The sequence below is a fragment of the Salmo salar genome, chromosome 10 (genome assembly GCF_965601325.2).
Source record: "Salmo salar chromosome 10, fSalSal1, whole genome shotgun sequence".
Taxonomy (NCBI): domain Eukaryota; kingdom Metazoa; phylum Chordata; class Actinopteri; order Salmoniformes; family Salmonidae; genus Salmo; species Salmo salar.
The window spans coordinates 112,084,787-112,228,965 of NC_138300.1; the positions used below are offsets into that span (position 1 = coordinate 112,084,787).

The window sequence follows — 144,179 nt, forward strand, 5'->3', positions numbered from 1 at the left end:
GATATTGTGACATTAACAAATAATTGACCTATATGAAAGGGAATTTGGAATATGATAATAACTGGGTTTGGTGATGTGCTGTTGGCTTTACACTAAATAATAAAATGTCAACACTGAAAAATATCATAAAATGTTCTTGTCATTTTTTCTTATGTTGTTAGTATTCCAAACTTGGGTAGCTAGGCATCACGCCCATTGCATCGTATACCACCTATCCAGGGTATATAAACCTGTCCCGCCATTGCATCGTATACCATCTATCCAGGGTATATAAACCTGTCCCAACATTGCATCTGTTTGCCTGCTATCTGAACACTTAAACATCTGCGATGTTCTTTGGTATTTCCGATAGAAGAGCATTTCCCTGTCGATGTCCAGTGCTGAAGGGTACTTTAATATGAAACCACAAAAACAATTGAATAGAAGGAAGCGCTGGTCACTGACTTTGTCCTTCCCAGAAGGCAACTTCCCTTCAACGACTCAACTCATCTGAATCCAGCAGACGCGTTAAACCGTTACAACTTGTAGACTAAAATGGATACTTTGTTTTTCGTTATCTTTATACTTTTTCGATGCTATTCGACAAGTAAGTAGTCTGTCTTTTAAAGTGTGAAGAGGTCGGTTAATTACCTTGCTGATTATTAGAGTAGTGTAATAACCACATTTCTTGTGCGTGAAGATAGTCAACAACGGAAACTTTAGTTCATCATTGTCTATACAGGGAAGGGTCAGTCAGTCAACGAATTTTTTTGATTGAGGTTATTCCAAATATTATGACAAGAGTAGGTTATCTCACTGTAACAATAAAGAGTTTATTCTTTGTCAAATAACATTTTTATTTTACCTCATATTGACCATGATCGTATTTAACGGACGGCTTAAACCTAATACATTCACTCAGGTTTGAGATGAGGGATTATTCGTTAATAACAATAACGTAAATTTTACCTATTTTATTCAGCTACAACCAAAGAAAAGTACTAGTTGTAATCGAATAAAACTGTTGCCTTTTGAGAACTGATTTAACATAATCATGGTAAATGTTTATAACCTATTTCTGTAAGCCTGTAGCTTTTTGTAGCCCGTAGGTATTTGAGAAATGTTGGGCCTTGTGCATTTAAAACATTACATTACTAAATTGCTTTCAATATATGAATAATTTGGCACTAGTTCTTCAGCCTTTCGATGATTGTTAGTCCCCCACTATTGACCATCTCTTTGTATCTCCCATTTAGACGGTTTCCTTATTGCTCACACACCAAAGAAACTGTGCCTGTCAACCCACAAAACGACTGTGTTCCTCGGCAAATGCAATGTCACCAGTCCCTATCAACAATGGGAATGGACGAAAGATATGAAGTTGCATCACATACAATCAGCCAAGTGTCTCTGGGCCAACCCGAGCAGTGCAATACCACGGCACGCGCGCCTGGCCACGATCAGAGACTGTGACAGCGCACCTGCTTGGAAATGCTACGACAAACGAGGAACTTTCGGTTTAGCGGAGAAGCCCATGTACCTGAAGAAACAAGGTATACGGGTTGTGATCCGAGGGGACCAGGGGTATTCCAACTGGACTAAGTATGAGGAAATCTACTCTGGAGGGAGACAGGTGATTACCCATTTATGCCCGCGTAAAGGTGAGTACTGAGGAATTGGGCTGCATGTCTTCTGTTCGTTTGCATTCAGATAATAATATATTTCTGTGCATTCAACTACCATACATCAATTATAAGTAGGCATGCCTATATAGTAGCCTTGAACTTTATGGATATTTTGTCTTTCCTCCTCTGAAGTTTGATAAGAGAACGTCTTGTAAAATGATAAGGCCCAACTACAGAATTAGTAGTCACAGTATCTCTACATGGACCCAACAAACTCGTTATGACATCATTTACCTAGTTTACAGTAATGCAACGGATTGTCATTTTAAAAAATCGGAATTATCACCTAGATAAGATTTGTATCTAAATGACTTGCACCGTGTCGACTTTGGACTTGTCTGACACTGGTATGGTGTGAATGCTTGAGGAAAGCAGAGGATGACACTCTTGATACTGACTTTCCTGCACATTGTTGTCAAGTGTTTTATCAGCCCACTCACTCAGTCAGGAAGAACGTCAGCAGTGTTCTTCCTGTGAACTTAATGGCCATACAGGGGACATAGAAGATGTCACACTTGAAAAATAAAAACTACACCTGCTACAATGTAAGCCTAACTGATATTGTTTAATGTTAATTTACACTAAAAGTGTATTCAGGCCACCTGTTATCATATATAATAAAATGGTAACACTTAATTTTTTTGATAGTCCATCTGTAGGTGATCTACAGACAATCAGTAACATTTCAGCTATCTACTAACCCTAACCCTTATCCTAACCCTTATCCTGACCCGAAACTTAACCCTTACCCTAACCCTTATCCTAACCCGAAACTTAACCCTTACCCTAACCCTTATCATAACCCGAAACTTAACCTTTACCCTAACCCTTATCCTAACCCGAAACTTAACCCTTACCCTAACCCTTATCCTAACCCGAAACTTAACCCTTACCCTAACCCTTATCCTGACCCGAAACTTAACCCTTACCCTAACCCTTATCCTGACCCGAAACTTAACCCTTACCCTAACTCTTATCATAACCCGAAACTTAACCTTTACCCTAACCCTTATCCTAACCCGAAACTTAACCCTTACCCTAACCCTTATCCTGACCCGAAACTTAACCCTTTACCCTAACCCTTATCCTAACCCGAAACTTAACCCTAACCCTTATCCTGACCCGAAACTTAACCCTTACCCTAACACTTATCCTAACCCGAAACTTAACCCTTACCCTAACCCTTATCATAACCCGAAACTTAACCTTTACCCTAACCCTTATCCTAACCCGAAACTTAACCCTTACCCTAACGCTAGCCGTAACTTAAACTTTAACCCTTACCCTAACGCTAGCCCTAACTCTAACCTTAACCCTTACCCTAACGCTAGCCCTAACTCTAACCTTAACCCTTACCCTAACGCTAGCCCTAACTCTAACCTTAACCCTTACCCTAACACTAGCCCTAACTCTAACCTTAACCCTTACCCTAACACTAGCCCTAACTCTAACGTTAACCCTTACCCTAACGCTAGCCCTAGCCCTAACTCTAACCTTAACCCTTACCCTTACCCTAACCATAACCTTAGCAAGCAGTTGCTTATAAACATAGTCAGTTGCTTATCAACAGATAGTTTGTCTGTACAGCATCTACAGATGGACTATCCAAATAAAGTGGGACCAATAAAACCAATACCCAGCTATTTATTTAACCTAATTTAACTTTTTTGTTAAAAAGATGAATAACATGACAATAAACTATCTATTACCATGTTCTTAACATATTGATAAGGCGTTGCGAGCATGCAGTGTGTTTCTTTTAGGAGGAAACACCCACATCAAAGCACAGCGCTATCTGGGACTTAGGGTCAAATTCTTTCATTTCCCATTTAAGAACACCTGGGCTGGGGTTAGAGTTATTACTTATGGAACACGTACATTATCTTCAATTTATTTCAATGTTATCCAATCATATTACAACCATGTGTATAAGTCTAGTCACAATAACCCCTTTTTCTTCTAGGTTCCACCACCATCTCAACCCCAACCCCCACAATGTGCTCATCCACACACCAACCTTTGGCATACACCCACGCCATCAGAACAGCCCCTATAACAATAATAAACACACACTCCTCGTCAAACACTATGAGGACCCATAGTAGGACCACCCGGCAGATCTCTACATTAAGAGTCCCGGTCACATCGACCAATAGGGTGGCGACATATAAGTCTGTGGTGGCGACTCACACTAATGACATCGTCAAGCCTCGGACAAGAAGGACGGCCACGATGGATCTCATTCCAAGTTCCATCTCAACGGCCGTCACAACATCAGGGGCAGTTCTCAACCACAGCCATGATGTTCTCTCATCCAGTCCTGCTTTGTCCACAACTGACTCTGCCATGGACCAAACGGTGAGTGCTGCCACCGAAAATGCCCTCCTCGACTCGAGGAACGAAGCCAAGACTCCATCAGTAAACCAACCAACTTCCAGTTCCACCACACCTAATGCAGATGAGATGGTGTCAACTGCAGCTACCACTATGACTGTGGTTTCCTCTACAATTTCCTCAGTGCCTAACACAAGTTCTAAAACAGACTCAGCAGCTACTTCTGCAGTAGTGGTCGTTACCTCTGATGCTAAAGTCACAACTTCTGCTGCTTTATCTATATCGTCCTCTATTTCAACCACTAAATATGATGCTACCATCACACCTACCAGTACCACAGCATTTCCCACAACTAGGAAAGTACCCCCCAGAAAGTTTGTGGTTCCATCTACAACCAAAACCACAACTGTGCTGACTACAACAACCGCTGCCCCTACAACTCCTACTGTTGTCAGAACAACAAAGACTACAGCCAAATTCACAAGGAAAGTAGCCCCACCCAATGCTGCCACAGCCCCACCCACAACATTTTCAACTCAGCTCACAACATCCTCAATTTCACCCACAACCTTTTCAACAGTAAAGACTATAGCAAAACCCACAATGAAAATAGCCCCGCCCACAACCTCTACAGCCCCACCTACTGCCTCTTCAACTCCACCCAATACCACTCCAATCACATCTACAGCTTCCCCGCCCACAACCTATACCACACCGCCCATAACTAAAACAAACCCACCTACAACTACCACAACCACATCCACAACTACTACAGCTCCACCCAGAAGTACCACAACCACATCCACAACTACCACAACCACACCCACACCAACTACAGCTCCAACAACAACTACTACAGTACCGACTACAACCACAGAGTTCACCTCCATCCCACAGGTGCGTGATGACGACAGTCACTTGAAATTAACTTTTCAATCGATTTTGAATTTGTGAAATTCCATAAAGAATGCTCAAAATCATATTTGCATGCATATTTGTACAAGGGACGTTAAAGGCAGTGAAGCTTGGAACAGACCTTCTGAAAGAAGTGCTATAGTAATGGCAAATAGTAATATAGAATATATTAGTCATATTCAAATAGTCTTTCAAAAGAGAAAATTCTGCAATCACAATAGTAGGCTATGAATTACACCCATGCCATGCCCCTTTAACCTACTGTATACTATGGGTGTTTGTTTAAGTGGACCTAAAGTTGTTCAGACAGAGAAGGCAGAGAGGCAGGCAGGCAGGCAGGAAGGAAAGCAGGGTGGGGTATCACAGGGAGAGGAGGCTGCTCAAGGTGCTGCTGTCCAGACTCAAGTGAAAGTTAAGGCTGTGAGCAAGTAGACAGACTATTTGATAGGAACTTAGGCTACTGTAGGTGTTAGAAAAAGTGTATATAGTGGGCGGAAGTAGATGCTGATATGGAATCAATTTCCTGAGCAGTCTGTCTACCTGACGCCGGTGATGGTGCAGCCTGAGCATTGAGGAAGGGTGTAGGAAAATAATGTGGACTAGAGATTGAAAGTGACGAGATGGTAGCGTGGGAAGAGACTGTGCGTGGTCTACATTGCACAGATTTTGGGCAACCACAAAATCACAACGAGATGCCATGCTTGGTTAGGCACGTGCCACCCCTGTAGCCGCCTCCAACATGCCATTGTGAAATTCAGAAAATAAATATACATTGTATTTTATGGACCGATTATGACAACCAATGTTGGTATATATTTAATTTTTTGGAATATTATTTATTGCCCTAACGGATTTAAATCAACGACCGCAATGTTCAGATGTGCAACTATTATTTTGATCGTTTGTTTATGGTGGTGTTGTGTCGAGGTGAGTCATGGATAAAGTCAATTTAACCTTGATTATTTTCCTCTTGTTGCCTACTGTTGCTTAGCCTATCTTTTGGTTACATGTTGCCACTTTTTTGTTCGTTTCAGGCCGAGACCACTAACGCTGTCAAATGTTCAGTCAACCTGACAGAGACCAGCGCCAGGACGGATTCTATTGCACTCAAATTATTAACAACAGGAGAAGATTGTAATTTCACCGTGTTTTATGAGAATAGTCGTTCCGATATAACGGATTGTGATCAATATGGGGAGTATAGTAATGTGTATATCTGCGATATAAGGGATTTAGAACCTGGGACGTTACACCACTTTGAAGTGATATCGAAGACTGATGGAGAGAGGAGAAACGTATCAGTGAGAACAGGTAAGCTAAGTGTTATAAACCAAAATTCGTTTCTGTTATATTTTAACCTATTTAATGTTATTCTATTCTAAATGTATTTTAGACTGTTAAATTGACTTTAATTCATCTTAAACGTCCTACAATATCAGAACCCCCCCTCCCCAGTATCATGCACTATATATGTTTTCTGTTGATTTTAGTCTATTTCTATTGTTGATCATGATATTCGAATGATTATATTTCGTTAAAGATTACGTTTTACACCTGATTAATTCAAAGATATCGAATTTGGCAGTCAGAACCACTTCAAACAGTTAGTAGTGGCATGACTCCACTGAGAGCATAAACTCGCCATCATTAAATAGATCTAACACATATGATATCATATTAGGACATCTTAGGTTGTAATGTATTGTAAACATCTCATTTATTCCAACAGCTCCTTTTGGTTGTCTTTCTGTTGGTGTTTTATTGCACAAAAGTTGATACTTAAATTGTATGTAGCAACATTTAGAATGTAGCTTTCATATAATTTTACTGTAATATTTGATGTATTGGGAAATGGCTTGAAATTGTATATGTTCATTCATGATATCATATCCTTTTGTATTATTTGATTTATGCTTACAGTGGTCGAGCCTTTGTTCTGCCCAGTATTGAACCATGTTGCACTGAATAGATTCTGTGCATCGCTTTGATAATGAAGAACATAGAGAACTCTTGTGCCGACACCGCTGAAGTCCAGTACACTTTATCCTTTGTAAAATCCTTTGAACATTGTCAAGGCCACAACCTTAGAATGTCCTGCCAAGAACTTGGAGCCAGAGAACCCCTCTGGTCATTGGTCTCACAGCTCTAGATTAGAACCAGGGAAGTTCTGGAACACACTGCTGCTCCAATCACCTAAGGTTGTAACAGTAGAGGTCAGTAACAATGCAGAGCATCTAATCTTAAGTGTTTGTTTCCAGACAGCTCTCCTTCTCCCCAGAGCCACTTCCCGCCAAGCATTGTTTCTTTGTACTAACGGATACAGGAGGCCTCCATGTTTTGTTTTCATGGGACAAATAGATTAGACTACAGTGCACTCCAGAACTTTCCATTCAAAGTGTGGCCGAGATTTTTTTTCTTGGGTCTTTGTGTGTGTGGACCTTGAAATTTCAATTTTTGACAGTAGCCTACGAAGGATGAAATCCTCAAGATTAACAGTTCAGTGGTTGCCAAATCACTTGGACTTTATCCAGTATTTTTTAAATATTTACAGATACAAAGTAGTTACTGTGTAATACAGTAGTGGTCTTGTAAAGGGCCCCAGTGTGGCTCTAGGATTGGACGGAAAATGTCCTTGGGGTTTTGCTGATTAGCCAATGTGATTCCTGGGGTTGCTCTGAAGGGCCCTCAGAGGGGAAGCATTATGAAGAAAGGGTCAAAGTTATTTGCTGAGCTGTGGGGGGCACCACTTACCCTGTTCTGCTCCTCTCTCCATTTGGTCTTTGTTTTTGTCGTTTCCTGTCAAAGCTCGCTCTCTCGCTCAAGATGCACGCAGGTCTCCCAGCGAATCGTCACATTCTTTAAAGAACCAAAACAATCTTATCGCTCTGCTCCATCGCAGGCAGCCACCACGGGCTTTCAGTGAAGCACAAAGACAGGATACAGATATTCTTCATTAACTTTTCTCCTAGTTGTATAATATCAAGATGTTTAATTGAGGTTTATATAATATTGGCAAGATGCTGGCCCCTTGGCCACTTGTTTAAAGGATGTCTTTGTTGTCTATCATATTATTTAGAGCAAAAATACTAACACATTCTCTCTGTCTTTTTCTCTGTCTTTCTCTCCTTCCTCTATTCTCTCTCCCCCTTTCTCTCTCTCTTTCTTTCACTTTCTCTCTCTCTCTCTCTCTCTCTCTCTCTCTCTCTCTCTCCTTCCCCCAGATCCGGTTAGTCCATCCAGGTTGGACGCCCTACCAGACCAGGTCCAGGCAGCTCAGTATAAGAGTCCTAGTCAGGGTCATGGTGGCTCCCCAGGCCTGCATGTATCCTGGCCTCGCTCTCGCGGGCTGGTCGACTGGTATGAGCTCACACTACAGGACACTAAAACAGGAGCAACCCGCAATACTCGCATCATGGGCACTGCCGTCCCTCAGTCAGGCTTTACCGCCCTCACCCCTGGCACCCTCTATGGCCTCAGCCTGGTGGCAATAGCTGGGAATAAAACTGCCCCACCTGTGCTGGCCACTGCAACCACAGGTGAGGGACCATCTTGCTGTTGTTATGTGGTTTCACTGGTCCTCTATTTGCATGTCATTTTCAGGTCTTCTACACCCAATGTGCCGTCCACCTGATATTTATAATAAACAAATTGTGTACGATATTCTACTGTCATTCTACCATACCCCTATTCCTATACTCACTTCAGTGCCTCCATGTTTGTTGGACTTGGATAACATAGAAATCCCTGATCTACTTTGTTACTTTGTTAGACATCAACAAGCTGCTCACTGGCATTGACCACTTTGTATTTTTCCCCCAGCTCCTTCAGCCATCAGCAGCCTCCAGCTCTTGGCCTCCTCCAACAGCCTGAGTGTTTCTTGGCAGCCCGGTCCAGGCAGGAGAGAGCGTTTCAGAGTGCTGCTGAGGGAGCAGCAGGGCAGCCTGGTCAGGAACGTCACCCTGAAGAGTAGTGTCACCTCCCACATCCTTAATGACCTTTTGCCTGGGACACTGTACACTGTCACTGTGGTGACTGAGGCTGGAGGCCTTCAGAACGCTGTCTACAAACAAGCAGTCACAGGTAAGGTAACAGCCACAGAGGAAATGTGTCATGCTAGTTATGTTTGGGAGGTAAGGTAACAGCCACAGAGGAAATGTGTCATGCTAGTTATGTTTGGGAGGTAAGGTAGCAGTCACAGAGGAAATGTGTCATGCTAGTTATGTTTGGGAGGTAAGGTAGCAGTCACAGAGGAAATGTGTCATGCTAGTTATGTTTGGGAGGTAAGGTAGCAGTCACAGAGGAAATGTGTCATGCTAGTTATGTTTGGGAGGTAAGGTAGCAGTCACAGAGGAAATGTGTCATGCTAGTTATGTTTGGGAGGTAAGGTAGAAGTCACAGAGGAAATGTGTCATGCTAGTTATGTTTGGGAGGTAAGGTAAAAGTCACAGAGGAAATGTGTCATGCTAGTTATGTTTGGGAGGTAAGGTAGCAGTCACAGAGGAAATGTCATGCTAGTTCTGTTTGGGGGGTAAGGTAACAAGTTGTGACAGTCCTCACAGATATTATGGTAGGGACTCTGAAATTCACCTGTTGGAATAGTAAGACTGATAATTCTTTTGGTTGAAGTGTTCACCCATCCAACCACTAACCAAGTCTACTCCTGCTTAGCTTTTGTTATGCAGCAAGGAGGAGTAGAGTTCCTAGGGCTTCAATGTCACTGAGTTTAATACAGGTTCAGGGTGGAATGTTTCTCACACATTAATCTGGCTTAGTTTGCAGGGCTTTGTTTAACTTTCCAACACTGCACCCTTCTCTTTATACAGTCACTACCACCACCATGGCCATGCTCTCTGTCTGTCGTTGTTTCCAAGATATTTTAGGCTTCTCTATCCCACCCTTCCCTTCCTCTGTCTGCAGCTGGCTTGCCAATCAAGGCCTTCCTTCCACTCCCAACCCACCATACAAATACGGCTAGCCAGTAATACACTGCACAGCCACTGAACACAATGCTAGAATATTTATTTTTTTATGGTCCTTCGAGTTGGACAGGAACAATTGTCCTCGAAAGGTGTCAGTGTCTAAAAAGACCTGCTGTCACCTCCCTCTAATACATCCCTCTCAATCAACTTCAAAAACCGGAATAAAAAAGTCCCTCTTTTCAGGTTTCTGAAACTCCCCCTCAAATGGAAATGGCTAAGAGGGATGTGTCGCCCGCAGTCAGCAGTGCTCCCACTAGACCAGACTCTGTCACGTGTTGTTTTTCTTCCCCTAGTCCCCGCGGCGGTGTCAGACCTCCTCTTGGAGAACAACGGCAGTCTGGACTCATTGAGGGCCTCCTGGGTCACAGCTATGGGCAGCGTGGATGCATACCTGGTCTCCCTTGCAACCCTGGGTTCAGCCGATCAGGACAGGACGCTGCCACCCAATGCCACAGAGGTGGTCTTCAGCGGCCTGACCCCTGGACGATCCTATCAGTTGTCTATAAGGTCAAAGGTCGGAGAGCAGATGACTGAGGCTGTGACCATGGGCAGAACTGGTAAGTTATTCTGGAGGGTCAATGTCATACCTCAGATTAAGTTTATGTCTATCTAGTTCCATATCAAAACTGTTTTAAGTGAAAATTTAGGGCTGGTCAAAAGCCAGGAAATACTAATGTGCACCACAATCCGTAACTTCACATATGCATCTTCAATGAAGATCTGGCTGATTGAACACCTCCATTAACCTCTCTCTCCCTCCTCCCTTTACACTGCCTCCTCTCTCCCTCCTCCCTTTACACTGCCTCCTCTCTCCCTCCTCCCTTTACACTGCCTCCTCTCTCCCTCCTCCCTTTACACTTCCCCCTCTCTCCCTCCTCCCTTTACACTGCCTCCTCTCTTCTTCCTCCCTTTACACTGCCTCCTCTCTCCCTTCTCCCTTTACACTGCCTCCTCTCTCCCTCCTCCCTTTACACTGCCTCCTCTCTCCCGCCTCCCTTTATACTGCTTCCTCTCTCCCTCCTCCCTTTACACTGCCTCCTCTCTCCCTCCTCCCTTTACACTGCCTCCTCTCTCCCTCCTCCCTTTACACTGCCTCCTCTCTCCCTCCTCCCTTTACACTGCCTCCTCTCTCCCTCCTCCCTTTACACTGCCTCCTCTCTCCCTCCTCCCTTTACACTGCCTCCTCTCTCCCTCCTCCCTTTACACTGCCTCCTCTCTCCCTCCTCCCTTTACACTGCCTCCTCTCTCCCTCCTCCCTTTACACTGCCTCCTCTCTCCCTCCTCCCTTTACACTGCCTCCTCTCTCCCTCCTCCCTTTACACTGCCTCCTCTCTCCCTCCTCCCTTTACACTGCCTCCTCTCTCCCTCCTCCCTTTACACTGCCTCCTCTCTCCCTTCTCCCTTTACACTGCCTCCTCTCTCCCTCCTCCCTTTACACTGCCTCCTCTCTCCCTCCTCCCTTTACACTGCCTCCTCTCTCCCTCCTCCCTTTACACTGCCTCCTCTCTCCCTCCTCCCTTTACACTGCCTCCTCTCTCCCTTCTCCCTTTACACTGCCTCCTCTCTCCCTCCTCCCTTTACACTGCCTCCTCTCTCCCTCCTCCCTTTACACTGCCTCCTCTCTCCCTCCTCCCTTTACACTGCCTCCTCTCTCCCTCCTCCCTTTACACTGCCTCCTCTCTCCCTTCCCCAGTGCCAGACAAGGTGTCTCAATTGACCATGGTGGGCCTCAGTGACGGCAGCACTCTGAAGATGACATGGTCACCACCTAGAGGGGAATGGGAGAACTACCGCATCCTGCTAATGAATGCCACAGTGGCTCTGGTCAATGAGACACTAAGCAGGCCAGTGAGACAGTACTCCTTCTCTGGGGCTTCCCTGGGGCTGGTGCCTGGCAGGCTTTACACAGCTCAGATCATGGTGGAGGCTGGCCCGTTTGGCAACATTTCTCACTGCCAAGGAATGCTTGGTAAGTTACATTACAAATATTTTGATGCTAAGCTTGGTGTATATGTGGAATGTTTTTATGGGTCAAATTATATCGAAACCATGTAGGATGGCTCTTAAAATACTTGACTAATTCTCTCCCTCTCTCTCAGCACCTCGGCCTGTCCAGCAGCTGGTCGTCTGTCACAGTGATGAGACGTCTCTGAGCGTGCAGTGGTCTCTCCCCGTAGGGGAGTGGGACGGGTACACTGTGGTCCTGAGACAGGGGAACACCGTCGTGTCCCAGAGGACACTGTGCCATGATGCCAGGGAGTGCACCTTCAACGTCCTCACACCCGGACGCCAGTACGCCATCGCTGTCACGACTAACAGTGGGGGCCTAAACAGCTCGACTTCAGTGATTGGACGAACCAGTGAGTCACGGTTCCAAAGGGATATGAATAATGTTTTTTCCCCCAGTATGTTTATGTTCTAGACTAGACACTAGAACTCTCAAACTCAACTCTGGACCTCGAAGTCAATTCCACAGCGTTTTTTCTTTCTTTCTTATTTTAATTTTATTTATTTTACTAGGCAAGCCAGTTAAGAACAAAATCTTGTTTACAATGACTGCCTAACCCGGCCAAACCCTAGCCCGGACGACGCTGGGCCAATTGTGCGCCGCCCTATGGGACTCCCAATCACGGCCAGTTGTGGTACAGCCTGGAATCGAACCAGGGTCTGTATGGGCGGCAGGTAGCCTAGTGGTTAGAGCATTGAGCCAGTAAACGGAAGGTTAGGTTGCTGGATCGAATCCCCGTGCTGACAAGGTAAAATCTGTCGTTCTGCCCCTGAGCAAAGCAGTTAACCCACTGTTCCCCTGGCACCGAAGACGTGGATGACCATTAAGGCAGCCCCCTGCACCTCTCTGATTCAGAGGGATTGGGTTAAATGCGGAAGACACATTTCAGTTGAATACATTCAGTTGGACCACTGACTAGGTATCCCCCTTTCCCCTAGTGATGCCTCTAGCACTGAGATGCAGTGCCTTAGACCGCTGTGCCACTCGGGAGCCCAAATTCTTACCCTCTAATCAGGGACTGATTTAGACCTGGGACCAGGTGAATGCAATTCATTATCAGGTATAACAGACCTAGTAGGGTAAGAGTTGAATATTTTTGCACTACAACATTGCTCCATACAGGTTTTGTAGTCATATACTGTAACAGAGTTGTTGTAGTCATATAATCATGAGCTTTCCCCCATTAACAGAACTGATGCTGTGTCTCTGACTCAATGACTCTTTATTATCTCAATTTCTCTGTAATGTCTCACATCTCTGATGGCCTCTCTCTCTCTCTCTCTCTCTCTACTCCCAGCCCCAGCGCAAGTGACCAGTCTGCGTGTGACCAACAGTGGCAGCACGGACAGCCTCCAGACACAGTGGGAGCGGGCAGCCGGAGAGCTGGACTCATACCATGTGCTGCTCATCCATGACAGCAGCGTGATCAAGAACGAGAGTGCCCCAGCCCACACCATGGCCTACAGCTTCCTGGCCCTGAAGCCTGGAGCCCTCTACAGGGTGGTAGTAACCACCATCAGAGCAGGACAAGCCTCCAGGCAGAGCGTGGCAGAGGGACGCACAGGTAGACAACTTTATGATTACTGACATATGTAGCCTACTTTAAATATATAATGTTAAAATAGATACATTTTAAAATAATGTTTAGCTATCACACATGAATTCAGTTAAAGGGCATTGACAGTTTTAACTGTTTTTGTGTGACAAACACCAGTATGCAAAATAATGTATTTTATTATATTTAGGATTGACAGGATATTATTCAGAACTCTTAGCTTTTATCTGATGCGACAGGAATTTCTAGGAACCACCGCCTCATGAATATTCAGGAAAGAAAAAGGTGTAGATTCACGCGCAGAGCGCGGCAGGTGTTTATTAAGCAGAAGGCAGGAATCGTGGTCACAGGCAGGCAATGGTCAAACACAGGTAGGCAAACAGGCAGGTAAATCAAAACTAAGACTGGACTGGTTCTCACAAACGAGCTAGGATAAGGCTTAGTAGAGTCAAAACGACCAATACCTCACAAAGGCACAAACAGAATGAACTCAACTAAATAAGGAGCTGATGAGACCTTGTGAGTAACTAACACAGGTGAAATCAATGAACAAAAATGAAAGATAGGGCTACGTTCAAGAACACAACGAAAGAACACAAGGTTGACTAAGAAAATAAATACAGAACCTTACAGCGACTACTCAACAAACATGTCAAGGTCTTCCTTTCAAAGACTTCCCATCATGAACGGAAAAGGATGGGGGTCTTTTTTTGGCTTGTTGAATTCCAGCTACATTAATCTGAGAACGTTTTCATTTAAATGAATAAAGAATATACATTTCTTAAAGATACTTCCTCACTGGGCATAATGGTGGGTTTTGCTGATGCATCTAATCCTTTATATATACACTACCGTTCAAAAGTTTGGGCTCACTTAGAAATGTCCTTCTTTTTGAAAGAAAAGCACGTCTTTTGTCCATTAAAATAACATCAAATTGATCAGAAATACATTGTTAATGTTGTAAATGACTATTGTAGCTGGAAACGTCAGATTTGTTATGGAATATCTACATAGGCGTACAGAGGCCTATTATCAGCAACCATCACTCCTGTGTTCCAATGGCACGTTATGTTAGCTAATCTAAGTTGATCATTTTTAAAGGCTCATTAGAAAACACTTTTGCAATTATGGCAGCACAACTGAAAACTGTTATCCTGATTAAATAAGCAATATAACTGTAAAGGAGGGCATAACTGGCTGCAGGGAAGTCAGGCGCAGGAGAGCAGAAATGCGTAGCAAACGGAGCCCTTTATTGAGGCGAACAAAACACGGCACTCAGAAAACTAACCACACACGAATTACAATAACCCGGCGCAAACCAGCCTGGAGTACACATACATTTACACATAACAATTCCACACACAGACATGGGGGGAAACAGAGGGTTATATGCAAGACGAGTAATGAGGGAATGCAAACCAGGTGTGTGGGAAAACAAGACAAAACAAATGGAAAATGAAAGGTGGATCGGCGATGGCTAGAAGACCAGTGACGTCGACCGCCGAACGCCGCCCGAACAAGGAGAGGGACCGACCTCGGCGGAAGTCATGACACTACCCCCCCTTGACGCGCGGCTCCAGCAGCGCGCCGACACTGGCCTCGGGGACGACCCGGAGGGCGAGGCGCAGGGCGATCCGGCCGGAGACGGTGGAACTCCCGCAGCATTGAAGGGTCCAACACGTCCTCCACCAGGACCCAGCACCTCTCCTCCGGTCCGTACCCCTCCCACTCCATGAGGTACTGAAGGCCCCTCGCCCGACGCCTCAAATCCAGTATGGAGCGAATGGAGTACGCCGGGGCCCCCTTGATGTCCAGAGGGGGCGGAGGAACCGCCCGCACCTCAGACTCCTGGAGCGGGCCAGCCACCACCGGCCTGAGGAGAGACACATGGAACGAGGGGTTAATACGGTAATCGGGGGGAAGCTGTAACCTGTAACTAACCTCGTTCAGTCTCCTCAGGACTTTAAATGGCCCCACAAATCGCGGACCCAGCTTCCGGCAGGGCAGGCGGAGGGGCAGGTTTTGAGTCGAGAGCCAGACCCGGTGCGAACACCGGGGCCTCACTGCGGTGACGGTCTGCGCTGGTTTTCTGGTGCAGCACGGCCCGCTGGAGGTGAACACGGGCGGCGTCCCATGTCTCCTCCGTGCGCCTGAATCAGTCGTCCACCGCAGGAGCCTCGGTCTGACTCTGATGCCAAGGCGCCAGAACCGGGTGGTACCTCAGTACGCACTGGAAGGGGGAAGGGTTAGTGGAGTAGTGGCGGAGCGAGCTCTGAGCCATCTCGGCCCAGGGCACGAATGCCGCCCACTCCCCTGGCTGGTCCTGGCAATAAGACCGCAGAAACCTACCCACATCCTGGTTCACTCTCTCCACCTGCCCATTACTCTCGGGGTGAAACCGAGGCTGATCGAGACCCCCAGACGTTCCATGAACGCCCTCCAGACCCTCGAAGTGAACTGGGGACCTCGATCAGATACTATATCCTCAGGCACCCTGTAGTGCCGGAAGACGTGCGTAAACAAAGCCTCCGCAGTCTGTAGGGCCGTAGGGAGACCGGGCAGAGGGAGGAGACGGCAGGACTTGACATGAAATGGTCCACAACGACCAGGATCGTGGTGTTACCCTGTGAGGGAGGAGATCTGTAAGAAAATCAATCGACAGGTGCGACCAAGGCCGTTGTGGAACGGGTAAGGGGTGTAGCTTACCTCTGGGCAGGTGCCTAGGAGCCTTACACTGGGTGCACACCGAGCAGGAGGAAACATAAACCCTCACGTCCTTAGCCAAGGTGGACCACCAGTACTTCCCACTCAAACAGCGCACTGTCCGACCGATCCCTGGATGACCAGAGGAGGGGGACGTGTGAGCCCAATAGATCAGCCGGTCACAGACAGCAGACGGAACGTACAGACGCCCAGCGGGACACTGGAGGGGAGCGGGCTCTGCACGTAACGCCTGCTCAATGTCCGCGTCCAGCTCCCACACTACCGTCACCACCAGGCAGGAGGCCAGGAGTATGGAGGTAGGATCCATGGGCTGCTCCTCTGTGTCATACAGCCGGGACAGTGCGTCTGCCTTCACATTCTGGGAACCTGGTCTGTAAGAAAGGGTGAAAACAAAACGGGTGAAAAACATGGCCCACCTTGCCTGACGAGGATTCAGTCTCCTCGCTGCCCGGATGTACTCCAGATTGCGGTGGTCAGTCCAGATTATTAAAGGGTGTTTAGCCCCCTCAAGCCAATGTCTCCACGTCTTCAACGCTTTGACGACAGCCAACAGCTGTCGTGACAATAACTGGCTTTCTTTAGACTGGTTGAGTTTCTGGAGCATCAGCATTTGTGGGTTTGATTACAGGCTCAAAATGGCCAGAAACAAAGAACTTTATTCTGAAACTCGTCAGTCTATTCTTGTTCTGAGAAATGAATGCTATTCCATACGAGAAATTGCCAAGTATTTGAAGATCTCGTACAACGCTGTGTACTACTCCCGTCACAGAACAGCTCAAACTGGCTCTAACCAGAATAGAAAGAGGAGTGGGAGGCCCCGGTGCACAACTGAGCAAGAGCACAAGTACATTAGAGTGTCTAGTTTGAGAAACAGATGCCTCACAAGTCCGCTATTTTCTATTCCTGCTTTTGAACCTTTTTCTCAGCATCAGATAATCTTTTCTCAGCTTCAGCCAACCTTTTCTTCCCTTTCTCTTCTCCTTCTCCAGGTTCTTTATCCTCTCCTATTCTTTCTTTTTCTCTTCCTCCGGTTGAAGTTTCTACTCCTTTTCTTTTTATTTCTCCTCCTTCTCCAGGTTCTTTATTCTCTCCTTTTCTGCTTCAAACCTACATTTCTCTTCAAGTTGTTGTTCCTTAATCTCATTCTCAAGGATCTTCAATATCTCCTTTTTCTCTTCTTCCAATTTACATTTCTCCTCCTTTTCTGTTTATTTTCTCTCCTTCTCCAGGTTCTTAATCATCTCTTTCTCTTAGTTTTTTTCTTCCACCAACCTAAGTTTTTCCACCTTTTCTTTTCCTTCCCCAACTTCTCCAGGATCTTCATCCTCTCTTTTCCTTTCTTTATCTCTTTGTCAAATGTCTCCACCAATCTTAAATCCAATTCAAGTATGAGGTTGTGATGATGTTTACAAAATGGCGTAGCAGTTCAGACGTCTTTGTCTTTGTCTTGTCGTATCCCGTGTACATATATTTTTTCCCCTTTGTATATATTTCATATACACTGCTCAAAAAAATAAAGGGAACACTTAAACAACACAATGTAACTCCAAGTCAATCACACTTCTGTGAAATCAAACTGTCCACTTAGGAAGCAACACTGATTGACAATACATTTCACATGCTGTTGTGCAAATGGAATAGACAACAGGTGGAAATTATAGGCAATTAGCAAGACACCCCCAATAAAGGAGTGGTTCTGCAGGTGGGGACCACAGACCACTTCTCAGTTCCTATGCTTCCTGGCTGATGTTTTGGTTACTTTTGAATGCTGGCGGTGCTTTCACTCTAGTGGTAGCATGAGACGGAGTCTACAACCCACACAAGTGGCTCAGGTAGTGCAGCTCATCCAGGATGGCACATCAATGCGAGCTGTGGCAAGAAGGTTTGCTGTGTCTGTCAGCGTAGTGTCCAGAGCATGGAGGCACTACCAGGAGACAGGCCAGTACATCAGGAGATGTGGAGGAGGCCGTAGGAGGGCAACAACCCAGCAGCAGGACCGCTACCTCCGCCTTTGTGCAAGGAGGAGCAGGAGAAACACTGCCAGAGCCCTGCAAAATGACCTCCAGCAGGCTACAAATGTGCATGTGTCTGCTCAAACGGTCAGAAACAGACTCCATGAGGGTGGTATGAGGGCCCGACGTCCACAGGTGGGGGTTGTGCTTACAGCCCAACACCGTGCAGGACGTTTGGCATTTGCCAGAAAACACCAAGATTGGCAAATTCGCCACTGGCGCCCTGTGCTCTTCACAGATGAAAGCAGGTTCACACTGAGAACGTGACAGACGTGACAGAGTCTGGAGACGCCGTGGAGAACGTTCTGCTGCCTGCAACATCCTCCAGCATGACCGGTTTGGTGATGGGTCAGTCATGGTGTGGGGTGGCATTTCTTTGGGGGGCCGCACAGCCCTCCATGTGCTTGCCAGAGGTAGCCTGACTGCCATTAGGTACCGAGATGAGATCCTCAGACCCCTTGTGAGACCATATGCTGGTGCAGTTGGCCCTGGGTTCCTCCTAATGCAAGACAATGCTAGACCTCATGTGGCTGGAGTGTGTCAGCAGTTCTGCAAGAGGAAGGCATTGATGCTATGGACTGGCCCGCCCGTTCCCCAGACCTGAATCCAATTGAGCACATCTGGGACATCATGTCTCGCTCCATCCACCAATGCCAGGTTGCACCACAGACTGTCCAGGAGTTGGCGGATGCTTTAGTCCAGGTCTGGGAGGAGATCCCTCAGGAGACCATCCGCCACCTCATCAGGAGCATGCCCAGGCGTTGTAGGGAGGTCATACAGGCACGTGGAGTCCACACACACTACTGAGCCTCATTTTGACTTGTTTTAAGGACATTACATCAAAGTTGGATCAGCCTGTAGTGTGGTTTTCCACTTTAATTTTGAGTGTGACTCCAAATCCAGACCTCCATGGGTTGATAAATTGGATTTCCATTGATTATTTTTGTGTGATTTTGTTGTCAGCACATTCAACTATGTAAAGAAAAAAGTATTTAATAAGATTATTCATTACATTCAGATCTAGGATGTGTTGTTTAAGTGTTCCCTTTATTTTTTTGAGCAGTATATATTTTTTATATTTTTAACCTCAGTTTTAAAATACTTTCCTGCAACCCGCCTCACCCAATGTGGTATGGATCTGCTATTTTCTATACTTTAGAACCCGGAACCCCCAACAGAAGCTAGCTAGCTAACTAGCTAGTTGTCAGTTAGCCACTGCTAGCGGTCATCAGCTAACCTTAACCCGGTCAACTCCTGTCAGTCTGCACAGCGCAATTCAACCCAGCGGATAACGGACTACTTGTTCTCCACATCTCCGGTTTCCTACAGCAAGCTCTTAACCTTTTCACCTGGATCATCGCAGCTAGCTAGCTGCTATCCGAGTGGCTACCCCCTGGCTAAGATCTCTGTCCCGAAGCAAGCACAAGTGAGCCTGGAACTAGCCTTGTGCTAGGCCCATCTCCCGGCTAGCTGAAGAGGTCCATCCGCCACTCCTTGGGCTACAATACATATTTTGCCAATTGGCCTGGATCCCTTTTACTGCAGACACAGAACCCCGCCGATTCCATCACGACTGGTCTACCGATGTAATATGCCCGAGGGGTTTCAACAGGCTCCTCCGTCGCGACATCCCCTGAAGTCCCATCCGCTAGCGCGCTAGAGCATATCGGACTTTTAGCTGAAGAGGACCATCAGCCAATTTCTTGGGCTACAATACCTATTTTAACAATAGGCCTGGACCCTTTTACTGCCTACACGGAGCCCTGCCGATCCAACACGACTGGTCTGCTGATGTAACCATCCAAGGGGGCTACAACAGACTTCTTCCATCGTGACGTCACCCTAAGGCCCTTCTGCTAGCCCGCTAGCTGTCCGAATCGCCATGTCTCCAGCTCACCCAGCTACCCACTGGTCCCTATGATTACTCGGCTACGAATGCCTCTCCCTAATGTCAATATGTCTTGTCCATTGCTGTTTTGGTTAGTGTTTATTGTCTTATTTCACTGTAGAGCCTCCAGCCCTGTTCAATATGCCTTAGTTAGGCCTTTTGTTTCACCTTCCACACATGCAGTGACCTCACCTGGTCTAAATGATGTCTCTAGAGACAAAACCTCTCTCATCGTCACTCAATGCCTAGGTTCACCTCCACTGTATTCACATCCTACCATACCATTGTCTGTACATTATGCCTTGAATCTATTCTTCCGCGCCCAGAAACCTGCTCCTTTTACTCTCTGTTCCGAACGCACTAGGCGACCAGTTCTTATAGCCTTTAGCCGTACCCTTATCATACAGCCACACTCAAGGTCCTAAACGATATCATAACCGCCATCGATAAAAGACAATACTGTGCAGCTGTATTCATCGACCTGGCCAAGGCTTTCGACTCTGTCAATCACCACATTCTTATTGGCAGACTCAACAGCCTTGGTTTCTCAAATGACTGCCTGGCCTGGTTTACCAACTACTTCTCAGACAGCGTTCAGTGTGTCAAATCGGAGGGCCTGTTGTCCGGACCTCTGGCAGTCTCTATGGGGGTGCCACAGGGTTCAATTCTCGGGCTGACTCTTTTCTCTGTATACGTCAATGATGTCGCTTTTGCTGCTGGTGATTCTCTGATCCATCTCTACGCAGACAACACCATTCTGTATACTTCTGGCCCTTCTTTGGACACTGTGATAACTAACCTCCAGACGAGCTTCAATGCCATACAACTCTCCTTCCGTGGCCTCCAACTGCTCTTAAATGCAAGTAAAACTTAATGCATGCTCTTCAACCGATGGCTGCCCACACCTGCCCGCCCATCCAGCATCTCTACTCTTTACAGTTCTGACATAGAATATGTGGACAATTGCAAATATCTAGGTGTCTGGTTAGACTGTAAACTCTCCTTCCAGACTCACATTAAGCATCTCAAATCCAAAATTAAATCTAGAATCGGCTTCCTATTTCGCAACCAAGCATCCTTCACTCATGCTGCCAAACATACCCTCGTAAAACTGAATATCCTACCAATCCTTGACTTCGGCGATGTCATTTACAAAATATCCTCCAACACTCTAATCAGCAAATTGGTTGCAGTCTATCACAGTGCCATCCATTTTGTCACAAAAACCCCATATACTACCCACCACTGTGACCTCTATGCTCTCGTTGGCTGGCTCTCGCTTCATATCCGTCGCCAGACCCACTGGCTCCAGGTCATCTATAATTCTTTGCTAGGTAAAGCCCCGCCTTATCTCAGCTCACTGGTCACCATAGCAGCACCCACTTGTAGCACGCGCTCCAGGAGGTATATTTCACTGGTCACCCCCAAAGCCAATTCCTCCTTTGGCCGCCTTTCCTTCCAGTTCTCTGCTGCCAATGACTGGAACAAATTGCAAAAATCACTGAAGCTGGAGAGTCATATCTCCCTCACTAACTTTAAGCATCAGCTGTCAGAGCAGCTTACCGATCAATGCACCTGTACATAGCCCATCTGTAAATAACCCATCCAACTGCCTCATCCCATATTGATATTTTTTTGTTGTTGCTCCTTTGCACCCCAGTATCTCTACTTGCACATTCATCTTCTGCACATATATCACTCCAGTGTTTAATTGCTAAATTGTAATTACTTCTCCACTACCGCCTATTTATTGCCTTACCTCCCTAATCTTACCTCATTTGCAATGTAGATTTTTTCTATTGTGTTATTGACTGTACGTTTGTTTATTCCATGTGTAACTCTGTGTTGTTGTTTGTGTCGCACTGCTTTGTTTTATCTTGGCCAGGTCGCAGTTGTAAATGAGAACTTGTTCTTAACTGGCCAACCTGGTTAAATAAAGGTGAAATAAAAAAGTATCTCCATCCTATCCTTCTCCCTCTCCTCATCTATTGACTTCATCATATTTACCTTCTCCTGCTCTGTTTTCTGGATTGTATGTGCTGGAGACTCTGCAACATCTTCCATTTCCTCTCCATCTCATTTTCCACCTCCTCAAGTAACTCCACCCTATCCTTTTCCCTCTCATCTTCTATTGTTTTCATCATCTCATCAATGTCCTTTTCCTGTCTCAAGGCTGGGTCTGAGGATCTGTCTGTGTAGAGCCTCCCATGAATAGCAGGTGGCAACAGCAGGGGGCATTTGGAGGAAGAGAGATCAGGAAACCAATGCGTTATAGGCATGGGAGGATCAACCAGTGGAGGAAGGACAGGAGAGCGTCCGTGAAGTCTCTGGCCAGATTGGAGGACACCTGAGCTGCCTGTCTGAGACACCCTCTGATTGGGTGCAGAGCTGACATGTAGACACAAGGGTGTTGGGCTTAGTGCTGGTGCTGTCCTGACATGGGCCTAGGCTGGCCGGTGGGGGGCACTGGAATGGGGAATTCCCAATTAGGTTTCAAGCAGCCTGAAGAGTACATTTTTTCCACACCATTCTTGTTTTGTGGGATACGACAGCATTATGGTAAACCATTTCCAGTTTTGTTAAATACCGTTACATGGCATAGGACTAATCAGCTGTTTGATTCATCTAACACACTTTCGATTGTCCCAAAGTTTAATTCAGCAGGGTTGGATAAACTTTTTCCAATGTCAAATAAACGTGACTTATCATTCAGTTTTGTTTGAAATGTCATCTCACTGCCTCAATGAACTCTCCCAGTCTCCTCAGCTCTGTCCAGAGTGCCTTGGTCTCCAAGTCCACCTTGTCCTCCAGCCTTCTAATGACCACACAGAGATGCTGGTTGTCATTCTCCTGCTTCCATTGGCTGTTCTGCTGCAGCTCCTCATTCTTCTGCTGTTTCTTCTGGCCATCATGGTGTCCTGGTCACTCTTGAGGACTTTGATGGCCTTCCCCATCAGAGTTACCTTATCTCTTAGGAGAACCTCATTCTGAGACTTGTTGGACTGCCTCTGAACAAGATTATCAATCAATCAATCACATTTATTTATAAAGCCCTTTTTACATCAGCAGATGTCACAAAGTGCTATACAGAAACCCAGCCTAAAACCCCAAACAGCAACAATGCAGATGTAGAAGCACGGTGGCTAGGAAAAATGTTTAATGTATGGAAGGAGAAGACCATGTTCAAAAGGAAAATAAAGAAACCATGCTCTAGTACCAAATATTGTAGCATAAAATTGCACAACAATGATGATGCTCAGAGCTTATAAAACGGATACATAATAATTAATTAAACCTAAAATAAGTTGCATAAAAAATGAAGCTCTTAGTACAGTAAGGAGTTTTAGTCTCTTTGGACCAGGCAAACAGAAACAGTCCATGATGACTGTCTTGTATGTGGACAACCTGGTGAGGCAAAACAATCAATGCAATATACAGTACCAGTCAAAAGTTTGGACACATCGACTCAGTCCAGGGTTTTTCTTTATTTTAAAATTGTAGAATAATAGTGAAGACATCAAAACTATGAAATAACACATATGGAATCATGTAGTAACCCAAAAACTGTTAAACAAATCAAAATATATTTTATATTTGAGATTCTTCAAAGTAGCCACCCTTTGCCTTGATGACAGCATTGCACACTCTTGGCATTCTCTCAACCAGCTTCATGAGGTAGTCACCTGGAATGCATTTCAATTAACAGATGTGCCTTGTTAAAAGTTAATTTGTGGAATTTGTCATTATGGGGTATTGTGTGTAGAGTTATGAGGTGTGTAGAGTTAAAATAAGGCTGTAACTAACAAAATGTGGTAAATGTCAAAGGGTCTGAATACTTTCCGAATGCACTGTAGATAGAACTTACTTATTCAAGAGATGAAATGGCAAATAATTCAAACGGTTTGATCATCCATTTGTTGGATCATTCATTTGCTTCATGTCTTTTATGAGTAGCCTAATCTGCACTCCAACACAACGGTTAGAATCTAGACCCTATCATGAGAATTACAATTATGACAATTTTGTTTTGAACACATGATAGTCAATGAAAATGTATCTCCTTAGAGTTAGAATCCCTTGAAAATTTTAATTCTATGAGCATACCTATTATGGCATCACAACAATTATTAGTCCACACAGCTGTAGGGTAGGCCTAACCAATGATATAGGTCTTGTCACAGTTGTTGTAAGAGACGGACCAAGGCTCAGCGTTTGTTGAGTTCCACATATTTATTTAAAGTGACATTTCTTTAACCAAAACAATAAACAAGCAACACAACATGACTACGTGGTGACACAAGCACCAACACAAACAATATCCCACAACCCAGGTGGGAACAATGGAGAACTTAAATATGATCCCCAATTAGAGACAACGATAATCAGCTGCCTCTAATTGGGAACCATACCAAGCACACCAACATAGAAATAGGAAAACTAGACCACCCCCCTAGTCACGCTCTGATCTAAACACCATAGAGAACCAAGGGCTCTCTATGGTCAGGGCGTGGCAGGTCTACACCCAATGTTCCCTCTAAACTGAGCATGTGCGTGGCCGTGCTCCTCCACCAAAACTGCCAGGCAGAAGAAATGCCAGGCCGTGCAGAGATGCAAGAGATTGAACTTCACTGAGTTTGCCCCATTACTTTGCACTATATAGATCAAAGTTTTTTCTGTGATCAAATCAACATTATATCAGCCCTTTTTCAATGCAACAAATGAAAGCAAATCTAACTTCGCAAGATTTAGTCTGTGATTTTATTGTAGTCAGAGCCAGAGTGCAAGGGAGTACAATTTTATTGGCGGGGGTAGGCCACAAGTGGTCTTTCAATCACCCGTGAGTGAATGCGCTTTTCAGATCAGTTCACATTTGTTGATATTCTTTGCTAGTTAGTGAGTTATTAGCCCAATTATTGAATTGAATTTTATTTTATTTATTTTGGGCAGCAGACATATACAACAAAATGTACAATGTGGACCCAGAGGATATCACTTGAAAGTATTAATTAAAACGCTTGTTTCCAAAGTGGTCCTCGATGGTAAAAACAATAACACATATAATGATTAAAAGACAAGACAAAATTACTAACAACGATAAATACATTCATTTATATTGACATCCTAAAAAGTGGCACTATTCTCTGCACTTCACCTTAACCTTAAAAATCAACCATTTTCATTTCACATTAAAATAATCTATTAATTGCACATCATACCGATCCTTCAAATAATACATCTGACCAGCGGTAGGGGGGCACAAGGAGCAGTGGAGTGGTTTCTCTTACTTAGACAACCTGGTCCAAATGAAAAACTTTACCTGCTTTTAAAGCTATTTTTACGTTTTATTTGCTTGATCTCCAAGGGGAGGCTATTCCATAGACACATGCCTGTATGGAAAAACGTGCTCCTCGCAGTACTGTTTACTCTTGGGATTTTAGAAGACATAACACTAGCTCTGGTATTGTGACTGTGTTGGTTATAGACCATATTAATGTGGTTTTTCATGTAACCTGGGGCACGATCATTTAAGATGTCATACATATGATTAAATTTAAGTTGGTCTACTCTGGACTCCAAAGGCAACAAGCCCACCTCCCGGAACTCCTGTACCCCTATGTGGGTCCTAGGGGGGACATTCAGCATATACCTGATAACATTATTTTGCATGACCTGCATTATCTTTTTCAGCTTTTTTGATAACCCACTATACCAAGCAGAGCAAGCATAATCAAAATGACACTGAATCAAGGTGTCATAAAGTTCGTCGTCTGAGGAGGAGAAATCATCGGACCAATATGCAGCGTTTAAGGTGCTCATCTTCTTTTTATTTAGAAGGGAAAAAGAATACTCATACAAAACAAACGCCGAAAAACAGTCCTGTAAGGTGCTCAGACTATACAAGGAAATAACCACCCACAAAAATAAGTGAAAACAAACACTTAAATATGGCCTCCAATCAGAGAAAACAACAAACAGCTGCCTCTGATTGGAGGTCATTGACAAAAGTAACATAGACATAAAAAAACTAGAAAACCCACATAGAAATAGAAAACATAGAACATCAACCAAAAACCCCGAAACACACTAAACAAACACCCCCTGCCACGCCCTGACCAAACTACAATAACAAACAACCCCTTTTACTGGTCAGGACGTGACACAAGGTTGAGACAAGCAGTTTCTTAACTTTAATGTTAAAATATCTAATGTTACGATGTAAAAAATCTATTTGTTTGCCAAAAGAATTTTAGCAGCAATCAGGTCTCCAGAAAGGGATTGATCTAGGGACACACCAATATAAGATACACTTGTTTTAGATTCATTCCTCCTTGCCTGCACAGTTTACCATTATCTTGTCAGCCCTAAGCAATCTATGTTTTGTTTCAAACAAAATCGATTCAGTTTTTCCTAAATGTAGTGACAATTTGTTGTCAGACAACCAATCTCTAACAAAATTAAATTCCTTACTCAGGGTCTCCTCTATGTAAACTGTATCCTTCCCTGATAACAGTATGGCTGAATCATCAGCATAAAGCAGGAGTTTACACTTTACTGTATCTGGCATATCATTAACGTATATAAGAAATAAGAGAGGCCCTAAAATGTATCCCTGCGGTACTCCACAGGATATTTCTTTGGCCTCTGACAGAACATCACCAACATTACATACTTGTGTTCTGTTGGTCAGATAAGACCTAAACCAATTCACTGCTACATAATTTAGACCCATGCATTAAAGTTTCGTCAGGAGAATATCATGGTCCACAGTGTCAAAAGCTTTGTGCAAGTCTAACATGACCATACCTGTATAGTTCCCCTTCTCACTTTCCTGCTTAATGTGGTCATAAAGGTGGATAAGGCAAGTATCAGTGGAATGAGCTGTTCTATAACTAGATTGTAGTTCATAAAGAAGTTTGTGCTCAAGAAGGTATCCCTCAAGTTGATTAAAAACGAATCTCTCAACAACTTTGGATAAGGTGCTGAGGATTGACACAGGCCTGTAGTTTCCTACATTTGTTTTACTGCTCTTCTTGTGGAGTGGAACCACCTGGGCTGTTTTGAGATCCTTGGGAAATGTACCGCTACTAATAGAAAGGTAAGTATAGGTCAGCAGTGGAGAGTTACTGCTTCCTACAAGAGCACAAAACGTGTAGGCTACATTTCAAGCTGTCTTAATTCAAGGGGCAGTGTTGTATTTTGAGACAGGCTTGAATATGCGAATAGGCAGAAAGGTAGTCCTACATTATCTAATTCTCTGTATGGTGATAATTATTCATTATATTTTGTAAAATGGTTTATTGCATCACACAATACAATGCAATTTACAGTCGCCTATATTGGCCCATGGTGTTAAAGACCAAGTAAAAAAAATAATGAATTAATGTCAAGCCCTTCATAATGTAAAAACTTTTTTTTTAAAGTCTCATGCAATGTAGGCCTGCATTGAACACCACACTGTAGGCTATATCATAGAAATCAAAAGCTATTTCCATGTTAAAATGTAATGGGATTTGCTCCATTGGTATTGTATTGTTCAAGTTTCCGCTCACAAGACCAAAAAATTGTCCCAGTGCCCCAAAAACTTTGAGAGAACATTGCCTACACCTCACAATAATCTGAATAGCCTACCAGTGCAGAGTCACCTTCCATTCCATTCATGACACTCAGTCCATTTCCGTTAGGTCTCCCTTTCTTTCTTTGCCGTTTATTTATTCAATAACTTTCTTATGAATGGCACATGAATGCCTCAAGCTTGTTGGGGTCACCTATCCATTGAACACACGCTACCAAGTTACTGTTGTGTTGTAGCTTTTAAGTTATGTTCCTTACATATCCCACAGTGTTACTGAAGAGAAAACATGAACAACTGTTACAAATGTTCCAGTATTTACAAGAAAAATAAGCTTTTACACAAGTTTTACTTTCATTTGATTCACATACATTTTTTATTCAGGCTTCCCAGCTGCAAATATGAACAGTGATACACAGAATGACTGACTCAGTTCCCCTCTCTCTCTCTCGCTCTCTCTCTCGCTCTCTCTCTCCGTCTTCCAGTCCCTGCTGCTGTAGGCGAGGTGACGGTCAGCAACAACGGTCGTATGGACTTCCTCAGCGTGTCATGGCGTCCGGCCAAAGGTGACGTGGACAGTTATCTGGTCAGTCTGGGGGACCAGGAGAAGACGGTCCACACCCTGGCCGTGTCCAAATCCAGCCCAGAGTGTGTGTTCAAGTCCCTGGTGTCTGGACGGCTCTATAACATCTCCATCACCTCCAGGAGTGGTGCCTATGAGAATCACACCATCGTACAGGAACGCACACGTAGGTCTACCATGTCTGTCTGTCTGTCTGTCTGAAATGGGGCTCTCCCGCTTTAGTTTTCCATTCCGTGGTTTTAGTCATGAAATCTCTAGTTAGACATGATAATACACTGGTCAATGTCTCAAAGTTCAATTCAATTGAATTCCTCTCCCCAGAGCCCTCTAGTGTCCAGAACCCGACAGCGATCCACTCGGCCAGGGATGACTACCTGAAGGTGTACTGGCGCCATGCGGCTGGGGACTTTGACTACTACCAGGTGGTCATCAAACACAACAACATCTTCCACCAGAACAAGACGGTTATGAAGAGCCAGAACGAGTGTGTGTTCAACGGCCTGGTGCCCGGGAGGCTGTACACTGTCATCGTCAGCACCTGGAGCGGGAAGTATGAGACCAGCGTGTCTACGGATGGAAGGACCTGTGAGTGATACGAATAGTACTCTGTTATATCTCTCCTGTTGTTTTCAATGCTAATATGTGGATACAAGAGTGGTATTTGTCTGTAATAATAATTTGGCTAGCTACATTCAGGTAATAACTAGTTGTGGTGAAACAGGTTCTTTGTGCATGCTTCTTTTTAACCTGTGTCTCCCTACGTTCTGTTCCTTTGTATGCAAAATTAAGAGCCTCTCTGAGAATATAAACGTTTTTCTATTCTTATCTGGAATATGTCTGTGACAGTCCCTGCGGCAGTGAGGTCACTAGCCCTGGCTGGGCGGGGAACGGAGGACCTGCGTGTCACCTGGTTGGCTGCTCCGGGGGACGTTGACCACTACGAGGTGCAGCTCCTCTTCAACGACATGAAGGTTAGTCTTCCTGGTCCAGTCCAGTACCTGGTTAGCCTGTCTTCATGTTTACAGTACTTTTATATTCTTCATATTTTCTTGGGTGATTTTTTTATATTTCATTGTTGCTTTATTTCTATTTGTGACTTTGGGTGTTTTTAAAAGCAAAATGTATTAATAGAATTTTGCAAAATGTATTAATAATCTATGTACAATCAATGTATTATGTATTATTATTATGAAGGTGTTCCCGCCCATCACCCTGGGCAGCAGCGTGGGGGTGTGTGTCCTCTCCTCCCTCACCCCGGGACGCCTCTATAAGATCCATGTTTCTACCTTTAGCGGCCCCAACCAGAGGGCCCAGTTCATAGAGGGCAGGACAGGTAAACCAAACCAACAGACTTGCTGGGTTCAAATACTAGGTTACATTTGTTTTCTTTCAAGTACTGGGGTGCCCGATGGGCAGCATTTGTTTGCACTTTTGGAACTTCTCCATTGAATTGGGGTAGCAAAATAGAACAAAATGTCACAGAATCTAACACAAACAAAACATAAACTAACAACAGCATTAATTTCTGTTCCACTTCCACCCCTCTTTCTCCCTCTCCTGCTATTTCTCCCTCTTTTCGTTTCTTCTCCTGCCTACAGTCCCCAGCAAAGTCAAGAATATCCACGTGAGTAACAACGGCCAGAGCAGCAGTCTGAAAATCAGCTGGACCCCGGGGCAGGGTGACGTGGACAGCTACTCCGTGTCCCTATTGCTGGGTGGACCAGAGGCACGCAGGCTGGAGACGCGGCCCATACCCAAACACCAGAATGAGCTGGGGTTCAGCTCCTTGCAGCCTGGGCAGCTGTACAGTGTGACCGTTACATCTATCAGTGGCATACTGTTGAATAACAACACGGCCAGCGGACGCACCGGTGAGGAGGCTAGATAAGGACTTCATAACACATTCATAACCCATACATACTGCATTCATAAGCAGTGCATTGCCATTTCATACTCTATATTTGGGTGTTTTGGGACTGGGAAGGAATAGGGCTCAGTCTCACTGTGTCTGGATATCTTTTATTTAATTTATTTTAATTTAATCTAATTTATTATATATCTGCAGTTTGAAATCAGTATATTTGACGGAACTGATTTGTTTTGTTTTCTTACCCTAATTAACAGATAGTGATTGGCTGGTGTAATGACGTGTGACATTGTCCCCTCCATGGAGATACAATACTGTATGATAGTGTGCTCTATCTAATTCTGTGTCCCCTCTCTCCTCAGTCCCTTCTGCAGTGATGGGGCTGCAGGCCGACAACAGACACACCACCTGCAGTATACAGGTGAGCTGGCAGGAGGCCCGGGGCGTGGCAGATGGATACAGCCTGCAGCTCCTGGACGACAGGGGACACCTGGTCACCAACAGGTAACCAACACCTGGGTTCACCAACACACCTGGGTTCACCAACACACCTGGGTTCACCAACACACCTGGGTTCACCAACACACCTTGGTTCACCAACACACCTGTGGTCACCAACACACCCAGATTCTAATGGTCAATACTTTGAGGTTTTGATTAAGCTTCCTACCTCTAGGGCCAGAGGGGCAGTGTTTGCCATTTTGGGACTATTCCATTGGTTCAATTGCAGTAACAAAACGGTGCATAAAAAGGTGTAACAAATATAATGCACAAACGACACAGTACTCATTTTCGTAACCAACAGCTCCCAGGCATCCTCCGGCTCCATGCCACTCCAGCATCGCTTCGACGGCCTCACCCCAGGGAAGAGGTACCGCGTCCTGGTTCACACCACCAGCGGAGGGGTCCACAGCGAGGGCGTCACCGCTGAAGCACGTACACGTAAGACTGCTTGGATTCATCTTCACTATGTCCCACACAAGTTTGTCAAGTGGTATTAATATGTGTAGTGCAGGTTGTCCAACCCTCCTCCTGGAGAGCTATCGGTTATGTAGTATTTATTGTAAGATTACACAAATAATACAGGAAGTCTTAGTAAAACAAGGAATAGAGAATCAGAGTCACTATGAAGATGTATAGAGGCAATATGGAAGGAATATATATGTGGACCTGAGTAGTGTTGTGTTCCCAGGTCCAGCGGCGGTCAGCGAACTCTCCATCCAGGCCAACAGCAGCAGCAGCCTGTCCTTCCACTGGTCTCCCCCGCAGGGAGAGTTCGAAGGTTACGACCTCTACCTGTACAACGGAGATGACACGCTGTATGACCGGCGCAGCGGCCAGCCCAGCACACTGCAGGTCTCCTTCCAGGGCCTGAGGCCTGGTGCCCCCTACAGAATGGTGGTGTTAACACGCAGCGGGGAGCAGACCAACGACTCAGCTATCTGGGCCAGGACTGGTGAGTGAGCTGTACTGCTCCTGGGGTACTGAGATGCTGTGGAGAGGGGTATGAGAGATGTTGGGGGTTACTGAGCTGCTGTGGGCAGGGGTATGAGAAGGGTTTGGGGGTACTGAGATGTTGGGGGTTACTGAGATGCTGTGGGCAGGGGTATGAGAGATGTTGGGGGTTACTGAGCTGCTGTGGGCAGGGGTATGAGAAGGGTTTGGGGGTACTGAGATGTTGGGGGTTACTGAGATGCTGTGGGCAGGGGTATGAGAAGGGTTGGGGGGTACTGATGCTGTGGGCAGGGGTATGAGAAGGGTTGGGGGGTACTGAGATGCTGTGTGCAGGGGTATGAGAAGGGTTGGGGGATACTGAGATGCTGTGGACAGGGGTATGAAAGATGTTGGGGGTTACTGGGATGCTGTGGACAGGGGTATGAGAAGGGTTGGGGGGTACTGAGATGCTGTGGACAGGGGTATGAGAAGGGTTGTGGGGTACTGAGATGCTGTGGGCAGGGGTATGAAAGATGTTGGGGGTTACTGAGATGCTGTGGACAGGGGTATGAGAAGGGTTTGGGGGTACTGAGATGTTGGGGGTTACTGAGATGCTGTGGGCAGGGGTATGAGAAGGGTTGGGGGTACTGATGCTGTGGGCAGGGGTATGAGAAGGGTTGGGGGGTACTGATGCTGTGGGCAGGGGTATGAGAAGGGTTGGGGGGTACTGATGCTGTGGGCATGGGGTATGAGAAGGGTTGGGGGGTACTGAGATGCTGTGGACAGGGGTATGAGAAGGGTTGGGGGGTACTGAGATGCTGTGGGCAGGGGTATGAGAGATGTTGGGGGTTACTGAGATGATGTGGACAGGGGTATGAGAAGGTTGGGGGTGTACTTGAGAAATTGATTTGGATCACTACTGAATGTCCTCTAAACATAACGCATAATGTGTTTCTCTCACAGAAATGACGTGGTAACAAAGAACTAACTGGAGAACTAACTGTATGTCTCACTGACTTTACATCATGATTTGACACTGTCCAACTGTCCGCTCCGCCTCCTCAGTCCCGGCTGCAGTGACCTCCCTCCAGGCACAGAGTCGTAACCAGTCGGAGATGTTGTGGGTGTCATGGAAGCGGGCGGTGGGGGAGCTAAGCGGCTACCTGCTGTCCCTCTACAACCCAGATGGCTCCCAGCAGGCAGAGGAGACGTTAGGGCCAGACGCCATGGAGCACGTCTTCCCCACGCTGATCCCCGGGCGTCTCTACCACGCTGTCATCCTCACACGCAGCGGAGAGCTCACCAACAGGGCCACCGCTCATGGACGTACCGGTAAGACATTAGGACAAGTCATGTTTATTCAATGGACATTTCACATGCACCTTAATTGGGGAGAACGGGCTTGTGGAATTAGTGGAATGGTATCAAATACATCAAACACATGGTTTCCAACACAATTACGACATACACTATTCTAAAATCAGTTTTGAGGATCGTTTTTAAGTTAAAATAGGGCCTGGGTTCGACAGTATTTGCTTGAAGTTGCTGATCTGCCTTCCTTTGTGTGTCCATCTTCTCCTCCTCAGCCCCCAGACCCCCTACCTCTGTATCATTCGGTGGAGTCACCAACACCTCCCTGGAGCTGACCTGGAGTGGTCCTGCAGGCAGCGACTATGACGACTTTGACCTGCAGTGGGCCCCCAGGGACCACCTGTCTGTATTCAACCCCTACCACACCCGGACCTCCGGGAGCCGCATCCTGAAGGGGCTATACCCAGGACGCCTGTACAACTTCATCCTGCGTACTGTCAGTGGGGCTGGTGGAGGTGTTGGTGGAGGTGGGACCTCTGCCTACAGCCCACCCATCTACAAGAGCATTCGAACAAGTAGGCTATACTGTACATTGTTCAAGTAGTGCAAGACTGAGGCGAGGTAGCTAAAGTTGTTGCTTGGCTGGAACAAAATCCTGTGCACGGTACAGCTCTGACCTCTGCACTAGAGAGAATATAGTGTGACTGTGGCATTTCGATCTCTGTTCTTACCTCTGGCGTCCTCTACCGTTTATCCCGTCCATAGAGCCAGAGCGTGTCCAGTACCTGCACTGCCGCCCCCAGAACTCCACCTCCATCTCCTGCTCCTGGGCCCCTCCGGAGGCCGACTTTGACTCATACACTATTGAGTGCCTCCAGGACTCCCACGCCCTGGTGTACTCCCAACGGACAGGCCGCGACAGCACCCTCTACCACATCACCCAGCTGGAGCCACACAAGCGCTACACCGTCTCCGTCAAGGCCATCTCCGACAGCATGACCAGCGAGGCCGCCGAGGACAGTGTGGTCACCATGATCGACCGTGAGTACCGACGGACTTGTGATTGCCATGTGGTCAGGGTGACCGTGTGATGAGCTGTTACAGTGTGTATGTCTGTCCCTGTGGTCATTCTACTGTCATCATGACTGATTGTAATCATGATACTTGTCCTTTTAGGTCCACCCCTTCCTTCCCTGACCACTCGGGTTAACGACAGGGCTGCTCTTGTCACCAAAAACACCATCTTGTTCAAGTTTAACTGCAGCTGGTTCAGTGATGTCAACGGAGCCGTCAAGTTCTTCACAGTGGTGGTGACCGAGTCTGAAGGTAAGGGGACTGAAGTTAGAACAAACATTGTACAAGTCATTGTACAAGTCAGTATGTCAGTGGATGGATGGGTGGATGATGTTTATTCTCCCTCAAGAGGACTTTCCACAGCAATAGATCTGAGTCTGTTACTAAACCTCCTCATATGTGTGTTTTCTCCCTCCAGACGATGAAAACCTTCAACCAGAGCAGCACCACCCTCTACCCTCTTATCTGGACTACAAATCCAACAGTTCCATCAAGGCCTACCAGACCAGCTACTTCCCTAGCCGCTGCACAGAGGGGCCAGGAGGCAGCGGGACTCAGAGCTTTGAGATCAGCCTGGGTACGGGCATGGACACCCTCGGGGGTGGCTGTGACCACCTACAGGCCCAGGACAGGGAGCAGAACCCAGACACACACAGAGACCACAACCCATTCTGTGATGGCCCACTCAAACCCAAAACTGCATACAGGTAGAGTACAGGGTTCCGCCCAAATCAATCAAGTATTCTCCCGCAGTCTGGGCAGATCTGTAGTTTTTTTGTTGCTGATTTCTGCCAGCAGGATTTCGCCCTGTTGTGTATGATGATGTCATACCGCTGCTAGACCGCTAGATGTTAGACCGCTTCTCCCGAGTGCCGCAGCGGTCTAAGGCACTGCATCTCAGTGCTAGAGGCGTCACTATAGACCCTGGTTCGATTCCAGGCTGTATCACAACCGGCTGTGATTGGGAGACCCATAGGGCAGAGCACAATTGGCCCAGCGTCGTCCGGGTTTGGCCGGGGTTGGCCGTCATTGTAAATAAGAATTTGTTGTTAACTGACTTGCCTAGTTAAATAAAGGTTAAATAAAAAATAATATTGCCCATAGTGAAATTTTCCTTTATCTGTAGTTGATCGAATGGGGCCCTTAGAGTGTAATTCAGTAACACTTTATTTGGATAGTTCCAAGTAGTTGGTATGCAGATTTTCAGTAGATGTTCAATAACTCAACAACATTTCAAATAACTATCCAGTAACTAACCCTAACCGTAGCCCTAACTCTCATTCTAAACCTAATCCTAACCCTAATCTTAGCAAGCAGTTGATTATCAACAGATAGTTTGTTGATAGTAAGACCATCTGTAGATCATCTATATGGGACTATCTAAATAAAGTGGGACCTGTAATTCAACTCTGGTATTGTCATGCAGTGGGACGATAATGAGATGTCATGGTTGTCTCTCTCTTCTCTCTAGGCTCAGTGTGCGTGCGTTCACCCAGCTCTTTGACGAGGAGCAGAGCAGATACAACCCACCCCTCTACACAGACACTTACCTGTCCCTTCCCCTGGTAACAGAAGCAGGTGGGACACTTTTCACAGACCACTCTGATTGGTTTATGGTGTGTGATGCTGATGAGAAATGGTAGTTAGTGAGAAATGATGAGAAATGGTAGTTAGTGAGAAATGCTGGTGAGTGATGGGTCCTCTGTGAGAAACACCATTGATTGGTTACTTCTTCCTCTCACAGAGCCCCTGAGCGGTGTGATCGAGGGCATCAGTGCCAGTATGTTCCTCATTGCCATGATGGTGGGAGTCACTGCACTGCTCATCTGCAGACAGAAGGCTCGCAAAGTGTTAGTTCCTGGCCCTCCTTGCCTCATATACTTTGACCTATACGCTGCATGCTAGCATGTCCCTGGCTTGGCCTGTATTTGTATTTTGTATTTATTATGGATCCCCATTAGTTCCTGCCAAGGCAGCAGCTACTCTTCCTGGGGTCCAGCAACATTAAGGCAGTTATATACAATTGAACTTATTACATTTCATAACACTTTTCACAATACATTAAGTGTGTTCCCTCAGGCCGCTACTCTACTACCACATATCTACAATACAAAATCCATGTGTACGTGTGTGTAGAGTGCGTGTCTTATCATGTGTGTCTGTGCCTGTGTGTGTGTGTGTATGTGTGTGTGTCTCTTCACAGTCCCCGCTGTTCCGTAAGGTGTATTTTTATCTGTTTTATCTGTTTATTCAATCTGATTCTACTGCTTGCTTCAGTTACCTTATGTGGAATATAGTTCCATCTAGTCATGTACACTACATTCTAGCTTGCACTCTACATACTACACCTGTATGCTGACATCCAAACTGTGATGACAGGAGTGTACAGGAGGGGCCAGTGGTCCGAATGAGCATGAGGAGAGAGAGGCCCACCTCAGGAGTGCACATGGGCGTCAGGGGGTAAGAGGAGAGGCCATATGTGATCAGTTCTAATGAGCTTTTATATCTTATATATACACTGCTCAAAAAAATAAAGGGAACACTTAAACAACACATCCTAGATCTGAATGAAAGAAATAATTTTATTAAATACTTTTTTCTTTATATAGTTGAATGTGCTGACAACAAAATCACACAAAAATAATCTATGGAAATCCAATTTATCAACCCATGGAGGTCTGGATTTGGAGTCACACTCAAAATTAAAGTGGAAAACCACACTACAGGCTGATCCAACTTTGATGTAATGTCCTTAAAACAAGTCAAAATGAGGCTCAGTAGTGTGTGTGGCCTCCACGTACCTGTATGACCTCCCTACAACGCCTGGGCATGCTCCTGATGAGGTGGCGGATGGTCTCCTGAGGGATCTCCTCCCAGACCTGGACTAAAGCATCCGCCAACTCCTGGACAGTCTGTGGTGCAACGTGGCGTTGGTGGATGGAGCGAGACATGATGTTCCAGATGTGCTCAATTGGATTCAGGTCTGGGGAATGGGCGGGCCAGTCCATAGCATCAATGCCTTCCTCTTGCAGGAACTGCTGACACACTCCAGCCACATGAAGTCTAGCATTGTCTTGCATTAGGAGGAACCCAGGGCCAACCACACCAGCATATGGTCTCACAAGGGGTCTGAGGATCTCATCTCGGTACCTAATGGCAGTCAGACTACCTCTGGCGAGCACATGGAGGGCTGTGCGGCCCCCCAAAGAAATGCCACCCCACACCATGACTGACCCACCGCCAAACCGGTCATGCTGGAGGATGTTGCAGGCAGCAGAACGTTCTCCACGGCGTCTCCAGACTCTGTCACGTCTGTCACATGTGCTCAGTGTGAACCTGCTTTCATCTGTGAAGAGCACAGGGCGCCAGTGGCGAATATGCCAATCTTGGTGTTCTCTGGCAAATGCCAAACATCCTGCACGGTGTTGGGCTGTAAGCACAACCCCCACCTGTGGACGTCGGGCCCTCATACCACCCTCATGGAGTCTGTTTCTGACCGTTTGAGCAGACACATGCACATTTGTGGCCTGCTGGAGGTCATTTTGCAGGGCTCTGGCAGTGCTTCTCCTGCTCCTCCTTGCACAAAGGCGGAGGTAGCGGTCCTGCTGCTGGGTTGTTGCCCTCCTACGACCTCCTCCACGTCTCCTGATGTACTGGCCTGTCTCCTGGTAGCGCCTCCATGCTCTGGACACTACGCTGACAGACACAGCAAACCTTCTTGCCACAGCTCGCATTGATGTGCCATCCTGGATGAGATGCACTACCTGAGCCACTTGTGTGGGTTGTAGACTCCGTCTCATGCTACCACTAGAGTGAAAGCACCGCCAGCATTCAAAAGTGATCAAAACATCCGCCAGGGAAGCATAGGAACTGAGAAGTGGTCTGTGGTCCCCACCTGCAGAACCACTCCTTTATTGGGGGTGTCTTGCTAATTGCCTATAATTTCCACCTGTTGTCTATTCCATTTGCACAACAGCATGTGAAATTTATTGTCAATCAGTGTTGCTTCCTAAGTGGACAGTTTATTTCACAGAAGTGTGATTGACTTGGAGTTACATTGTGTTGTTTAAGTGTTCCCTTTATTTTTTTGAGCAGTGTATATAATAAAATAGGTGTTTTCTGGCAGGATAAAAACTCACAAAGAAATGACCATTAATGAGTTTCAGCCATTTACATGTATCTCCCTTTTTTCCACAGTAATCGTCGTATTTCAAGGTATGTTTAAATGCTTTTGTTATTAGTTTCACCCAATTACTGTAAGTCCTTTTTGGTTTGTCTTTTGCTCTACTCTGTTTTGCTCAAAACGTTTTATCTGTTGATCCTGCAGCCCCATCAAGATCATGCACTTTGAGTCCCACTACATTAAACTCCAGGATGACTCCAATTACCTACTGTCTGAGGAGTATGAGGTAAGACTGGATCACATTCACTGTCAGTTGGGCAATCTCGATCACACATATTAGCATTACAGTACATTTAGATAAAGTCGGAATATTCCTATTACCTTTACTTTAATAAAGAAAAACAATATAGAAATGTGTATATTTATTTTTATTTTCTGATAACCCTCCTTTAATTTAAAATTGTGAAATGGTAGATTGATTGTGAAATGTTATGGAATGCATACAGTATTTACGTACAGTAGGTATCTATGGTAACCCTAACGTGCCACTTCCTGTGTAAGGACCTGAAAGACGTAGGAAGGAACCAGCCCCTGGACACAGCCCTGCTGCCAGAGAACAGAGGGAAAAACCGATACAACAACATCCTGCCCTGTGAGTCAGACAAACCATGGTATTTCATAGGGTTCAAATACATAGACAAAAGACAAGGGGATTGAGAGATTTATTTCTTGTCTGCAAGGAGTTTTTGTCTGCAAGGCTCATGTACAGTAGTAATGCTTTTTACCTTATTTTAAAATGTGTTATGTACATGGTCATGTATGTGTCATAACAGTGGAGGCTGTTGGAGGGAGGACGGCTCATAATAATGGCTAGAATGGAGTTTATGGCTGGAATGGAGTGAACGGCATGGTATTAAACACGTGTTTGATACCATTCCATTTACTCCATTCCAGCCATTATTATGAGCCGTCCTCCCCGCAGCATCCACTGTGTCATACTAAAATGCCAACTCAATGTCTTTGTGCACGGCCTGTGTTGTGTAGACGATTCGACCCGTGTGAAGCTGTCCTATGTGGATGATGATCCGTGCTCTGACTACATCAACGCCAGCTACATTCCTGTAAGTTATCCAAACACACCGACAAATCCGAACCAAATGCCACTCTGGTCAAATCCCCTCTGTTGCGTGGTGTCGGGGGTGGGGCGCTGGAGGTGGTGGGGGTCGGGGTGGAGCGCTGGAGGTGGTGTGGGTCGGAGGTGGAGCGCTGGAGGTGGTTGGGGTCGGGGGTGGAGCGCTGGAGGTGGTGGGGGTCGGGGTGGGGCGCTGGAGGTGGTGAGGGTCGGGGTGGAGCGCTGGAGGTGGTGTGGGTCGGGGTGGGGCGCCGGAGGTGGTGGGGGTCGGGGTGGAGCGCTGGAGGTGGTGGGGGTCGGGGGTGGGGCGCTGGAGGTGGTGGGGGTCGGGGTGGGGCGCTGGAGGTGGTGGGGGTCGGGGTGGAGCGCTGGAGGTGGTGGGGGTCGGGGTGGAGCGCTGGAGGTGGTGGGGGTCGGGGTGGAGCGCTGGAGGTGGTGGGGGTCGGGGTGGGGCGCTGGAGGTGGTGGGGGTCGGGGGTGGGGCGCTGGAGGTGGTGGGGGTCGGGGGTGGGGCGCTGGAGGTGGTGGGGGTCGGGGTGGGGCGCTGGAGGTGGTGGGGGTCGGGGGTGGGGCGCTGGAGGTGGTGGGGGTCGGGGTGGGGCGCTGGAGGTGGTGGGGTATAATGTGAACAAAGACAGTACTGCATGAACTCAGTTAGTCATGGCAGGATTGATTGATTAATTCTCAGCCTTATTCCTCAGTTAGTATACCTGGGATGAACTACTTACTTTGCTCCCTGTCGAGCATAAGGCTACAACAGGCCTACAGTCCTAAGCAGCTTTTTCATCTTCTCCCCAAATTTACCTAGTGTAATAAAGGTCAGATGAAAAACAAAATGTAAATTAAATCTCTTCTTCTTTCAGGGGAACAACTTCCGTAGGGAGTACATCGCCACTCAGGGCCCACTTCCTGGAACCAAAGATGACTTCTGGAAGATGGTGTGGGAGCAGAACGTCCATAACGTTGTCATGGTGACCCAGTGTGTGGAGAAAGGCAGGGTGTGTTGAAGGAGCAGCCATTTTGCTTCGTCCGGACCAGTGTTGTCCATTTGGGAGTAGCTGCTATCATGTTCTATTGAACAACGTGTTATTACAACATTGTTACTAGTGTAATTACAATGTTACTATCCATGTGTTTCCAGGTAAAATGTGATCACTACTGGCCCTTCGACCAGGACCCTCTGTATTACGGAGACCTCATAGTTCAGATGTTGTCTGAATCTGTGCTGCCAGAATGGACTATCCGGGAATTCAAGATCTGTAGCGTGAGTGTGGATGACACTCACTGATTTTAAAAATACGGTTTCAAAATAAGGTTGTTATCTAGAAAGTTATATATTGTGTGTTGGCCTTATATACAGTTTCATACATAGTAGTGATTGGATTTTAACATATTGAAATATGACCATAATTGTCTTAATGCTAATGCTAATGCTGTCTTGATATATCATATGTGACAGACTACAGTATAGTAAATCAAATCAAAAATCCAATCAAATTTTATTAGTCACATGTGCAGAATACAGGAAATGCTTACTTACGAGCCCCTAACCAACAGTGCAGTTTCAAAAAAAATACGGATAAGAATAAGAGATAAAATTAACAGGTAATTAAAGAGCAGCAGTAAAAAAATAACAATATATACAGGGGTGTGCCGGTACAGAGTCAATGTGCGGGGGCACCGGTTAGTTGAGGTAATTTGTTCATATAGGTAGAGTTATTAAAGTGACTATGCATAGATGACAACAGAGGGTGGCAGTGGTGTGGAGAGGGGAGAGGGGGCAATGCAAATAGTCTGGATAGCCATTTAACTAGATGTTCAGGAGTCTTATGGCTTGGGAGTAGAAGCTGTTTAAAAGCCTCTTGGACCTAGACTTGGCGCTCCGGTATCGCTTGCCGTGCGGTAGCAGAGAGAACAGTCTATGACTAGGGTGGCTGGAGTCTTTGACAATTTTTAGGGCCTTCCTCTGACACCGCCTGGTATAGAGGTCCTGGATGGCAGGAAGCTTGGCCCCAGTGATGTACTGGGCCGTTCGCACTACCCTCTGTAGTGCCTTGCGGTTGCCATACCAGGCAGTGATGCAACCAGTCAGGATGCTCTCGATGGTTCAGCTGCAGAACCTTTTGAGGATCTGAGGACCCATGCCAAATCTTTTCAGTCTCCTGAGGGGGAATAGGTTTTGTTGTGTCCGCTTCACGACTGTTTTGGTGTGCTTGGACCATGTTAGTTTGTTGGTGATGTGGACACAAATGAACTTGAAGCTCTCAACCTGCTCCACTGCAGCCCCGTCGATGAGAATGGGGGCGTGCTCGGTCCTCTTTTTCCTGTGGTCCACAATCATCTCCTTTGTCTTGATCATGTTGAGGGAGAGGTTGTTGTCCTGGCACCACACGGCCAGGTCTCTGACCTCCTCCCTATAGGCGGTCTCATTGTTGTCGGTGATCAGGCCAACCTCTGTTGTGTCATCGGCAAATTTAATGATGGTGTTGGCCGTGCAGTCATGAGTGAACAGGGAATACAGGAGGGGGCTGAGCACGCACCCCTGAGGGGCCCCTGTGTTGAGGATCAGCGTGGCGGATGTGTTGTTACCTACCCTTACCACCTGGGGGCGGCCCATCAGGAAGTCCAGGATCCCGTTGCAGAGGGAGGTGTTTAGTCCCAGGGTCCTTAGCTTATTGATGAGCTTTGAGGGCACTATGGTGTTGAATAAGTAGCTAGTTGTGTGTACACTCTTAGAAAAAAGGGTTCCAAAAGGGATCTTTGGCTATCCACATAGGAGAGCCCTTTTTGGTTCCAGGAAGAACACTATTTGGTTCCAGGTAGAACTCTTTTGGGTTCCATGTAGAACCCTCTGTGGAAATCAAAAGGGTTCTACCTGGAGCCAAAAATGGTTCTTCAAAGGGTTATCCTATGGGGACAGCGGAAGATCCCTTTTAGGTTTTTTTCTAAGAGTGTAGTCAGCCCCTAGTAAGTCTCTCTTTCCAGCTGTGTCCTGTCTCCCATGCAGGAGGACCAGTTGAACTACTCCAGGGTGGTGCGTCAGTTCCACTACACGGTGTGGCCTGACCACGGCGTCCCAGAGACCACCCAGTCACTCATCCAGTTTGTCAGGACTGTCAGGGACTACATCAACAGGACCTCCGGGTCTGGGGCTACCGTGGCTCACTGCAGGTGGGTCCCCAACTCCCTAGCTCCCCCATTCAACAAACAACACTCTAGGACACACTGAGATATAGTGTGTTGTCTTCCCTGAAAAAACAGTTATAGTTACAGCATGCAGTAATGACCAGGGTTGAGGTCAGTTCCCTTTCAGTTCAAAAGAAATTGACTGAAATTATGTAGTGAAATTATATTTACCCTCTCCGTTTGGGTAGTGTGACTAAATTTTATCTGGCCTCCGACCCTCTCTCTCACTCTCTTTCTTTCTCTCCCTCTCCCTCTCCTCCCTATGACAGTGCTGGCGTGGGCCGCACAGGCACCTTCATATCCCTGGACAGAGTGCTGCAGCAGCTGGACACCAAGGACACAGTGGACATCTACGGAGCTGTCTTCGACTTGCGCCTCCACCGCTCACACATGGTTCAGACTGAGGTGAGACTGTCTGTGGGGGTCCACTGGCTGTGTGTGTGTGTGTGTGTGTGTGTGTGTGTGTGTGTGTGTGTGTGTGTGTGTGTGTGTGTGTGTATGTGTGTGTGTGTGTGTGTGTGTGTGTGTGTGTGTGTGTGTGTGTGTGTGTGTGTGTGTGTGTGTGTGTGTGTGAACCCCAGAACCCATGTTATGTAATAACATATCCTGTAATAACAGTTATATTTCTGGATGTGTTAATTTTCTTTCCAGTGCCAGTATGCTTACCTGCACCAGTGTGTGAGGGACGTCCTCCGAGCCAGGAAGCTTCGCAGTGAGCAGGAGAACCCCCTCTACCCCATCTATGAGAATGTGAACCCTGACCCCCAACGAGGTAAGCCCTCACATTCCTTAGGACTCTCTGTATTGTAGTTCATCATTGGAAGACATCACAGATGATCTATTCTTTCAAATATTAGCTTGGTGCATGGTCTAGTCTGTTTGTGCTTAGCCAACTCCTGTCTGTGTTAGTAATATAATATACGCCATTTAGCAAATGCTTTAATCCAAAGCGACTTACAGTTATGCTTGAATACATTTTTTGTATGGGTGGTCCCAGGAATCAAACCCACTATCCTAGTGTAGCAAATGTGTATGACATGGCGATGATAGTAGAGATGGCTACAACACATACATAAGACCAGGTTACTTGAGCAACCCTTTCAAACACACAATGCAGCTACGGTAGCACATATCTAGGAGGTTTGGTAGTTGGATGTCATCACAAATTATATTTTTTGTTTGTTTTTTTGCCTACAGATATGGTATATGCCAGGCATTAAAGATTGTAAGGACTACTGAAGGAGAAAAAAGAAAACAGTTTGTACTTTCACAAGTATAGCACTGCAGGGATACGTGGCAATTTTATTTTTCTACTATTTTTGTTGATTGTTCTTTCCAGATATGATGAAATATAGTAAAATGTATAGCTATTTAATTATATCAGATAATATGAAGTTTAACTGAATTGTATATACATGTCTTATATCTGTGTGTTTGTGTATATGCTTTACATTTGCATTATTGGCATTTGTACACAGTTTTTTCTTATTTTTTGTTTAGCTATCATTTGCACATTATTATGTGGCACAGACCAAAAAACATTATACACCAAAAACTGTAAAAAATCTGATAATACATAAATCAAATTCCTATAACAGTATTCACATATTCAATAAGTGTATAGGCTACTGTAACTTTCACAAGTCACTTTTCTAAAATGTTAGACAAAAATGATTTCTGTTTGAAGTTACACTTATTTTCATAAGCACTGAGGACATACATAAATATATGATATATGTATGTAGATGAACACATTATACATGTATTTGTAGATATTGTATAAGTGTGATATATCGCTTGAATATAAAAAAGGATTATCATATGCGTTATGAAAGCACACCGTGTATGTTGTGTAATCCACATTTGTGTGTAGCCTATGTAAAATAAGAATGATGTATTTTATCATCATGTCATGGAACTACAAATCACACATCTGCAAATCCACAACCCTACATTGTCAACATGACTGTAATCATATGAGTGAGTGATTGGATTCTGTGAATCGTTACACAAATGATAGTAGTTACTGTATGTAGTTTTCCCATGTTGCAATCAATGTAGGCCTGTAATCATATCAAAATGAGGGAATTAATATATTCTTCAAGTGTTTCAATAAAATACTTACATAACTGAAAAAATATAATTGATATCATTTTTTATTCATATTATTCATTTATCTATGATTCATTGTCAATATTGATTTATGCTGGTCAGAGGCCACAAGAGTCACAAACCCCGCGCATGCGCAGTTCACCACATCGAAAATGATTGCCTCAAACTCTCGGAAGTTTAGCCAAGTTGCTGTGATGTAGCTGGCCAGCTAGCAGCTACATACATATCGTTAGCTAAAAGACGGTGCCACTAAGGTAAAATAGCTTATTTTATTGTTCCACTCTATATCGAGACATAAAGGATTTTACATGGAATTACATCACTTTGCGTTCGAAAACAAGAATGGTCGCCACCTTCGGAAGACGTTGTGATTGTTTTTTTGCGCTTTAGCAACCCAGAGGAAGGATGGTAGAGTTGAGCTAACACAACAGGCTAACGCTAGCTTAATATGCGATAGCAGAGCTAGCTAGCTTGGTTGCGATCGTTTGTGTCTGAAACGTTTGGAAGAACTACCCCATCCATTTGCCAGGGACTCGTAGGTATCCGTTAATGTATTAGCAAAGAGATGCATTTGATTTAGATTTGTTTTTGACCAATTACTAATTAGCTAGCTAACGTTAGTTATCTTGGCTAGTAAAGTTAGGACTTAACCACAGACTTCGAGTGCGGAGAGCTAGCTAACTAGCTAATTAGCCAGAAAGCTACACATGAAGGTGCTACGCTAGTTTGTCCACACCACGTCTAACCAATAGATGAAGATACTAACGCTAAATTAACTATTTTATTAGTCATACCGTTTCATATCAGTAAGGTAACTAAGTCAAAACATTGTAATCTGATCTCATTTAAAAAAAGCTTTGGCCCATGCTACTACAATGGAGTTAGCCACCGTAGCTAGCTAATTAGCTTTCCTAGCTAGCGAACGTTACATTTTTTTACTTGGAAGACACAAAGGCTAACTAGCTAGCTAACTCCAATTGTATCACAAACTAGCTTGCTAGATCATCAGATGTCAAATGTATTCGTCCAGCTAGCTACCTAACTTGGCTGACAGTAAACTAAATGTGTGCAGGGCAGGCCCACATTTTATGTTGGCATAGCAGATAAAGCATCATGACTGCTCCTCCTCAGCCTCGGAGGAAAGAACCAGGGATACTGGTGGCTGGATCTAGGTAAGAAATAAACCCTCAGTTAATAAATAGTTTGTAAAGGTCACTTTGTCTCTTTCACATCAATCAAATGTAGCTAACTACAACTCCATGATGTTCATTCACTCACTGACACTGTATTGGCTCTTATGGTTTCACATTCCTTATCCCCCAGACATCAGATGGTGCTCTGAAGAAGCCATGGGAAGCTGCTTGAGCTGTCCAGAGAAGGAGTCAATCCCAGATAATCATCAAACTAAATTTAAGGTTGGTCTCTTGATCTGTAACAACAATCCTACTTCAATGGTGGGCCATTGCCGAGCTGAGTCAACCCAAATTCTAGGTATGACAGATTTCGCAACATGTCGAAAACAATCTGTAGACTTTCCACCTGAATTATTGGGAAATATTGGTTTCGCAATGAATACCATCTTCAGTGCATTGCAGTGTAGACATGTTTGTGTTGACTGACACAGAGTGACTGTTGTCTAAAGTTATTGTTCTGTTGTCAGGTGATAAACGTGGATGACGATGGGAACGAGCTGGGCTCAGGCGTGATGGAGCTGACGGAGGCAGAGCTGGTCCTCCACACCCATCGCCGTGACGATGTTAGGTGGCCTTACATGTGCCTGCGTCGCTATGGCTACGACTCCAACCTCTTCTCCTTCGAGAGCGGCCACCGCTGCAAGACGGGACCAGGTCAACTAATAGAGATTTTCATTCCACACAATTATTGTTTTAGCTTATTTTATTAGTTGCTAAGCTAAGTTAACTAACGTATGTGGTGCCTCAGCTGCCTGGGCAGGAGTATACATACAACGGTGTAATAATGTTGAAAATGTTATACACAGTGTTGTGGATCTAACATGAACCATGGTAAACATCAGAATACATTGAATCACATCTGCAACTAAGTCAGTAGACCCCAACAACATCAGCTTTGTTATTGATATATTGACTTGGACCAGTCATTGATTATGCTGCAATGCCAGTGACAAAAATGTCTGTGTGGTTATTTTTGGACTCCATACATGCTTTCAAAAGGATGAGGTCTGGTGGCGAGAGAGAGGGAGAGATGGGGGTTGGGACAGGGGGGGGTGGTTACTATGGGTTCCGGTAAGTCAGGCTCGTTGTGTTCCCACCTCATGCTGTGATGATGAATGACATAATACTGTGATTACCAGAAATATTAGTCAGAAATAGAATCATTATGACATCATTGACTAAGTATGGATTGGATGTCCATTTTAGTGATTCTATTTCTGTGGTTACAGTATTGATGCCTGTGTCTGACTCTGTGTGGTGTTGTGCTGTGTTTGAGAGGGACTTTTTATTTTGTTTGTTGCACAAGTAGAGCATAGCTGTGTGTTCTGTGTTTTCTCTTTGTGCATTATGCAGTGTTAGTTTGTTTCTAATGTTATGCTGTACTTATGGTAGTGCCTAATGTGTTCCTTCTTGATATTTTGCTATCTTTTCTTTGTCCTTTATCTCTACCACTCTGTTGCCTTCCCCTACCCAGTCCAGTGATCACAAGGTATACAAAGGCATAGGTTCAAAGACCCGATAAATGTACAAACCTTTTGTAAACATGAAGGTCTAAGCAGTGTTGATAATGGTTGTGCGTCTCAATAGTCTGTATTGCGGTCGTGCGCCCATAAGTGATTCCTGAGTAGTTTTTTTTTACTTCAATTTGACTGCAGTTTGACTGTGTTTTATTTGTTTCTTGTCTTTGCGTTTGTTTGTGTGTCTTTAGGTATCTTTGCCTTCAAGTGTGCGCGGGCAGAGGAGATCTTCAATATGCTGCAGGAGGTAATGCACAGCCACAGCATCAGTGTGGTGGAGGAGGCCGTGCTGGAGGCCAACCACCAGACTGGTAAGACCTTATTCATCCTACAACTAGAACTTGCACTGGCCCAATTATGAATACTTCTTCCCATACTTGCAATGACATGAAATGCCCAATGCCATATATATACACACAACACGGAAATATATATGATTTCCGTGTTACTGGACCTGCATTGGGTGCGTAACCTGATTAGGGTATTCTGCCCCCCCCGGCAGTGCTCAGAATGACAGAAATCACATTTAGAATTTAGAATATGGTAATTCATATTATCAGAACATGCAAGTCGAGGATGCAACAATGTGCGGTCCTTCTTACCGAATTTTGATGTGCTCTTTGAACATGTTAGAATAACTGTCCACGTTTACTTTTCCTCAGCCAATCACTAGCATATGTCAATCTACTATAGTTGAAACGTTTAGGCTACCTATTCTATAGTTTAGCTTATCGAGAAAGAAATGGCCTATTCCAAATAGACTCTGGGACATTGTCCCCACTGACCCCACCCAGTTCTTCCCTTCTCTATGTCTATCTAGCTCTGGGCTACTCTGTCCCCACCGTGCCCAATGGTGTCACCCGGACCCCTTCGGTGGGCGACACCCCCTCGCACCCCTCCACACGCCACCCGTCTGTGGCCAGCACCCGCCTGCCCTCGGTGGGAGAGGAGTCCTCACACCCCCTGCTAGTGGCTGATGATGCGGTGAGAGAGCAACTCAACACCAAACTAGAGTTTTTTTTTTTTTCGGGATAAAAAGGGGCTTAGGTGGAGGTCGGGGGCTTGGCAGGTGCGGCTGAATTTTAAAGAACATTTTAGAGGCCCCCATCTTGGCGGTGTAGATACATTATTGCATTTGTAAGCTCATTTCCTGCAATTATATGCATTTTGTCATGGCTAATGCTGTGTTCTTTTGCTCAAACTTAACTAAATCTATACTGCTAAATTCATTGTTTTGGGAATTTTCAAATCTTAAAAAAAAAATGTTTTTATACCTTTTATTTAACTAGGCAAGTCAGTAAAGAAGAAATTCTTATTTACAATTCTACATTCCAAGATGGCGTAGCAGTCGGTCGTGTGTTATTGTCTTTGTCTTATCCCATGTCTTACCCCGTGTAAATAGCCTTTTTTTTTTTCTTCGTATACATTTTAATCTCACTTTATATCTATGAACAAAATATACTTTCCTGCAACCCAATGTGGTACAGATCTGCTATTTTTATTCCTTATAACTGAAACCTCCGTCAGCTAACTAGCTACTAGTCTTTGTTAGCCACGGCTAGCGGTCTTCACCTTTTAGCTCGGACACCACCAGCTTTAGCTCGGACAATACATGCCAGTCTGCACAGTGCGATATCAACCCAGAGCATATCGGACTGCTTCTCCCTACCACGTCACCGGATTCCTGCCGCTCAAGCACCAGTTAGCCTTGAGCTAGCCACGAGCTAGGCCCATATACCAGCTAATTCTAGGGCAGCAATCCATCTTTTGCCAATTGTCCTGGACCTTTGTTGTCGATGCGGAGCCCCGCCGATCCATCACGACTTGTCTGCTGACGTGGTCGCCCGATGTGGTCTCAACTGGCTTTTCCTTTGCGATGTCGCCAAAGACCCATCTTCATGGTACCCCATTTTGTTTATCTGTCGGCCCCACCCTCGAACTCAGGTCCTGTATGTACCTAACTGACCCGCTCTGCCCATTCATCGCCATTTACCCGTTGTTGTCTTAGTTCTCCTGATCAACACCTGTGACTGCTTTAAGCCTCTCTCTAATGTCAATATGCCTTGTCTACTGCTATCTCGGTAAGTCCTTATTGTTTTATTTCACTGTAGAGCCCTCAGTCCTGCTCAACATGCCTTAGATAGCTCTTTTGTCCCACCCCACACATGCGGAGACCTCACCAGGCTTAACTGGTCCCACCAGAGATGAAACCTCTCTCATCGTCACTCAACGCCTAGGTTTACCTACACTGTACTCACATCCTACCATACCCTTGTCTGTACATTATGCCCTGAATCTATTTTACCACGCCCAGAAATCTGCTCCTTTTATTCTCTGTCCCCAACGCACTAGACGACCAGTTCTTATAGCCTTTAGCCGTATACTTATCCTACTCCTCTGTTCCTCTGGTGATGTAGAGGTTAACCCAGGCCCTGTAGACCCCAGTACCACACCTATTCCCCAGGCGCTATCATTTGTTGACTTCTGCAACCATAAAAGCCTTGGTCTCATGCATGTTAACATCAGAAGCCTCCTCCCTAAGTTTGCTTTACTCACTGCTTTAGCACACTCCGCCAACCCTGATGTCCTAGCCGTGTCTGAATCCTTAGGAAGGCCACCAAATATCCTGAAATTTCCATCCCTAACTATAACATTTTCTGCCAAGATAGAACTGCCAAAGGGGGCGGGGTCGCAATCTACTGCAGAGATAACAGAACTCTGCAGGCTATGCTATCCAGGTCTGTGCCCAAACAGTTTGAGCTTCTACTTCTAAAAATCCACCTTTCCAGAAATAAGTCTCTCACCGTTGCCACTTGCTATAGACTCCCCTCAGCCCCCAGTTGTGCCCTGGACTCCATATGCGAATTGATTGCCCCCCATTTATCTTCAGAGTTTGTACTGTTAGGTGACCTAAACTGGGATATGCTTAACATCCCGGCCGTCCTACAATCTAAGGTAGATGCCCCCAATCTCACACAAATTATCAATGAACCTACCAGGTACAACCCCAAATCCGTAAACACAGGCACCCTCATAGATATCATACTGACCAACCTGCCCTCTAAATACACCTCTGCTGTCTTCAACCAGGATCTCAGCCTCATTGCCTGCGTCTGTAATGGGTCTGCGGTCAAACGACCACCCCTCATTACTGTCAAACGCTCCCTAAAACACTTCAGCGAGCAGGCCTTTCTAATCAACCTGGCCTGGGTATCCTGGAAGGATATTGACCTCATCCCGTCAGTAGAGGATGCCTGGTTATTATAAAAGTGCTTTCATCACCATCTTCAATAAGCATGCCCCGTTCAAAAAATGTAGAACTAAGAACAGATATAGCCCTTGGTTCACTCCAGACTGCCCTTGACCAGCACAAAAACATCCTGTGGTGGTCTGCATTAGCATCGAATAGCCCTCGTGATATGCAACTTTTCAGGGACATTAGGAACCAATATACACAGTCAGTTAGGAAAGCAAAGGCTAGCTTTTTCAAACAGAAATTTGCATCTTGTAGCACAAACTCCAAAAAGTTCTGGGACACTGTAAAGTCCATGGAGAATAAGAGCACCTCCTCCCAGCTGCCCACTGCACTGAGGCTAGGAAGCAATGTCACCACTGATAAATCCACGATAATCGAGAATTTCAATAAGCATTTTTGTAGGGCTGGCCATGCTTTCCACCTGGCTACCCCTACCCCGGCCAACAGCTCTGCACCCCCCGCAGCAACTTGCACAAGCCCCCACCCGCTTCTCCTTCACCCAAATCCAGATAGCTGATGTTCTGAAAGAGCTGCAAAATGTGGACCCCTACAAATCATCTGGGCTAGACAATCTGAACCCTCTCTTTCTAAAATTATCCGCCGCAATTGTTGCAGCCGCAATTACTAGCCTGTTCAACCTCACTTTCATATCGTCTGAGATCCCAAGAGATTGGAAAGCTGCCGCGGTCATCCCCCTCTTCAAAGGGGGAGACACTCTAGACCCAAACTGTTATAGACCTACAGTTGAAGTCGGAAGTTTACATACACTTAGGTTGGAGTCATTAAAACTTGTTTTTCAACCACTCCACAAATCTTTTGTTAACAAAATATAGTTTTGGCAAATCGGTTAGGACATCTACTTTGTGCATGACACAAGTCATTTTTCCAACAATTGTTTACAGAGAGATTATTTCGCTTATAATTCCAGTGGGTCAGAAGTTTACATCACTAAGTTGACTGTGCCTTTAAACAGCTTGGAAAATTACAGAAAATGATGTCATGGCTTTAGAAGCTTCTGATAGGCTAATTGACATCATTTAAGTCAATTGGAGGAGTACCTGTTGATGTATTTCAAGGCCTACCTTCAAACTCAGTGCCTCTTTGCTTGACATCATGGGAAAATCAAAATAAATCAGCCACGACCTCAGAAAAAGATTTGTAGACCTCCACAAATCTGGTTCATCCTTGAGAGCAATTTCCAAACGCCTGGAGGTACCACGTTCTTCTGTACAAACAATAGTACGCAAGCATAAACACCATGGGACCACGCAGCCGTCGTACCGCTCAGGAAGGAGACGCGTTATGTCTCCTAGAGACGAACATACTTTGGTGTGAAAAGTGCAAATCAATCCCAGAACAACAGCAAAGCCCTTGTGAAGATGCTGGAGGAAACAGGTACAAAAGTATCTATATCCACAGTATACAAGTCCTATATCGACATAATCTGAAAGGCCGCTCAGCAAGGAAGAAGCCACTGCTCCAAAACCGATATTAAAAAGCCAGATTACGGTTTGCAACTGCACATGGGGTCAAAGATCGTACTTTTTGGAGAAATGTCCTCTGGTCTGATGAAACAAAAATAGAATTGTTTGGCCATCGTTATGTTTGGAGGAAAAAGGGGGAGGCTTGCAAGCCGAAGAACACCATCCCAACCGTGAAACAGTGGCAGCGTCATGTTGTGAGGGTCTTTTGCTGATGGAGGGACTGGTGCACTTCACTAAATAGATGGCATCATGAGGGAGGAAAATTAGGCGGATATATTGAAGCAATATCTCAAGACATCAGTCAGGAAGTTAAAGCTTGGTCGCAAATGGATCTTCCAAATGGACAATGACCCCAATCATACTTCCAAAGTTGTCAAAATTGCTTAAGGACAACAAAGTCAAGGTATTGGAGTGGCCATCACAAAGCCCTTACTTCAATCCTATAGAAAATGTGTGGGCAGAACTGAAAAAGTGTGTGCGAGCAAGGAGGCCTACAAACCTGACTGTTACACCAGCTTTGTCAGGAAGAGTGGGCCAAAATTCACCCAAATTATAGTGGGAAGCTTGTGGAAGGTCCCAGAAACATTTGACCCAAGTTAAACACTTGTAAAGGCAATGCTACACTCAATTAGTTTTTGGTATGTAAACTTCTGACCCACTGGGAATGTGGTGAAAAAAATAAAAGCTGAAATAAATCATTCTCTGTACTATTATTCTTTTCACATTCTTAAAATAAGTGGTGATCCTAACTGACCTAAGACAGGGAATTTTTACTAGGATTAAATGTCAGGAATTGTGAAAATGAGTTTAAATGTATTTGGCTAAGGTGTATGTAAACTTCTGACTTAAACTGTATATTCATCCTGCCCTGCCTTTCTAAAGTATTCGAAAGCCAAGTTAACAAAACAGATCACCGACCATTTAGAATCCCACCATACCTTCTCCGCTATGCAATCTGGTTTCCGAGCTGGTCATGGGTGCACCTCAGCTACGCTCAAGGTCCTAAACGATATCATAACCGCCATCGATAAAAGACAATACTGTGTAGCTGTATTCATCGACCTGGCCAAGGCGTTCGACTCTGTCAATCACCGCATTCTTATTGGCAGACTCAACAACCTTGGTTTCTCAAATGACTGCCTCGCCTGGTTCACTAACTACTTCTCAGAGTTCAGTGTCAAATCGGAGGGCCTGTTGTCCGGACCTCTGTCAGTCTCTATGGGGTGCCGCAGGGTTAAATTCTCGGCCGACTCTTTTCTCTGTATATATCAATGATGTCGCTCTTGCTGCTGCTGCTACCCTCGTAAAAATCCTACCGATCCTTGACTTAGGCGATGTCATTTACAAAATAGCCTCCAACACTCTGCTCAGCGAATTGGATGTAGTTTATCACAGTGCCATCTGTTTTGTCACCAAAGCCCCATATACTACCCACCACTGCGACCTGTATGCTCTCGTTGGTTGGCCCTCGCTTCATATCCGTCGCCAAACCCACTGGCTCCAGGTCATCTATAAGTCTTTGCTAGGTAAAGCCCCGCCTTATCTCAGCTCACTGGTCACCCCCAACTCTTTCTTTGGCCGCCTTTCCTTCCAGTTCTCTGCTGCCAATGACTGGAACGAATTGCAAAAATCACTGAAGCTGGAGACATATCTCCCTCACTAACTTTAAGCATCAGCTGTCAGAGCAGGTTACCGATCACTGTACCTGTACACAGCCCATCTGTAAATAACCCACCCAACTACCTCATTTTGCACCCCAGTATCTCTACTTGCACACCTATCATTCCAGTGTTAATGCTAAATTGTAATTATTTCGCCACTATGGCCTATTTATTGCCTTATCTCCCTAATCTTACTACATTTGCTCACACTGTATATAGATTTTTCTAATTGTGTTATTGACTGTACGTCTGTTTATCCCATGTGTAACTCTGTTGTTTTTGTCGCACTGCTTTTCTTTATCTTGGCCAGGTTGCAATTGTAAATGAGGACTTGTTCTCAACTGGCCTACCCCGTTAAATAAAGGTCAAATAAAAAAAATGAACCCTAACGACGTTGGGCCAATCTCAGCCGGGTGTGATACAGTCTGGAATCGATCCAGGGTCTGTAGTGATGCCTCTAGCACTGAGATTCAGTGCCTTGCACCACTCTGGAGCCCCTTTTTATTCTCAAAGATATTATAAAAAATATATAGGTTAATTATCTCTCTGCATACTTTATAACTGGGTTTAGTCATTGATTTATTATTTTTGTTACACCGTTTGGACTTAAGTGACCTGAAATAACGCTTAGGCAACCCGCACAAAAAATGTAATGGTAGAAAACTCCCTTCAAACACATTAAGATCTGAGGAAATAGAATAAGGCCAGCACACTGAAATACTCCAGCCCCTATAGCTTTATATACTGAGTGTACAAAACATTAGGAACATCTTCCTAATACTGAGTCGCATCCCTTTTTGCCCTCACAACAGTCTCACTTCGTCGGGGCATAGACTCTACATGGTGTCAAGTGTTCCACAGGGATGCTGGCCCATGTTGACGCCAATGCTTCCTACAGTTGTGTCAAGTTGGTTGGATGTCCTTTGGGTGGTGGACCATTCTTGATACACATGGGAAACTGTTGAGCGTGAAAAACCCAGCTGTGTTGAAGTTCTTGATACACTCAAACCGGTGCGCTTGGCACCTACTACCATACCCCGTTCAAAGGCACTTAAAACTTTTGTCTTGCCCATTCACCCTCTGAATGGCACACATACAATCCATGTCTCAATTGTCTCAAGTCTTACAAATCCTTCTTTAACCTGTCTCCTCCCCTTCGTCTACACTGATTGAAGTGGATTTAACAAGTGACATCAATAAGGGATCATAGTTTTCACCTGGATTCCCCTGGTCAGTCTGTCATGGAAAGAACGGATGTTCCTCATGTTTTCCACACAGTGTAGATGAAACAAGACCTCTCAATAGAAATGTTGGAGTTGTTTGGCAGAGCACATTTTGAGGTATCCTAGACCAGGGGTTCTCAAACCTTTTGTGTCTGGGGGCACCTTTTTGTGAAAGAAAATTGAACAGGGACTCCCTCAAAATCAGAACACAACTTGTGTTAGATAAAAATGGCATATAAGGAGTTTTACTATTACTCCGGCAGTGCATGGCTGGACGAACCAAGGCTCAGGCCATGGTAAGGAACATTTTACTGCCGGAGACTGACCAGGGGAATCCAGGTGAAAACTATGATCCTTTATTGAGGTCACTTGTTAAATCCACTTCAATCAGTGTAGACGAAGGGGAGGAGACAGGTTAAAGAAGGATTTGTAAGGCTTGAGACAATTGAGACATGGATTGTGTGTATGCCTCTAAACTTATTCCATGGATCCCTTGGCCAAAATAATATTCATTTAAATTGAGAACCCTGTCCTAGACTAAAGAGAACATCCACTGTGCCACTTGTGACATTGATGGGTAATAATGAGTTTATGTAAAAGCTGCCGAGTTGGTGTGATGACGATGTTATATTAACCTCGTCTCCTGATCCGTCTACAGATCCACACCTATGTGAACACCACAGGTCTGCTGGATGACCAGCCTAGCCCTCTGACTGTTCCAGCCCCTCTGGACAGCCCCGACTCAGGCCAGTCCCAGTGTCCCCCTACACCCCCCCCTCCACGGGTAGCCAGACCAGAGCCTCTGCCCCCCATGCCCCAGCTCCAGGAAGAGCCCCAGGTACTACTGGAGCCCCTGGGGGTGCGCTTCGTGCTGGGACCCACCCCTGTGCAGAAGAAGATGACCAAGGGGAAGCAGTCTACTGGGGGTGGAGATGGAGAGGAGGCAGGGGAGGACCCAGAGTCCCCGGATCTTGGAAAGGGGGAGACTAACAGCCACACGGACACACACTGTGCCACAGAGGCCCCAGCCCTACTGGAGGGCCAGCCTCAGCTGCCCCACACACACTCCAACGGCACCTCTGTCGGGGTTACTGCCCCAATAACAGCCCCCCGCCTCCACCGCACGCCCCCCGACACCCTGCAGAATGTTAACAACTCAGCCCAGCGACGCACGGCCCTCTTGGACTATGAGAACCTCCCGGCCCTGCCGCCCGTCTGGGAGACCCGCAAGCCCAGCAACGAGGAGGTGGAGAACAATGGAGGCGGCCAGGGGGGGCTGAAGACGCCATCCCTCAACGGCTACAACCACCACCACCACAGCCTCCTCCACCACTCCTACTCCCACCCCCTGTCAGCCTACCCCCCTCTTTCGCCCATGGAACCCTCCCACAACTACGTCAACACAGAGAATGTGACGGCTCCTCTCAGCGCCCGCTGTGCCCCCGACATGGTACGCCGCCGCACCGATGGACCCACCATCTTCAACTTTGACTTCCGGCGGCCGTTGGGGCTGCTGTGTCAGGAGCCTCCCAAGACGCTCAACTACATCGAGGTGGAGATGGAATCTACCACCACCTCTTCATCCGCAGCTGCCAAGGGTGCCTCCTCGGACACCAGCAACCCCCACACGCCCCGCACCCCCACCTCGCCACTACCGCCTACCACCCCCACGCGCCGCACCGAGCTCTATGCCTTCATTGACATCGAGCGCACCGCCGCCATGTCAAGCCTGCAGAAGGCTCGGCCGCGCGACGACGGAACGTCGAGGAAAACGCGGCACAATAGCACGGAGCTGCCCACCAAAAGCACTGTCTGACTGAACGGATCCTTCTGGCACCTGTTTCTACTATGAACCCCTTTCAAAAGAAATATGAAAAAATGTGAAGGCAGTCTACACAGGGGACTTTCTTAATAAACAAAGACAGAGAAACACAGGCCATGGAGACATTGGAAATGTATTCAAAGAGACTCCAGAAATCGGTCTTAAATTAGATTGAAACAGACTTTCTGTTGTGCGTGTGTGTGTGTGTGTGTGTGTGTGTGTGTGTGTGTGTGTGTGTGTGTGTGTGTGGTTGGTTACCAAAGTAGGTACTTACTTGCGATATACCAATTTATTCCTATGGTAATATAATACCTCTTCTCCTTCACTCATTCTACAGTGCATTTGGGTTGTTTATTATGTTAATAAGACTGGACTGCATTCCTCCTCACCCAACCCCTGGTACAAATCAGTATTACTGAACAAAGCATTCCATTTAGCCTTTTTGAATGATATGATTCACTACATGCATTGCTGCTGTAATTTCAGTATCTGAGGATTACATGGTACACTACATGTTTCTGACAATGTACACTAGATTCTGGCACAATAAATGTCTGTTCTGTTTTTATGTATTCAACCAATCAATACCCCCCCCCCCCCCCCCCCCTCAACTCTAGTCCTAGATGACCTAGCACTGAATCTAGTACTAAACTAGATATGGCATGTCCCTCTGTCTAGGCATTGCTGACACATGCCAGATCTTATATCGCCTGGATAGGTATTTTACATATTGGCAAACCACATATGTTCTAACAATCTGGTGCACGACGGCACGATAGATGACGTGGCACGCCATCATTGGTTGATGCATGCAGCGTCTGAGCGGGGAACGCAACCAAAGTTTTGATGCAGTGTTGAGACTTGGTATTGGGTACGACTCGATGTGTAAATGACTGGATGTGGTTCGATATCCCTCTTGTTAATTCTATTTGAACAAATCAGATTATTCCGTCTGATATCCGTGCAGTTCTAATTTGGCTGTCAGCCCTTCAATGTATGATGTTCTTCTAGCGACAAGGTTCTTGTGGGTATTCATAGTGGAGCTGTCCCATCACAAAAGAAATGATGAGCCAGTCAACTCACTAGCCAACTGATTGTTCAAGATGTAACCAATAGTGAAGGAGCTAGGCACAACAGGGTGCCTTTTTAAAAATGTTTTTGACAAAAGGTAGACTCAGCAATATAACGTTGTTTAGGGCTCTATTCGATCTGTATCGCGGAAGTTCGAAGTTAGTGTGATTGAAACTTCAAAGCAATGTTTCTGCATTTAAGGCTAACGCAGCATATGTCAGCTCAATCGGAAATTACCTTTACATACATCTGTAACACTTCAGCAAGCAGAGGCACTGCCCCTCAAAACCAAGTCATCCATTTGAAAACGACCTACGTGGCATCTAAACGAGTCAGAAACATGTATTATAGTGTCCAAATTGTAACTGGGATCATTTTTGACAGTCAGTCTCCTCTAAAACGTTGTTTGTGACACCGCCGGACCGCTCAGCGCCCGGGTGTCGGTGAACAAACCGCTGCCCAGCGAAGGAAGCTATCATGCGGAATATGTGGTTGTAGTTCGCTGGTCCCCAGTGGTGGTGAGTACTGTATACATGTAGCTAGACCATAGACTATGGTTATGTATATGGTCATTATCGCTAGCTAGCTGTCTAACGTTATTCTGCCTCAATGCCACTCCGATTTGGCTTGGAAACACTGACGTTTCAAAAGAAGGCAAATCATTAGTAGGACACCCTTTTGTCGTGATTGTGATGTTGCCAGATTGACTTTAGATGCATTATAACTTTACCCAGTTTACTAAAATTCAGGGGACCACCATATTTTAGCTAGTTAACATTAGCATTGCTAGCAACAGTAACTCGACAGTAAATTTGACATAATATTGCAAAGTTGTTTGATACTAATTATTTAGCAGTGTCATCGTATTTCCATGCCACTATTACATTATCCTCCGAGGTGCAATCCATGTCTAGGGCACAAATAAATATTGTCTGCAGCTGGTGGTACTAGCTAACTCATGTATGACTACAACAGTGTAACGTTACTAACTAGCAGCAGAAACTCAAACATGTCACAGTTGGTTGCGTAGTGTAACGGCGTCACCGGCCTGGAGCCTATCAGTCTAGCTTCCAAATGAGATTCCGTTATTTCTCGAGCTATGTTTATAATTGAGGGTTGGTGGATTACATTAAGGGACATTTCCATTCCCTATATAACACAAGACACTGCGATAACATTCACCCTCCCCACTGCCGCACCATACTCTGGAATTCTTATCTTCACATTGCCAAAACCTCATCATCCCTCAATAACTTCAAGCGAAGACTGGGTCAGCCTGATGAGCCAAACTACTCAGTAATCTCCATATAGCCCAACTCACACACGCATTTAAACAAAACATATATTTGTTACATTTTGTGATTGTTTATCAGGTCATTTGTACATTTGATTAGTGTGTTTTAACTAACCTTTTATTTTTATATTTTTGTGGTGAGGTTTTTATATCAGCTCTTGGACTAACACCTGCACATGGTTTATTTTTTAATATCGTTTGTGTTTTCTTTGATGCAAATCAATTCAACCTTGAACCTAAATGACAAATTGTTGACCCAGTTTTTATTTAAGACAAAGTGCACAGTTGAGTGCCAGACTGATCCCCTGGTTATGAACAGAGGCCGGGACCTACCAGAAGGAGAAAAGATGGATATCATAAAATGTCCAGCAATGGTTTAGTGACCGCCAAAAACAATTTCCTTCACTGTTCACTTGCTATTTTCAAAAGGTTGTCAGTTACGACCTCAGAAGTACCCTTGTGACACCTCCTTTGTATCCCGACTCCAATGAAAAGGACACACCATCATAAGGCCTCTGACAGACGGCTTCGTCAACAGGTAAATGTGTTATGTGAAAAGTTGCATTAAAAAAATACCCGACTTGATAAGAGTAGGTTAATTACCCAGCCAAGCAGATACTAGTAGTAATTGTGAAGTGCAGTCTTGACTTGTTCAAACCTCAATTTTTTTTATTCATTTAACCTTAACTAGGCAAGTCAGTTGAGAACAAACTCTTATTTACAATGATGGCCTACCCCGGCCAAACACTAACGACGCTGGGCCAATTGTGCATGGCCCTATGGGACTTCCAATCATGGCTGGTTATGATACAGCCTGGAATCGAACCAGGGTCTGTAGTGACGCCTCTAGCACTGAGGTGCAGTGCCTTAGATTGCTGCGCCACTCGGGAGCCCATAGTACCGGTTTGTGTCATTAGCTATCCAACCTGCCATTGGGAATTGAATAGTGACTGTGTGTGTTCACAGAAACATGTATGGCGCCAGTACATGGAGACTTGCAAGATGAAGTCCAGTCTGGATACTGATTTCTCTGAATGGAAAGAGACCTGGCACTCTGCATTACCATTTTACTAGACAACTTTTACTGACTTTGAAAAAATATTGAATTGAATGGTATCAGTCAATATGGGGAGGTAGAAACCCTGTGTATTCTGTAACCGGATCAGGACACCACACAGACGTTGGTCAAGGTAGCCCCATTACCACCAGACAAAATGCCGATAGTCACAGTATCTGTATCGGCTGGGAATGACGATGAAAGATGCACATTGGTATATTAGCAGAATACTGCTTCTATGGTATTACCACCACTGGCCTGCTGGCCCCCCTACCTCTGAGGAAGCACAGTTCCCGCTCAGCCCAGTCAAAACTGTTCGCTGCTCTGGCACCCCAATGGTGGAACAAGCTCCCTCACGACGCCAGGACAGCGGAGTCAATCACCACCTTCCGGAGACACCTGAAACCCCACCTCTTTAAGGAATACCTAGGATAGGATAAAGTAATCCTTCTAACCCCCCCCCCTTAAAAGATTTAGATGCACTATTGTAAAGTGGTTGTTCCACTGGATATCATAAGGTGAATGCACCATTTTGTAAGTCGCTCTGGATAAGAGCGTCTGCTAAATGACTTAAATGTAATGTAATGTATTATGTAAAGGGTTGGTTATTCTACATTTGAAAGTTATCAAAACGCTTAGTATAGATTATCTACATAAATTCAGCAATTGCGTTCTGATATTACTCTGTAGGCTACGGACCTATTCAAAGCTTCCTCCGGCATCTCACCATACATCTGCCTGTAGTTATTGAGGTTGGTTTGTTGTGATTGAGAGGGGAGAAACCACTTTGGGAAAGGTTCTGACAGATGGGTGTGTCTTGGTGGTGGCAAAGACACACCCCACACCAACTCATGTTTGGCTTCTATCTTGGTGCTGGAATGTATAGTCCTGTGTGACTCAGATGGTAGAGCATGGTGCTTGCAACGTCAGAGTTGTGGGTTTGATCCCCACAGGGGACCAGTATGAAAAAGTAGGCACTCACTTCTGTAAATCGTTCTGGATTAGAGCGTCTGCTAAATGACTCAAATCTTCAGCGGGCGTTTTACGGGCTCCTGACCAATTCTGCTATTTTGTCTTCAACTTTTCTTGTACATAATGTTTCTGCCATCGTTTCCTATGACCAAAAAGAGCTTATGGATATCAGAACAGTGATCACTAACCTAGATTTGGATGAAGATTTCTACATCAATGAGTCTGTAGGACATACTGCTCACCCCGGACCAGGCCCTCATCCCCGACACAAGTAAGAGATGGTGATATAGGGGCAACCTAATGAAAATACAGTGGCGAGTAAATAAACCGCCTGTTCTATTGGAGATGAAACTGTACGAGCTCTGTTCCAGACTCATAGCAACGGGACCTGAAGAACTAATATCCTATATTTCTCGGAAAATTGATTGAACAAGGACATGGATAATATTCTAGCTGCTTTTTCTATACATTGGCAGAACAACAGCAGCGTGTGGTAAGCTCAAGGAGGGTGGTGTCTTAACAGCTGGTGCGCACTATTGAAAATGTGTGCTTCCATTAAGGAAGTCTAGGTGTTGCTTGCCTGAGCTGGAATACCTCATAAGCTATGACCATACTATTTACCAACAGTTTATCTGTATTTTTCGTAACTGTCTATTTACCACCACAAACCGATGCTGGCACTAAGACCACACTCAATGAGCTGTATAGGGCCATAAGCAAACAAGAAAATGCTCATCCAGAGGCGGCACTACTAGTGGCCGGTGATTTTAATGCAGATATACTGAAATCAGTCACACCTCATTTCTACCAGCATGTCACCTGTGCAACTACAGGTGGGAAAAAAAACAACCTCTTCATCACCTTTACCCCACACACACACACGCATACAAAGCTCTTCTTCGCCCTCCATTTGGCAAATCTGACCATAATTCCATCCTTCTAATTCCTGTTTACAAGCAAAAACTCAAGAAGTACCAGTGAGGCACTCAATGAGCTGCCCAGCAACACGAGCCTACCAGACGAGCTAAATGCCTTCCATGCTCACTTCTAAGCAAGCAACAGTGAACGATAAACACCATCATCCCAGACACACTGGACCTGGGTGTGCCAACCTGGCCATACTCGTGATGTTATCCGACAGTTGATAGTCGGATTGGATGATACTAAATGTTTATGCCTAAGTCGAGGTCAAAACGCCTCCCTGCACATTTATAGACCAAAAAAGATGCAGATTAGGAGCAGTGTGCAAAGGGGTGTGTGTCCTTAACTTTCAGCTGTCAGACAACTTTGCTGTCACTGTCATAATGCACATCGGTAGTTAATATTTTTTCCAACCCTCACCCAACTTGTTAGATAGTATGCACATTGATAGCTTGCTAGGCTAACAGGAGGTAGCAGCAATCTAAAGGATCAGACAGAAATATGCGAGAAGTGATGGGGTGAAATTATGAAGCGACTAGACCGAGAAATACGCCTTTGCACTATCCAATCAGAGCAGCAAGATCAACTTACAGCCCACCCTTCTCTTTACAGACAAGCAAACTACCCAGTTGAGTTAGTTAGACCACGTAGCACCTCACACTTTATTGAAAGAGGTGAGCTGGCACACAAAAATATTTTCCACCCCAACGGGGGTGCAACTCCCAACGGGCAAAGGAGAGGTGAAGGTGGAGTCATGCGTCCTCCGAAACAGGACCCGCCTAACCGCGCTCCTTAACACCCGCCAGCTTAACCCGGAAGCCAGCTGCAACAATGTGTCGGAGGAAACACCATTCAACAGACAACCGGGGTCAGCCTGGGAGGCACCCGGCCCGCCACAAGGAGTCGCTAGGGCGAGGCCAAGTAAAGCCCCCCCTGGTCAAGCCCACCCCTAACCCAGACGCTGGGCAAATTGTGCGCCGTCCTATGGGACTCCTGGCCACGGCCAATTGTGGCACAGCCCGGGAATGAACCCGGGTCTGTAGCAGACCGCTATGCCACTCGGGAGGCCCCCCGAAAATATCTTTACGATAGCGGATAATTACTAACAATACTCTGACAACCATATCAGGAAAATTTCCTATATCAGTTACGATACTCATTTTGTCCAACTACTCATCACTCGCATACCGACCCAACAGATTGCAATCTCTATTGCACTCCACACTGCCCTTTGCCACTTGGACAAAAGGAACACCTGTGAGAATGCTGTTCATTGACTGCAGCTCAGCATTCAACACTATAGTGCCCTCCAAGCTCATCACTACGCTAAGGACCCCGGGACTGAACACCCTCTGCAACTGGATCCTTGACAGGACACCCACAGATGGTGAGGCAACAACACATCTGCCACGCTGACCCTCAACACGGGGGCCCCTCAGGGGTGCATGCTTAGTCTCCTCCTGTACTCCCTGTTCACCCACAACTGCGTGGCCACACACGACTCCAAAAACAAGTTGGCCGACGACACGACACTGGTAGGTCTGATCACCGACGACGAGACCGCCTATAGGGAGGTCAGAGAGCTGGCAGTGTGGTGCCAGGACAACAACCTCTCCCTCAACATCAGCAAGACAAAGGAGCTGATCATGGACTACAGGAAACGGAGGGCTGAGCATGACCCCATTCACATCGACGGGGCTGTAGTGGAGCGGGTCGAGAGCTTCAAGTTCCTCTGTATCCACATCACTGAGGATCTATCATGGTCCAAATACACCAACACAGTCATAAAGAGGGCACAACGCCTCTTCCCCATCAGGAGACTGAAAAGATTTGGCATGGGCTCTCAGATCCTTAAGTTCTACAGCTGCACCACAGAGCATCTTGACTGTCTGCATCACCTCTTGGTATGGCAACTGCTTGGCATCTGAACGCAAGGCACTACAAAGGGTAGTGCGTACGGCCCAGTACATCACTGGGGCCTAACTCTGCCATCCAGGACCTCTATACCAGGCGGTGTCAGAGGAAGGCTCATACACTCAGTACTGTTACCATTTGCTATATACAAAGTTATCATTACTCATTATCTATTACCTTGCTTTAGTTCTTTATTTTTTGCTCTGCATTGTTAGGAAGGGTCCGCAAGTAAGCATTTCACTTGTCGTTTACGAAGCATGGCGAATAAATTTGGTGGCCACCCGCATTTCTTGAGCAAGCCAAAAAACGAGGCCAAATGCACGGGTGCAGTTCCCCTTTAACTCTGCCAAAAAAAGCTGACACTATTGGCTCGTCTTCCCAATTTTTCCCTTTCCTTGAGAGTTGCTTACATTTGGTGAAAGCCAAGTGTCAGTCTTGAATATACTTCCCTGTGTATTTGAGTGCAGGGTTCTTGTTGATTTTAAGCAGGAAGTTGCCTCGTTGTGTATGATGTAATTTTGCCAAGTCTACCTTTTTAGTTTGTTCAAGTACTAATAAAATTGCCTTCAGGACAACTTCTTAATACTAAGGAAAACTTTACTTGCATTGTAAAAGTTCACAGGCAGTAAAGTACAAAACAACATGTTTCAATAATTATCACAATGTACCTCCATAAAAAAATACACATTAAAATTGTTAGTTGGAACTCACAATCTACACTCAACGGCCAGTTCATTAGGTACACCACCCGTTCACAAAAATTGATGGCTCCTAAAGCCAGTCACGTGGCTTGCTATATTAAGCAGGCACAGAGGCATCAACGCATTCAGTTACTGTTCGATTTAACGTTAGAATGGGCAAAACAAGTGACCTAAGTGACTTTTAGCGTAGTATGACCATTGGTGCCGGATCCGGTATCTGCCAACCTCCTGGGCTTTTCACGCACGACAGGGTCTAGGGTTTACCGAGAATGGTGCAACAAACAAAACATCCAGTCAGCAGCAGTCCTGCCTGTGGATGAAAAACAGGTTGTTGATGAGACATGTTAAAAGAGAAGGGCAAGAATCGTGCAAGCTAACAGGAGGGCCACAAACAGACATAACGTCGCATCTCGGAACGCACAACTCGTCGATCCTAGTCACGGATGGGCTATTGCAGCAGACGCCCACTCCTATCAACTGGGCACTAAAAAAAATCCTGGTTCCCGTTGCATCATGCTGACGGCAGTCAAGATTTGGCGTAAACAGTATTAATCCATCCTGCTGGCAGTGGTGTACTAGTGTGGGGAATGTTTTCCTGGCACATGTTAGGTCCCTTGACCAACTGAGCAACAAACATTTGAAACCTTGTAGAATCCATGCCCAAAGAATTCAGGCTGTTCTGGAGGCAAAGAGTGGTCTGACCCAGTACTAGATGGGTTTACCTAGTAAACTGGCCAGTGAGTGTATACAGTAGATGTAAATGCAACAAGCAGGTAAGACGGACACTTTTTCCCCATTCCTCTTTTCCATATTCTTGAGCCCTCACTCTCAACGTTTGCCAGAAATTAGACAACACAAAATGTCTGCCACAAAACAATCTGGCAAAGTGCATACGAATAAGTCAGTTTAATTTACCCTTAGTACAAAAATACATGCATTTCCCTTCTTCCATTGAGTCTGTTTTGTGTTCCAGAGAGTCATGGACATTGTGAGTCAGCACCTGGAGGGGCAGTGGGGCCAGGCTCTACCCGATGCTGTACCCGATTCTTCACCCACCTCCTAAAGTGTGCACCTCCATCTTCCCCGTCATGGAATTAGCAATGGCGGAAACATCCCCCAGCCAATTCTTACACCAATCCAATGCTTTGAAATCCATGACTGAGTGTGTAAGTGCACACTTTGGTAGCAGAGTAGAATCTGGATGCAAGCAGTGCTGTGTTTTGACTGACAGACGGTGCTTCTACTGGGCCTGGAGCCTTCTCCTCGTCGTCTGGTCCACCAGTTTGTGGTAGTCATTCAGCTTGTCCTGCAGTTTCTTGTACATCTGAGATGGAGAGGACAAGTAATGAGGAGCGTGGTGGTGCATGTTAACTTTTAAACTGAGGACAGTCATGTCAGGTTTGATGTCAGCACAGGTTGTCAAACCGATTTCAAAAATAGTATTTCGAATCAACTTACTCTGGCGTTGGTCTGGGTCTCGTTGAGCGACTGGAGGAGCTGGTCGATGGATGTGTATGGGAGCCACACCAACGGCGCTGTGGCTGAGAGGGGCCTCTGTACAACACACCATTACCAGAGAGAAACAATTTAAAAAAGGACAAACATTTGACTTTTCAATCCATTATATTGACATTTTAGACCCTTCTCTAGAGATAAGAATCAAGTGTGTTCAACTAAGATGGGTAAAACAACCATGCATCAAACATGGGAAGTGACGTACACCGAGTGTACAAAACATTCGGAACACCTTCCTAATATTGAGTCGCATCCCCTTTTGCCCTCACAACAGCCTCAATTCGTTGGGGCATGCACTTTATAAGGTGTTGAAAGCGTTCCACAGGGATGTTGGCCGATGTTGACTCCAATGCTTCCCACAGTTGTGTCAAGTTGGCTGGATGTCATTTGGGTGGTGGACCATTACTGATACACAGGAAACTGTTGAGTGTTAAAAACCCAGCAGCGTTTTAGTTATTGACACAAACAGGTGCACCTGACACCTACCATACCGTTCTTTTGTCCTGCCCAGTCACCCGCTAAATGGGACACAAATATTCCATGTCTCAAGGCTTAACAATCCTTCTTTAACCTGTTTCCTCCCCTTCATCTACACTGATTGAAGTGGATTTAACAAGTGACATCAATAAGGGATCATAGCTTTCACCTGGTCAGTCTGTCATGTAAAGAGCAGGTGTTCCTAATATTTTGTACACTCAGTGTATAGTGTACCTCGATGCCAAAGTACTGGTGTCCCTTCCCCAGGAGGGCATCTACATACTCCAACACCAGCCCAGCTGCTGCCTCCAGCAGGTCGTAGTTCAGGTAGAGCCGTAACAACGCTGCAGCATCTACCCCCTAAAAACAAAACAAGCTTGTTTTATTATACATGGGGAGAAAATACAACTACAGAAAGGTACATTTATGGACTCGTCCATTTAATTCATATCTAGGGGTCCTTCTCAGAAAATATGCCTTGCATTTAGCGCAATATAAATACATGCACAAATACTGCACTCTCTCACCTTGTAGGCGTTGACCAGCCAGTCGGGCAGTGGTACACTGTGTGACAGCAGCTTGTTGATGACACAGCGATGGTGCTGAGCATTCTGAGTAGGATGCTTCTCCAGGTAAGAGGCCAGAAGGCGCCACGCCTCATCTGTCGCACTGGCGGAAAGTCATATTTTACATGATTTCACTTCTATTTTTATTGTTCAAGTTGACCTTTTTAATATTCCCAACTGCACCACAAGGTGGACAATGTGGTATTCACTAGCCAATTTGTACCATGAAGAGTTCATACATTTAACCAACCTTGACTCTTTGGTTGTGATGGTACACAGCTGATTGGCAGCCAGCCAGTTCCAGGCTTCATTCTGATCCTCCTCTCCACCGTACTGTAACTTTATACACCTGGAAATACAAACGGCAAGCATCACCACACCACTATCAACCCACAGGAAGGAAACCCCTGTATCTACATGTTAGTTCAGACAAGGCAAGACTGATTACTTTGGTGTGATCACTACAGGCTGAATACTAACTGCATGCATAACTAGGAAATTCACGTAAATCATGCATTGTCAACGAGAGATATGCGTAGAAATTCAAGTCACTCTATGCAGTTGACTCTGTCCTAACTGAGCCTGTTACTTACTTGAAGGCAAGTCCCTCGAAGACTGAAGTGAGGGAGAGTTTGAAGGTCTGGCAGAGAGAGAGGGCACAGTCGAACAGTCCTGATTGGACCAGTAGGGACACCATCTCCACTGCAGAGGCGCTGCCTGCAACACCACACACAGAACTGTGTTACATTTCTGGTGTTCGATTAGGGGTTTCCTTACAGGAATAATGTTCCCCCCTCTAAATGATCACATTAAGAGGTATCAAGGCAAAACATCATTGGTGACGGCTTACTGACAAGTTACTTTCCATTCACTTTTGAGAATATGTTATCAGTGTTGTTTGTACCTGCAATGGCAGCAGAGGGTGGATGATGCTGAGCCAGGGTGAGGCGGCTACGAGCCAGGGCGTACTCCTTCTGAAGGTCCTTCAGCTCCAGGATGTCTATCTGACCACTCACTGCAGGGACACGGATGTTAACTCCAAATGACACAACGACAAGGTTCCAGTTTAACAACGTTTACGCAACCATATTAGCACAATACACGGTTGCCATTGCACTCAGGCCAGGATCATCAACTACGAAACACCGGCACACTAATAACAGAGTAATAGCCCCGTAATAACAGGAATATAGGGATACTTAAAACATGAACTTAACGGACAAACAATTACAATACTGTAGAATTTAAAGAGCATGTCATCATACACATTTCCCACCATGTCCCAAACATAGTGGTGTAAAGATGGTAATGACCAAAAAGGAACATTTATAGCGGTAATTATAATAATCACAAATCGTTACCTATGCCTATAGTATCTCACCTGGACCAGTAGTAAACTCTCCATCGTAGTTCCTCTTTGGTGATGCAGCGGGCCTCACATACACCGCTCCAGAGGTGGGTTGGACAATCCAGGCGTAGTCAGATCTGATGAGCCGTAGACAGTTGAGGGAGGCCAGGCAACAGTTGACCTGTTTCTGTAGACCCAGCTGTGTCCTCACCTCCCGGCCCAGACGCATGCCGTACTCAAACATCACCGTACCCGCTGGAGGACACAGATAGGGCCAAACACATCAAAATAAAAACACACAAAATGGAGAGTAAAAAGAAATACCGCCAGCCACATTTCTAAACAAAGTGCTAATATGTGACAGAGTCCCAGGCTCCTCTCACCTTTCCTGTAGTTGTGTCTGTTGATGTGGAAGGCGTAGAGCAGCTCGTAGTAGTTGTGGGACATCAGGTCCACTGCTCTGGCTCTGGACTCTATGATGCTAACCACCTGCAGCCAGAAAAGAAACAAGGTCAAACACTTGATCTGATACAATTATATAGTCCATAATGCGCTCTAACCAAATGTAAAGAGAATGTACAGTCGTGGCCAAAAGTTTTGAGAATGGAAATTAATATTTGTGTCACAAAGTTTGCTGCTTCAGTGTCTTTAGATATTTTTGTCAGATGTTACTATGGAAAACTGAAGTATAATTACAAGCATTTCATAAGTGTCAAAGGCTTTTATTGACAATTACATGAAGTTGATGCAAAGAGTCAATATTTGCAGTGTTGACCCTTCTTTTTCAAGACCTCTGCAATCCACCCTGGCATGTTGTCAATTAACTTCTGGGCCACATCCTGACTGATGGCAGCCATTTCTTGCATAATCAATGCTTGGAGTTTGTCAGAATTTGTGGGTTTTTGTTTGTCCACCCACCTCTTGAGGATTGACCACACGTTCTCAATGGGATTAAAGTCTGGGGAGTTTCCTGGCCATGGACCCAAAATATCGATGTTTTGTTCCCCAAGCCACTTAGTTATCACTTTTGCCTTATGTCAAGGTACTCCATCATGCTGGAAAAGGCATTGTTCGTCACCAAACTGTTCCTGGATGGTTGGGAGAAGTTGCTCTCGTTGTGAGTGAGCCCACTCCCTTGGCTGAGAAGCAACCCCACACATGAATGGTCTCAGGATGCTTTACTGTTGGCATGACACAGGACTGATGGTAGCGCTCACCTTGTCTTCTCCGGACAAGATTTTTTTCCAGATGCCCCAAACAATCGGAAAGGGGGATTCATCAGAGAAAATTACTTTACCCCAGTCTAAACCCTGTACCTTTTGCAGAGTATCAGTCTGTCCCTGATGTTTTTCCTGGAGAGAAGTGGCTTCTTTGCTGCCCTTCTTGACACCAGGCCATCCTCCAAAAGTCTTTGCCTCACTGTGTGTGCAGATGCACTCACACCTGCCTGCTGCCATTCCTGAGCAAGCTCTATACTGGTGGTGCCCCGATCCCTCAACTTTATGAGACGGTCCTGGCGCTTGCTGGACTTTCTTGGGCGCCCTGAAGCCTTCTTCACAACAATAGAACCGCTCTCCTTGAAGTTCTTGATGATCCGATAAATGGTTAATTTAGATGCAATCTTACTGGCAGCAATATCCTTGCCTGTGAAGCCCTTTTTGTGCAAAGCAATGATGACGGCACGTGTTTCCGTGCAGGTAACCATGGTTGACAGAGGAAGAAATGATTCCAAGCACCACCCTCCTTTTGAAGCTTCCAGTCATATTCGAACTCAATCAGCATGACAGAGTGATCTCCAGCCTTGTCCTCATCAATACTCACACCTGTGTTAACGAGAGAATCACTGACATGTCAGCTGGTCCTTTTGTGGCAGGGCTGAAATGCAGTGGAAATGTTTTTTGGGGATTCAGTTAATTTGCATGGTAAAGAGGGACTTTGTAATTAATTGCAATTCATCTGATCACTCTTCATAACATTCTGGAGTATATGCAAATTGTCATCATACTAACTGAGGCAGCAGACTGAAAATTAATGTCATTCTCAAAACTTTTGGCCACGACTGTATGTGTGTCTACCTCATCGTGCAGGTTGACGTAGGAGAACTGGACCAGGTCCTGAAGTTGAGAACGCTCACACAGAACCACAACAAGCTGACGCAAACAGTCTAACTGGCTGCTGGAGTCAGGGTTCTGTGTGAGGGCTTCGTAGGCTTGGCTGTTGTGTCCTAGGTCCAGGTGATGCTTGAAGATGCGGGTCCACAGGGCAGCCTGACTCCTGGGGTCATTGACGGCCTCCGTGATGGCCAGAGTGGCTAGATGGATGACCAGCTCTGGCAGACCAACGTCCTCCAGCAACCGCAGCACCTAACACACACTTGAGAATAAGTAAAAACACTGTACAAAAAAAATTACAAATAAAAAATCTCATTCCACACAGGTGCATCCAGACTGTGTTTGAAAGGGTTCGTAGGGCACGAGCACCCGACTACATTTAATAAATAATCTAATAATATATTATTTAAAGAACGGGTTCCCTTAGTAACCTTGTTGTAGTACTGTAGTCTCGGTGCAGCCGCAGCTTTCTCCTTGGCTCCTGTCAATCTCAGAAGAAACTCCTCCCTCTCCACCTCCACTGCCGCCTCCTGGAAACACTGTAGTGCCTGGACACAACATGCCACAAATGGGGGTCAAAAAACATCTACTGGTGCTGCTCTGTCACACCACCGTCAGCAGCATACCACCCTGCTGACTTGCTTCTGAAGCTAAGCAGGTTTGGTCCTGGTCAGTCCCTGGATGGGAGACCAGATGCTGCTGGAAGTGGTGTTGGAGGGCCAGGAGGCACTCTTTCCTCTGGTCCAAAAAATATCCCAATGCCCTGTATAGGGTGCCGTCTTTCGGATGGGATGTTAAACGGGTGTCCTGACTCTCTGAGGTCATTAAAGATCCCATTGCACTTATTGTAAGAGTAGGGGTGTTAACCCTGGTGTCCTGGCTAAATTCCCAATCTGGCCCTCATACCATCACGGCCACCTAATCATCCCCAGCTTACAATTGGATCATTCATCCCCCTCCTCTCCCCTGAAACTATTCCCCAGGTCGTTTCTGTAAATGAGAATATTTTACCAGGTAAGTTGACTCAGAACACAAAGGTAAAATAAAATAAACACCTGTGAAGCAACAACTCAGAAATATTACATATTTCATGCTTTCAGCCACTACACCTTCTGTACTACCGCAACAACTCTTCCCATAGTCATAATGGCACGTTGAAATGCAACCGCAACTCTTAAAGTGGAACTGACTGCATTTGAGCAACATGATATCTTATTAAAATATGTTATTGTGAACCCCCAGGAAGCATGACACTTTTTTAAACATTTTCTGACAAGCGAGCACTTAGTATACGTAAACTTGAAAATGACCATATCTAAGGCATTTGTGAAAGTTCTATAGCAATATAGAGTGGGAAAGCAGCCATGCGTTTGGACAATTAACTGTAGTAACTATAACATCTCTCTTGTCCAGGACCAGAGCTTACCCAGACTGGTGCGCGATAGCCAATTCGGAGCTACAGTAGGCCTTTATTTGCCACAGGCCTGGCATCATTCACTATGAACTGGACTGTGTGTTTACAGGCAATTACAACAGTATGACTTTTGATCATTAGAACGCAGTCGCCAAAAGCCTCAAAATACACCTGCATGGATTTCTGCAAATATGTCAATACCACTTGGGAGTCCTCTTACATTTGGGAACTTGACAGTCCTATTCAAATAAACAAACAAACATGAAAAGGTAGGCCCTCTCTCCCTCAGTTATGGACATCAACAAAAATATCAACAACTAATGCTAGCCAGAGAAAGATGAGCTAACATCTAACGAAGGAACATTAGATAAACCAAAACTTCTTCAACTAGTTGGCCGTCAAAATTGCACTGATAATTGATAGGAAATTGTTGCCTTTTCGTTCTTCTGCAGCTTACCTGCTAACAACGCATGCTTGTCCCAACCAAGCACCCAAAGCTAACCAATTGTATTGTCATTCCCAGCCTTTGTTACAGTCGTCCGTTTTTTTATCCAAAATATTGAGCCTTTGAAACTGAAACAGTGCATCCCGAATGTAGGCAGCAAACATTGTACCAGGACAGCTGTGATTTACAACCTGATAGCAATAATTTGGCTAGCTTGCTAGCTAGCTACAGTGAGGGAAAAAAGTATTTGATCCCCTGCTGATTTTGTACGTTTGCCCACTGACAAAGAAATTATCAGTCTATAATTTTAATGGTAGGTTTATTTGAACAGTGAGAGACAGAATAACAAAAAAATCCAGAAAAACACATGTCAAAAATGTTATAAATTGATTTGCATTTTAATGAGGGAAATAAGTATTTGACCCCCTCTCAATTAGAAAGATTTCTGGCTACCAGGTGTCTTTTATACAGGTAACGAGCTGAGATTAGGAGCACACTCTTAAAGGGAGTGCTCCTAATCTCAGTTTGTTACCTGTATACCTGTATGTCAGGGACAAGATTGTAGACCTATACAAGGCTGGAATGGGCTACAAGACCATCGCCAAGCAGTTTGGTGACAACAGTTGGTGCGATTATTCGCAAATGGAAGAAACACAAAAGAACTGTCATTCTCCCTCGGCCTGGGGCTCCATGCAAGATCTCACCTTGTGGAGTTGCAATGATCATGAGAACGGTGAGGAATCAGCCCAGAACTACACGGGAGGATCTTGTCAATGATCTCAAGGCAGCTGGGGCCATAGTCACCAAGAAAACAATTGGTAACACACTACGCCATGAAGGACAAATCCTGCAGCGCCCGCAAGGTCCCCCTGCTCAAGAAAGCACATATACATGCCAGTTTGAAGTTTGCCAATGAACATCTGAATGATTCAGAAGACAACTGGGTTAAAGTGTTGTGGTCAGATGAGACCAAAATGGAGCTCTTTGGCATCAACTCAACTCGCCGTGTTTGGAGGAGGAGGAATGCTGCCTATGACCCCAAGAACACCATCCCCACCGTCAAACATGGAGGTGGAAACATCATGCTTTGGGGGTGTTTTTCTGCTAAGGGGACATGACAACTTCACCGCATCGAAGGGACGATGGACGGGGTCATGTACCGTCAAATCTTGGGTGAGAACCTCCTTCCCTCAGCCAGGGCATTGAAAATGGGTCGTGGATGGGTATTCCAGCATGACAATGACCCAAAACACACAGCCAAAGCAACAAAGGAGTGGCTCAAGAAGAAGCACATTAAGGTCCTGCAGTGGCCTAGCCAGTCTCCAGACCTTAATCCCATAGAAAATCTGTGGAGGGAGCTGAAGGTCCGAGTTGCCAAACGTCAGCCTCGAAACCGTAATGACTTGGAGAAGATCTGCAAAGAGGAGTGGGACAAAATCCCTCCAGAGATGTGTGCAAACCTGGTGGCCAACTACAAGAAACGTCTGACCACTGATTGCCAACAAGGGTTTTGCCACCAAGTACTAAGTCATGTTTTGCAGAGGGGTCAAATGCTTATTTCCTTCATTAAAATGCAAATCAATTTATAACATATTTGACATGCGTTTTTCAGGATTTTTTGTTGTTGTTATTCTGCCTCTCACTATTCAAATAAACCTACCATTAAAATTATAGACTGATCATTTCTTTGCCAGTGGGCAAACGTACAAAATCAGCAGGGGATCAAATACTTTTTCCCCTCACTGTACCTCCAGACACAAATGAGAGAATGCCTTACTTTGACCATTTTACTCACCCTAGCAGAGCTGGTTAGGCTGTTTACATGTTATCCAGAACGTTCGTGACTAACTTACTTTGCCTATGTTTACTGACACCGGCCACATTCAGCAGGTGTTGATGTTCGTAAATTCATCAGTTATTCTGAGCTCTGGCATACTCAGATGAGAGTACTCTGAAATTGGAGTAGATAGCCAGAGTGAACTTGCAAACGCAAGAGATATGCTAACTGGATAAGTCGTTCAAGTTCTTGCTAGCTAACCAAATGACACCTGCATCTCTAGCTGTGTATAGCCACCGGAAAACGATACGAGGGGAAAAAGTAATTCGACCCACTCCTCCAGTGACATGACATCTTCCTAGCAGCTATCTAACGTTAAGCTAAAAACACGGAGCCTGTTACATATAGCTACGATAGCCTATTAGCCACATTATGACCGACTTGTGATCATCGCCCTTGCTAGTTTGATTGTATTGTCATTCCCAACCTTTGTTACATTCATCTGTTTTTGTACAAAATGATGAGCCATTGAAACAGTGCATCCCTGAATGAAGGCAGCAAACATTGTACCAGGCCAGCTGTGATTTACACTGATAGCAATCATTTTTGACTACCAAGAAATGTACTGGTGAATTATATACACTGAACAAAAATAACACAACATGTAGTGTTGGTCCCATGTTTCATGAGCTGAAATAAAAGATACCAGAAATGTTCCATACGTACAGAAAACATTTCTCTCAAATTTTGTGCACAAATGTGTTTCCATCCCTGTTAGTGAGCATTTCTCCTTTGCCAAGAAAATCCATCCACCTGACAGGTGTGACATATCAAGAAGCTGATTAAACAGCATGATCATTACACAGGTGCACTTTGTGCTGGGGGCAATAAAAGGCCACTAATATGTGCATTTTGTCACAACAATGCCACAGATTTCTCAAGTTGTCCACCAGACATTTTGCCAGAGAATTTAATATTCATTTCTCTACCATAAGCCGCATCCAATGTAGTTTTAGAGAATTTGGCACTACATTGAACCGGCCTCACAACCGCAGACCACATGTAACCAAGCCAGCCCAGGACCTCCACATCTGGATTCTTTACCTGCGGGATCGTTTGAGACCAGCCACCCGGACAGCAGATAAAACAGTATTTCTGTCTGTAATAAAGCCCTTTCGTGGGGAAAGACTCCTGATTGGCTTGGCCTGGCTCCCAAGTGGATGGGTCTAGGCCTACCTATGGAATGTTGAGGCAAATAGAACCTTTTTTTGTTGTTTTTATCTTAAAGGTTTGTAGCATAAATTGGGAATTTGATATTGACTGATATGATTGTCTGTTTGTTCCATATGTGAAAATAAGTTAAAACGCTGTCAGTTCCACTTTAAAACACACACCTTCTGTCCCTCTCCATTGGCCAGGTAACATTGGCCCAGCATGAAGCGGCAGGAGCCCACGTTAACCTGACACCACGGCCCAATGAGACGCACATACTCCTGAAGAGAGAGAAAAGGAGAGCTTAAGAAAATATTCTATTTAAAAATGCATCAGTTGGCTTTTTAATTAAATCTGCTTCAATCAATAAATACATATATTTATTGTCCCAATTAGGACATTGGTTATGCAGTCAAGGTAAAAAAAAAACATGATGCAACACAAATAGTGTGTGAGAGGGTTGTTGAGTCCGTGGGAAGCGTCTCACCTGTAGTTGTGCGTACTGGCAGTTGCCCATCAGACACTCAGGGAACTGGAAGCCAAGGTTGTTGGGCCAGCTTTCGAGATAGTGTTAAGGGCCAACCTTGACATTATTTACAGTACACCTCATTGCAACCCTCTAAGACTAATAGTCAAATCGTTGCCTAAAGCACATCAAATGTAGCTTTGCCTCGCTTTAATAGCATAGCATGTGCTAGCCATGTGGTATGTAATAACCTTGCGTAAAGCATATTAACTCTAGCCTCGTCTAGCCTAGCCGTGTATGAGGACAGAAATAACATTGCCTAAATATCAATTTTAGGGCTCGCCCAGCTTAAAAATATGCCAACTGTGTAGATAACCTTTCCTAGGGAAACATCAACTTTTGCTTAGCCAAGCACAGTCGTGTGTGTGTGTGTAGGTGTAGTAGGATACAGTTGCTGAGCCAGCAGGGTGACCACGCTGGAGACCATGTGGGGCCAGTGGAGCAGGGCTGTGCCCGGGGAGAGGCTGTGCTGCTTTGAGTAGATTTGGGTAATGATGGCCTTCCGCGCTACGCTCTGGTAGAACAGCTCCACCACCGTCTGGGGGCTCCGGACTGAGGGGGGAAAGAAAACGGAGTTGGATACAGGGATGTGATCAGGACAATATAGACAATCAAGAAAACTCAGACAAAAGTATGATATTGGTTTGGGTTAGCTAGGCATATTGCAATGATGTATGAATAGAGGGCAATGTCAGAAAAGCAGGAAAAAAAGTAATCGCTTAGAGAGAGGCTTGAAGTCACCACAGAGGCTACACATAGGACCTGACCTGATCTGTTGCTGGCCATAGCTGGAGAATCAGACAGCTCCAGGACTGACAGGTGCTGCAGGTTGGCATCTCTGGAGGGAGAACACAACGTCAACCAGGCAGAATTCACTGAATTCAATACTGTGTGTTGTGTTGCTTTGCGTTGGAATGCGTGTCTGTTGTGTGTGTTTGTGTGTGTGCGTACATGATGTCAAGAGGCACGGTGGTGGTCAGGCTCTGGGTGATGTGTTTGAGGAGATAGTAGGAGGAGAGAAGCTGAGAGGAGCGGGGGATCAGGTCCTGTTGTAGCTGAGACCCTCCACCCGGGAACACCTGGAGAACACACAGTTAAGTCAAAAGAGCAGACTGACGTGTGTGTGTGATGTAGGGCGGACCATATTTAGTCGACAGGTCAATTGTTTGTTGGTCGACCAAGATTTCTTCAGTCGAGCAGTAACAAAAAACGTATTTCATGGTGTACAAGACACCTGTCTGTCTGTGCGCCTGTCTGTGGACTAATCTATTGTGGAGGCCGTGAGGATGGCAGTCCATCACTAAGACATGCGCTATTGAAATTGTATATGGTTATATTACCTAAGAACAATGGTGCAACACTAATACAAATATTTTAGAACAAATGCACTTTCTCCCGCGTTGGATAGTGGTCACTGTCCACGGTTCTGAAACATCAATGTGCTGTTGAATTGGCGCCTTTTCCTAGACCATGTTGCTATGTGCATAATAGCAAAGTTAATCAGCATATTGGTGTTGAGAACAATGCGACGAAGACAGCAGTTGGAGTTAGCAGAAGAGAAAAAAGCACTTACCTTAATTTTCGAAGAAAAGTGAGAGGAAACGCCAACTTAATTAGGTCTATAATGAATAGCTTAACTTAAATGCGCCTGGCTTTATAAATCATACATATACACCGAAATAAGACGGTTTTGTGTGTTTGTTTAATAGCCTACTGATTCCGTGAGCACCAAGCCTCAGCCACTACATGTCGGTCAAACAATTTCACAAATGTGGCTGTTTTTAAATCTTTGCCATGCTGTAATAAAGGCTTTACACTTTTTTCCATTAGAACAGCCTCTGGTATTACTTACAATTTATTTAGTGTTGTTTACACTTCCAAATTGTCTGAAAAAATATTTATAATAACCCTCCTTTTCTTGATATTATTGTCATCATTATAATAAGTAATGTCATTATCATCAATAGGCTTAGTATAGCAGCCTTGTATGACAACCATCGAGCTGTAGGCCAAAGAGCGCATCCTGTTTAGTCTTAATACTGTAACTTAAGCATATATTTCAATTATTGATGCACCGATATGACATTTTCGGCCAATACCGATATCCGATATTTTCCTTGCCAAAACAAAAACGATACTTAATATTTTAGCGGCCTTTTAAGTATTCTAGTACAGTTAAATAGTTAACACGGACGCAGCGGTCTAAGGCACTGCATCTCAGTGTAAGAGGCGTCACTTCAGTCCCTGGTTCAAATCCAGTCTATCACATCCGGCCGTGATTGGGAGTCCCATAGGGCGGCGCACAATTGGCACAGCGTCGTCCGGGTTTGGCCGTCATTGTAAATAAGAATTTGTTCTTAACTGACTTGCCTAGTTAAATAAAAGGTTACACACACACAGTTATTTTGTTGGCGTTTACGTAGGGTCCCCATTACCAGTAAAACAATCAACCTAGTTCTTTCACCAACTTGCTGTTTCGTTGTTCATTTGTTCAGTCTCAAGCAGAATTTATATGGAACGCCGTTTGGATCTTTGCGATGGAATGTCGTTTGCGTGTCAAAATATACTATTTAACGTGTCAATTAAGCTTGTTGACCAATCAGGACCTGAATATAGCTGCACGTCACAATTTAACGCGTTCATAATTTTTTTAATGTAGTTATTACACAATCACTTGTATTTCATATGTCACAACGATTCATCGATACGTATGCTATGATGCTGTTAAAGTTGTCTTGCGCACCTACAGTGCTGGTCATAAAAAAATAATAATTGCTAGCTCATGAATGCAAACAATGTTCTTCCCCAAAACCATAGCAAAACGACAATCTGTTTCAGTAGCTACCTAACTATATAGCTAGGTCTCATCTAAAATAGCCCTAATTAATAAGAGTTCTTATTTGATTAATGGTGGTCGGACCCATCTATGTGAAGCTAGCCACAATAAGGATTAGCCACAATAGTGGACTTTGCGGTAAGCCTTCAAAATAAACGTATGGCATAATTCTACTATTTGTATTAATTTGCATCACTGTCAATGACACTTATTTTGAAGGCTAACCGCAAAGTCCACTATTGTGCCTAATCCTTATTGTGGCTAGCTTCACAACACATAACCCGGTCCGGTCGAGCCTCACTAGCCAGACTAAGCTAGCTGGCTGCTTATAACGTTAGCTTTGGACAACAGGGTTAAGTAGCTGGCTAGCTATTTATTTTCATGAACTGAAGTTCAATTTCAATAAGCGAACTACAATACTTACAAGGATTCCTAAATCATTGCTAAGAATAATGAAAATGACAGCAGTTTCTACTGGTCATTGTTTTCAGGCTGGTTGTATTGGTGCTAGCAAGGTACCAAGCTAAAGCTAGCTACTCCAGAAGTTGGTCAAACAAATTATGCTTTATTACCAACGTGGTATTGAAAACACATCGTTCATGGCCGGTGTTTGCAGACTTTTTTGTACAGCTTTGACAGTGCTACTGTATCTTTTTTTTGGCATGCAAAGACCCAAAACGGTGTTCCATAGTATGTATGTCGTGAAGCTAATAGCAGTAACGCTATTACTGGGCAACTCCGGTAGAGCAACGTCTGAAAAATAGCACACTTGGTAGTGTGTACCGGTGCTCGACCAGATGGCGAAAGCCAACATCACCCACGACAGAGAACGGTTGATTGTCAAGGGCAATGTATTCCATTATCTTGGCGTTAATGGATTTCGTCTTTTGAGTTCTCTCACTGAAATGTTCTTACTCTTTCAAATGACTGTCCCACTGTAGCTCAGTTGGTAGAGCATGGCGCTTGCAACGCCAGGGTTGTGGGTTCGATTCCCACGGGGGGCCCGTATGTAAAAATGTATGCACTCTACTGTAAGTCGCTCTGGATAAGAGCGTCTGCTAAATGACTAAAATGTAAACATGTTGACTGCTCGATCCACACAGCAGACATTGTGGGCTAGGTTAGGAATGCTGTGTTGCATGTGTAGCGCAAAATTTTACGTGGGGTCATTACGTCATGTACCTATGTTATATAGGTATGCACGTCAGCTTTGACGTCGGCTTTGCACATCAATTCCGATATCATGCATCCCTAATTTCAATGCTTATATAGGCTACTGTATCAATCATTCATGTCATCACACAGCATGAGTCATTCAAGAGATTAAATGCAATCAAGAATTTGTTTTCAAATAAAATAAAGCAACATGAATAATTAGCGTAAACGATAAATAAACCGTTCCATTTTGGAAATTGCATTCATGAATGAATGAGACTGTTTTTAGTCTTAACTGTAATAAAGGCTTTACAAAAACTTTAGACTCTGGTATTCTTATCATTTATTTTGTGTTGTTTACATTGTTCCAAATGGTCAGAAAAATGATATTGTAATCTAACAGCACCTGTTTGGCACACATAATATGCATGCAGTGCTTGCTCCTTACCTTCTTTTTCTTTATCCAGTATTTTCCACAACTAGTCATTTATTCCACACATCCAACTTTCCCTTTACCTCCTGAACAACCAGTAAAGATTCCCTCGTTTCGAGTTGGTCTGTCACGTCCTTTGTATTCATTTTGCTGTCACATGTGTTCTGTGTTTGTTATAACCAATTTATTGATGCGATTATGATATGCTATAGGTCAGGCCCCATTGGTCCCGTGCATGCAATGCATACGTGTCAAGTAAAGAGAGCAAAGGTTGAGGGAATAGGGAATGCTTTTCCTAAACAAATGAGGGATTTCGGTAACAAAAATTCAGTCAGAAATGGCTGTAATTATGTTGCAGCTTCAGCAACATGGACAGCGTGATAAACACAAAGTTTTGTAGTGTTCGCTGCAGCATGGAGGAGAGAGACAAATGGGTGCTAGTCACACGGTCACTCACTAATTCTTTTAACACAGCATAGCAAGTCTGCAATTGCTGTCAGTCTCTCTCTGGTCATTAATGTGTCTTAATTATTTCAAACAGTGCGCTTAGAATTAGACAAGCTCAGTGCATATAGTTGATTTGATTAAAACACATAGGCTGTGTCTACAAAAATAAGTTTTACAATTCCGATTGGTCGAAAGAACAGTCTCCTCTCAGTCAACCAAGATTTGTTTTTGTTGGGGTCAGCCCTAGTGTGATGCGTTTGTATTTCTGTCTCAGTGTGTGTGTACTACTACTTACATTGTCTCCTTGACGTAGGTAGAGCTGCTGCAGTATGAGCAGGTCCCTACAGAACAGGGCTCTGGTCATGGCCATCTGACAGACAGCCTGACACACCACAGCCACCGCCACACTGCTACCATACAGCTGGGACAGACTGATCCGCCACGACAGGGACTGGCCTGCTGGGGCACACACATCAGTTTAAACCGATCCATTTTCATACAAACTGAGCTCAAACATTCAGTTTAAGTTCCTACTCAAATAATAATAAAAACTAAACTTACCAGTCAATAAATGACACCATATAGCATTATCTAGGGCTAATCTGTGTTGATATACAGTACCAGTCATAAGTTTGGACACCTACTCATTCAAGGGTTTTTATTTATTTTTACAATTTTCTACATTGTAGAATAATAGTGAAGACATCAAAACTATGAAATAACATGGAATCATGAAGTAAGCAAATAGTGTTAAACAAATCAAAATATAATTTTAGATTCTTCAAAGAAGACACCCTTTGCCTTGACAGCTTTGCACACTCTTGGCCTTCTCTCAACCAGCTTCACCTGTAATGCTTTTCCAACAGTCTTAGGAGTTCCCACATATGCTGAGCACTTATTGGCTGCTTTTTCGTCACTCTGCGGTCCAACTCATCCCAATTGGGTTGAGGCTGGGGGGGATTGTGGAGGCCAGGTCATCTAATGCAGCACTCCATCACTCTCCTTCTTGTTCAAATAGCCCTTACACAGCCTGGAGGTGTGTTGGGTCATTGTCCTGTTGAAAACAAATGATAAGCCCAAACCAGATGGGATGGTGTATCGCTACAGAATTCTGTGGTAGCTATGCCGGTTAAGTGTGCCTTGAATTCTTAATACAATCACTGACAGTGTCACCAGCAAAGCACCCCCACACCATAACACCTCCTCCTCCATGCTTTACGGTGGGAAAAACACATGCAGAGATCATCCATTCACCTACACTGCGTCTCACAAAGACATGGCGGTTGGAACCAAAAATCTCCAATCTGGACTCAAGACCAAAGGACAGATTTCCACCTGTCTAATGTCCATTGCTCGTGTTTCTTGGCCCAAGCAAGTCTCTTCTTATTGGTGTCCTTTAGTAATGGTTTCTTTGCAGCAATTCAACCATGAAGGCCTGATTCATGCAGTCTCCTCTGAACAGTTGATGTTGAGATGTGTCTGTTACTTGAACTCTGAAGCATATATTTGGGCTGCAATTTCTTAAGCTTATAACTCAAATGAACTTATCCTCTGCAGCTGAGGTAACTCTGGGTCTTCCTTTCCTGTGGCGGTCCTCATGAGAGCCAGCTTCATCATAGCGCTTGAAGGTTTTTGCAAATGTACTTGAAGAAACTTTCAAAGTTCTTGAAATGTTCCGGATTGACTGACCATGTCTTAAAGTAATGATGGACTGTCATTTCTCTTTGCTTATTTGAGTTGTTCTTGCCATAATATGGACTTGGTCTTTTACTAAATAGGGCTAATTTCACAACTGATTGGCTCAAATGCATTAAGGAAAGAAATTCCACAAATTAACTTAAGGCACACCTGTTAATTGACATGCATTCCAGGTGCCTACCTCATGAAGCTGGTTGAGAGAATGCCAAGAGTGTGCAAAGCTGTCATCAAAGCAAAGGGTGTCTAATTTGAAGAATCTGAAATATATTTTGATTTGTTTAACACTTTTTTGGTTACTACATGATTCCACGTGTGGATGACCACACACCATAGCAGGGGGTGTGGATGACCACACACCATAGCAGGGGGTGTGGATGACCACACACCATAGCAGGGGGTGTGGATGACCACACACCATAGCAGGGGGTGTGGATGACCACACACCATAGCAGTCATCTTTTTTTTTTTTTTAAATGTTTAATAAAAAAAACATGGAATGAGTAGGTGTGTCAACTTTTGACTGGTACTGTATATTAGCCATGGTATAGTGTGGTAGGTATAGCATGGTATAATATTATATAGGTCTTACCTATGGTGAGAGACCCCTCTCCTGGCTCCGAGTCAGTCTCCAGGTCCATCTCTCTGATCAGCACGGCCATGGCTGCCAAAGGGTTACGGACATCCTGTAGTTTGTTATGGATGTCCTCGATCACATTCTCACTACGATGGGAATGAAATATGCATAACAGTCAGTCACGAAACTCCACATAGCACGGCAATGCCTGCATGTGAATGACCCATAGGAGGTCAAGAACATTTGTTGGTTGAAATTATTTTTCCTATGACAATTTTTTCCCAAATCATTAATTGACTTTCAACTGGCCTCCATAGACAGTACATAGTCATTTTCAAAAACTGTTGAGGTGTGTGCGTACTGACTTGTCGTTGGCCAGTAAGTTCTCCAGCACCATCTCCGCAGCCCTCTCAGGTGACTGGAGATGTTCCAGGGCTTTCTCCATCTCATAGGCCATGTCCCCCGGCACCGCGTCACTCACCAGCCTCAGACACTGCACCAGCTGCAGCACGTCACGACCAACCTCCGGGTCTGGACATAGGGAAACATGGTACGAGGTGAAACTGGGATGAGTTAGGGAGTCCTGCAGAGCCAAAATGGCAAACAATGTCTACCTTTTCAACAAGGAGAAACAAATTCACATTGAACCACTTAAAGCCAGAATGGCTACACTTGACAAAAACCCAGTAGGTAAAGAGCTCTCTGGATCTAAAATGGCTACTATACATTCTCAGTAGACACAGATGAATGAGAGAGGTCTTTACCTTCAGCCACGGGTGTCTCTTCCTCTGAGAACAGGTACTCATCAAAAGACAGGTACAGGTGCTCCACAGCAAAGCAGGGCACCAGGAATGACACAAAGCCCTGGATCAAACACAGTCAATTATTGACTGCAATCCAGCAAAATTATTTTAATATGAAACATGAAAAAAGTATGTTTTAAATGACCAGGTTTCCTTTGTCCCCTTTTGGGTCACATGGTCCCAAATCAACTAAACATATGCAAGAATGTAGTCTCTCTTCCAATCTGTACCTTCTTCAGCACACAGACCATGTGTGTATGTGGGTTGAGCAGCAGGCCCAGCGGTGTGGCCAGAGCCTCCTGGTACTGTAGACAGCAGGTATAGAACTTGGACCAGAACTCCACCTGTAGCTGCCTGTACTCCTCCTGGCTGAACTCAAACTCTGTCACACTGCTCTGCAGCTAGAGCGGGAGAGAGTCATACATGTAGGAAACGTAGCAGAAACAAGCTGAGAAAAAAGTCAGAATGAGACGGTGTGTGTGTGTGTGAGTCAGATGGAGAGAGAATACGCAGAAAGCAGGGAGCCTGGTCTAGCTTACCTCCTTCTCCACAGCCACCGTCACCTCTTTCTTGAGGGTCTCCCAGGGGAGATCAGTGATTCGCTCTGTGCCTCTCCTGTAAATCTGTAGGGCTTTGACTAGAGCAGAGGCAGTGAATCTCAGGGGGGAGAAGAGCATGTCCAGGTAGGTCTCCTGTCATAACACAATAGATATGAGTTTTTTTCTGATGTGGGTAGGCACAATAGTGACAATATGGAATAGGAGGATACTGATAAATTGCAATGATGTTTGGATAGAGGGCGATGTCATCAAATCAGGTTCTGATTAATCCGTTAATTTAATAAATGAAATCAGATTAATCAATTCAAATCCCATTTGATATCAGTGATGAATGATGTGGTGCTGTCTTACCCTGGGGTCCTGGTCTGCTCCGATGTGGACCTCTTCCTCAGGGGCAGGCTGCACAAAGACCTGGTTCCACTGACCTGCCGTGGAACTGTAACGTCACAATGGAGGTAAGCAGAGTAGGAAATGGACAACACTCCAAATTATATTCATTTCCCCCCAGAAAACTAAATTCACAATGTTACAGAGATCATCTCTTGATATATAGGCATACAAGTCCATTATACTATCCAAAGGATAATCGAAACATGTCATGCTCACTGTTCAAAGTTGATGTATTTCACCACGGTTTGGTTGGTATCGTCCAGCCACAGGCCCCAGATGTCCGTAGAAGTGAGAGCAAAGTCCACCAGTGTCTCCTAATCACACCAGGACACACAGGAGAGGAGTCAGGCTGACAAAACATTATATTACTGAGATGAGACTTTCCGCTAACTAACACACAATATCAAAATTCCAGACACATTCCAAACCGACACACATTCTTCCGCAAAGACAACCCCTACCCACACCCTCCAGACCTCTCCTTCAGTTACCTGTGTGGAAAACAGTGAGGAGATGTGGTCCAGGCTGTAGCGGTTGTTGTCTGTGGCCACCAGCTGCAGCACAGTGAACTGTCCCCTGGAAGGTACGGCCAGGTAGATGGCCAGACACAGCCCCGTGGAGGAGAAGGCTAGCCGCAGCCGATGGCCCTGTCCTGAGGAACGCTTCACCCCCCGGCACGCTGGCATGTACTCCAACATGTCAGCCTCCATCAGACATGCCTGGTCCTGTAGGGTGAGGGAAGGAGGGACTTCCCATGTTAGCAAAAAACGGTTTCAGTTAGATTTTTTAAAATTATTTATTTTGTTGATATCCAGGTTAATATTCCTCATCATTTAATCAATTAGGCCTACTTTTAGATCCAAATGAAAAAGTTCAACATCCTTCCTCTAAAGGACATAAAGTTGCAATCCATTGGGGTGAAACTGCTATGTCCATTTGCGATATTACAACAGCGACGTCACTTTAACAAAAAAATAACACTTATTCCCTCAGAAATCATTGCACATGGGATAAAACGGCAGAGTATGTATGTACTACCATTTATTTTGTTCTACGTTTCTTGGGGAGACCAGTGGCACTGTTTCACAGATCTCAGCTTTAACAGGATGTTTATTTTATTTAACCTTCATTTAACTAGGCAAGTCAATTAAGACAAATTCTTATTTACAATGACGGCCTACCCCGGCCAAAGCTTAACCCGGACAACCCTATGGGACTCCCAATCACGGCCGGTTGTAATACAGCTTGGAATCGAACCAGGGTCTTTAGTGACGCCTCTAGCACTGAGATGAAGTGTCTTAGACCGCTGCACCACTCGGGACCCCAAAATGCCATGCTTCTGACAACAGAATTCAATAGAACAATCTCTCTATGGGACTGACCCTATAGGACCACATGCGTAGTTTATGGTCCTGACACAGAGCCAAGATGAAGGTGTCGTCCTCCAGTTCCCTCACAGCCAGACTCAGGGCCAGGTCCCCAGGGCTCTGCTCACCTCTGGACAGGACACACACACACACACACACACACACACACACACACACACGAACAAAAGAACCAGGGTTGGTTTACACAACGGGGTGATTACATGGACCCAGACTCAATCTATTAATGAAGCAAAAAACATGTCTTCTAACCTGATGGCAGTTGGCATCCAGCCAGCCAGTCTCTGCATCACAGAGCTTGTCTTCAGCTCCAGAATGGTCAAGCTGGCCTTTGTGTCGTGTTGGGGCAGTGTGACGACCAGGATACCCCCTGCAGGTGATGCAAGGGCGTAATGGGCCTCTCCCTGGTGGCTGAGCCAGGCTGCTGAGGCGGTGGGGCCTACTGTCTGGCCCACAGGGCTGGGGATGACTGCGCTGTGGGCCGGGTCCTGCAGACTCATTTTCCCCACGTCTGTAAATATGGACTGCATCTGGAGCTCTGTCACCAGCTCCTGTAGGAGAGAGGTAAGGGAGAAAAAATATCTTTGTATACAGCACAGTGTGCTGGGAAAAGGTTGTGTTGCTCTGTCTGTCAGAAAAGTAAGAACGTTGATTACGTCAACCAATTAAAAACAGAATGTTTCACACAAATAATTTCTCCCCACTCCACTGCGTCGGACATACGATTCATGCATTTTGGTGTAAAAGCATCCTAATGAGGGACTTACGCTGCGGTACATGCGTGTGGGGTGTGGCAGCACCAACCGGTGCACAGTCTGGTTGGTGACGATGAGGATGGTGACATTGTTGAGGGTCTCCTGGACGTGTACGCCTCCGGGCAGCAGAGGGCAGTGTGTGATCTTGAGTTTAACAGCATTGTTCAGTAGGTTGGTGTCCAGAGACTGCTCCACCAGCTGCACTGTGTCCCCGGAGGTGGACCTGGAGAGAAGACGTAGATGAGACAGTACGTCAATCCCAATAAAGGCCTCAGAGGTGTGTGGGTGATGCATGTCAAAACAATTCTGCATTGACATATGAAAGCTAGCCTGGGTCAGTGCCAGCTGCATTGTATGGATTCTCAGTCTGGATGCTGTGTGATAGAACCCGTGTCACATACAGTGGTACTGTTAGATTCTTGGTTAAACTTGGAACATGGCTATCCTAGAGACTGGTTTTTACATCAGAAGTTAATGGTTATCTGTAGGAGCCAGATGGCTTTGGGATGTGCTGGGTGGACGGGAGGAAGTCATAGGATTGCTATAGGGGATACGGGTGTACATCTGTGGATTAAGCAAATCAGGGGTTGAGGTCAGGTCAAATCCCCTTAAGGGAGAAATGATGGTTTAATACCCTATTACCCTCTTCCTGTCGAACCATAATTGATGTTAGGACTGGAGAGGAGGAGGAGGGCCTATATTGGAGTATGTACACTTGTGGTGGTGGAAACATGTTTTGTCTAATGCAGCTGTATTGATCCTCTGGGAAGAATAAACTTGGTTAAGCTTTCATAATGTCCGTTGAGTGTTTTACTCAGAATTAGAACCTAACAGTACATAGTGATGTTATGTTTGATACCGGAGCCTCGAGACAGGCGTCGAAATCGCTAAGCAGTTTACTTCAAAGCAGTGGTCCCTCATGACTAGTCCAGGTCTACGACAGTCTGGAAGACTAATGTCATAGAACAGAGACTGGCTATGAATACTTAACATGCCAGCGTTGATAAAAACACAAAAAGACAGAACAGAAACAAAAGAGAGTACATCAGAAGTATGCTATATATACAAAAGTATGTGGACACCCCTTCCAATTAGTGGATTTGGCTATTTCAGCCACACCCGTTGCTGACAGGTGTATAAAATCGAGCACACAACTATGCAATCTCCACAGACAAACAGTGGCAGTAGAATGGCCTTAGTGAAGAGCTCAGTGACTTTCAACGTGGCACCGTCATAGGACGTCATAGGACGGTGCTGACTTTCCAACAAGTCAGTTTGTCAAATTTCTGCCCTACTAGAGCTGCCTCGGTCAACTGTAAGTGCTGTTATTGTGAAGTAGAAACGTCTAGGAGCAACAACAACGGCTCAGCCACGAAGTGGTAGGCCACAGAAGCTCACAGAACAGGACCGCCGAGTGCTGAAGCACGTAAAAATCGTCTGTCCACGGTTGCAACACTCACCACCAAGTTCTAAACTGCCTCTGGAAGCAACGTCAGCACAAGAACTGTTCGTTGGGAGCTTCATGAAATAGGTTTCCATGGCCGAGCAGCCACACACAAGCCTAAGATCACCATGCGCAATGCCAAGCATCAGCTGGAGTGGCGTAAAGCTCGCCGCCATTGGGAAAGGAGGATACCTAGTCAGTTGTCCAACAATGTATTCAACTGAAATGGGTCTTCCACATTTAACCCCGGGGGTACGGCCCATAAAAATGTGATTAATTAAAAAATATATATATATTTTTTTTCTTCACATTTTCAAACAGTGCATTTAGTAAGGCCCGCGTCCATAGACATGCCAGCTCTACTGGTAGTACTGTTACTACCAGCAGTACTACACCTGCACATGTTGACGACACAAGTTGTTCTGCTTCCACAAGCACATCAAACGCTAACATCAGTAATTCTACATTTGTTGTTAGCGCAGCTAGCATGGACACTGACAGTTGTGAATCTGATGCAGCCGAAGAGCTACTGCCCCCTTACCCGGGAAAGCACCGAACAACAGACAGGGACGTTGGACCATCGAAGAGGCGCAAATATGATGAGAATTACATTGATTTGGGGTTCACATATTTCGGGAGTAGTGCCTTTCCTCAGCCACAGTGTGTTATATGTGCAAAAGTACTATTTCACAACTCGATGAAACCTTCTCTCTTGCGCAGACATTTAGAAACAAAACATGCCAATTCAAAAAATAAGCCACATTAGTTTTTTGAGCGAGAATTAAGACAACTTTCAAGTAGTAAGACATGATTAAAATCAACAGATACCTTTAATGAGAAGGGGCTGGAACAGTCTTTTATGGTGAGCTACCAACTGGCTAGGACAGGCAAGCCCCATACTATTGTGGAGGACTTAATTCTTCCTGCTGCCGTGGATATGGCTGGTACAATGCTGGGGGGAAAGGCCCAAAAACTATACAGACAATGCCTTCATCAAACAACACTGTTTCACAACACATCAGTGACATGGCAGGAGATATTTTGAAACAATTACTGCTTTGCATACAAGCCAGTGAACTCTATGCGTTACAGCTGGATGAGTCAACAGACAAGGTGGGCCTGGCACAGCTCCTGGTATATGTCTGTTACGTTTATGGGGGGGTCAATTAAGGAAGACATCCTCTTCTGCAAACCACTGGAAACCACTGGAAACCAGCACAGGAGAGGATAGTATTACTGTTGATGATATCTGGAAATGTGCATGCACACCCTGCCCATCTACTGTTGCTAGCCCCAATTCTGACTTGTGCTCTGATATGTGCTTCACTGATTTCTGTTCCCGTAAAAGCCTGGGTTTTCTGCACGTTAACCTGTTAGGGCTAGGGGGCAGTATTTACACGGCCGGATAAAAAACGTACCCGATTTAATGTGGTTATTACTACTGCCCAGAAACTAGAATATGCATATAATTATTGGCTTTGGATAGAAAACACCCTAAAGTTTCTAAAACTGTTTGAATGGTGTCTGTGAGTATAACAGAACTCATATGGCAGGCAAAAACCTGAGAAGATTCTGTACAGGAAGTGCCCTCTCTGACCATTCCTTGGGCTTCTTGACTCTTTTTATTGAAAACTTAGGATCTTTGCTGTAACGTGACACTTCCTACGGCTCCCATAGGCTCTCAGAACCCGGGAAAAAGCTGAATGATGTCGAGGCGGCCCCTGGCTGAAAAACATTAGCGCCTTTGGTAAGTGGTCTATCAGAGGACAATGAGACTGAGGCGCATGCACGAGGCGACCCCATGTTTTTATTTTCTCTCTCTTTGTACTAAAACACAGATTCCCGGTCGGAATATTATCGCTTTTTTACGAGAAAAATTGCATAAAAATTGATTTTAAACAGCGGTTGACATGCTTCGAAGTACGGTAATGGAATATTTAGAATTTTTTTGTCACGAAACGTGTCGGGCGCGTCACCCTTCTTTACACTTCGGATAGTGTCTTGAACGCACGAACAAAACAGAGAATATTTTAACATAACTATGGATTATTTTGAACCAAACCAACATTTGTTATTGAAGTAGCAATCCTGGGAGTGCATTCTGACGAAGAACAGCAAAGGTAATAACATTTTTCTTATAGTAAATCTGACTTTGGTGAGGGCTAAACTTGGTGGGTGTCTAAATAGCTAGCCCTGTGATGCCGGGCTATCTACTTAGAATATTGCAAAATGTGCTTTCACCGAAATCGGACATAGCGAGTGCATAGAGGAGTTCTGTATCTATAATTCTTAAAATAATTGTTATGCTTTTTATGAACGTTTATCGTGAGTAATTTAGTAAATTCACCGGAAGTTTGCGGGTGGTATGCTAGTTCTGAACGTTACATGCTAATGTAAAAAGCTGGTTTTTGATATAAATATGAACTTGATTGAACAAAACATGCATGTATTGTATAACATAATGTCCTAGGCGTGTCATCTGATGAAGATCATCAAAGGTTAGTGCTGCATTTAGCTGTGGTTTGGGTTTATGTGACATTATATGCTAGCTTGAAAAATGGGTGTCTGATTATTTCTGGCTGGGTACTCTGCTGACATAATCTAATGTTTTGCTTTCGTTGTAAAGCCTTTTTGAAATCGGACAGTGTGGTTAGATTAACGAGAGTCTTGTCTTTAAAATGGTGTAAAATAGTCATATGTTTGAGAAATTGAAGTAATAGCACTTCTAAGGTATTTGAATAACGCGCCACAGGATTCCACTGGCTGTTACGTAGGTGGGACGATTTCGTCCCACCTTCCCTAGAGAGGTTAACACTAGAAACTTATTACCTAAAATGGATCAATTGAAAGTGTTGGTTCACAGCTCCAATCCAGATGTGTTGGTCATTACTGAGACGTGGTTAAGTAAGTGTTTTGAATACTGATATTAACCTTTCTGGTTATAACCTTTTTCGGCAAGACAGATCTTGAGTGCCAATCTTTACCAAGGATCACCTTCAGTGCTCGGTTGTCTCCACCAAGTCTGTCTCCAAACAATTTGATTTGCTGGTTTCAAGTATTAAACTTTCAAATAGGTCTTTGTTGACTATTGCTGGGTGCTATCGTCCTCCGTCAGCACCGGCCTGTACCCTACCTGCCCTAAGCTCTCTCTTGGCCCCTTACACTAAGTCTGAATTTGTCCTGCTAGGTGACCTAAACTGGGACATGCTTAAACCACCTGACCAAGTGCTAAAGCAATGGGAGTCCCTAAATCTTCCTCAGATTATTACCAATCCCACAAGGTATGTCTCCAAACACCCAGAAAAGGCTATTCTTCTTGATGTTATCCTCACAAATAATCCAGATAGGTATCAGTCTGGTGTTTTCTGTAATGACCTTAGTGATCACTGTTTTACTGCCTGTGTTCGTAATGGCTGCACAGTGAAATGACCTGTCCTGATTTGTCAGACTAAAACTTTAATGAGCGAACCTTCCTTCACGAACTGGCCTCTAAAATGGTATAGAATCAGCTTGATCCTCTCTGTCGAAGACGCTTGGACCTTCTTTTTTTATATTTTCAGTGGTATTGTTAACAAACACGCCCCCACAAAGAAAATGAGAATTAAAAACAGGTTCAGCCCTTGGTTCGACCGTGATCTTGCAGTTACTCCACCTCAAGAAATGCATTTGGCGAAAGGCTCGGCACACACATACTCAGGCTGACTGGCTCTCGTTCAGGCAAATGAGAAGTGCACTCGGGCTATCCAGAAGGCCAAAGTTAGTTACTTTAAGGAGCATTTCTCTCTCTCTGTGGGTGTAACCCCAAGAAGTTCTGGAAACTGTTAAAGACCTGGAGAATAAACCCTCCTCCTCACAGCTGCCCATGTCCCTTAAAGTTGATGTGGTTGTTACTGACAAGAAGCACATGGCGGAGCTCTAATCACCACTTCATTAAGTCAGGATTCCTATTTGACTCAGACATGCCTGCTTGCCCGTCCAACATTTCCTCATCTCCCACCCCTTCTAATGTGACTATCCCCGATGCTTCTCCCTCTTTCCCCCTGCCCCGCTACAAAGTTTCTCCCTGCAGGCAGTCACTGAGTTCGAGGTGCTAGAGGAGCTCCTGAAACTTGACCCCAAAAGAACCTCTGGGTCAGATGGTTTAGACCCTTCTTTAAAGTTTCTGCCCCTATCATCGACCAGCCTCTCTCTCTCCTTTCTGGGGAGGTTCCCATTGCGTGGAAGGCAGCCATGGTTCGTCCTTTATTTTTAGGGGGAGATCAAGCCGATTCTAACTGGTATAGGCCTATTTCTATTTTGCCCTGTTTATCAAAAGTGTTGGAAAAACTTGTCAATGATCAACGGACTGGCTTTCTTGATGTCTATAGTATTCTTTATGGTATGCAATCTGGTTTCCGCTCAGGTTATGTATGTGTCACTGCAACCTTAAAGGTCCTTAATGATGTCACCATTGCCCTTGATTCTAAGCAATGTCGTGCTGCTATTTTTATTGACTTGGCCAAAGCTTTTGATACGGTAGACCATTCCATTCTTGTGGGCCGGCTAAGGAGTATTGGTGTCTGAGGGGTCTTTGACCTGGTTTGCTAACTACCTCTCTCAAAGAGTGCAGGGTATAAAGTCAGAAGATCTGCTGTCTCAGCCACAGCCTGTCACCAACAGAATACCCCAAGGATCAACCCTAGGCCCCACGCTCTTCTCAATTTACATCAACAACATAGCTAAGGCAGTAGGAAGCGCTCTCATCCATTTATATGCAGACGATAGTCTTACACTCAGCTGGCCCCTCCCTGGATTTTGTGTTAAACGCTCTACAACAAAGCTTTCTTAGTGTCCAATAAGCTTTCTCTGCCCTTAACCTTGCTCTAAACACCTTCAAAACAAAGGTCATGTGGTTTGGCAAGAAGAATGCCCCTCTCCCCACAGGTGTGATTACTACCACTGAGGGTTTAGAGCTTGAGGTAGTCACCTCATACAAGTACTTGGGAGTATGGCTAGACAGTATACAGTCCTTCTCTCAGCACATATCAAAGCTGCAGGCCAAAGTTAAATCTAGACTTGGTTTCCTCTATTGTAATCGCTCCTCTTTTACCACAGCTGCCAAACTAACCCTGATTCAGATGACCATCCTGCCATGCTAGATTACGGAGACATAATTTATAGATCAGCAGGTAAGGGTGCTCTCGAGCAGCTAGACGTTGTATGTATGTATGCATGTATATATATAATTTTTTATCCCAGCCCCGTCCCCGAAGCAGGTCTTTTGCCTTTTGCTAGGCCGTCATTGTAAATAAGAATTTGTTCTAAACTGACTTGCCTAGTTAAATAAAGGTTCAATAAAAAAAAATTACAAATACTGACCATAATTTCCCTTGTCTGACCACTTGCATGATGAGTTTCTCACACGACTGGCCTATCTGGGTAATGATTTCTTTCTCACCTAAATGATCAGAATCTAGGATTACAGGGACTCTCCGCAACTATATTCAATGTGCGGGATAAAATTGAGGCTACGATTAAGAAGTTGGAGCGCTTCTCTGTCTGCATTAACAAGGACAACACAGCTCTCTCCATTAGACGTCGACCGATTAATCGGAATGGCCGATGAATTAGGGCCGATTTCAAGTTTTCATAACAATCGGTAATCAGCATTTTTGGACACCGATCATGGACGATTACATTGCACTCCACAAGGAGACTGCGTGGCAGGCTGACTACCTGTTATGCGAGTGCAGCAAGGAGCCAAGGTAAGGTGCTAGCTAGCATTAAACGCATCTTATAAAAAACAATCAATCTTAACATAATCACTAGTTAACCTCTCTGGGACATGTGGAACGCTAGCGTCCCACCCGCGGGACACACTGCCAACAGCCAGTGAAATAGCAGGGCGCCAAATTCAAAACAACAAAAATCTCAATTCTATTCTCAAACATACAACTATTATATCCCATTTTAAAGATAATCTTCTCCTTAATCCAACCACATTCTCCGATTTCAAAAAGGCTTTACGGCAAAGCATAACATTAGATTATGTTAGGACAGCGCCTAAACAAGAAAACATTTAAAATACAAAAACCAGAAATACAGCTAAAATTAAATCACTAACCTTTGATGATCTTCATCAGATGACACTCCCAGGACTCAATGTTACACAATACATGTATGTCTTGTTCGATAAAGTTCATATTTATATCCATAAACCCCATTTTACATTGGCGCGTGATGTTCAGAAAATGTATTTCCTCCAAAACTTCCGGTGAATGAGCACATCAATTTACAAAAATACTCATCATAAACGTTGATAAAATTTACAACAGTTATTGAAAGAATTATAGATACACTTCTCCTTAATGCAACCGCTGTGTCAGATTTCAAAATAGCTTTACGGCAAAAGCACATTGTTCAATATTCTGAGTACAGAGCTCAGCCATCAAAGCAAGCTATACAGTTACCCGCCAAGTTCTGGAGTCAACTAAACTCAGAAATAGTATTATAAATCTTCACTTACCTTTGCTGATCGTCGGAATGCACTCCCAGGACTCCCACAAGAAATGTTTGTTTTGTTCGATAAACTCCATATTTATGTCCAAATACCTCCGTTTTGTTAGTGCGTTCAGATCACTAATCCAAAGGCATAATGCGCGAGCGCAAAACCCGAGACGAAAAGTCAAATAGTTCCATTACCGTTCGTAGAAACATGTCAAACGATGTTTACAATCAATCCTTAGGGGCTTTTTAACATAAATCTTCGATAATATTCCAACCGGACAATAGCGTATTCATTACAGTGGAAAAAGAAGGAGCGGCGTGCTTGTGTGAGTGCGCAGTAAACAACTCACTGGTCCCAGGCTTGAGACAGCTCTTATTCTCTGCCCAGTAACAGTAGAAGCAAGAAACAAGGTTCTAAAGACTGTTGACATCTAGTGGAAGCCTTAGGAAGTGCAAAATTACCCCACAGACACTGTAGTTTGGAAAGGCAATCAGTTGAAAAAAACTACAAACCACTTCCTGGTTGGATTTTTTCTCAGGTTTTTGCCTGCCATATGAGTTCTGTTATACACAGACATCACTCAAACAGTTTTAGAAACTTCAGAGTGTTTTCTATCCAAATCTACTAATAATATGCATATCCTACCTTCTGGGCCCGAGTAGCAGGCAGTTTAATTTGGGCACGTCATTCATCAGAATTTCCGAATATTGCCCCCTGTCGCTAAAAAGTTAACTACACATGGTTGATGATATTACTAGTTTATCTAGCTTGTCTTGCGTTGCATATAATCAATGCGGTGCCTGTTAATTTATCATGGAATCATAGCCTACTTCGCCAAATGGGTGATTTAACATGCGCATTCGCGAAAAAAGCACTGTCGTTGCACCAATGTGTACCTAACCATAAACATCAACGCATTCCTTAAAATCAATACACAAGTATATATTTTTAAACCTACATATTTTGTTAATATTGCCTGCTAACATGAATTTCTTTTAACTACGAAAATTGTGTCACTTCTCTTGCGTTCTGTGCAACAGAGTCAGGGTATATGCAGCAGTTTGGGCAGCCTGGCTCGTTGCAAACTGTGTGAAGACTATTTCTTCCTAACAAAGACAGCCAACTTCGCCAAATGGGGGATGATTTAACAAAAGTTCATTTGCGAAAAAAGCACAAAATCATTGCACGAATGTACCTAACCATAAACATCAATGCCTTTCTTAAAATCAATACACAGAAGTATATTTTTATATCTGCATATTTAGTTAAAAGAAATTCAGGTTAGCAGGCAATATTAAACTAGGGAAATTGTGTCACTTCTCTTGCGTTCATTGCACGCAGAGTCAGGGTATATGCAACAGTTTGGGCCGCCTGGCTCGTTGCGATCTAATTTGCCATAATTTTACGTAATTATGACATAACATTGAAGGTTGTGCAATGTAACAGCAATATTTAGACTTATGGATGCCACCCGTTAGATAAAATATGGAACGGTTCCGTATTTCACTGAAAGAATAAATGTTTTCTTTTCAAAATTATAGTTTCCGGATTTGACCATATTAATGACCTAAGGCTCATATTTCTGTGTGTTATTATACGAAACAACATTTGAGAGTGCGCTGACCCTGGTGCATGGGGTTACGCAGCTGAAGGTTGAGTGTTTGAAGGGGTACGGGACTATAAAAAGTTTGGGAACCACTGTACTAGACGATTCTGTGCTTCCAACTTTGTAGCAACAGTTTAGGGAAGGCCCTTCCCTGTGCACAAAGTGAGGTCCATACAGAAATGGTTTGTCTAGATCGGTGTGGAAGAACTTGCCTGGCCTGCACAGAGCCCTGACCTCAACCCCATCGAACACCTTTGGGATGAATTGGTTACACCGATCGCGAGCCAGGCCTAATCGCCCAACATCAGTGCCCGACCTCGCTTATCCTCACGGCTGAATGGAAGCAAGTCCCCACAGCAATGTTCCACATATAGTGGAAAGCCTTCCCAGAAGAGTGGAGGCTGTTATAGCAGCAAAGGGGGGGACCAACCTCATAATTGCCCATGAATCTGGAATCAGATGTTCAACGTGCAGGTGTCCACATACACTACATGACCAAAGGTATATAAGAACATACATAACATACATAACATACATACATACATACATACATACATACATACATACATACATACATACATACATACATACATACATACATACATACATACATACATACATACATACATACATACATACATACATACATACATACATACATACATACATACATACATACATACATACCAAGCACAACTTGCAGGTAGCCTAGTGGTTCGAGCGTTGGACTAGTAACCGAAAGGTTGCAAGATCGAATCCCCAAGCTGACAATGTAAAAATCTGTCCTTCTGCCCCTGAACAAGGCAGTTAACCCACTGTTCCTAGGCTGTCAGTGAAAATAAGAATTTGTTCTTAACTGACTTGCCTAGTTAAATAAAGGTATATTTTTTTTAACTCACCAGTGTATGAATCTGTTGCTTGTGATGGACAGGAGTTTTCCACTTCCCTCATAGTGAAAGCCTCCTGCGCTGTCTGGGTATATCACACTGCCAGGAAGAGCATTCAGACCTGTCGAGAAACCACACATGACCTCTGGTCAGTTCCAATAGAAGCTTTCACATGGTGGCTTGGCTTGTTGACAGTCTCAAACTATTTAGGTCTGACAGGTGGTTGACCACTTGTTAGGTTTGCACCATCACAACGCTCTCTTTGCCCGATAACTAAAAGACAGCTGTCAATAAATGAGTTAAATCATTTGTGTTAGATTGCATGTCACTATAAAACCAATTGTCTAACATTGACTTTCATGAACTGGAAGCTAACGCTACTCATGCTACGCTGTAAAACGTGCAGACTATGGAAAGCTGCTAACAACAACTCATGCACCAGGATACCGATACTTGATCATGATTTCGACGTAAGGTGTAGCTAAAGCGGCGTACAGTACGGTTGGCTAACTTTGGTTTAGGTTGGAGCTCGGGGGTAACAAAATGCACCTGCAGAGGACACCGTTATCATACTAACTAGCAATATAGCTTGTTAGCCACACGCCAGCTACATGTCAATAGTTAGCATGCATGGTGAGTCACTCACGACCACATTCTATACACAGTTTGTCATATAAACCGTTCATTTGAGCAAATAAAGAGCGGATCGTTCTTTTAATATCCATGAAGATGTACCTAGGTTTACAGTTATTTCCCGGAATGTTGGTAGGGTTTCCCTCTCAAACCCACTTATTTCTATGAAACTCCTTTCTAAAACCGCCGCCATCTTCCCCGCACCGCGTTGTGGGATTAACAAGGAAATGTACCGCCTTCTCTTCTGGCCTTTCAACATTTTAAAGCTGTATTAGCTAGCTTCTCCAAAGAGAACCTCTCTGGCTCTTATAAAATATAAGACCTATTCATTTAGCTACAGTAAAATAAGAAAAATAATACTAGGTATAGCTAGTATTAGGAATTTAAAAAACATTTCACAAATAATAGTGATTTAGGACACTCAAATGTCCCAATTCTTCACAATAGAAAAGTTATTGTCGTGTGATTCTGAGCCTTTGGCTTCACACTGACATTTACACCAACATCCAAGTATTTTCTGCATGTGTCAGAAGGGTCTAATTGGTTCCCCTAATAGTTAATATTGTACAGAAATGTCCTCATTGGACAGAAAAGGTCACACCTCCCACCCACCCTTGAGCCATATTATATTGTTGATCTGTTGATCTGAGATAAATGTAAAAAATTACGTAATATTATGTATATGAAATATACAGCATTAGCCAACATTCAAGACACAACTTGAAGTCGCAGATTAACTGGCTTCCATAGTGTTGTGCAGTCAAATCTGTCACAGTAAAGGGCAAACAGTTGTGACTGCTTATCAAAAAAATGCATAGTTTGGCTAATGACTCATATCATATGAATATATATACAGTATACTAGGTCTATACAATGTCATAACGTCAAAGTTTCAAATGATAAAGATTAGGCTCAACTCTTTGCTGACATTGGTTAATGAACCTAAATGTATATTCATTTAATTGATTTTACCTCATATCAATAATTTTATTGAGCAGTACTGTAAAACTGTGGGCAGTTCTGGCTCGCACAAGGCTTACTTACTTACTTACAGTGCCTTCAGAAAGTATTAACACCCCTTGACTTTTTGCACATTTTGTTGTGTTACAGCCTGAAATTAACATACTACATTTAGATTTTTTTTGTCACTAGCTGACACACAATAACCAAAGTGGAATTATGATTTTAGAAATTTTTAGAAATTACAAAAAAATGAAAAGCTGAAATGTCTTGGGAGTCAATAAGTATTCCATCCCTTTGTTATGGCAAGCCTAAATAAGTTCAGGAGCAGTGCTTGACTTGGGCAGGAGCTCACCGGAGCTGAGTACCGGCACCTCAAAGTTCTACTGCTTGAGCTCCTGTTCCTCTTATAGAATATTAGCTCAAAAGTATTGTGGAGCTCCTGCACATAAATATAAACAATCCTGGCACCCAAAATGAGTACTGCCACCTTTTTCAGAACTTCTAAGCCTATTCACAATGATATTGGGCTGGATGCTGATAGAGGAAACTTGCTGAATAACCAGAGAAATTATAGCCAAAGCTTTTCGTTTAGGCTATTTACAGAAATAGAAGTCCTGGATGCTTTGCTAGTAATAGCCAACAAGTAATCCACAGGGGTTTCATGATTATTATTGGTTTCATGATTATCTTAGTGACATATCTCAGGCCATGGGTATTTGCAAAATATTAAATAGCATTTTCAAGGAATAGAGAAGTTAGGAAAGGCTTTTCTAACCTTTTCTGATTGGTGTGAGAATTAGCCATATGTCATCGAGACAACATACCTGCATCTTATCAGCAGAAAGGGGTGTTTTCAATGTCATTGCCAAACTGTCCAAAAATGGATAATGTTCCGGTAGATTCCACTATATAAGGTGCAGTGTCTGGACCAGTAAACTAACTTCACTTCATTTCCCGAAAGGTAAGAGTGTTGTTCATGTGCTTTGCATTCTCTAGCTATGTCATGCAAGCTACATGTGTAGGATCTTAATTTGACCAGTTTCTCACAGCAGGAAATAATCCTGCAGCAAAAGGAAAGGTGATTATAATTAATGGACATGTATGTAGGAGTTGATACATTTTATGTTAGAGCAAATCAAGTCTAACATTTTTAAGTGGAAATTACACACTTTAGAAGCCTTCTAAGCCTTGAAAATACTACATGTTTGCATTTCCTGTAACAACAATGTGATCAAATTAAGATCCTACACCTGTACTACAGGAAGGTTACAGTAAGTCAATTACTTTCTGTGGTGGTATTCAGAGTTATTGACAGTGTCTAACCCTGCAGGTTGTTTGTTGACATGTCTGCATTGAAGTACTCTCTGGGTCTTCTGGCCCTGCTTGTAGTGGCCGCCTGGGCCGAGGAGGTGAGTAAAACTCTACTAAACGTTCTACTGTATGTGTTGCGTGTCTGCATCCATGCATGTGTGTGTGTGTTCGTCCATGTAAGTATGGACGTATGCATACATATTTTGTGAAACAATCTAACTATTCATAGTAAGGTGTTTGCTGATTTGTCAAAGTCATTTTTTCTCTCTGTCTTTGCTGCATGGTGCCATAGGAGCTCTCTGTCTCTGAGCTGCTGGAGAAAGCCAACAGGAATGTTGGTAAGACAGTTTTTAAATTGTGATATACAATACCCACCAACACTTTCAGATTACATTATGAGTGATATGAAATATTAAATCAAGATTTATTAGAAAAAACAATCCATTATCGCATTGCTTTTCAGTCCAAGACTAGGCTTAATCAGTATCAGGGAAACTGATCCAAGGTGTCACACTTTGACGTCCTGTCCCCGTCCCTCCAGTGCATACCCGCAACGAGCCCTTGATTGTGGATGACATCGCCTACGTCAACGAGGCTGAGAGGAACGCCGACCCCTGCACATCTCGCGGCTGCATGTGGCCCAAGTCCAGCGACGGCAGAGTCTATGTGCCCTACGTCATCGCCAACCAGTACTGTAAGTACCATGTCATGATGATATCTTATTTAACGATGTTGGATATTAATTTCAGCTAGTTTGCTAGAGCAGGAAAATAATCCTGCACCAACAGCAAATGTGGATTGTAATTAATGGAATTTCTTTTGTAGGGTTTGATAAAAAAAAAAAAGCGCAAATCAAGTCTTACATTTTAAAGTGTAAGTTATAAACTTCAGAAGCCCTTTTACAATACATATTAAGATCCTACATCTGTACATGAGTCCCAAACTACTGTATAAAGCTATATAAGTAGGCCGTATAAGTAACAACTAATCATTACTGGCCAGGGTTGGGTAGGTTACTTTCTAAATGTAATCCATTACAGTTACTAATTACCTGTCCAAAATTCTAATCGGTAACGTAATTTTTGGATTACCCAAACACTCAGTATTGTAATCTGATTACATTCAGTTACTTTTAGATTACTTTCCCCTTAAGAGGCATTAGAAGAAGACAAAAATGTATGTTACCAGTTGAACAACATCTATTGCAGGCTAAATCAATGTTAAAGTTTACATAGCTGGCCATATATGGATGTTACATTTTACTTTATGGGTTGGTTATGTAGGCTTCTAACCCATCGCTTTCTACTACATATAATAATACGATTAAATGATATCTTTACATTAAAAAGAAAGTCTATCAGAATTCCAGTCATTACAATACATGATGTACCCCTTGATCTTCAAGAATATGACTTGGAAATATGTAAATAAAAGATTAGCCATGTTGTTTTATCTGAGCATAACCCCAAAACGAAAGACTTATTGGCAAGCCCTACTCTGTTGTTTATGCTTTTGTTTTTATGGAGGACTGATTGGGCTCATTGATTCAAGTAAAAAAATAAATGCTGCGCTCATGGAATGGCATGCTTTGAGCACTACTGAAAAGTACTATTTACATGTGAAAAATAAATGCAATATGCTGCATTTTCTGTAGGCCTATGGTTTATGTTTTAGTGGGTGGCACTTTTCTATCTTGATAATATGCAGCTGTTTAAAGGGAAATCCACAGATGAAACAATAACAAAACGTTTGCCCCGCCTATGTTTTGGTAAAAAGCTGAGGGATGGGCCTGGAGAAATGTAACCTCTCGGATTAATAGACAGAGCTATGGATGCAAGGACTGACCATCCATGATATCAAAATTACTGTTTTAACCATGTTATGAGGCTATACAGTGTTTCTTCACATTTAGAATTTTTTACAAACATTGGAGAAAAACAAGATTATATTTTGGGATCTCATGGAGTGTGACATTTGAACTAAGCTCATACGGCATTTATAAGTTATATTTTTCAAGAATCAATGGATATATATACATACATAGAATTTATATGTTAAAAAGAATAATGTAGCAACTACAGATTACCTCTTTAAGTCTATCAAAAGTGTGCGAGTTTGAGCATGTGTCCATTAGGCCTATGGATTTTTTTATCAACATGAATTAGATTGAGCAATAAAAGCCCCACTTCATTCCATAGGCTGCGATCCGCACTATGCAGCTGTTGCAAGAGCGCATTTTTCACTGGTTTCAAAAACAATGATTGATAGGCAGCGTAAACTTATTGAATTCAACCATTATTGGGTTCAAATACATATTTAGAATTGTGAACAGCCATACTCAACAACCACAATCCGCAAGGCGCATTTAGCTACATGAAAAAGCAGCAGTGTGATTCACATCAATGCGCTATGTAGATATGAATAATAAGGGATATCCGTATCGCCGTAGACTACACCACTGCTGTCATCCTTACCTCTAATATTTGGATGCCGACAGCAATCGCACCATTGGAAGACAGAGCTTGGACTTTAGCCTACAAAGCCAATTCCTGCTCTTTTCTCGTGATCCATCAAACAGATTTTGTGTCATCATAGTGCTCTCTGATTTGTGGTCAGACTCGCTCAGGTGGAATAAATTTAAACTTGCGCCTTTTTTCAATGCTGATTTGAATGTCATTGAGAAAACAGAGAAGTGTCAATGATTTTTTTTTGCAAACATCCTTTCTGAATTTAAAGAAATCCTGGAAGTAATCATTTGGTTTTTCAAAAATATCTGTAATCAGACTACAACATTTTTGCTGGCAATGTAACGGATTACAGATACAGGTTGTTGTAATCCCTTACATGTAACGGATTACATGTAATCTATTATTCCCCATTAACTGTGTTGTGTAGCAAGTTTCATGATACAGTAGTCGTTTTTTAACAGTAGTTTTTCTTGTCCCATCTGTGTCCTGCCAGCCACCAGGGAGCTGGAAGTCATTGAGCGTGGTCTGCAGTCCTTTGCAGGCTTCTCCTGCATCAACTTCATCAAGCGCACTACCCAAAGAGACTTCTTGCACATCCAGTCCCAGAACGGGTACGTGCACTATGGAATTACATATAATTCATAGGTCCTACTATTCTACATGAGGATCTTTATGACGTACAGAACCAGGCTGAGTTAGGACCAATCATATATATATATATATATATATATATATATATATGAACCCTGGACTGCAGATGCTATGTGTTGGCCAGTGAGAAGCTTTGAAGCCACTGGTCGGCCATATTGGCCCTCCCCAGTTAGAGCAGTCCTCAATAGGAATGATAGAATTCTACAGTATTTCAGTTAAATATTTCAAGGACAAAATTACATGTGTGTATAGTATTGCTTACTAGGTTTGTCCAATCAATTTTAACCACTCCCTCTTCAAATTAGGGTTAATTTGGAAACGCTGTTAAAAAGAGAACATTGTATTATTTCTTTGTATTCCCTGACGAAGGCCATGCAGCCGAAAAACACGTCGTTTAAAAAAAACAACATTGTTTCCATTGAACATGCCATACTAATAAAGGCATTTTAATCAATTATAAGAAGAGTGCCTTGGTCCTCCTTTCTTTTTGATGACCAACTCACCCCTTTTACCAAAGAGCACCTTCTGTCTACCAACATTTACTATTGTGTACCTTAGTAGCGCTTCCCTTCCTCCTCTTTCGACAAAATTACATGTATTTAAGTATTCTTTTGCAGTGGGACAGTAACATTAGCACTCTCTACTTTAAGCAAAATGTTTGTATATATTTGTATATTTAGCTCACACAATATAATTAAAAATGATGCATTAAGCCGTCTGTAAAATAATAAATGTGTCAAACCTTTTTGGGAAATCTGACCAAATTCACATAGAGATTTGAGTCATTCTCGTTGAAAGCAAACCTAAGAAGCGGTAGACCTATTCTATGTGTGCTATTTCTATGCTTCGCCTTTCAGTTTTGTACACCAGCTTTAAACAGCTGAAAATACAATATTTTTGTTTATTAAAGATACAATGGGGGGAAAAAGTATTTGATCCCCTGCTGATTTTGTACATTTGCCCACTTACAAAGAAATGATCAGTCTATAATTTTAATAGTAGGTTTATTTGAACAGTGAGAGACAGAATAACAACAAAAAAATCCAGAAAAACGCACGTCAAAAATGTTATAAAATGATTTGCATTTTAATGAGGGAAATATGTATTTGACCCCTCTGCAAAACATGACTTAGTACTTGGTGGCAAAACCCTTGTTGGCAATCACAGAGGTCAGACGTTTCTTGTAGTTGGCCACCAGGTTTGCACACATCTCAGGAGGGATTTTGTCCCACTCCTCTTTGCAGATCTTCTCCAAAGTCATTAAGGTTTCGAGGCTGACGTTTGGCAACTCGAACCTTCAGCTCCCACCACAGATTTTCTATGGGATTAAGGTCTGGAGACTGGCTAGGCCACTCCAGGACCTTAATGTGCTTCTTCTTGAGCCACTCCTTTGTTGCCTTGGCCGTGTGTTTTGGGTCATTGTCATGCTGGAATACCCATCCACGACCCATTTTCAATGCCCTGGCTGAGGGAAGGAGGTTCTCACCCAAGATTTGACAGTACATGGCCCGGTCCATCGTCCCTTTGATGCGGTGAAATTGTCCTGTCCCCTTAGCAGAAAAACACCCCCAAAGCATAATGTTTCCACCTCCATGTTTGACGGTGGAGATGGTGTTCTTGGGGTCATAGGCAGCATTCCTCCTCCTCCAAACACGGCGAGTTGAGTTGATGTCAAAGAGCTCCATTTTGGTCTCATCTGACCACAACACTTTCACCAGTTGTCCTCTGAGTCATTCAGATGTTCATTGGCAAACTTCAGATGGGCATGTATATGTATTCTTGAGCAGGGGGACCTTGCGGGCGCTGCAGGATTTCAGTCCTTCACGGCGTAGTGTGTTACCAATTGTTTCCTTGGTGACTATGGTCCCAGCTTGCCTTGAGATCATTGACAAGATCCTCCCGTGTAGTTCTGGGCTGATTCCTCACCATTCTCATGATCATTGCAACTCGACGAGGTGAGATCTTGCATGGAGCCCCAGGCCGAGTGATATTGACAGTTCTTTTGTGTTTCTTCCATTTGCGAATAATCGCACCAAATGTTGTCACCTTCTTACCAAGCTGCTTGGCGATGGTCTTGTAGCCCATTCCAGCCTTGTGTAGGTCTACAATCTTGTCCCTGACATCCTTGGAGAGCTCTTTGGTCTTGGCCATGGTGGAGAGTTTGGAATCTGATTGATTGATTGCTTCTGTGGACAGGTGTCTTTTTTACAGGTAACAAGCTGTGGTTAGGAGCACTCCCTTTAAGAGTGTGCTCCTAATCTCAGCTCGTTACCTGTTTAAAAGACACCTGGGAGCCAGAAATCTTTCTGATTGAGAGGGGGTCAAATGCTTATTTCCCTCATTAAAATGCAAATCAATTTATAACATTTCTGACATGCGTTTTTCTGGATATTTTTGTTGTTATTCTGTCTCTCACTGTTCAAATAAATATACCATTAAAATTATAGACTGATCCTTTCTTTGTCAGTGGGCAAACGTACAAAATCAGCAGGGGATCAAATACTTTTTTCCCCCACTGTATGTCACAGCAGTTTAGATGGTACAATGATTCTCTACACGCTGAGTGCTTGTTCTGTCACAAACTGAAATAAGCCAAACTATTAGAATTTTAGCAACCAGGAAATGGCAGAGCCATTTCTGCATATTGCACCTTTAATAAATGCATTTCTATTTTTTCCCCCAAGTAATTACAATGGAGGACGAGTATCAATATTGCTGCGGGGGCCTTCAATACAACACCCAGTGTCAGTCATCCAGGGTTTATATACATTATTGGTTAGGACAGTTCAGTGTGAGACATGAAACTGCATTATAAGGCATGACGCACTTCTGGTAACAGTGTGTGTGTGTGTGTGTGTGTGTGTGTGTGTGTAAGTACATTTGTGTGGGTCTGACAGAGACAATTAAAACTAATTGCACTGTTACAACTCTGTCCAACCCATTCATGGCAGGTGCTGGTCCTATGTTGGTCGTTCTGGCAATGCCCAGGTTGTGTCTCTGAGCCGTTCCGGCTGTGTGTACCATGGCACCACCCAGCATGAGCTCCTCCATGCCCTGGGCTTCAACCACGAGCAGACCCGCAGCGACCGTGACAATCACATCCGTGTTCTCCTCCAGAATGTCCAGTCCGGTAGGATCCCTTTCACATGTCCCCATATAGCCATGTACATACACTCTATTATATTCTATGAATGTCCACATGCACACACAAACATGTACAGTACATATGCAGGCAAACACACACACTGTTGCATCGGTCACCAACCGTTGCATTTATTTATTAGGGCAAGGTGAATCTAATATATTCTCTCTCTTCCAGGCATGGAGCACAACTTCAACAAGATCGCCACCCTGAACCAGGGAACGGCCTATGACTACAACTCCGTCATGCAGTACCACAGGTTAGTCACCATTGTTTTACCACTTTCACTCCAGTAGATGCTTAGTCAGTTGAATAATTGTCTAAGCAGCCTCATAGAATTCTAATTCTGTACAGAGCCTGTGGTCTAACAGTAAGACACCCGGCTCCTAGCACATGTTATTTATGTGGAATTTAACTTTATGTTCTTAGATCCACCCTTCCTACTGTGTCCCTTTCGTCTATCTGACCCCCTCTACTTCTAACCTGTCTAGATAAGCATAAAACCATGCCCAAAAATATAATAATATAGTAAGCCTACCCCCACTCATCCCAAGTGTTCATGATGGTGTGATGTGATTGCAGGTACGCCTTCTCCAAGAACAACCAGCCCACCATGGTTCCCATCCCCAACCAGAACGTGGAGATCGGCAACGCCTCCCAGATGAGCCAGAGCGACATCATCCGTCTCAACAGGCTGTACAACTGTTAAACAGACATCTTGTGTTTCTGTCCTCTCTCACAAGGTTGTGTCAATGACTCAGTGTTGATATAAGCACAGAGTAAAGTTCAATAAATCGGCATGTAAAAATATACTGTATTTTTGTTTCATAATTTTAAAGTCTTAATATATTTTTCTACAGTGTGGATTAAAGTCCTGGGTTAAAATATTATTTGAAATCATATTAAATAGCCTACTTTACCTGGGCTTGATTGAGCATGCGTGGCCCAATTGAACCAATGAAATAGTCTCGAAACTGTAAACCCCGCCCAACTGGGACAGTTGGGAGGCTAGAGAAAACACTCAAAGCATTTGAAACATTTTAAATAGTATTTGAACCCAGGACTGGTAGATACAGATGTTTTCACCATTCAAACTGTTGGACACTAGCCCTGCTCTATCACTTGGCTGCTGAGGTCCCAACTGCAGTCAGACCCAATGCTGACCAAAAGGGGGCGACACATTACCACAGAGCTTTGGCAGTAACTGTCTTTCCAATCAAAAATGCATCGAATATAACAGGTGTAGACCTTACAGTAAAATGCTTACGAGCCCCTAACCAACAATGCAGTTTCCAAAAATACGGATAAGAATAAAAAATAACAGTAACAAGTAATTAAAGAGCAGCAGTAAAATAACATTTTAGTCATTTAGCAGATGCTCTTATCCAGAGCGACTTACAGTAGTGAATGCATACATTTCATAAATGTTTTCTCCGTACTGGTCCCCCGTGGGAATCAAACCCACAACCCTGGCGTTGCAAACACCATGCTCTACCCACTGAGCCACACGGGACATAACAGGACATAACAAAAGCGAGACTATATACAGGGGGGTACCGGTACAGAGTCAATGTGCGGGGGTACCGGTTAGTTGAGGTAATATGTACATGTAGGTAGAGTTATTAAAGTGACTATGCATAGATGATAACAACAGAGAGTAGCTGCGGTGTAAAAGAGAGAGGGGGGGGGGGGGGGCAATGCAGATAGTCTGGGTAGCCATTTGATTAGATGTTCAGGAGTCTTATGGCTTGGGGGTAGAAACTGTTTAGAAGCCTCTTGGACCTAGACTTGGCCCTCCGGTACTGCTTGCCGTGCGGTAGTAGAGAGAACAGTCTATGACTAGGGTGGCTGGAGTCTTTGACAATTTTTAGGGCCTTCCTCTGACACCGCCTTGTATAGAGGTCCTGGATGGCAGGAAGCTTGGCCCCAGTGATGTACTGGGCCATTCGCACTACCCTCTGTAGTGCGAGCAGTTGCCATACCAAGCAGTGATGCAACCAGTCAGGATGCTCTCAATAGTGCAGCTGTAGAACCTCTTGAGGATCTGAGGACCCATGACAAGTCTTTTCAGTCTCCTGAAGGGGAATATGTTTTGTTGTGCTTTCTTTACGACTGTCTTGGTGTACTTCGACCATGTTAGTTTGTTTGGTGATGTGAACACCAAGGAACTTGAAGCTCTCAACCTGCTCCACTGCAGCCCCGTCAATGAGAATGGGGGCGTGCTCGGTCCTCTTTTTCCTGTAGTCCACAATCATCTCCTTTGTCTTGATTGTGGACTACAGGAAAAAGCAGACCAAGCACGCCCCCATTCTCATCGACGGGTTGCAGTGGACGGCCTACCCCGGCCATCCACTATTGATCCCATGGATGAGTATACTCCTGTGTCATCAGACTCCCCATCTCCCACATTAGAATGAATTTGAATCCAGATGATGTTTCAATGCATGAACATTTTAGACACTATTTTCCCAGGCTCCAGAGTGACAGCTGTCTAAGGCACTGCATCTCAGTGCTAGAGGTGTCACTACAGACCCTGGTTAGATCCCGGGCTGCATCACAACTAGCCTTGATCGGGAGTCCCATAGGGCGGCGCACAATTGGCCCAGCATAGACCGGGTTAGGGGAGGGTTTGGCCGGGGTAGGCCGTCATTGTAAAATAAGAATTTTTTCATAACTGACTTGCCTAGTTAAATAAAGGTTAAATAAATATAACATATATTCAACAGAACACATCACCATCCCTGATTTTAAGTGCTCAAACTGTTTAAATGTTTGTAAGGAAGAGAACCTACTATCTGTATTACTTAATGTAAGCATAGAGTTGTTTGCACTTCAAGCACACACCACCACCAGTAAGAACCAGACCCTAGGCCCGAGCGTTTTTAAATTGTGGGAGGCGGATGTCTAGAGAGACTAACCAGTAAGTGTGTGGTTGTGATGAAGAGCTGACCAGATGGATCAGTATATCTTCATTACCTGCCTAAGCCAAATATAGGTTATCACTTGCTGTGAAAGTATAGGTTATAGGCTTACTGTAATTACAAATGAGAGTTTGATGGCTGTCTGCATTTTGACTTGGATCCCAACGGACATTCTTCATAAACACATTTGTTCCATTCTTCCGTCTACTTGAGAAAGAGACACAGACTCTAATTCAAAAGGTTTGTTCTGAAATGCTAAATAGAGTCAAAGTTGAAATCTGATAAAATTAGTGTTACACATAACTTTATTCAGGATCATTGATCTACACAATAGTATTTGTGGGCCAACGCCTGAATGGGTTTGTCTGTAACATGTAACTTTCCGGTAGGGTTGACTGCCATGCCATGTCGGTGTTAAAGTCATCAAGTTTCTACATCCATTTGAACTGATATCGGGACCGTTTTTGAACAAGGGTGTCTTTCTCTCTGACGCTTGGTGCCAGTATCAGGGTCACAACCCCTAGGCTAGGAGTCAACCTGAAAGCCTGAGTGGGTGGTTGGGGGGGGCGAAGGAGGGGGCGGAAAACCCTCTCAAGTCCATGTATGGACGGCAGGTAGCCTAGCAGTTAGAGCTGTGGCCCAGTAACTGGAAAATCTGTTGATGTGCCCTTGAGTGAGGCACTTAAGCCTAATTTTCTTCAGGGGTGCCGTACTACTATGGTTGACCCTGTAAAACATGACATTTCACCGCACCTATCCGGCAAAGGTTTTTATAACTAACCCAAGATAGACCACAGCCTGTCGTTTCCAATGAGAGAAAATTAATCATAGTGGGCAGACCAAGCAAGGAGGTGGGCAGAGCCAAGCACAAGCAAGCGAGATCCTATTGGCGCATTCTAGCATTTATTTGCATATTTCTGTTAGGCAACGCCTACTCTGTGAAGTGCTCTTGTGCAATAATTCAATTCGACCTTGCACTTCTAAAAAAACAATTTTTTTGGAAACTTTTGCAAAGGGTAAGGTGTCCAAAACTTGTTCAAGTCTGTTCATAACAGATTCTAGTTTTGGTAACAGAAAACTGTATTGAGATAAAATGTTTAATCGATGAGAAAATTTGCAGAATGTCAGAAAAAAATCCATCTCCCTCCATCTTCTCCCACTGCCGGCCCCTGTGCTTCCTCTCATCACCATATTTGGTGGTGCGTGGAAATGCCAACCGGATCCTTCAGATTTATACATCCGATTAAACATCTGGCTCATTGTTCTATCGGCGTATCTGGTGAATGTGACAGCATGCATATTTTTTTACCCCATACTTGCCATTGTGCAGACCTAGCGTTTTCCACACCTCCTTCCAAATAGAATATATGCTGGGATCTCTCCCTGACAGTCAGACTTGTTTATTTTCTTGCTGCATGCCTCACGTTTGTAACCCTCTCACCAGGCTCGAATATGACTCTCACAATATTAACTTATGTATAGTGTCTCAACAGCATGAGATGTTAGGTAAGAAGGACATCTCCAATAAGAATTCCTATTGTAAACTATCTAGGGTTATGACAATAGGGTATTAACTTCAGATGAAATGATTATAGGTTTCTGTTATTGAATCAGGATAAACTATCCCATGCATTAAATTAAATTAAAACAATCAATGACTCCACCAAGGCAACATACATAACGTTCCATATGTGTATTAATACATTTTCAAACACAAATACATTTTCAGACACAACATCAAAGGAAATAAAAATAATGAACCCCAATGAGTCGTGCGCAACCCGTGTCCTAATTATTTCAAGTTTGCTTAAATAAATCGTTGGTGCGCGTTGGAGCAAAAAAAAAATGACAACACCCAAAAATATACTAAGTCTTAACAAAATTATAACAACTCTTTTATAAAATAAAATTTGTATTTTCCTTCATGCCTTAGTAGGTATGGGTTTTGTTCTAGTTTCGTCATCTTCTTTTATCATTTTTCTTCGCCAACGGTCCTAATGTCAAACCTTTTATCAACGTCTCTTTCACTCCCTTTTTTCCCAGGCCTCCCATTAACCAGGTCAACTCCCATTGGCCACAGCTTAACAAGCGACCTTATTGGTCAAAACTTAAACTTCAAAGTAAACCAAACTGTTCACTTATACATTAAATAAATATTTCTTCAAAAAGCATAATGCATTAACAACATTACAGTTTAGGAGAAATTCAATCATCTTTTAAATATAATACCAATTAATTATAACAAATAAACTCAATACCTAGTTCAAACAAGGGTATTACACGTTTATCTCCCTAGCAACCTGTCATCGTTTTCTATTCCTTTGTGGTTTGTCATATCATTTCAAACCAGTTTGTGTTTTGATCTGTAGAAGTATATGTAGATCTTGCAATGGGTAATTGCTATGATAAATACCATTTCTTATTTACAAAATGCCCTATTATGGGTAAACACACTCCTGCTCCATCTGTTTGACCTAATCCACCTGCTCCTCCTGCTTCGCCTGCTCCTCCTGCTCCTCAAACAGAAGATGTTGGCCCAAAGCTTTAGAGAGAGAGGAAAAAGTGCGGGCAGAGAGGAGGACAGTGGTGACTTTTGTTCAGCCTCGGGCCGCTCTTCTCAGGAAGAGATGTGGCCCAGTTCCGTTCTCCATCCCCTCCTCCTCTTCTCCCTACATCCCCTCTTCCTTTTCTCTCTCTCTCTCTCTCTCTCTCTCTCTCTCTCTCTCTCTCTCTCTCTCTCTCTCTCTCTCTCTCTCTCTCTCTCTCTCTCTCTCTCTCTCTCTCTCTGTTGGTCACTAGTCACTATCCGGACCCTCTGTGTCTCCCCATTTGAAGCTCTCGCCAGGACATGCAATTAATCCGGGACAGAGTAATTTTATCTGGGCCGTCTGGTCTGTCTGCCGAATGACCCAACGCACGAGCACACTGGTCCTAGTGATGGTTGCCCTGCTGCCCAGTGCCCACCCCTCCTCCCACTCCTTCCCACCTCGTCGCCAACAGGAAACTATTGTGCCTGCTGTGTGTCCCGACAATGAGCGAGTCACTGTGAGCCAAGTCCCCAAAGAGGGCTGGGGGGAGAGAGGAAGAGGGGCATGTAGCCTAGCCTCAGGTCAGTTCCCCATAGCTGGCCTCATCTATCACTATCAGTCCAGTCCACACATCTCCAGTTACAGAGGCCTCTCTATCTATCTCTCTCTTTCCCTATCTCTCTCTCTCTTTCTGATTGCTACTTCCTCTGTGGGCTGTCCTGAGTGTCCTCACATCCCCCAGGGAAGACACTCCTTATACTGTGTGTTAGAAACATATCTAGGATCAGATTTACCCTCCTCGAATACTTACCTTAGTAACGCAACACTGATCTTGGGTCAATATGTAGGGGCATGCATGAGGACTTCTTTTAATCACCTCTTTTAGGTAGGATATCAATTACACAAGGCTTAAAGCCTGTGGGGCCTAAGGACCTGTTTTGGTTTACTGCATATAACGTGTACGACAACACATTTCCTATGATGCATTTATCTCCATCATAATATTGTTCTTCAAAAAATGATAAGCATCCCATAACAACTTTCTAAAACAAGGCTTCGTTAGATTACCATTCATATGGGGTCCTCCATGGGAGGTAGGGCAGGTCTACTTCTCCCAAATGGCCTCCTATTTCAAAGGTAGTGCACTCTAAAGTGAATAATGAGCCATTTGGGATGCAGGTCAGGTCTACTGTTCCCTAACCCCCACTATCCAGACCTGGCCAGTCCCATATCCATAGTTTATGCTGTGATGCTCCTGGCCCCCTCCTTGCCCCCACCTAAGCCAAGCCTCCGCCTGGCCCTGGGAACACTGGACGGCCAATTAGCCTAAATATGATTAGCCAGATTTGGCCCGGAGTCAGTTTTCAATTAGGCCGAGTGAACAGGAACAGTAGCCCCCTTCAGCGGTTTAAAAATAGCTGTGTTTGTGTAGCTTACAGCTGCGCCGGTGTCCACAGTTTACACACAGTAAGTTACACACAGAGGGTAACTGTCAGTAACAAATGAGAACAAATTTTCAGCCCCAACTTTGGTCATTAGACAATGCCATGATAGGGTCATTTTGCCAAGATCTTGAACGTATGTAGAATACAGTCCAATTAGATGATTGTTGTGATAACTATATTTTGCATATATTTTGTTTATGCTTTCATTCCTTTTCGTTTCAGTTCCTTTGACATTTAGGAAGCAATAGAGCCATAAACAAAGTCCCCATACAACCATTACTTAGTGCCACAACGCCGCTCATTTGGAAAGAAATGCAATTATATATTTCATGAGTGTGCGTGCGTTGTTAGCATCTGCCTAAGTTACTGCCCAGATCTTCCAGTCTGGACAACCAGACGACGGGTCCGGAACGGCAATCCAAATCCGGACATCTGCTGCCCATCCTTGTGGCAGCCTGTTCCACTTGTAGAAATCCTACCCAGGTCGACCACCAGAGGGGGCCTGCAGCGGCCATCACCAACCGAACATCCACTGCCCATCTTTGTGGTGGACTGCTCCACTTTCAGAGAGCCTACCAAGGTAAACCACCAGAGGGGGGACCGCAACGGCGATCATCAACCAGGTCATCCCCTGGCCATTCTTGTGGTACTTTGCAGCTTCCAGGAAACCTACCAAGGTAAACCACTAGAGGGGGATTGCAACGGCGATCACCAGCCGGACATCCACTGCCCATCCTTGTAGTGGACTGCTCCGCTTTCAGAGAGCCTACCAAGGTCAACCACCAGAGGGGGACTGCAACGATGATCCACAACCAGGACATCACGTGGTCATTATTTTTATGTTGGTTTGCAATTTGCAGGATAATCACAAGATTAAACCCACCAGAGGGGGACTGTCATAACGTGGCCTTTTGGTGTATATCATGGCTCCCCCCCTCCTTGTCTCTCCTTCTCTCTCGCACGTCAGGTTTTAGAATGGTCATAAATACCTGGTAGAAACTGCCATGCAGTATTGAGAGAGAGAGTCTACCAGAACAAAGAGCTTCTCTTTGTTCAAAACTCTTAATCTCCAAAATGGGAGATTTAAACAATGTTTCTACTTTTGAGAATGTGGGAATGGTTCGTGGACACTTAAAGGGACAGTCGGGACGACTGAAGTTCATTTGGTGATCTCATGAAGGATAGGAAACACACATAACTGTATCTCTTACAGTGTACATTTCCCAGCTGTCAGGTTTACATCTAAATATTGTGAAACGTACGTATGTGATTAAACATGAAACTACTTGTGAAAAGATGTAATGTGATGTTAACCTTCTAAATGAGAGTTTGGATTTTCATACAAAGATTAACTAGTCAGTGGCCACACCCCCGTGAGCCCAGACATAACATTAGGCGTCATAGAACTGCCAATTTTTCCACAGAGTATAAAACCCACTTCCTACAAAATATACATTAAGTCAGTGAGCGAGTCCCCACGTTGGAATGGCTACAATTCTATAGACCATTAGACCATACAGCTGTAGTTTTGGCTACACTGCTGGAAATAGTTAAACTCTGAGACTATCGATCACTACAGAATAAGAGCAAATCTTAGACGTATAATTACTAGTCTGCAGCTAGAAATTAGATAAGTCTAGTACGAGAATACCGACAACCGACATTTCAATGATTATATTTTTCAGTCCCCACCCCTTTCCTTTTCTACCAAGCCGTCATATCGGCTTTGTCCACTAGGGACTTTTTATTTATATCATGTAGTAACCCAAATATCTACTGTCTGTTTGTTATGTAATTCTGTGTGATTATTTAGTTAGTTAGTAAATAAATAATTAAGCCAATTTGTATATTGCTGATTCATGATTTAGGCTAGGGTTCATGCAGATATCCAAGGGTTTGCGACGTTCAGTAATGAGAACTGATGAGGTAATAATAATACATTCATGAGAATGACTAATTGATAAAATGTTAAATATCTGAAGAGTTATATTCGGAAAATTATAACTCTGTAAATCTCAACATTTTCCGTGGTGCCCCGACTTCCTAGTTAATTAATGTTTACATGATTAGTTTAATCACATAATAATTAAACCTAGCGAACTGATTTGATATAAATAAGTCTTGACATTTAATGATAGTCCAGACACGACAACTGTAAATCGGCCACTCAAGAATATTCACTGTCTTCTTGGTAAGCAGCTCCAGTGTATATTTTGCCTTGTGTTTTAGGTTATTGTCCTGCTGAAAGGGGAATTAATATCCCAGTGTCTGGTGGAAAGAAGACTTAATCAGGTTTTCTTCTAGGATTTTGCCTGTGCTTAGCTCCATTTCATTTATTTTTGTCCTGAAAAACTCCCCATTCCTTAACGATTTCAAGCATAACCATAACATGATGCAGCCACCACTGTGCTTGAAAATATGGAGCGTGGTACTCAGTAATGTGTTGTATTGGATTTGACAGAAACATAACACTCTGTATTCAGGACAAAAAGTGAATTGCTTTGCCACATTTTTTGCAGTATTACTTTAGTGCCTTGTTGCAAACAGGATGCATGTTTTGGAATATTTGTATTCTGTAAATGCTTGGTTCTTTTCTCTCTGTCATTTACTGTAGGTTAGTATTGCTGAGTAACCACAATGTTGTTGATCCATCCTCAGTTTTCTTCTATCACAGCCATTAAACTCTGTAACTGTTTTAAAGTCACCCTTGACCTCATGGTGAAATCCCTGAGCGGTCTCCTTCTTCTCTGGCAAATGAGTTAGGAAGGATGCCTGTATCTTTGTAATGACTGGGGTGTACTGATACACCCTCCAAAGTGTAATTAGTAACTTCACCATGCTCAAAGGGATATTCAATGTCTGCTTTTTAAAAATTTTACCACATCTACCAATAGGTGCCCTTTGCGAGGCATTGGAAATCCTCCCTGGTCTTTGTGGTTGAATTCCTGTTTGAAATCCACTGCTTGACTGAAGGACCTTATGTGTGGGGGTACAGAGAGGAGGTTGAACACTATTATTGCACAAGGAGTGAGTCCATGCAACTTATTATGTGACTTATTAAGCACAGTTTTTCTCTTGAATTTATTTAGACTTGCCATAACAAAGGGGTTGAATACTTATTTTGTCAATACATTTCAGCTTTCATTTATAATTAATTTGTAAACGTTTCGAAAAAACATCATTCCACTTTGACATTATGGGGTATTGTGTGTAGGCCAGTGACAAAAAAAATCTAAATGTAATACATTTTGAATTCGGGCTTTAACACAAAAATGTGGAAAAGTCAAGGGGTGTAAATACTTTGTGAAGGCACTGAGCCCCTTTCATCCAAACAGTCCCCATAATCCCCAACTAATGACACGTTTCCCTTCAGCACCATGATTGAGAAAGGGATGCATGGAAAAGATTATCTCTGCATGACATCTCCAGCAATGTCCAGCGATCTGCATCTGATTTAGACATGAGTTTTGGATTTGACGCATGACAGGAGCCAGGACAATAATAAGCTATGTCTACGAGCCAAGGGCTTGGGCCACATCATAAATTAACAGCGCACAGACTGACTGGCAGCTGTCCACTTTGATTGCACCTGTAGGCAGGGGCGAAAATCTGATATCAACTTTGGAGGGGACAATTACATGAAATTTTCTCAAGAGCAATTCCTGAGGGGGACACCAAAAGTAGTGCTGTAACACATAGCCTACATTGTAATATGGTAAATTTATATTGAGGAACCAAAGAAATAAGGTGTTTGCCGTACTCTTAACTACCGGTACCCAAAACTACACAAATAATCACAACAGCAATACCATTGCCTTTAACAAATCTTAGTTCAGTCACCAGTTTAAGTTGAGAGTGGGGGTATCCATGGCATTTTCCAATTATGTTCCTATTTTACAAGTAAAAAAAATTGAGAACCTTTCATAATGTTGCCAAACAAAGACTCAACAAACTTACCTGAGACTCCCTGTCTCTGCCAGTCTGTCCCTGCATATCTGTCCCCAACTCTGCTGTCTGTGTGCCAACTGTTGCCAACTGACATCATTGTGAAACATTTCCATTAGAATTTCATTTCTTTCTTATGAACATTTTATCAACTAGTCTTTGAGATATTAGGCTACTAGGGTTCTTACTATGCGTTTTGGTGTACTGAAAAATACTCTGATGTCCGTCTTTTAAGGGGGTGGGGGGGGGGGGGGGGTTAGAAGGATTACTTTATCCTATCCTAGGTATTCCTTAAAGAGGTGGGGTTTCAGGTGTCTCCGGAAGGTGGTGATTGACTCCGCTGTCCTGGCGTCGTGAGGGAGCTTGTTCCACCATTGGGGTGCCAGAGCAGCGAACAGTTTTGACTGGGCTGAGCGGGAACTGTGCTTCCTCAGAGGTAGGGGGGCCAGCAGGCCAGAGGTGGATGAACGCAGTGCCCTTGTTTGGGTGTAGGGCCTGATCAGAGCCTGAAGGTATGGATTTATGAAATAAAATAAATATATAAAAGTTCCCTTGCGACAATTTAGCTTTTGCAACGAGACCGTTAAATATATTTAAGACAATGGTAGAAGAGAGTGTAGTTCTGTTCAGTTTGGACTTCAGTTTATCGCTAACCTTATCACAGGGACTTTGAAGCACTAACTTACATCATCTGCATGCTGATCTTGGAATAAATTGACGATAGCAAAGATTCCATCTTTGACGACGCCACATAAATGGAATAGGTACTAGCTAGCTTAATAGTTAATATTTGCGTGCTAGCTCTGCATATTCAGCTAGTGTGTGTGCGCGATTGACTAGATTAACCTCACGTCAGTTACTTTCATTGAGTGCCTTTCAGACAGTAGACACGACCCCTCTGTTACCTTGCCAACTAAGGAACTGGCAGTGGATCAAACCATTGTGAGGCAAAGGTTGGGGGGGTTGCAATAGTTTGAAACTTAAAAACGTGCTATGAAGTGTCTATAATCAGCACAATTGCTTTCATTGCGTATTATTAATATTATTTAAATTACATATTTATGTTTCAGTGATATATTGGGGGGGACAAATCATATTTTTCCCAGGATGGGGGGGTCGTGTACCCCCCCGTCCCCCCCGGGATTTCCGCCCCTGCCTGTAGGTGTGGTAATTGAGACAACACAGTGCTGTACTATACATACTTAATTCAAACTATGACATACAGTATGAAGCTAAGAGAGTCTGTGGAACAGAGAAATGGGACACACTGTGGATGTGACGTCACCAAGATATTCCACTGTGCGTGTAATTTAAAGCAGCAATGGCACCAGCTATAAAACAGTCCAAACCCAAGCGCCCGTCAGTAATTATCGCAGGCCTACTGTACATCATCACAATGCTATTTCACCCAAATAGTGTATCAAGGCAATAAATAACCAGGCAGCAGGGATCAACTCTGTAATTCTAAATGGCACATCTGGAAACCCCAGTAAAATCCATTCACATCCATGGTCGATCGTCTGTCGAGAATGGAGAGCCATTATTGACAGCATTGAAATAAATGGTGACAGAAATGATACATGATCTATCGATCCAAAGGCATAGCTCAGGCCGCAGATCTAGATTACAAGCCTGTAGGTCTTTGGGCCTACATTTAACAAAAACGTTTAGGCTATGAGGTAATAATTGCAGGAAAATATAACCTGTAAAAAAAGGTGTATATCCTGGATATTTTAGCTGACATTATGCACTTGGAATATTTGATATAATTATATAATTATACAAAACAGTGAATGATACAGGCTACTGTATCTGTGGTGCATTCTTAGGCATACGTTATCCCAATAGGCCGAAACCGTTACTCTGACTGTCGGCATGTTAATATAATTCATTACAACACAACATGAAGACCATCCTTCATCAGTTTATGTTATACACACATCCACCGATTCCACACAGTCATAGAAAGGGTAATAGGTAGCCTAGGTTGTATGCTTTGGCACGATGGGTTTAGGCAGAAATAGGACACAGCCTTGGCTACACTTGTCCCCACCACATATATTTGTGTCTCTCTTTAGCCACGGCGCAACGCACCTCCTTTCAAACTGAGAACGCATTCTCATCTGGAATACGCCTAGGTCCACGCCTACTGCCCTTAACCAACCTGCGCTCCCCGAAATGCCATGGTCCGGTCGAGTCTAGACTGTCTCATCCGCGGAGACACATTTTTCTCTCGCGTGTTTTTACAATTTGAGGCTTCAGTCGTATGTGATATTTGCATTCAGCAGCGTAGTAGTTAAAGTGGTACCGAATGCGTTGTTTTATGTTCTGTGTGTTGCCCTCACTCCAACAGACCGCTACAGTAGGAAGATGGCGTCGGAGGGAGCGAGCGGGGAACAGCGTCCTCCGATACAAACACTGGCAACAACAGTGCTTGGAAGTGTCGAAGCGGTAAGACCTTTTTATATTATAGCCAGGTCTATATGTTTCTATATTTTCATGATTCGTTTTGGAATAAAGGCACCGGGCACAGGAACAATGAATACAGAAAGACGGTGCATTTCTCAATGAACCTGTGTTCATCTTGAAGCAACAGCAAGATGTTATTCTTGTGATAATGTAGCGAACAGCAAAACAAAGGTTCTCAGATTTTTTTTCTCCAAATAGACTACATACATATGATCCAAGTCTCTTATGAGAATTAAAATCAAAGGAATTGGGTTAATATATTTCTCACACCTCAAAAAGCTCAGTCTGTTGGCACGGCCGATATGGGCAAGCGTAGTTGGCTATAAAGCACTGATTTGCGGTGTTGTAATACAGTTGTTACAATGTGGTTACAACTGTGGTTTCAATGTGTAGGCTACTTACATTTGAAACACAATTTAGGCTATAGGTTTGCACTGGCTCGTCTTCTGAATAGGCTACGAGATAGGGCGCTGCTTTTGAGATGGCTGTTCAATGCACAATGCTGTAATTCTTCTCTATACATCAAAGCTCTAAGTTGAAACAAAATATGTTAATGGTTGGTTTGTGCTTTGTGTCATTGTGGCTTTAATGTGAATATATTGTTATCTGATGTAGCCTACATGCAAATTTGCGTTTGAAAAATATTGCCTTTATGGTTAGAAAAGAAAGAAAGCTATCCTATGAGGACCCCCAAACCAAACCACTACAATCCAATATTCAGCAGCACTTGTCTGAACATAAAGCATAGGCTATTTGCAGTCAAAAAACTTTTCCGTATTCTGTAGGCCTACTAATACTTTAGATTTGACCTGTGACCAATAGAACAGTATTAGAAATGTTGAATCTTAGTGAGTGTTTGTTTGTCTGCAGTCTCCTGACTAATCAGGCTGAGTTGCACTTGTTTACACTCATCTATCTGGGACTTCTCACACTGGCCCCTCGTCTTGCAGACAGGCAGGTTGCAACATATGTGCCAGGGCAGCAGCTTGCTACCCCTCTGTGCAAATTAATCAATATTTTGCCCCGCGGGAGGGGTCCGTGGAACCTTTCCCTGTTCGTGGTATGCTTGGATAGTTCCATGTGCTCTGTTCAGTCAGACCATTGCTGTCTATCGACCAGTCAGTCAATTCATGCAGAATAGGCACTGGGCTGGCCAGTCTCCCATTAGCCACTTGACTTTACCATGAACTACGCCTATTCTATATATGTTTATATGTAATTGAGCATTTCTAAAGCATTTGCATATTCTTATAGGGCACAGGAAATACAATAACTGTTCTGGGTTTGAGGTTCAAAGGCTATTGAAAATATTGACCGGAAGATCCCCTTGGGGTGGGGGAGCGAGACAGGCAGGTAGCTGTTGAAATGGGAAGAAGAGAAGAGATGTGGGTGGTGGTAGAAGAACAAGGGTCGTTCCACCTCAAAAAGCACATAAGAGAGGAGTTTCCACACCTACCATCTCAGATTGTTCTGAAATCGGTTGTGTTGTTAGTTGCACATTTTTTGTATTTTTTTTTTATTGCACCCAAATTGGCCATTTTAATTTATAGGATTTAGATAATATTCAATAAATATAGTACCCAACATCAGATTTGGACCAAACTTCTTCCTACCAATGAGTAAGACAAAAAAATGAAACCCACCTACGGACACCCCACACCAATCAAAATCGAATCAAATTGTATTTGTCACATGCGCCGAATACAACAGTTCACCTTACAGTGAAATGCTTACTTACAAGCCCTTAACCAATAATGCAGTTTTAAGAAAATGCCCCCCAAAAATAAGAGATAAGAATAACAAATAATTAAAGAGCAGGAGTAAATAACAATAGCAGGAATATATACAGGGGGGGGGGGGGGGGGGGGCGGCAATGCAAATAGTCTGGGTAGCCATTCCCACCCTAACAAGCAGTATTCAGTATCAGTTCTGTATGTTTCACAAGTAGTATGATGATGTGGTTTGGAGTATTGCTTCTCCATACTATGTAATGTAATTGTACCCCTGCACAAATCGACTCTGTACTGGTACCCCGTGTATATAGCCAAGTTATTGTTTCTCATTGTGTATTTATTCCTTGTGTTATTATTTTTATATTATTTCTCTTTTTTCTGCATTGTTGGGAAGGGCCCGCAAGTAAGCATTTCACTGTTAGTCTACACCTGTTGTTTACAAAGCATGTGACAAATACAATTTGATTTGATTTGCTGTTCCTGCTATACCGCCTCACCATTTTATCAATATTGCTGGTCTCCTTGTGTTTATTACATATTATACAACGGGTGGGTCTAATCCTGAATACTGATTGGTTAAAACTGCATTCCAGACGGTGTCTATTCCACAAGTTGCCACCGGCTAAATCTATGACGTTAAAATGCCTATTTACTCTGTTCCATTAGACTGCCAATCCACTGTCTCATCAGCCCAGCCAGGTACTTTATAAACTTGATCTCCACTATAAAAAGCATCTAGACATTATCTCACATTTCTTTTAGTCTAACATCTAGTTTTCAACAGCGGAGATTTGTATAAACCTTGCTGTTTGTCTCTCCGACATTTCAACATTGTTTCAATATTCAAATTCAATCTCCTGCTGTCCCATAGTAATGAACGTGTCGGGAGTCAGGATGAGACAGACAGGCAGAGTTTCTCAGCCAGTCGAAATCATTAATCAGCTGGCATAATTTGAATGGATATATACAAAAAACATTTATTGAAAGAAGGTAAAACGAAACGCAGCTAATTTGCAGTCTTTCCAGCTTTTCAGTTCTGCTACCGCATGGGAAGCGGGACCGGAGCGCCAAGTCTTGGTCCAAGAGGCTTTTAAACAGCTTCTACCCCCAAGCCATAAGACTCCAGAACATCTAATCAAATGGCTACCCAGCCTATTTGCATTAACCCCCCCACCCCCCTCTTTACACCGCTGCTACTCTCTGTTGTTGTTGTCATCTATGCATACTCACTTCAAATTCTCTACCTACATGTACATACTACCTCAACTAACCGGTGCCCCCGCACATTGACTCTGTACCGGTACCCCCCTGTATATAGTCTCACTATTGTTATTTTACTGCTGCGCTTTAATTACTTGTTACTTTTATCTCTTATTCTTGGCCGTATTTTTTTAAACATCATTGTTGGTTGGGGGCTCGTAAGTAAGCATTTCACTGTTGTAATCGGCACATGTGACTAATAAGATTTGATTTGAGTTTGAAGTGGTTGTGTTACTGTAGCTGTGTTGTTGGCTAGCTCCTCAGAACAACAGTGTCCTGACAAGTGAGCACATTTTCTATGCCAGGCAAAATTGTACCTCATTAACTCATTGTTATGGGTGTATCCAAATAAATGTCACTAGAAAACAGCTTAAACATATGCAAATGCAGCTACTTTGCTGTTATTCTGGCTGCACTTTTTGACATGACTGTAAGCTAGCCATAGTTGGCTATCTAGCAAGCAAGGGATAAGAACGTTGCCAGCCAGTATGGCAATAGAACATTTAGCACGAACACTGGATCATGTCCATTGATACAGAACAAAAAGACTGAACGACTTGGTCGCGTCCATAGATACAGAACAAAAAGACTGAACGACTGGGTCGCGTCCATAGATACAGAACAAAAAGACTGAACGACTGGGTCGCGTCCATAGATACAGAACAAAAAGACTGAACGACTGGGTTGCGTCCATAGATACAGAACAAAAAGACTGAACGACTGGGTTGCGTCCATAGATACAGAACAAAAAGACTGAACGACTGGGTTGTGTCCATAGATACAGAACAAAAAGACTGAACGACTGGGTCGCGTCCAAAGATACAGAACAAAAAGACTGAACGACTGGGTTGCGTCTCTAGCAACCCTAGTGTAACGTTCGTCGTGAGGAATGGACCAAGGTGCAGCGGGTTGAGTGCTCATAATTAAACTTGTAATGTGAACACTTATAACCAACAAAACAAGAAAATGATGAACGCCGAAAAACAGTCTTTAAGGCAACATACAGCAATACAAGAACAACCTCCCACAAAACCCCCATGAAAACAAACTCCTAATTATAGGACCTTCAATCAGAAGCAATGATTACCAGCTGCTTCCAATTGAAGGTCCAACCCCAATAAACTAAACATAGAACTACAATAGACTAGACAGAACATAGAACTATACTAACATAGAACAATACAAAAAACCCCGGAATACATAAACCAAACACCCCTCTACATACACATACAACCCGAACCATATAAAACAAATACCCCCTGCCACGTCCTGACCAAACTACAATAACAAAATAACCCCTATACTGGTCAGGACGTGACCCCCAGATTTGGGTCAGGACTATATCTTGTGGAAGGATGAAATAGTATGAATAAATTAATCCAAATAACGTTTTTAATGAAAATTTTTAAATAATTATTAGAATATGTTGCTAACCCGTTGTATAAAAGTGATAATGCACTCGAAGCCGGTGTTTGGAGGATATATTGGCACAGTTTGCCAGCCCTCGAATTCGTCTTGGGCCTAACAACACGCATGCCAATATATCCTCCAAACACCGGCTTCTCGGGCATTATCACTTAAGAGTGCAACATTTCCTTTGCAACTTTAGGTCGAAAACCAATACATTTGGCACATGATGAAAGTAAATTGTGTGATCGCTCTCACAATTCAAGTCCTCCATGAAAGCAATTCAGTTTGACCTTCTCTTACACTTTTAAAATAATGATTTTTTCCAACTTCATATTCATCTCCAGCACCACCCCAACATCAACATATGTGAAAATGGCATGTTTCTATGTTTTGTAGTAAACGAAATAGAGGAAGGTAAGTGTTTCCAATGATATCATCAACCAATTAGTAGAAAATTAGTAGACAATTATTAGGCAATTAGTAGGCATTGCCTACTCATAATTGGTTTAAATCACATGATGTACACCGATGATTTCATTGGAAACACTTATATTCCTCTATCTAACATAGAAACGTGCAATTTTCACATAAACTCAGCAACAACAAAAAAACGTCCCCTTTTCAGGACCCTGTCTTTCGAAGATAATTCGTAAAAATCCAAATAACTTCGCAGATCTTCATTGTAAAGGGTTTAAACACTGTTTCCCATGCTTGTTCAATGAACCATAAACAATGAATGAACATGCACCTGTGGAACGGTCGTTAAGATACTAACAGCTTACAGACGATAGGCAGTTAAGGTCACAGTTATGAAAACTTAGGACACTAAAGAGGGTTAGGGTTAGGGTTCTGCCATGGCCAGCGAAGAACCCAGATCTCAATCCCATTGAGCATGTCTGGGACCTGTTGGATTGGAGGGTGAGGGCTAGGGCCATTCCCCCCCCCAGAAATGTCTGGGAACTTGCAGGTGAGTTCCTGCAAGTTGCCCACTCTGAGAAGAGTGGGCAAGAACAACCAAATCTGGTGCAGTCCATGAGGAGGAGATGCACTGCAGTACTTAATGCAGCTGGTGGCCACACCAGATACTGACTGTTACTTTTGATTTTGACACCGCCTTTGTTCAGGGACACATTATTCAATTTCTGTTAGTCACACGTCTGCGGAACTTGTTCAGTTTATGTCTCAGTTTGTTGAATCTTGTTATGTTCATACAAAAATGTACACATGTTAAGTTTGATGAAAATAAATGCAGTTGACAGTGAGAGGACGTTTCTTTTTTTGCTGAGTTTATGTTGATGTTGGAGTTGCGCTGGAGATAATGAATATGAAGTTGAAAAATATTTGACAGTTTCCTTTAATCTGTGTCCAAGAAACGTCCCCTTTGTGTATGGTTTTTTTCCCATCAAAAAAGGTCTGGATTAGTTACTGTTAGACTATTCCTGGTGAACAAGCAAACCATTGGGCTACAGCAGTTAAAATGGTTTCCATGTTATGGTCTTCAATGGTAAAAGTCCCAACACACACTGTATAGTGTTTTACAATGGTAATGGTATTGGGTTGGGTTTGATGGTAAATATCATAATATATACTGTATATAGAGCTTATTCATGATATTTATTTTTGTTGAAAAACACAATACTGCCATGCAATGTATCGTTTTGTTAGGGAAGTCCCTAGCCCATTTCTCCATCAAAGTTTTGGGCTTGTAGGAAAAGTCAAAGTGATAGCCCTCTGAGAGCTGCCACTTATTGGACCATTCAAGGGGAGTTGGGTTTAAGTATTAGGTTGCTAAGAGACGGACAAACTGAATTGCTTTCATGGAGGACTGACTTGACTTGTGAGGATGACCACACAGTTTATTTTCATCATGAGTAAAATCTATTGGTTTTCTATACAAAGTAGCACACTAAAATGGATAATAGAGTTTGATGGTATAGCAGGAACAGAGGCATCCAGTGGTCAAAATCGGGTACTTCCACACTTCTTTATGGTAAATAATGCAAGCAACTTCAATGAAAAATGTCTCTGAACAGGGCGAAAAAAACATCACCTGATTCACAGGGGAATATATTACATAGTATGAAGAAGCAATACTCCAAGCCACAGCTTTATACTATACTTGTCAAACATAGAGAGTTGATACTGTATACTGGTTGTTGGGGTGGGATTGGCGTGGGGTGTGGAGGGTCCGTTGGTGGTTTTTGACCAAAAAATTTCTTACTCATTGGTAGGAAGATGTTTGGTACAAATCTGATGTTGGGTAATATATTTATTGAATAGGATCTGAATCCTATAAATTAAAATAGCCAATTTGGGTGTAATTAATTAGCTTAAATTTCAACAAAATGATGTTTCAGGAATGCCAATCTTACCTGTTTCCAACCACAGGAACGATTTCAGAACAATATGAGATGGTGGGTGTCATGGCTTGCTGAAATGACATGGAATGACTCAGAAGGCAAGAAAAGCAAGAGAAAGTAAGAAAGTAATGGAAGGGGGCAGAAAGAAAGCAAGAGAGAGATGGAAGGAAGGAGGCCAGAGATAGAGCAGAGTGAGAGAAGGAGAAGGGGAGGGGGTATGTACACCGGAGACGTGTGATTCAGTTGGCATAGCTCAGAGTACCGTGTCAGCCAAGCCAGCCCAGCTCTACTGAGCGCGTTCAGTGCACACTGCACTCCTTCCCTTGCTTTAACGGCCCGGAGGCTAGTTTACACTTAGCGTTCAGCTGAACAGGTGCCTTGAGGACAGCACATCAACCAACTATCCGTCCTCTCCAGTAATAGGGGTCAGATCTTTTGACCTGTTTGGGCTAGAAGCCGTTTTCTCTGTAGTAATGGTACAACCATGATGCTAACGAATATGCACTCTCCTTTTTCTCTAGGGACTCGGAAACAATGGTATAGCGAAGCCTTATCATTACAACAATTATTATCTGGAATAAGTTTTTCTAGGCTCATTGTGTTCCCAAAGTACAACTCCTGGTGGCACAGCAAAATATTTAGTCGCATTATAGAGTCCTGCCTGCAACACCCTCTTTTGTTGGCCCTTGGTCAGGGAGTTTCTTTTGTGAAGGGCCCTTGAGGACCGATTCACTTGGTTTAGAGAGGGGTCAGAGGTTGATGAATGGTGGTGGTAGGGCCACACTGGTCAGCGATACTTGCCTACCTGGTTAAATAAAGGTGAAATAAATAAATAAAAATACTGGTATCGTCACAGCCCTAGTTTCTAAGCATATGCAGTAACATTTTCCAATGTAACAAAAACACTTGAGGCCTTAAAGCTTGAAGCTGGTCTTCAGTCTTGTCCTCTTCAGTGTGTCCCAATGGGAAGTGACATAGTCCTGATTAACTCCAGTACAGTGAGGAGTTAGCTGAATACTAGCCAGGCTCCTGCCCTTTGCAGGCAGCACAGCACACCACGTCTGCCTCCCAAATGACCCCCTATTCCTTATGTAGTGAACTACAAGGGCTCTGGTCAAAAGTAGTGCACTATATAGGGAATAGGCTACCATTTGGAACTTAACTCACGGCTCATGGAACAAATTAGCCTTAGCTTCCCTCACCTGCTCACTGTGCAGAAATGCAGGAGGGAGAAATGCCACCCGAGTACATTGACGAAGACCGGGGGCCCACTTGACAGCAGCGTGTACAGGCTTTGGTTGGGATAGTGTCATGCAAGCCTTCGAAGACTTCCAATTCTCCAAATGGCTCACTGGCAGCAGCACAGCATGGGGAGAATGCTGCGTAGGGGTTGGGAATTCATTTGAAAGCTTGAAACAGAGTGAATCAATCGCTGGATTCTTCACTTTTAACCCCATCCTGGCTTGGTTGGGGCTGTTCTGAAGGAAATAGAGTGCCATACTTTCTAAGGGCTTCAATCTTACTGTAACTTGGTTTACTTGCTTGCACGACTAAAATGATTTTACAAATCTATATTAGACTAAATAAAACATGTATCAATTTCTGGCCTATAATTTACACAAAAGTTGACATACCGGTATCTCAAGCCACTAGAGTCTTACGATGTCTTGTCATCCAGACACAGTATGTGAATGCCTAGTATTTAGGAACACTTTGAACTCCAGCAGCCTGCTGAAAGACCAGGCTGGTTTCATAGGTTATATATTCTGTCTGTGATTTAATGGATCTTTATGAAGGAGGCTGCTGGATCGATGATGAACATGGACAAACATTGGCAGGGATTCAGAAGAATGATAGACAATCACGTATCTGTGGCAGGGTGATTGAACGTCACCAAATTGAACAGGTACAAACACATCTGCCTTAGCAGAGATAAAATAGAATGCTTGTGACTAGAGGCTAGGAGTTCGTCTCCCTCCCTCTCCAGATTTTATTTTCCTTTATTGTTTTATTGAACAAATTGCTGAGCAAAAACAAAAGCTCAGCTGAAAGAAATTAGAATGAAAAATGGAATTGGATGTTCTTCTATCTCCATCCCTAACAAACACAGCTGATTCATCAAATGTCATTCTAAACAGAAGATCATGATTAGGTGATTATTGGAGTCAGGTGTGTGACACCAATCAGGCCCTCCAGGACTGGAATTGCCCACCCCTGTATCTAGTGCTATAAGAGAGGGTTTCTCTGCAGATGTTCTTGCCAAGTAACTTTATCACCTCCAATCTTATCTCAGTGCATCTTTCAGCCTGTGAGGTTGCATCATTTTCATTGTACACCTATATGAATTTAGTTAAGCTCCCAATATCATCTTAAGTTGTGGAAGGAGGATGACCAGACAAGTTAGTCTTATTCAATCAGAACAATGAGTCGTCAGTCTGTCATCTGTCAGTCAGTTTGATACTGTCGTCTCTATCATGGAATGTAGACTAACCAGAAGCAGCCACCGTTCCAATGTTCTCTCTCCTCGCCAAACACTCTACCGGTAAACCCAGGAATGTATAGCCAGCCATTTCTCAGAGAGGTTGGAAAAGCTTTTAATTGATTGATGACGCAAAAGCAGAAAGTGGTCTGGTCACTCACAATTACCGCCATCCTACTTCCCAAACCATCCGTTGTCCCTGTGGGTCCAAATGGCCAAATCAGATTTTAATGATGTGGCTAAATGTAGTTGGACCTTAATGGCCTCAATGTACAGCCAGACATTCAGCATCATTTTAACAAGCCTTAATGAGACCCATCTGAGGAGTGTTGTTAGTCATCATGCACATTTCTAACTCTACTGTTTTGTTGCTGTTGATGCAGTTTGCAGTAAGTTGGTGCTCTGAAGTTTCATGTCCTTCTTTGCCAAAACATTTGTCATTTCCCTTGGATTTGATTACAAACATGCATATTTATGAGTGTTTTCTAAAAACAGAGTATAATATTGTCTGGAGAAAAATGTGTGTCCCAGCTATATTTCAAAAAACGTTTTTAATACATCTCTCACTGTTAATAAGTAAGATTTATTTATTTGTGTGTGTGTGTGTGTGTGTGTTGTAGAAATGTGAGTTTAACATGGATAATCTGAGCAAGCCGGAGCTCCTGACTCTGCTCAGCATCATGGAGGGAGAGCTGGAGGCCCGGGACCTGGTCATAGAAGCCCTGAGGGTGAGTCTGGACCACACACACACACACACACACACACAACACACACACACACACACACACACACACACACACACACACACACACACACACACACACACACACACACACACACACACACACACACACACACACACACACTTGTATTCAGCATCTACTACAGTGTTTACTTGTGTGAGATATGGATGATAGTTGTGTACACATATTGTTGTGTTTTGAACTACGTGGCTCTAACACAGTTCTGTCATGTTTATACTAGAAATGGTATTGTGGCCGTGTGGCATTCCTCAGACAGGGCTTGTAGCTCAGTGAGATGTTTCATCCCACAGTAGTAAACATGTAATGAGTGTTGAACTAAGCAGATCTGCAGGTGTGCCACTCACTACTTTCTCAACGTGGATGAGATTTCAGATCATGGCATGTAGATAATGTGGACGAGGTTATGTGAACAGATGAGGTTTTACATTATGGATGACAAGGTTACTGTATGTGGATGGATGAGGGATGAGGTTGTGGTACAGATACGATCGATGATGTGGTTAAAGTGGAGCCAGTTTGCATTGAGGTTACTAGCTGTCCTCCTCGGGGCTAAGTAACGAGTTATTTCTGAAACAACCTTTCAAGACTCTCTCTCTCGCTCTCTCGCTCTCTCTCGCTCTCTCGCTCTCTCTCGCTCTCTCGCTCTCTCTCGCTCTCTCTCGCTCTCTCTCTCTCTCCCCTCTCTCGCTCGTTCTCTCTCTCTCTCCCTTCTCGCTCTCTCTCACTCTCTCTCCTCCTCTCTCTCTCTCTCTCTCTCTCTCTCTCTCTCTCTCTCTCTCTGACTCTCTCTCTCTCTCTCTCTCTCTCACTCTCTCTCTCGCTCTCTTTCTCGCTCTCTCGCTCTCTCTCCTCCTCTCTCTCTCTTTCTCTCTCTCCCCTCCTCTCTCTCGCTCTCTCTCTCCTCTCTCTCTCTCTCTCTCTCTCTCTCTCTCTCTCTCTCTCTCTCACCTCCTCTCTCACTCTCTCTCGCTCTCGCTCTCTTCGCTCTCTATCTCTCTCTCTCTCTTTCACTGTCTTTCACTCTCTCTCTCACTCTCTCTCTCTCTCTCTCTCTCTCTCTCTCTCTCTCTGCTATATTTAGGTCAGAATCAGCACTAGTGCTCCACTTTAAGTTGCCACTTTGAGGAAAAAAAATGTGCTTTGTCCTTATCGACCTGACTGGCATTGAACAGTGTTTTCTATTTTTTCTTCTCCTTGCTCCTTGCTTCGCCTTGCTCCTTGCTTCTCCTTGCTCCTTGCTTCTCCTTGCTCCTTGCTTCTCCTTGCTCCTTGCTTCTCCTTGCTCCTTGCTTCTCCTTGCTCCTTGCTTCGCCTTGCTCCTTGCTTCTCCTTGCTCCTTGCTTCTCCTTGCTCCTTGCTTCTCCTTGCTCCTTGCTTCTCCTTGCTCCTTGCTTCTCCTTGCTCCTTGCTTCTCCTTGCTCCTTGCTTCTCCTTGCTTGGCCTTAGAGAAGGGATCATCAACTAGATTCAGCCGTGGGCCAATTTTTTATTGAGCAGACGGTCGGGGGGCCAGTTGTCACGTCCTGACCAGTGAAAAGGGTCATTTGCCATAGCAGAATGGTCAGGGAGGTTGTTTTGTGTGTTTTGGGGTTTTTTGGTTCTAGGGGAATTTGTTCTAGTTTTCTATTTCTTTGTTTCGTTTTCCATGTTTGGCCGAGTATAGTTTCCAATCAGAGGCAGATGTCTTTCGTTGTCTCTGATTGGAAGCCATACTTAGGCAGCCTGTTTTCCTTTGGGTTTTGTGGGTGGTTGCTTTCTGTTTAGTATGTGAGGATACCTGACAGAACTGTTTGGCTGTCGTTTGTTTTTCATTGTGAAGTGCTTTCATTCAAAATAAAAGATGAGCACTCAACACGCTGCGCCTTGGTGTCTTCATACGACCCCTGTGACACCAGTACATAATGAAAAAATATATTTTTAGACTGCCAATTGACCACAAGAAGCCTAAACAGATATAATATTTGACTAAAACATATTAATTTCAAACCTTGATTACAATATGGAATATTGTCCTGCGTAGATTGCCGTCTTTCGGATGGGACGTTAAAACGAGTCCTGTCTCTGTGGTCATTCAAAATCCCATGCCGCTTATTGTAGGAGTAGGGGTGTTCACCCCGGTGTCCTGGCTAAATTCCCAATCTGGCCACATTCCATCATGGCCACCTAATCATCCCCCTCATTCCTAATTGGCATATATCACTCCTCACCTCTCCACCTGATAGCTGATGTGTGGTGAGCCTTGTGGCACAAAAATGGTGTCCGTGCATCACTGAGGTGGGTGCAGCTCATTAATGGTGGATGAGGTGAGTTTCCCCCTAAAGAGCTTTTAGTGACTCAGTTGGTAGAAAAGTGCTAAATAAATCCAATCAATTATTATACATTTTAATTATTTGTGTACGATCACACGTCTCTCTATAATGCTGGTGAATACTTAAGAACAGATTTCCTGGTGTTTTGACAGTCTTTTATGCCCAACAATGACATTTTGTTTAGCTCAGAAAACTTGGGGGGCCAAGTTTCCGCCCGCGTGCCGCCAGTTGGGAAACCCTGCCTTAGAGGCTGTGCAGCTGTGCTTGGTTTAGATCTACATTATACTACACCCATTTCTCATTCCCTCTGTTTCTCTCCCTGTCCCTTTCATTCTCTCTCTCTCTCTCTCTCTCTCGCTCTCTCTCACTATCTCTCTCTCTCTCCCTATCCCTTTCATTCTCTCTCACTCTCTCTCTCTCACTATCTCTCTCTCCCTTTCATTCTCTCTCTCGCTCTCTCGCTCTCTCTCACTATCTCTCACTATCTCTCTCTCTCCCTATCCCTTTCACTCATTCTCTCTCTCTCTCTCTCTCTCTCTCAAAATAAATCCCTCTTTACTGCCGTTTTGACTGTACCAAACACAAAGACCCTGATGTTCTCTCTGAGATAAGGAAGCTTAGCGGTTAACAGCATTGGGCCAGTCACCGAAAGGTCGCTGGTTTGAATCGCTGAGCCGGCAAGGTGGAAAAATTGTCCATTCTTCTCTTGAGCAAGGAGGTTAACCCCTAACAACAACTGTGATTATGACGTTGATTAAGGCAGCGCATTTCTCTGATTCAGAGACGTTGGGTTAAATGCGGAAGACACGTTTTTATTGAATGCATTCAGTTGTACAACTGACTAGGTACCCCCCTTTCCCTATACAACTGACTAGGTACCCCCCTTTCCCTATACAACTGACTAGGTATCCCCTTTCCCTATACAACTGACTAGGTACCCCCCTTTCCCTATACAACTGACTAGGTATCCCCCTTTCCCTATACAACTGACTAGGTATCCCCCTTTCCCTATACAACTGACTAGGTATCCCCCTTTCCCTATACAACTGACTAGGTACCCCCCTTTCCCTATACAACTGACTAGGTATCCCCCTTTCCCTATACAACTGACTAGGTATCCCCCTTTCCCTATACAACTGACTAGGTATCCCCCTTTCCCTATACAACTGACTAGGTATCCCCCTTTCCCTATACAACTGACTAGGTATCCCCTTTCCCTATACAACTGACTAGGTATCCCCCTTTCCCTATACAACTGACTAGGTATCCCCCTTTCCCTATACAACTGACTAGGTATCCCCCTTTCCCTATACAACTGACTAGGTACCCCCCTTTCCCTATACAACTGACTAGGTATCCCCCTTTCCCTATACAACTGACTAGGTATCCCCCTTTCCCTATACAACTGACTAGGTATCCCCTTTCCCTATACAACTGACTAGGTATCCCCCTTTCCCTATACAACTGACTAGGTACCCCCCTTTCCCTATACAACTGACTAGGTACCCCCCTTTCCCTATACAACTGACTAGGTATCCCCCTTTCCCTATACAACTGACTAGGTATCCCCCTTTCCCTATACAACTGACTAGGTATCCCCCTTTCCCTATACAACTGACTAGGTACCCCCCTTTCCCTATACAACTGACTAGGTATCCCCCTTTCCCTATACAACTGACTAGGTATCCCCCTTTCCCTATACAACTGACTAGGTACCCCCCTTTCCCTATACAACTGACTAGGTATCCCCCTTTCCCTATACAACTGACTAGGTATCCCCCTTTCCCTATACAACTGACTAGGTACCCCCCTTTCCCTATACAACTGACTAGGTATCCCCCTTTCCCTATACAACTGACTAGGTATCCCCCTTTCCCTATACAACTGACTAGGTGTCCCCCTTTCCCTATACAACTGACTAGGTACCCCCCTTTCCCTATACAACTGACTAGGTATCCCCCTTTCCCTATACAACTGACTAGGTATCCCCCTTTCCCTATACAACTGACTAGGTATCCCCTTTCCCTATATAACTGACTAGGTATCCCCCTTTCCCTATACAACTGACTAGGTATCCCCCTTTCCCTATACAACTGACTAGGTATCCCCTTTCCCTATATAACTGACTAGGTATCCCCCTTTCCCTATACAACTGACTAGGTGTCCCCCTTTCCCTATACAACTGACTAGGTACCCCCCTTTCCCTATACAACTGACTAGGTATCCCCCTTTCCCTATACAACTGACTAGGTATCCCCCTTTCCCTATACAACTGACTAGGTATCCCCTTTCCCTATATAACTGACTAGGTATCCCCCTTTCCCTATACAACTGACTAGGTATCCCCCTTTCCCTATACAACTGACTAGGTACCCCCCTTTCCCTATACAACTGACTAGGTATCCCCCTTTCCCTATACAACTGACTAGGTATCCCCCTTTCCCTATACAACTGACTTGGTATCCCCCTTTCCCTATACAACTGACTAGGTATCCCCCTTTCCCTATACAACTGACTAGGTATCCCCCTTTCCCTATACAACTGACTAGGTATCCCCCTTTCCCTATACAACTGACTAGGTACCCCCCTTTCCCTATACAACTGACTAGGTACCCCCTTTCCCTATACAACTGACTAGGTTTCCCCCTTTCCCTATACAACTGACTAGGTATCCCCCTTTCCCTATATAACTGACTAGGTATCCCCCTTTCCCTATACAACTGACTAGGTATCCCCCTTTCCCTATACAACTGACTAGGTATCCCCCTTTCCCTATATAACTGACTAGGTATCCCCCTTTCCCTATACAACTGACTAGGTATCCCCCTTTCCCTATACAACTGACTAGGTATCCCCTTTCCCTATATAACTGACTAGGTATCCCCCTTTCCCTATACAACTGACTAGGTATCCCCCTTTCCCTATACAACTGACTAGGTATCCCCCTTTCCTATACAACTGACTAGGTATCCCCCTTTCCCTATACAACTGACTAGGTATCCCCCTTTCCCTATACAACTGACTAGGTATCCCCCTTTCCCTATACAACTGACTAGGTATCCCCCTTTCCCTATACAACTGACTAGGTACCCCCTTTCCCTATACAACTGACTAGGTATCCCCCTTTCCCTATACAACTGACTAGGTATCCCCCTTTTCCCTATACAACTGACTAGGTACCCCCCTTTCCCTATACAACTGACTAGGTATCCCCCTTTCCCTATACAACTGACTAGGTTTCCCCCTTTCCCTATACAACTGACTTGGTATCCCCTTTCCCTATACAACTGACTAGGTACCCCCCTTTCCCTATACAACTGACTAGGTATCCCCTTTTCCCTATACAACTGACTAGGTATCCCCCTTTCCCTATACAACTGACTAGGTATCCCCCTTTCCCTATACAACTGACTAGGTATCCCCCTTTCCCTATATAACTGACTAGGTACCCCCCTTTCCCTATATAACTGACTAGGTACCCCCCTTTCCCTATACAACTGACTAGGTACCCCCCTTTCCCTATACAACTGACTAGGTACCCCCCTTTCCCTATACAACTGACTAGGTACCCCCCTTTCACAATACAACTGACTAGGTACCCCCCTTTCCCTATATAACTGACTAGGTACCCCCCTTTCCCTATACAACTGACTAGGTACCCCCCTTTCCCTATACAACTGACTAGGTACCCCCCTTTCCCTATACAACTGACTAGGTACCCCCCTTTCCCTATACAACTGACTAGGTATCCCCCTTTCCCTATATAACTGACTAGGTATCCCCCTTTCCCTATATAACTGACTAGGTATCCCCCTTTCCCTATATAACTGACTAGGTATCCCCCTTTCCCTATACAACTGACTAGGTACCCCCCTTTCCCTATACAACTGACTAGGTATCCCCCTTTCCCTATACAACTGACTAGGTATCCCCCTTTCCCTATACAACTGACTAGGTATCCCCCTTTCCCTATATAACTGACTAGGTATCCCCCTTTCCCTGATCACAGCAGTAAGATTTGTGACCTGTTGCTACAAGAAAAGGGCAACCAGTGAAGAACAAACACCATTTTAAATACAACCCATATTTATGTTGATTTATTTTCCATTTTCTACTTTAACTATTTGCACATAATATGACATTTTAAATGTCTTTATTCTTTTGGAACTTTTGTGAGTGTAATGTTTACTGTACATTTGTATTGTTTATTTCACTTTTGTTTATTATCTACTTTGGCAATGTTAACATATGTTTCCCATGCCAATAAAGCCCTTAAATTGAATTTAATTGAGAGAGAGAGAGAAGGAAGGAAAAAAATATGCTAAAAGAGAGGTGATATGGGAGAGAGAGAGAGAGAGGCCCACATCCTCTGTTCAAGCAGGATGGATGGTGTGCCAGAGAGGATTAGGAGAACAAAACCCCTCAAATCGCCAGAACGAACACCGTAAAAAAGCTTCATCTGGAGACCAGCTGGCTGCGGGCTAGCACCATCGATATCAGACACATAGACAATACTCCTGTTCTCTTTCAAAGCAACTACGCTACAGTACAAAACACCAGACGACCCAAACCTACACCCACTCCCTCTAATATCGTCACACATTTCATACAGACCTCTGAAATGTTGTCCAGACAGATTACAGTGGTATCTGAGTTTGTTTGTGGCACTTGGGCGTTATTAATAGGCTTTGGTGGTGTCGATTAATTAGCGTGTGGCTAAAGCAGGCTGAGCCGGGCTATCAGGTTTCACCCCGGAGAATAGAAGGGGCCGTAAACAGATTATCCAAACGAGACCAGTCACATGATAAGTACAGCAGCAGCATAGCCCTCCCATTCTTATGGTGGCTGAGGCTCAGTCTGTCAGTGATCAGCTGTCAACAACCAGAGTTTTGTCCAAAGTAGAGTAGGAACTGTTCAACCACTTGATCGAAGACTGGATACATTTTGTTAAGATGTTCAAAAGGCACTCGCACATCTGAGCTGTCTTTGTTGCAGTTGTACGGTAATAATAAGATGAGTAAAGAGAAAAAACCCGCACACTTTTGGACATCTTCAGTAGGCACGGCATGTCAGCCAGATGTTAATCCAACACATTACCTTTGAATCATTTTAGAGTCCTCCCTGTGTCACTTACTTTACTGATCAGTGACAACTGGATGGGTGAAAACTGGATGGTTGAGTACTTGATTTGACCCATGCAATCCGCTTAGATCAGTGATTATCTCACAGAAGTGAGGAAGGAAGCATTTTACAGGCTAAGTATTCCACCAGGGCACGGGTACAGCAGCCTAGGCCTATATTCATTCCGCCCACTACTGACTTGGTTGGTTCATGGTCATGAGTAACCTTGCTCTCAACAACAGAGCTGCATGTGATCTCCTGTATGAGTGAGATGCTTTGGTACCCTTATCCTTAAGCCATTGTGTAGTCAGCTTTTATGCATGGAATAACAGAATGCCCCAAGCAACTATGGTTTCTTGTGTCACGTTATATCTAATGATCTATGCTATTTAAGGCATGGCCTGTTGCTGGGAATTTTTCCTACAATTCCTCTCTCTCGCTCTTTATGGACAGACTGGGTGTCTACAGAGGCAGATCTACCCTGGTCTTAAGTTATTTTAACCCTCCTCTCTCCGCCACACATTAGCAAATTAGCATCGAACCACCCAACCATCCGACCACCCGACTCCGCTGTCTGCATAGCAACCAGACCCCCCTCGTGCCTAGCAACAGAGCCCTCGTGAAGCTTTTTGGATGGTGTTACACCCCTGCTGAGTGCTGACTGACATCGCCTCTTCTGATCGTTAAAGCTTTTGAATAGCCGACTACTCATTGTACCAGCTCCCCCCACATCAGAGGAAGTGGGATCACCCGTCACTCCACGTCCCTGGGGGGCTTATTTATTCTGACTGTGATAAGGGGGAGGATTTAAAGCCCTGTCAGGCTGAGAGACAGGTTAGTCTCTGGAGACTATGGAGTTGAGAGAGCATGTCCAGGAGAGGCAGGCGGGCGTGGCCAGGCGGTCTCTCATCTGTCTGTCTGTGTCGTTGATCATGTCCATGTCCATCTCCCTCTCCTCTCTCTTCCACTTTCTATCCATCTCCCTCTCTTCTCTCTTCCACTTTCTATCCATCTCCCTCTCCTCTCTCTTCCACTTTCTATCCATCTCCCTCTCTTCTCTCTTCCACTTTCTATCCATCTCCCTCTCCTCTCTCTTCAACTTTCTATCCATCTCCCTCTCCTCTCTCTTCCACTTTCTATCCATCTCCCTCCCTTCTCTCTTCCACTTTCTATCCATCTCCCTCCCTTCTCTCTTCCACTTTCTATCCATCTCCCTCTCCTCTCTCTTCCACTTTCTATCCATCTCCCTCTCTTCTCTCTTCCACTTTCTATCCATCTCCCTCTCCTCTCTCTTCCACTTTCTATCCATCTCCCTCTCTTCTCTCTTCCACTTTCTATCCATCTCCCTCTCCTCTCTCTTCAACTTTCTATCCATCTCCCTCTCCTCTCTCTTCCACTTTCTATCCATCTCCCTCCCTTCTCTCTTCCACTTTCTATCCATCTCCCTCCCTTCTCTCTTCCACTTTCTATCCATCTCCCTCTCCTCTCTCTTCCACTTTCTATCCATCTCCCTCTCCTCTCTCTTCCACTTTCTATCCATCTCCCTCTCCTCTCTCTTCCACTTTCTATCCATCTCCCTCCCTTCTCTCTTCCACTTTCTATCCATCTCCCTCTCCTCGCTCTTCCACTTTCTATCCATCCCCCTCTCCTCTCTCTTCCACTTTCTATCCATCTCCCTCTCCTCGCTCTTCCACTTTCTATCCATCCCCCTCTCCTCTCTCTTCCACTTTCTATCCATCTCCCCCCCTTCTCCCTTCAACTTTCTATCCATCTCCCTCTCCTCTCTCTTCCACTTTCTATCCATCTCCCCCTCTTCTCCCTTCAACTTTCTATCCATCTCCCTCTCCTCTCTCTTCAACTTTCTATCCATCTCCCTCTCTTCTCTCTTCCACTTTGTATCCATCTCCCTCTCTTCTCTCTTCCACTTTCTATCCATCTCCCTCTCCTCTCTCTTCCACTTTCTATCCATCTCCCTCTCCTCTCCCTTCCACTTTCTATCCATCTCCCTCTCTTCTCTCTTCGACTTTCTATCCATCTCCCTCTCCTCTCTCTTCCACTTTCTATCCATCTCCCTCTCCTCTCTCTTCCACTTTCTATCCATCTCCCTCTCCTCTCTTCCACTTTCTATCCATCTCCCTCTCCTCTCTTCCACTTTCTATCATCCCCCTCTCCTCTCTCTTCCACTTTCTATCCATCTCCCTCTCCTCTCTCTTCCACTTTTTATCCATCTCCCTCTCCTCTCTCTTCCACTTTCTATCCATCTCCCTCTCTCTTCCACTTTTTATCCATCTCCCTCTCCTCTCTCTTCCACTTTCTATCCATCTCCCTCTCCTCTCTCTTCCACTTGTTATCCATCTCCCTCTCTCTTCCACTTTTTATCCATCTCCCTCTCTTCTCTCTTCCACTTTCTATCCATCTCCCTCTCTTCTCTCTTCCACTTTCTATCCATCCCCCTCTCTTCTCTCTTCCACTTTCTATCCATCTCCCTCTCTTCTCTCTTCAACTTTCTATCCATCTCTCCATCTCTCTCTATCCTCTCTCTGTGGTAATTGGCAGGATGACTCATTGCAGGCCTGTTTGATGTCTATTAAGCATCAGGCGTCATCTATAACATCACTCTATAACATCACTCTATAACATCACTCTATAACATCTCTCTATAACATCACTCTATAACATCTCTCTATAACGTCACTCTATAACATAACTCTATAACATCACTCTATAATGTCACTCTATAACATCACTCTATAACATCACTCTATAACATCACTCTATAACATCTCTCTATAACATCACTCTATAATGTCACTCTATAATGTCACTCTATAACATCACGCTATAACATCACTCTATAACATCTCTCTATAACATCACTCTATAACATCTCTTTATAACATCACTCTATAACATCACTCTATAACATCACTCTATAACATATCTCTATAACATCACTCTATAACATCACTCTATAACATCTCTCTATAATGTCACTCTATAACGTCACTATAACGTCACTCTATAACGTCACTCTATAACATCTCTCTATAACGTCACTCTATAACATCTCTCTATAACATCACTATAATGTCACTCTATAACGTCACTCTATAACATCTCTCTATAATGTCACTCTATAACATCTCTCTATAACATCACTATGTCACTGTATAACGTCACTCTATAACGTCACTATAACATCACTCTATAATGTCACTCTATAACATCTCTCTATAACATCACTCTATAACATCTCTCTATAATGTCACTCTATAACATCACTCTATAACATCACTCTATAACATCACTCTATAACATCTCTCTATAACGTCACTATAACATCACTATAACATCACTCTATAACATCTCTCTATAATGTCACTATAACATCTCTCTATAATGTCACTCTATAACATCACTCTATAACATCACTCTATAACATCACTCTATAACATCTCTCTATAACGTCACTCTATAACATCACTCTATAACATCACTCTATAACATCTCTCTATAACGTCACTCTATAACATCACTCTATAACATCACTCTATAACATCACTCTATAACATCTCTCTATAATGTCACTCTATAACATCACTCTATAACATCTCTCTATAATGTCACTCTATAACATCACTCTATAACATCTCTCTATAACGTCACTATAACATCACTCTATAACATCTCTCTATAACGTCACTCTATAACATCACTCTATAACGTCACTCTATAACATCACTCTATAACATCACTCTATAACATCTCTCTATAACGTCACTATAACAGCTCTCTATAACATCACTCTATAACGGTAGCAGGAAATTGACCACACACACTAACAGACTGTTAATTCACTGTGGGTGTTTTGCGGTGGAGTTTGTTGCTCATGACATAATGAGAGGAGCAGCTGAGAGCTGTTGATGTTACTGTTGTCATGGATAAGAGGCCTGATGACCAGAGAGAGAGGGAAAGATAGACAGTAAGAGAGAGACAGAAAGTGAGAGAGAGCGAGACAGGCAGGCAGGCAGGCAGGCAGCAGCGCAGGCAGGCGCAGACAGACAGACAGACAGACAGACAGACAGACAGACAGACAGACAGACAGACAGACAGACAGACAGACAGACAGACAGACAGACAGACAGACAGTGTGTGTTCTTACATGTGTGTGTGCCTGCCACTGAACTCAATTATCTGCTTTACACTTTATGGCGTGTGTGTGTCTGGTGTGTGTGTGTCTGGTGTGTGAGAGTCTGTGTGTGTTTGCAGATAACATTTGTTGACATGTCCTCTCCCACAGACTTTAGTAAGAGTAAATATGATGAATAGGAGTGTACTAGCCCTGTGGAAGTTTAATGACAATTTGATTCTTTTTTTGATTCAACACAGATTCAATTTCATCATTTCATTACAATTGAATGAATGATTATGTCAGGCGACACAGGGCTGCTTCCATTTAGATGCACACATCACCTGGTTCTGTCTCCTAAATGTGACCCAGACCCCACAGAGGACCTGCTCCTCTCCTCTCAACTGCTGCACCCCCACAGAGGACCTGCTCCTCTCCTCTCAACTGCTGCACCCCCACAGAGGACCTGCTCCTCTCCTCTCAACTGCTGCACCCCCACAGAGGACCTGCTCCTCTCCTCTCAACTGCTGCACCCCCACAGAGGACCTGCTCTTCTCCTCTCAACTGCTGCACCCCCACAGAGGACCTGCTCCTCTCCTCTCAACTGCTGCACCCCCACAGAGGACCTGCTCCTCTCCTCTCAACTGCTGCACCCCCACAGAGGACCTGCTCCTCTCCTCTCAACTGCTGCACTCCCACAGAGGACCTGCTCCTCTCCTCTCAACTGCTGCACCCCCACAGAGGACCTGCTCCTCTCCTCTCAACTGCTGCACCCCCACAGAGGACCTGCTCCTCTCCTCTCAACTGCTGCACCCCCACAGAGGACCTGCTCCTCTCCTCTCAACTGCTGCACCCCCACAGAGGACCTGCTCCTCTCCTCTCAACTGCTGCACCCCCACAGAGGACCTGCTCCTCTCCTCTCAACTGCTGCACCCCCACAGAGGAGCTGCTCCTCTCCTCTCAACTGCTGCACCCCCACAGAGGAGCTCCAAAGTTCAGAAGCTCCGGTCTTCGAGAGGCCTTCTTGGTGTCACACTTTTAATTGGGTGTGTTGGTGTTGGGATGGAGCGAAGGTGTCACCCTTCGTCCCTGACTATATATATCTCATAGTAAAATGTCAAAACAGTTCAACGTCCTTTTAAATAATCAGATTAAAGCTGCAATATGTCACTTTTTGGGCGACCCAAACAAATTCACATAGAAATGTGAGTTATAGATCTGTCGTTCTCATTGAAAGCAAGTCTAAGACGCGGTAGATCGATTCTATGTGCGCTATTTCTATGCTTCCCGTTCATAAGTTTCGTTTTTGCATCTTTTACTTTTGGTTTTGTACACCATCTTCAAACAGCTGAAAACACCATTTTTTGGTTTATGGAAAGGTATTTCACAGCGGTTTAGATTGTACAATGATTCTCTACACTATACATTGCTTGTTTTGTCACATAAACTGAAATTATGCGAACTATTCATATTTTAGCAACCAGGAAATGGCAGATCAATTTCTGCATAGTGCACCTTTAAAGTTACTTTAATGTAACATGGACTTTCCTTCCCTTTGCAGGGCCTCATCTGTTCATACCACTTCCTATTGGAAAATAAATCCCAACATTATTTAACCATCCAACTGATCCAGTTAATGGCCACCTGGTGCCTTCACTGCCTTCCTCAATCCCTCCTCATTTGATGGGTTTCAATTGGTGGCTGTATTCCCAGGCAGGCAGGGGACTTTAATTCAATCTGAATGGAGCTTGTTGTTTAAAGGATGACGAGCTCTTTGGGGTTGATACAGTGTGGTCTCATTTTATTGGGACCTGTGGTAAGAGTTTCTGTGGGGAGTGAGGCTAGAGGAGAAAGCTGCATGGTTTAGGGAGAGAGCGAGGGGTGTGTGTGTGTGTCTGTGTCGGCAGGTGGGGTGTGGGTGTGTGTGTGTGTGTGTATTGAAGGTTTTTGGAAGGGGGTCTCTAAAGTGGGTAGGTGGGTTAGGCACCCGGGGTGGTCTGCTGTGTGTGTGTCTGTGTGTCTGGGTCTGTGTTTGTTAAATGAAACCCAGGCCTGTCAGTCTGTATTTGGGGTAGATGTGTGGTGACGGGTCGAACATAGCTGCCCTGCAGTTTTGGGGTTAAACGCTACGGTTGGTCTTCACTCCTCACTACGAGACCACAGGCAAGTCAGGCTGCACACCAACACACACACACACACACACACACACACACACACACACACACACACACACACACACACACACACACACACACACACACACACACACACACACACACACATACAGGTTCCCCTTAAACTTCTACTCATCTGTCACATACAGTGAGTTAGAGTTGTTAGTTAGAGACCATGAGTTTGATTGTGTAATGAACCGTGTGTGTTTGCTGTGGTCTAAGAGGCCCCTGTCCAGAAGGACCATTGAAGAAAAGTTTCATAGACGTCTGTTTGTTGACAATGGACGTGTTCAAGGGTGCACGACCTCAGTTAACACCCCACCCCCCCATTATGTGTAGATGTGTGTTTGTGCACGAAGTCACCCTGTACTGTAGGCCTATATCATCACTGTCCGTCTAAAACCGGCACTAGAACCACAGCTGCCATTTTCTGTTCGGTACCTGTGTGTGGGACTGGAAGCAGCAGAGTGGTGTTGGTGGAGTAGGGTTCATTAAGGCCCTACCTACCATGCACTCGATGCATATGGTTTATTAGTCTGGTAACATGTAGGGCTGT

The 144,179-nt window shown here is 44.1% G+C and overlaps 5 protein-coding genes across 12 annotated transcripts in view; 4 read left to right on the forward strand and 1 right to left on the reverse strand.

Moving 5' to 3' along the window:
• The first annotated feature begins 398 nt into the window (after positions 1-398).
• Positions 399-44,502, forward strand: LOC100380677 (receptor-type tyrosine-protein phosphatase beta). Of its 2 annotated transcripts, XM_082957387.1 has the most exons (36): positions 399-586; positions 1,236-1,640; positions 3,628-4,895; positions 5,948-6,224; positions 8,135-8,449; positions 8,733-8,993; positions 10,186-10,449; positions 11,586-11,861; positions 11,992-12,252; positions 13,198-13,464; positions 28,135-28,398; positions 28,554-28,817; positions 29,079-29,203; positions 29,427-29,565; positions 29,831-30,103; positions 30,462-30,603; positions 30,905-31,041; positions 31,292-31,555; positions 32,599-32,865; positions 33,120-33,419; positions 33,610-33,885; positions 34,021-34,170; positions 34,337-34,625; positions 35,390-35,496; positions 35,663-35,768; positions 36,298-36,378; positions 38,116-38,133; positions 38,246-38,327; positions 38,603-38,693; positions 39,086-39,162; positions 40,037-40,171; positions 40,315-40,437; positions 42,181-42,344; positions 42,629-42,764; positions 43,011-43,131; positions 43,557-44,502. In XM_082957387.1, exons 1-36 carry the CDS (start codon positions 535-537, stop codon positions 43,577-43,579), a joined length of 7,800 nt encoding a protein of 2,599 aa, XP_082813513.1. In that variant the 5' UTR covers positions 399-534; the 3' UTR covers positions 43,580-44,502. The 2 variants fall into 2 exon arrangements, with proteins under 2 accessions (XP_082813513.1, XP_082813514.1); XM_082957388.1 differs by lacking the exons at positions 399-586; positions 1,236-1,640; positions 3,628-4,895 and adding an exon at positions 5,313-5,840.
• Positions 44,503-44,585: 83 nt separating this feature from the next.
• Positions 44,586-57,191, forward strand: LOC106561545 (fibroblast growth factor receptor substrate 2). 4 transcript variants are annotated; one of them, XM_014125618.3, is made up of 7 exons: positions 44,586-44,725; positions 45,544-45,643; positions 45,795-45,886; positions 46,132-46,318; positions 47,373-47,492; positions 48,002-48,165; positions 55,464-57,191. In XM_014125618.3, exons 3-7 carry the CDS (start codon positions 45,821-45,823, stop codon positions 56,619-56,621), a joined length of 1,695 nt encoding a protein of 564 aa, XP_013981093.1. In that variant the 5' UTR covers positions 44,586-44,725; positions 45,544-45,643; positions 45,795-45,820; the 3' UTR covers positions 56,622-57,191. The 4 variants fall into 4 exon arrangements, with proteins under 4 accessions (XP_013981093.1, XP_013981094.1, XP_013981095.1 ...); XM_014125619.3 differs by having other exon boundaries at positions 44,626-45,010; XM_014125620.3 differs by having other exon boundaries at positions 44,626-45,006.
• An 8,257-nt stretch (positions 57,192-65,448) lies between these two features.
• Positions 65,449-98,429, reverse strand: LOC106561546 (nuclear pore complex protein Nup160). 2 transcript variants are annotated; one of them, XM_014125623.3, is made up of 30 exons: positions 98,144-98,429; positions 97,421-97,529; positions 86,997-87,207; positions 86,482-86,780; positions 86,227-86,341; positions 85,336-85,569; positions 85,061-85,158; positions 84,806-84,890; positions 84,434-84,586; positions 84,125-84,295; positions 83,856-83,955; positions 83,457-83,622; positions 83,107-83,237; positions 81,115-81,278; positions 76,900-77,027; positions 76,716-76,786; positions 76,338-76,500; positions 75,910-75,979; positions 75,605-75,703; positions 71,006-71,122; positions 70,539-70,826; positions 68,847-68,952; positions 68,497-68,718; positions 68,020-68,130; positions 67,709-67,832; positions 67,366-67,464; positions 67,077-67,218; positions 66,784-66,909; positions 66,016-66,111; positions 65,449-65,881 (listed from the first exon to the last, which is right to left on the reverse strand). In XM_014125623.3, exons 1-30 carry the CDS (start codon positions 98,298-98,300, stop codon positions 65,798-65,800), a joined length of 4,239 nt encoding a protein of 1,412 aa, XP_013981098.3. In that variant the 5' UTR covers positions 98,301-98,429; the 3' UTR covers positions 65,449-65,797. The 2 variants fall into 2 exon arrangements, with proteins under 2 accessions (XP_013981098.3, XP_013981099.3); XM_014125624.3 differs by having other exon boundaries at positions 81,115-81,275; positions 98,144-98,428.
• A 1,473-nt stretch (positions 98,430-99,902) lies between these two features.
• LOC106561547 (high choriolytic enzyme 2) lies at positions 99,903-107,386 on the forward strand. Its single transcript, XM_014125625.3, has 8 exons — positions 99,903-99,965; positions 100,335-100,413; positions 100,608-100,653; positions 100,857-101,009; positions 103,277-103,394; positions 106,386-106,564; positions 106,754-106,835; positions 107,159-107,386. The coding sequence occupies exons 2-8, from the start codon at positions 100,348-100,350 to the stop codon at positions 107,283-107,285; spliced, it is 771 nt and encodes a 256-aa protein (XP_013981100.1). The 5' UTR covers positions 99,903-99,965; positions 100,335-100,347; the 3' UTR covers positions 107,286-107,386.
• A 12,118-nt stretch (positions 107,387-119,504) lies between these two features.
• LOC106561548 (cortactin-binding protein 2) overlaps positions 119,505-144,179 on the forward strand; it is a 112,824-nt gene continuing 88,149 nt past the window's right edge. Inside the window, exons 1-2 of one of the 3 annotated variants that reach the window (XM_082957390.1) lie at positions 119,505-119,866; positions 129,747-129,854. In XM_082957390.1, the coding sequence (XP_082813516.1) occupies positions 119,786-119,866; positions 129,747-129,854 (189 nt within the window). In that variant the 5' untranslated portion in view covers positions 119,505-119,785. The remainder of the gene's footprint in view (positions 119,867-129,746; positions 129,855-144,179) is intronic. The other 2 variants (XM_082957391.1, XM_082957392.1) reach the window with 2 other exon arrangements.

What these genes read in the sequence shown, in the direction of transcription:
- LOC100380677 (XM_082957387.1), top strand. Translation starts at nt 535, where the DNA reads ATGGATACTTTGTTTTTCGTTATCTTTATACTTTTTCGATGCTATTCG. An exon ending in TTCAGTGATTGGACGAACCA is followed by an intron (nt 12,253 to 13,197) that starts GTGAGTCACGGT and finishes CTCTACTCCCAG; the next exon opens with CCCCAGCGCAAGTGACCAGT. An exon ending in GAACCCTGACCCCCAACGAG is followed by an intron (nt 43,132 to 43,556) that starts GTAAGCCCTCAC and finishes TTTTGCCTACAG; the next exon opens with ATATGGTATATGCCAGGCAT.
- LOC106561546 (XM_014125623.3), bottom strand. Translation starts at nt 98,300, where the DNA reads ATGTTGAAAGGCCAGAAGAGAAGGCGGTACATTTCCTTGTTAATCCCA. An exon ending in AACTTACTGGCCAACGACAA is followed by an intron (nt 83,238 to 83,456) that starts GTCAGTACGCAC and finishes TTCCCATCGTAG; the next exon opens with TGAGAATGTGATCGAGGACA. An exon ending in ACCCTGCTGGCTCAGCAACT is followed by an intron (nt 75,980 to 76,337) that starts GTATCCTACTAC and finishes CTATCTCGAAAG; the next exon opens with CTGGCCCAACAACCTTGGCT.
- LOC106561545 (XM_014125618.3), top strand. Translation starts at nt 45,821, where the DNA reads ATGGGAAGCTGCTTGAGCTGTCCAGAGAAGGAGTCAATCCCAGATAAT. An exon ending in ATCATCAAACTAAATTTAAG is followed by an intron (nt 45,887 to 46,131) that starts GTTGGTCTCTTG and finishes TTCTGTTGTCAG; the next exon opens with GTGATAAACGTGGATGACGA. An exon ending in GGAGGCCAACCACCAGACTG is followed by an intron (nt 47,493 to 48,001) that starts GTAAGACCTTAT and finishes ATGTCTATCTAG; the next exon opens with CTCTGGGCTACTCTGTCCCC.
- LOC106561547 (XM_014125625.3), top strand. Translation starts at nt 100,348, where the DNA reads ATGTCTGCATTGAAGTACTCTCTGGGTCTTCTGGCCCTGCTTGTAGTG. An exon ending in GAAAGCCAACAGGAATGTTG is followed by an intron (nt 100,654 to 100,856) that starts GTAAGACAGTTT and finishes CCGTCCCTCCAG; the next exon opens with TGCATACCCGCAACGAGCCC. An exon ending in TCCGTCATGCAGTACCACAG is followed by an intron (nt 106,836 to 107,158) that starts GTTAGTCACCAT and finishes ATGTGATTGCAG; the next exon opens with GTACGCCTTCTCCAAGAACA.